General features: G+C 41.6%; 2 protein-coding genes and 1 long non-coding RNA gene across 4 annotated transcripts; all 3 read left to right on the top strand.

The window, feature by feature from the left end:
- Positions 1 to 40,161: 40,161 nt before the first annotated feature.
- Positions 40,162 to 41,088, top strand: LOC134329336 (uncharacterized). The gene is made up of 2 exons (XR_010014860.1): positions 40,162 to 40,403; positions 40,690 to 41,088. It is a non-coding gene; the product is annotated as an uncharacterized LOC134329336 (long non-coding RNA).
- Positions 41,089 to 77,972: 36,884 nt separating this feature from the next.
- LOC134329566 (uncharacterized) lies at positions 77,973 to 79,113 on the top strand (the record flags this gene model as incomplete). Its single annotated transcript, XM_063010851.1, has 2 exons — positions 77,973 to 78,000; positions 78,482 to 79,113. Coding segments are annotated over exons 1-2 (660 nt in total), but the record flags the coding sequence as incomplete, so codon positions are not given.
- Positions 79,114 to 83,934: 4,821 nt separating this feature from the next.
- On the top strand, positions 83,935 to 131,310 carry pudp (pseudouridine 5'-phosphatase). 2 transcript variants are annotated; one of them, XM_063009705.1, is made up of 5 exons: positions 83,935 to 84,022; positions 86,083 to 86,301; positions 89,601 to 89,830; positions 96,718 to 96,790; positions 97,464 to 97,615. In XM_063009705.1, exons 1-4 carry the CDS (start codon positions 83,968 to 83,970, stop codon positions 96,769 to 96,771), a joined length of 558 nt encoding a protein of 185 aa, XP_062865775.1. In that variant the 5' UTR covers positions 83,935 to 83,967; the 3' UTR covers positions 96,772 to 96,790; positions 97,464 to 97,615. The 2 variants fall into 2 exon arrangements, with proteins under 2 accessions (XP_062865775.1, XP_062865774.1); XM_063009704.1 differs by lacking the exons at positions 96,718 to 96,790; positions 97,464 to 97,615 and adding an exon at positions 129,263 to 131,310.
- The last annotated feature ends 12,869 nt before the right edge of the window (positions 131,311 to 144,179 follow it).

The following is a 144,179-nucleotide window of genomic DNA, read 5'->3' as shown; positions in this document are numbered from 1 at the left end:
AGATAAACAGCATGAATAACGAATTCTGATTCTGAGAGTATTAGATTGGTTATTATTGATTGGAGATTGTGTTTTGTGTCAATGTATGGCAAGCTAATCAGAATATACAGTCCCAAATCAGAAAAAGTTGGGACAGCAAGGGAAATGCAAATAATAATTTTAAAAAAACACAGAGTTTCTTACATTTACTTTGACTTTTATTTAATTGCAGACATGATGAACCGGAGATATTTCATGTTTGATCTTGTCAACTTCATTTCATTTATTAATAAACATCCATTCCTGCATTTCCAAAAAAAGTTGGGACAGTAAAGCATTTACCACTTTGTAATGTCGCCATTCCTTTTCACCACACTTAAAAGACGTTTTGGCACCGAGGAGACCAAGTGATTTAGTGTTTCATCTTTTATTTTGTCTCGTTCTTCCTGCAAACACGTCTTTCTTCTGCGGCCATGCCTTTGTAATGTGTGCAGCATGTGGATTTGCATTGTCTTGTTAAAAATGCATGGACGTCCCTGGAAAAGATGAAGTCTTGAAGGCAGCATATGTCTCTTAGATCTCAGTGTACCAAGGGCACTGACACAGCCTCATACCATGACAGACCCTGGCTTTTGGACTTGTTGCTGATAACAGTCTGGATGGTCCTTTTCATCTTTGGTTCGGAGCACATGGCATCCATTTTTTTTCCAAAAAATTGACCTGGAATGCTGATTCATCTGACCACAATACACATTTCCACTGTGTGATGGTCCATCCTAGGTGCCTCCGAGCCCAGAAAAGTTCATGCCGCTTCTGGACATGATTAACATAAGGCTTCTTTTTTGCACAGTAACGTTGTAAGTGGCATTTGTGCATGTAACTCTGTACTGTAGTGCTTGACAAAGGTTTGCCAAAGTAATCCCTCACCCATGTGGTTATATCAGCTAATGTTGAGTGGCGGTTCTTGATGCAGTGCCGTCTGAGGGATCAAAGATCACGAGTGTTCAGCTTAAGCTTGCGCTCTTGGCCTTTAAGCACTGAAATTCCTCCTGATTCCTTGAATTGTTCAATGATATTATGCACTGTAGAGGGAGAAATATGCAAATTCCTTCCAATCTTTTTTTGAGGTACATTGTTTTTAAACATTTCAATAATTTTCTCACGCATTTGCTGACAAACTGGAGATCCTCTGATCATCTTTGCTCATCAAAGACTCAGCCTTTCCTGGATGCTGCTTTTGTACCAAACCATGATTACAGTTACCTGTTGACATCACCTGTTTGGAATCACATCATTATTTAGTTGTTTCACCTCATTACTAGCTCTAAATTGCCCCGCCCCAACTTTTTTTGGAATGTGTTGCAGGCCTGAAATGCAGGAATGGCAGGACCTAAGTGCCACGGTGGCTTGGTGAGTAGCAAGAAGCTCCTGGGTTTGATTCCGAGGTGGAGTGGTCCAGGTCCTTTCTATGTGCAGTTTGCTACGTTTGTTCTTCCCGTGTCTGTGTGGGTTTCCTTTGGGAGCTCTGGTTTTCTTCCACAGTCCAAAGACATGCGGGGGGGTGAATTGAGATACAAAATTGTCCATAACTGTGTTTGACATTAAATACTTGAACTGATTAATCTTGTGTAACCAGTGACTACCTGTCATGTCATGAATGTAATCAAAGTGTGTAAAACATGACTTTAAAATCCTAATAAATAAATAAATAGAATAACAGGACCCCACCCCCAATATTCAATTCATGGCTACGACGGGTGCAGTATGTGGTAACTTGCAATAGACTGGACTGGCTCCCTGTCCAGGGTGTCTCTTGCATTTATAATTATTAATAATAATAATCAATTACTGATACTTAAAACTAATTCCAAATGAATATTTTTAAATAGAGATCAAAACTGATTTCTTCACTGGTTCTGTAGCTCATGCTGCATCAATTGTAAAATCATGTTAAATAATGTTCAGTCTTTAGTAGCTATCACTAACAGCTCTGATGAAGAAGGACAACAAGAGCTCATGAGCCCCACACATCAGGAACGAAGGGCAAAACATTCCATTAGTAGTACCCTCTTGAAGGATTTACAGCCCTGTTAATCCATTGTGTCTGCTAGCAGTATCCATGTTGCATTACATTTCATAATTATTTGTACTTCCAGAGCCTCACTGTTAAGCTTTAAACCTGTCATTGGGGGGTTACATATTTTATTCCTAGTGACTCCCCACCCCCCTGCAGAGTGGGTCTGTATAGAGATGACGATCTTTAGGGAACAAATTGATTATATTTAGTTTTACAAGCGTAAGATCTATGGCTGCCATTATGCATTGCAAAAAATGTCGTCACTGTGCTGTATCACTTTGTGATGGTTGGCTAAACAGATGGTTAGCTTTTTCCAATGCTCTCTGTCTCTTGTTGCTTGTTGCATACTAGCCCCTCATAATGCAATCCATGTTGTGATCTTGATCCAGTTTATTCTTGGTCTTTTACAAGTCCTGACATAACACTGCCTTCAATCACATGCCCAAAGTAACACAACTTGCAGGACTTAATGTGGTTCAGTAGCTCCTCTTTTGTTCTGGCCATCCTGTAAACTCACTCAGTGGTCATCATTTTCCTTCTTAAGTTTTTCATCTGTTATCTGATGCACTTCTGAGCTTAAATTCATCTTTCTTTCTTTCTTTCTATTTCTTCAGTGTCCAGGCTTCACATCCATATGTGGCTACTGGCCAGACCAAGACTTTCATCAGTTGTTGCCTGGTTATAGTGATAATTGACTTATAATATGGCATAATATGGTATTTCCATATCCTTGTCAATTTCGAGGCACCATTAATGCTAAGTGGTACCCAAATCTTAGTTGCCATATAGATGATTTTTTTCCCCTAAAGCCCCTACTTGTTTTAGCAAGACATTGGCTAGAAACATTGTGCTTGTGTGGCCTTGTAGTGAAATAGTGCAAGTACTAGACAGGCCTGCCTGCAGCCCAGATAAGTCTCTTATTTAAAACTTGTGGTACATTATAAAATGCAAGATACAGTTTAATAACGGAGACTTTAAACTGTTCAGCAGCGAAAGTGTCTTAAGGGAAGAGGGGGAAAATCTTTAATTTAATAATTTAAATTATTTAAAGAACAAAGTTCTACATCACTCATATCACTCCACTATTTAACAAAAATTAATTGCTAAGCCAATTTAGCTAGATAATTAATGAATGCCTGTTTTTAAACATTAAAGTGATAAATGTGTGTTTAAGGTGATTATTCCGTTCCTCAGGTGAGTTTAGCCATTGCACAAACAGCCTCTATCAGTCTCTGTTCACGCTTTAATCCAGTACTTTCTAACACTTCGTAATAGCCGTTAGCCGCTATTAGCATAGAGCTGCCTCAAGTGGTGTATAAATCCATATAAATAAAGTGTTTTGATCTCACAGTGATCCATGATTATAATATTATTTAAATTATTGAAAGAACATAGTTATCCATCACTCATATCACTCCACTATTTAACAAAAAATAATTGCTAAGCCAGTTTAGCTAGATAATTATAGTTATAGCAATTTATGAATGCCTGTGTTTAAACGTTAAAGTGTTATCCTCCAGGTGAGTCTGTTATCTGTTAGCTGCTAACGGCATAGATCTGCTAGCTGTTAGCTGCTATTAGTATAGATCTGCTTATTTTGTGTGAGCTGTTCTCTTGTTTTTTGAGTGACTGTTACCCCATGTTACTAAAACATGAAATTAGATCAAAACACTTGTTCAGACTGGGTTATATGCTGGTGCTTAGAAAAAAAACTTAGCAAATACATTAGCATTCAAATTAATTCTTGTGTTTAAATCTTTGAGTTATATACACTGATCAGCCATAACATTAAAACCACCTCCTTGTTTCTACACTCACTGTCCATTTTATCAGCTCCACTTACCATATAGAAGCACTTTGTAGTTCTACAATTACTGACTGTAGTCCATCTGTCTCTCTGCATGCTTTGTTAGCCCCTTTTCATGCTGTACTTCAATGGTCAGGTCTCTCCCAGGACCACCACAGAGCAGGTATTATTTAGGTGGTGGATCATTCTCAGCACTGTAGTGAGACTGACAATGGTGGTGGTGTGTTGGTGTGTGTTGTGCTGGTATGAGTGGATAACACACAGCAGCGCTACTGGAGTTTTTAAACACCTCACTGTCACTGCTAGACTGAGAATAGTCCACCAACCAAAAATATCCAGCCAATGGCGCCCTGTGGGCAGCGTCATGTGACCACTGATGAAGGTCTAGAAGATGACTTTACATCTACAAGGTGGACCAACTAAATAGGAGTGTCTAATAGAGTGGACAGTGAGTGGACACGGTATTTAAAAACTCCAGCAGCGCTGCTGTGTCTGATCCAAAGACACAGCACAAAGTGCTTCTATATGGTAAGTGGAGCTGATAAAATGGACAGTGAGTGTAGAAATAAGGAGGTGGTTTTAATTTAATGGCTGATTGGTGTATGTGTCTTTGAGGTGGTGGTTCACCCACTGTAATGGTTGCACAAACTGGCTCTGTCCATTTCTGTGACAGAAATTTGCTTTAATCCAGTACTTTGAATAAGCTCTTAGCTGCTATTAGTGTAGCCCTAATCTAATGTTGTATAGTCACATGTCTAATGCATCATAAATGCAGCCTATGAGGGAAAAGCAATTTCTTAGTTTTCGGATTACTAAACAAAACATATCACACAATGATCCATGACTTTAATATTATTTCAAATATTTAAAGAACAAAGTTATCCATCACATATATCACTCCACTTTTTTTTTATTTACTTTTTTTTTTTTCTTTTTTTTTTCTTTCTATTTTTCCCACTTTTTTCCCCAACCCCCATCTACTTGTGTCCAATTACCCTGATTGCTTCCTCTATACTGATTCGACCCCTTCACCGCTGACTGAGGACGCCTCTCAGTCAGTACAGACTGCATTTTTCACCTGCACGAGTCAAGTTCATACACTGACGGGCACTGTGTACGGAGGGCCACACCCCCATTAGCATTATTCCTCAGCCCTGTGCAGGCGCCATCAGTCAGCCAGCAGGGGCCGCCCGAGCGGCTCACTGTATCACTCCACTATTTAACAAAATTGAATTGCAACGCCAATTTTAGCTAGATAATTAGAGTAATTAATATTCTCTTTTATTAAAGACAAGCTGTTATCTCAAAGTTTATACGGGAACACTGCCACAATCTTAGAACATTTAAATAAAGCCAAGTTGTTGAATTATATTCATCTAAAAATGCTTATAATGTCATTTTAAAGGCTCGAGGGCTCAACAAAGGCTCAGTGACAACTTATTCAAGAAGTTTCAAAAGATTTAAGAAAGACTCTTCTGTATGGAAAAAGTAAAGGTTCAGCTTTGCCAGTATCATCGTTCAAACCTCTGCTACCTTAATCTGTCACTGACACTGCTTTTAACAATCATTCCAATGGAAAATTACAGCGAGGTGTAGTAACTGAAGCTAACAATCAAAAGTTCCTTTCATGCATATGTAACCAATCCGTGCAATCAAACTAGCATGTCTTAGACTTCTGATGAGGAAGAACTTTGAAATTACGTTTGTAAATTACGTTCAGCGCCATCAAGGATGACGTCTGACTGCAGATAATATGAAAATAAAAACAGTTGTGGAAAATAATGATAACAGATCAAAATATTTAAATAGCTTTTTAATTTAGCAAGTACAATTTCAGATATTTTTTTGAAAGATTGAATATCTGATACATTCAAGTCACGATTTTATTAAAATAACTCAGTTAAGAGCACAAAAAGAGGGCCAAATTGTGATGGCTAGACGACTGGGTCAGAGCATCTCCAAAACTGTAGCTCTTGTGGTGTGTTCCCGGTCTGCAGTGGTCAGTATTTATCAAAAGTGGTCCAAGGAAGGAACAGTGGTAAACCGGCGACAGGGTCATGGACGGCCAAGGCTCATTTGAGGCACATGGTCTGGCCTGTGTGGTCCGATCCAACAGACGAGCTACTGTAGCTCAAATTGCTCAGACCAGTCAGGGTGCCCATGCTGACCCCTGTCCACTGCAGAAAGCACCAACAATTGGCACGTAAGCATCGGAACTGGACCACGGAGCAATGGAAGAAGGTGGCCTGGTCTGATGAATCACATTTTCTTTTACATCATGTGGATGGCCAGGTGCGTGTGCGTCGCTTACCTGGGGAACTGTAGTCCATCTTTTTCTCTGCATGCTTTGTTAGCCCCCTTTCATGCTGTTCTTCAATGGTCAGGACTCTTCCAGGACCACTACAGAGTAGGTATTATTTGGGTGGTGGATCATTCTCAGCACTGCAGTGACACTGACATGGTGGTGGTGTGTTAGTGTGTGTTGTGCTGATATGAGTGGATAACACACAGCAGCACTGATGAAGTTTTTAAACACCTCACTGTCACTGCTGGACTGAGACACCAACCAAAAACATCCAGCCAACAGCACCCAGTGGGCAGCATCCTGTGACCACTGATGAAGGTCTAGAAGATGACCAACACAAACAGCAGCAATAGATGAGCGATCATCTCTGACTTTACATCTACAAGGTGGACCAGCTAGGTAGGAGTGTCTAATAGAGTGGATAGTGAGTGGACACAGTGTTTAAAAATTCCAGCAGCGCTGCTGTTTCTCATACCAGCACAACACACACTAACACACCACCACCATGTCATTGTCACTGCAGTGCTGAGAATGATCCACCACCTAAATAATATCTGCTCTATGGTGGTCCTGACCATTGAAGAATGCAAGCTAAAAAAGCATACAGAGAAACAGATGGACTACAGTCAGTAATTGTAGAACTACAAAGTGTTTCGATATGGTAAGTGGAGCTGATAAAATGGACAGTGAGTGTAGAAACAAGGAGGTGGTTTTAATGTTATGGCTGATCTGTGTATGTCAACTCATATGTCAACTCTGAGACTGTTTGTCTGGCCCCTTAAATTTCCCGAAAAACTATAAAGTCTGTTACAGTCAAGGTTTGAGGATTCATGAACCAGGTGTTAACATGCTAACAGTGTGTGAGCCTTGGTAGAACCTTCTTCCATCCATCTTTTAATTGATTTCCAATTTCCCTGCAGTTTAGGAGACCGAGAACCTTTCGACAAGAAAAAATGTTAGGTAGTTGTCAGCCATGTATCTCATTCAGGTAAAGCTACAACAGCTGTACATGTGAATTGCATTAGTTTAGCAGCGACCAGTTAACAGCGTACGCCAAGGGGTCTGTCAATTACTGCTTTGATAGATGAGATCGCAAAGCACTGCAAGGGAACCAGCAAAAGAAAGCAAATACTTGGTGTCCTAACTGCAGGCATGACGTACTGCCAAAAGCTCATGTGATAAATGATCCACCCTATTCATTAACTGCTTATTAAAATAAAAATATATACACATACACACACACACACACACACTTTTCCCTTTTTCTTCCACTTTAGCGCATCCAATTTCTGCCCGTCAATCATCCTCTCACTAATGCTGGTCCCTGCTCCTGATTGCGGAGGACGAGGCTGCTCCACGCCCCCTCCGACACGTGCACAGCAATCGAACACCTTATCACCTACACTTGACGAGTGCAGTGCAGTAGAGCGCTGTGTATGGAGAGCCACACCCTCTACCGCACTCCATTCCCTTCTCCGTGCAGGCGCCACCAACCAGCCAGCAGAGCTTGTAATCGCCCTAGTCTGAGAGAGAGTCCCCATCCGGCTTAATCTCACTCCTTATCTGAACAACAGGCCAATCGTTGTTCATGTGCCCACTCAGCCGGCAAGGCAGAGCCGAGATTCGATACGATGTATTCGAGATCTCAGCTCTGGTGAACAGCGTGTGTTTTACCGCTGCGCCACCTGAGCCAGTATTGCTAGTATTAATGTTGACTTCCATGATTTATTCTAGATGGCTCCTAAATGGTATAAATGGTGCAAAATTTAGAGCTCAATCCATGGAGTCCATGGATCTAAGAGGTCTACTGTGTTTATATTCTCTAAACAGTAGTAGCATCACAACTCTATTCTGTAACTAACCAGAAGCCAGTGTAGAGATTTTAGAACTGGAGTGATGTGCTCTGTTCTCTTCGTCTTGGGTAAAACTCTAGCAGCAGTGTTCTGAATGACCTGTAACTGTATTACAATAGTCCACCCTACTGGAAATACAAGCATGGATGAGCTTCTCTAGTTCTTGGTTGGGTTCAGCTAAAGGTGCTCCGCTGTCTGACTAGGAGGTCATGAAGGGGGTGTGATGCATTGTCCAGTACGGAAATAAGTTTCTTTAAAGACCTCCTTTCGACCACCGACTCGAAACCTTTCAGTGAGCAGCCCGAGACTGAGCCAGCCTTCTTGATCAGTTTATTAAGTTTGTTTTGCATCTCCTGCTCTGATGCTGCCTCCCTAACACACTGCTGCAAAGAAAACAGCCCCCGCAACAACCGACTGGTAGAAAATAGTCAGCATCTTGCTGCACACCTAAATGTGGCTAGTGAAGGTGAGATCTAAGTCTATTAGAATGCCAAGATTTCAGACTTGGTCTTTGACTATCAATGTTTGGGTGGGAAATTAGGGTCAGAATTTTTATTATTAGTGCCTTGCAGTCTTTAGCAAACCTGGAATGATACACCTACAGTACACTGTAAATACTCTTGACAGTGAATAAAATGGCTTTAAATGCACCAGAGTAATGTAGGTTAAGGAAAACGTTAATCATTTAATTTAGTTTCTTTCTTTTTTTGATTGCATTTTCCAAAGCTTTTTGCTTATTGTGATTATTTAAATAGCAAATCAGTATAAAAGGCTTATATCAGGTAAAACCGTGCTACTTGTAGGCAGAGAGGGGGACTCGGGTCGGCGACTTCACACACAGCGACTTCAGACTCGACTCCGACTTGTTTCAAATGACTCGGACTCGATTCATGACCTGCAAAAAAATGACTCGTGAACAACAAGAGTCACTAGCGGCAGTATGTGTTAACATTAGTTAATTGTGACAATTATATATATATATACAGTGTATCACAAAAGTGAGTACACCCCTCACATTTCTGCAAATATTTCATTATATCTTTTCATGGGACAACACTGACAAAATGACACTTTGACACAATGAAAAGTAGTCTGTGTGCAGCTTATATAACAGTGTAAATTTATTCTTCCCTCAAAATAACTCAATATACAGCCATTAATGTCTAAACCACCGGCAACAAAAGTGAGTACACCCCTAAGAGACTACACCCCTAAATGTCCAAATTGAGCACTGCTTGTCATTTTCCCTCCAAAATGTCATGTGACTTGTTAGTGTTACTAGGTCTCAGGTGTGCATAGGGAGCAGGTGTGTTCAATTTAGTAGTACAGCTCTCACACTCTCTCATACTGGTCACTGAAAGTTCCAACATGGCACCTCATGGCAAAGAACTCTCTGAGGATCTTAAAAGACGAATTGTTGCGCTACATGAAGATGGCCAAGGCTACAAGAAGATTGCCAACACCCTGAAACTGGGCTGCAGCACAGTGGCCAAGATCATCCAGCGTTTTAAAAGAGCAGGGTCCACTCAGAACAGACCTCGCGTTGGTCGTCCAAAGAAGCTGAGTGCACGTGCTCAGCGTCACATCCAACTGCTGTCTTTGAAAGATAGGCGCAGGAGTGCTGTCAGCATTGCTGCAGAGATTGAAAAGGTGGGGGGTCAGCCTGTCAGTGCTCAGACCATACGCCGCACACTACATCAAATTGGTCTGCATGGCTGTCACCCCAGAAGGAAGCCTCTTCTGAAGTCTCTACACAAGAAAGCCCGCAAACAGTTTGCTGAAGACATGTCAACAAAGGTCATGGATTACTGGAACCATGTCCTATGAGTCTGATGAGACCAAGATTAATTTGTTTGGTTCAGATGGTCTCAAGCATGTGTGGTGGCAATCAGGTGAGGAGTACAAAGATAAGTGTGTCATGCCTACAGTCAAGCATGGTGGTGGGAATGCCATGGTCTGGGGCTGCATGAGTGCAGCAGGTGTTGGGGAGTTACATTTCATTGAGGGACACATGAACTCCAATATGTACTGTGAAATACTGAAGCAGAGCATGATCCCCTCCCTCCGGAAACTGGGTCGCAGGGCAGTGTTCCAGCATGATAATGACCCCAAACACACCTCTAAGACGACCACTGCTTTATTGAAGAGGCTGAGGGTAAAGGTGATGGACTGGCCAAGCATGTCTCCAGACCTAAACCCAATAGAACATCTTTGGGGCATCCTCAAGCGGAAGGTGGAGGAGCGCAAAGTCTCGAATATCCGCCAGCTCCGTGATGTCGTCATGGAGGAGTGGAAAAGCATTCCAGTGGCAACCTGTGAAGCTCTGGTAAACTCCATGCCCAGGAGAGTTAAAGCAGTTCTGGGAAATAATGGTGGCCACACAAAATATTGACACTTCAGGAACTTTCACTAAGGGGTGTACTCACTTTTGTTGCCGGTGGTTTAGACATTAATGGCTGTATATTGAGTTATTTTGAGGGAAGAATAAATTTACACTGTTATATAAGCTGCACACAGACTACTTTTCATTGTGTCAAAGTGTCATTTTGTCAGTGTTGTCCCATGAAAAGATATACTTAAATATCTGCAGAAATGTGAGGGGTGTACTCACTTTTGTGATACACTGTATATATAGTTGTTATTATTATGAATATTCTGCTCTGTAGTGATAAAGCGTCGCTCCCTACTCCCTACACAGTTTGAAGTTCACTTCATTTGAACATTTTCGTTACCTTTGGATTGGAATCTCACTTAAAATTGTGGAATACCCTAACTGGGGTGAATGGAACGCTCCTACAGAAATGGTGCTAATGGTTGAAATATCGCTTTCTGAACCATTCAGACCCTCTAATTTTAATTTTTAGTAAGAAATGCTGTTATGCCGCTCAGGTGGTGCAGCGGTAAAAACACACGCTGTTCACCAGAGCTGAGATCTCGAATACATTGTATAGAATCTTGGCGCTGCCTTGCCGGCTAAGGCTTAGTGACTACATGAACAATGATTGGCCTGTTGTTCAGATAAGGGGCGGGACTAAAGCCGGATAGGGACACTCTCTCAGACTAGTGCGATCACGACCTCTGCTGGCTGGTTGGTTGCGCCTGCACGGAGATGGGGAAGGAGTGCGGTAGGGAGTGTGACCCTCCGTGCACAGCGCTGTACCGCACTGCGCTCGTCAAGTGTAGGTGATAAGATGCTCGATTGCTGTGCACGTTTCGGAGGGGGCGTGGAGCAGCCATGTCCTCCCCAATCAGGAGCAGGGACCAGCATTATTGAGAGGATGATTGACGGGTCGAAATTGGGTGCGCTAAAGTGGGAGAAAAAGGGGTAAAAAGAAATGAAAAAAAAAGAAATGCTGTTTTTTGCATTCATTCAGTTTGCGTCACACAGACGATGTGTCAATTAAACGCTTGATTGGCTTTCTAACGAGTTCGTGTTTTACTTCACAACCGGGAAAAGTTTAGAGGTTTTTAATTATAAGCACATTTACAAAATAACGGATTGTATTCCTAATGGGACACACGGTTATACATTTAATAGCATCTGGAAGAACATAAGCTAAGGTAAGCAGTGGTTATGATTTGTTTGCTGTGTTTTGGATTTTGGCCGCTGTGCCGTGATTTATCGTGCACTTTTGTTTGGCAATGAAAACAAAGTATCAGTTTAAGCTTTTAATTGGTACCTTCTTGTTGCAGAAATTACATTCATTTGCACAATGACTAGGAAAGTAAAGGCACTAAGTAAAACGGCACAATACAGTCGCTAATCTGTTGTTGTTTTTTATCTGAATTTATATATTATTTGTTTATTTCTATGCTACATTTCCAATATATGTTTTGTGTATATTATATTGACTCGTGACTTGACTCGGACCTTAGCCTAAAGACTCGTGACTCGACTCGGACTCGTATGTTGTGACTTGTGAACATCTCTGCTTGTAGGATTGGTGTGTGGATATATTAGAGTTGTAGATTCTGTGTGAGTATACATGTATTATGCAAATACGGGTGAACAATTTTGCATCAGAACAAATTAGCATGAATGATGCAGACATTTCCTTACACATAGCTAAATTGATGTTTTTACTGATCAAAATGCAGATTACACACTGAGACATGATTGCTTACTGATGTGTTGATCATTAAATGCACATTATCATTATTACCTTCCCTTAGTCGCTGTATTTTGCTTGTCTGTCACACACCATCAGAAGATAGAAGCATGACTGGACTGTAAATACACAAATCAACCATAACATTAAAACCACCTGCTTGTTTCTACACGCATTGTACATTTTATCAGCTCCACTTACCATATAGAAGCACTTTGTAGTTCTACAATTACTGACTGTAGTCCATCTGTTTCTCTGCATGCTTTGTTAGCCCCCTTTCATGCTGTTCTTCAATGGTCAGGACCCCCACAGGACCACTACAGAGTAGGTATTATTTGAGTGTTGGATCATTCTCAGTACTGCAGTGACAATGACACTGCTGCTGGAGTTTTTAAACACCTTACTGTCCCTGCTGGACTGAGAATAGTCCACCAACCAAAAATATCCAACCAACAGCACCCTGTGGGCAGCGTCCTGTGACCACTGATGAAGATCTCACAGATGACCAACTCAAACAGCAGCAATAGATGAGCGATCGTCTCTGACCTTACATCTACAAGGTGGACCAACTAGGTAGGAGTGTCTAATAGAGTGGACAGTGAGTGGACACAGTATTTAAAAACTCCAGCAGTGCTGATGTGTCTGATCCACTCATACCAGCACAACACACACTAACACACCACCACCATGTCAGTGTCACCACAGTACTGAGAATGATCCACCACCTAAATAGTACCTACTCTTTAGTGGTCCTGGGAGAGTCCTGACTATTGAAGAACAGCATCAAGGGGAGCTAACAAAGTATATAGAGAAACCGATGGACTACAGTCAGTAATTGTAGAACTACAATGGCTTATTCGTGTATGCCATGCATGACTTTCTGTGTTATTGGACAATTTCTAGCTTATGTGTAATTAAATATTGCTTAGCTGATTGGCTAGGGTAATTAGATTTGGGTATGAAGGCATGGCAATGCTTTCATTTAAAGCTAGCCTACCTGGTACATTTATCATGTCTGTCTGTGTTTTCAATGTGTAGGCCAGTATTAAGCTAAATATGTACACAACTATGCTCTATCGGGACACTTCTTGGGTTTTCATCTACTGTTCCTTCAACAGTTCATTTAACACCACCTCCGCATTCATACAGACATCCTGGTGTGCCTGTATTGGTGGAAACATCTCGTCTTTTCACTGCATCCAAAACAGCACAAGCTGTTCTCAAATTGTCAACTTAGGTAATGAGTAAGCCACTGCCATGAAAATTATGTCACGGATCGTAAAATGAGCCTTTTTTCCATGTAATATGCTATTTGCAGTGAAATTCAAAATTTAAGGGTTGTGCATAGCATTCAAGTGTCTCACGTTGGGTAATTTGCACTATGAGGTGGTCCTAGTCTAACTGAGCGTCTTTAGAGGTTGCTGAGTTTATGAAGTAAGAAATAAACTCTACATAAACAAACTAATAGGAGCTTAGTCTTTTACTGGCTTGTTCTTTTGAGGTGCAGCACAGACTACACAGATGATCATGTGTGTAGAGATGCACACTTTTCAGTTGATTATGGAATCCCCAAATAGAGAAAATGCACTGAATATGTAAACACATACATTAAACAGAGTCACACACTACACCACAGAAAAGTTTGTTACACTAGCAATCCTGCGGCAATTCAGTTAGCAATCGGTTAGTCAAAATGTCCAAGATGTTGAAGTGTAAAGCAGCTAAAAACACAACTCGGGTAACTGAGTAACTCTCGGGTAACCAACAATTCTGTGGACGCAGAGGGTGGTGTGTCAAAGAACGCTGGATGTTCTAGGCTTACATTCAACCATTAAGTAAGGCTGTGCTGTTTATTGTGGCTCGATTTATTTTATCATTCAATTTATGAGTGTAATTTAATGCCTGCCATGAAATGTGACACTTTTCTATCTTTAAGCAAAGTCAGTAATATTTACTACTCTACGCAGCGGCGTTCAGGAACCAACACGTGTGTCTTAAATTAGGAAAAGGTTTCACATCAGCAACCAGAAATGGGAGCTGTAATGACCGCATGTAAGACTAAATCACTCATCATATTCAGGCTTAATTGAGCAATTAATCCGTTCCTTTAAACTAGCGCCTTTGAGTTAATTAGCATGACCTTCAGACTGAGCCACCTTATGAGGGTGATGAGCAAAATGCTATTTATAGGCAAATTGCAAATCTAGACAGTGGAAAGGATCATATAGCAGCACCTTTTCCTATTTATAATCAGTTTTAATTTCGGTTTTGCACATGCTAATGGATCAACTGATTCTTGTTGGTCAAACTGATCAAAAGTACTAGAACTTTACCAAATTAAGACTCTAATAGGGTGGTTCAGACATGTTTAATATGGTCAGACAGATTCTAGCTGTGGATTTTAAATGGTTTTGTACTGGTTAGGTATAGCCTGGACAATTAAAGGTGATTCTAGCTGGCCTGTAAATGGTCAAATCAGTTCTAGCTGATCATTCTAATGTGATTTAATTCTTCAAAGGTTTTGAACACAAATATCGACTAGTTTTAGCTGATCTTTGTTGGTCTTGTGTAATCGAATGGGGTTTTTGACACTGGTCTGTGATTTAATTGTGTTTATGGGGTTTTTACCACTGGTCTGTGGTGATTTAATGGGGTTCATGGGGTTTTTGACACTGACACTGGTCTGTGGTGATTTAATTGGGTTTATGGGGTTTTTGACACTGGTCTGGTCTGATTTAATGGGATTTATGAGGGTTTTGATGCTGGTCTGTGATTTTAATTGGGTTTATGGGGTTTTTGACACTGGTCTGGTCTGATTTAATGGGTTCTATGAGGGTTTTGACACTAGTCTGGTCTGATTTAATGGGTTCTATGAGGGTTTTGACACTGGTCTGGTCTGATTTTATGGGTATTATGAGGGTTTTGACACTTGTCTGGTCTGATTTAATGGGTGTTATGAGGGTTTTGACACTGGTCTGGTCTGATTTAATGGGTTCTATGAGGGTTTTGACACTGGTCTGGTCTGATTTAATGGGTTTTATGTGGGTTTTGACACTGGTCTGGTCTGATTTAATGGGTTTTATGTGGGTTTTGACACTTGTCTGGTCTGATTTAATGGGGTTTATGGGGTTATTAATACTAGTCTGGTTTGATTTAATGGGATTATGAGGGTTTTGACACTGGTCTGGTCTGATTTAATGGGGTTAATGGGGTTTTTAACACTAGTCTGGTTTGATTTAATGGGTTTTATGAGGGTTTTGACATTTTCTGGTTGTTTCAATGGTCAAGCATTTACTAGCTGGTCAGACTCATCAGCTTTGATGAATTATTAGATGTTTTGGGTTCTTATAGACTAGTTTTAGCTGATTAGACTTATTCTGACTATGTTGATCTGATTTTATGATTATAGACAGATTTAAAGTGATGTTTGACACCTACAGACTGATCTTGTTGGTTCTACGTGGTCAGACTGCTCTGGTTTATTGGTTTTAGAGGGATTTTGGTTCCAGCTGGACAGATTTTTTAGACACTAGACTGGTTCCAGATTGTGCTGGTTCTGTCTGGTCAAACTGGTTTTAACCTGGTTATGACTGTAGTGAGGATTTGAGTACTTACAATATTTATGCTGTCAACTTTATATTTTTAACATTTTTAATATGGAGACTTGTTGTCCAGCAGCCTCTGCCACCCCCTCCCCCTCTTGTGTGGTAATCATATTCATCAGTGCTGTGTCCTCTCTCTGTTCTTATATTGGACTGGAAATGCCATTACAGCACTGTTAAATTGTTCAGCCAACCTTTGGTCTTTGTGACGGGCTAAACTGTAAAAGTCAAGGCTGTAATCACAATACACGTTTCCACGAGATGCCTCCGAGCCCAGAGAAGTTGACGCCGCTTCTGGACATGGTTAACATAAGGCTTCTTTTTTGCACAGTAAAGTTTTAAGTGGCATTTGTGCATGTAACTCTGTATTATAGTGCTTGACAAAGGTTTGCCAAAGTAATCCCTCACCCATGTGGTTATATCAGCTATTGTTGAGTGGCGGTTCTTGATGCAGTGCCGTCTGAGGGATCGAAGATCACGGGCGTTCAGCTTAAGCTTGTGTCCTTGGCTTTTACGCACTTGTAAAGAGAGGCAGTCATACAACAGGAAAAGCCATTGTGACTAAAACACCTGAACTTAATAAAAAGTAATATACACTGATTACCCATAACATTAAAACCACCTCCTTGTTTCTACACTCACTGTCCATTTTATCAGCTCCACTTACCATATAGAGGCACTTTGTAGTTCTACAATTACTGACTGTAGTCCATCTGTTTCTCTGCATGCTTTGTTAGCCCCCTTTCATGCTGTTCTTCAATGGTCAGGACCCCCACAGGACCACTACAGAGCAGGTATTATTTGGGTGGTGGCTCATTCTCAGCACTGCAGTGACACTGACATGGTGGTGGTATGTTAGTGTGTGTTGTGCTGGTTTGAGTGGATCAAACACAGCAGCGCTGCTGGAGTTTTTAACTACCTCACTGTCCCTGCAGGACTGAGAATAGTATACCAACCAAAAATAATCCAGCCAACAGCTCCCCGTGGACAGCATCCTGTGAACACTGATGAAGGTCTAGAAGATGACCAACTCAAACAGCAGCAATAGATGAGTGATCGTCCCTGACATCACATCTACAAGGTGAACCAACTAGGTAGGAGTGTCTAATAGAGTGGACAGTGAGTGGACACGGTCTTTAAAAACTCCAGCAGCGCTGCTGTGTCTGATCCACTCATACCAGCACAACACACACTAACACACCACCACCATGTCAGTGTCACTACAGTGCTGAGAATGATCCACCACCCAAATAATACCTGCTCTGTAGTGGTAGAGTGGGGGTCCTGGCCATTAAAGAAAAGGGTGAAAGTAAGCTAAAAGTATGTAGAGAAACAGATGGACTACAGTCAGTAAGTGTAGAACTACAAAGTGCTTCTATATGGTAAGTGGAGCTGATAAAATGGACAGTGAGTGTAGAAACAAGGAGATGGTTTTAATGTTATGGCTGATCAGTGTATAATAAAAGCTTTCGGCTGTGCATGTAAATGTATGTATCGTGTGCGTCGCTGATTCATGCAAAAGAGGTTTAAAAAAGTTACGTCAAGTTGCAGGTGAATGTCACATTTGCATTTGAAGGCTGTTCCAGGTCTCCGAACAAAGAAGTGTCAATCACACTGCCAGACTGTAAAAATCAGGTTAAAGCTGTGCCTGGGTATAAGAGTGCAGTAGTGCAACAATCTGAGGGTTTATAAAAAGGTCAGCTTAGGTTTCCCAAACGCTGCATAAAAGCCTGTAGATTTGGGAGACGTCTTATGAATATAAGTAATAAAGATTAACATAAATTGAGAAAATCATATTCTGTACCAAAGTGAGTAAACAGGGAATGCTTTAATATGGTAAGTGGGTGTTTATTTTTTATTATTATTTTTTTTTTCATATTTTGTTTTATGCATTTTCTCTTCTTTTTTATTCCTTTTAGTGCATCCAATTGCCCGATTGCCTCAAGCTTCCTTTCCACCAATGCCGATCCCCGCTCTCTGATTGAGGAGAACAAAGCTAACCCACACCCCCCTCCGACTCTGTGCAGGCGCCATCAATCAGCCAGCTGAGGTCGTAATTGCATTAGTTATGAGGGAGACCCTATCAGGCTTAATCCCATCCCTGTCTGAACGACAGGCCAATCGTTGTTCATGTGGTCACTCAGTCCAGCCGGCAGGCAGAGCTGAGACTCAATACGATGTATTCGCGATCCCAGCTCTGGTGTTCAGCGTGTGTTTTTACCGCTGCGCCACCTGAGCGGCCAAATGGGTGTTTATTTGTTTATTAATCACCTTACCTTGTGGTGGAATGGATTTGTTTGGTATTTCTGATGATATGACTTCAGAAGACTTTATTCAGGATTAGTTTTTAAGGCATGATGGTCAAGTTAAATGTACAGTCAAATGAACTGCCAGTTAAGTTTATTGCCAAAAGTATTTGGACACCTGACTTAGCTTGTTGGACATTCCATTCATACCCTAGCACTGTCCCCTCACAGCAAGAAGGTCATGGGTTCGATCCCCAGGTGGGGCGGTCTGGGTCCTTTCTGTGTGGAGTTTGCATGTTCTCCCCGTGTCTGCGTGGGTTTCCTCCGGGTGCTCCGGTTTCCTCCCACAGTCCAATACCATGCAAGTGAGGTGAATTGGAGACACAAAATTGTCCATGACTGTCTTTGATATAACCTTGTGAACTGATGAACCTTGCGTAATTAGTAACAACTGTTCCTGCCATGAATGTAACCACAGTGTAAAACATGACGTTAAAATCCTAATAATCAAACAAACAAACAATTAGATAAATTTATTATCCATGCACTGCATGCACCAGATGACCTTTTGAGCCATTCAAAATAGCTATCAAGCAGTGACCCACCTGTTGTTTTGCATGGATGTTTTTATCAATTTTGTCAAATAAAACACTCACATCTTTACTGATCCTTCATTAGAAATATTTAGTGGATTAATTCAACTTGATAGTTTTTGATATTTCATAATTTATTTTTGTTGAAAAATTGGGTTGAATGTGTGTATCAAATTAGATACAGCAGGTATTTAAGGCAAATATCAGTAAAATGTCATTTTATGCATTTTATCCATTATGAATTTCACAAAGCAGCATACACTAATTATTTATCTAAACTAATTAAATATTTTAATTACATCATTGGATGTAATGATGTAATAACAGCCAGTCTGCTAAGAAGGCTACTTCCTGTCTGATGTATATCTGTGGAAATGTGTGTCCATTCATTCAAAAAAGCATTTGTAAGGCTGGGCACCTATGCAGGTCAAAAAAGCCACAATTGATGTCCAAGTTCATTCCAAAGCTGTTCAGTAAATCTTAGGTCAGTGGAGTTTTTTTTTAAACTATGTCTTTATATACCTTGCTTTGCAGCAACAGTTTAAGGAAGGCCCTTCCCTTTTCCAGCAAAAATGTGCCCCTGTTATATAATTAATGAAACACATTCATTTAGAAGCAATGTCCCAATACTTTTGTCTATATGGTGCATTTCTAATACTGCTAATGCCTAGTTCACACTACACGACTTTAGCCCAGATTTTCACCGGCAAATCTAGCGCTGACCAGTCGCCGAGCGAAAATCAGGGCAAAAATTGTGTAGTGTGAACTAGGTATCAGATATCTCAATCTGAGTTGCCCGACTGGCAATGAGTGCTATGTCGAACAGCCAATGAGAACACAAGATACAGCGTGAGGAGAAACGCAGGGGAGGAGTGTAAAAGGTTGTACAGGGGCTTAATATAGTTTATATCATAATACACTGTCACAAACACAAGTTTTACAGTATTTCTGACCTTATCGTTCTCTACAAAACACCAACGTTGCATTGCAAAAATATTTATTAACCTCCAACTCACTATAGAACAATCCAAGCAAAATCCACTAAGATTAATTAATTTTTTTCTTTTTGTTTTTACGTGCACAAACTTTGATCGCTCGCTACTTATTCACGTGCATTTTTGGACGTGGTCTCAGTAAACCCCCCGTCCTTTCTCGCGTTTGTTTTCGTGACAAAACGATATTTGGGAGAGCACAGAAGCTCGCCTGCGATTCCAGTTGGTGATAGATCGTGTAGTGTGAAACCCCCTATCGCCGATCAGTCGTGTAGTGTGAAATACACACCGACTGAAAAGACTCCCGAGTGCAAGAGATTCAGTCGTGTAGTGTGAACTGTACAGCGACTCGGCACATCAGAAAGTCGTGTAGTGTGAACTTGGCATAAGACTACAAATATAGCACTGACGTGTGGTCCTTTGTATGTTTAAAGAACCTCTGTTAGTATCTGTACAGAGGAGCAACTGAAGGTTTTACACATGTCAAGGCTTCACACATGAGGAGGCTTTTGCTAGCCTGTGGCTCTCCCCAGTTGATGAGGGGGTCATGCAACTGGCAGAGGTTGCCATAGTGCAGCAGATTTGTGTAAATCAAATCCAAGCTTTTATACACATGGAAGAACATGCTATGCTTTTTGTATTTTTTTCCTCACTCATGCCCAACAGGTCTGGCCTTTTCATTCAGGGTCATGGCCAGCTTTGTCTGTAGATCCACCACACTGGTGGTACAGGCTAGAATCCAGGTCTCTGTGATGGTTCATAGTGCATTAAACCACTGTCCTGCCCTCTGTGTGGGTTTTTTAAATGCGTTTTCCACCTTTTTCTGCCAATCCACTGCTGGGGACTCTGATGGCATGAGGAGACTTTTGCTAGCCTGTGGCCCTCCCCAGTTGATTAGGGGGTCATGCAACTGGCAGAGGTTGCCATAGTGCAGCAGATTTGTGTAAATCAAAAATGCATTTTCCCCCATTTTCTCCCAATCTGGCTTTGCCAATCCACTGCTTGGGGACTCTGGTGGCATCCGAGGAGGGTGTATATTTGCCTGACACACATGTGTCTCCCAAACTTGTGCGTGAGGTCATAGAGCCAGACCCAATCTCTGAGCTACTCCACTTTCTGTACAGGCACCTGGGGCAACCGTGGTCCTTACAGCGTTGATCAGAATCAGAATCACTTCATTTCGCCAGGTATGTTACACATACGAGGAATTTGCTTTGGTGATACACTCAGTGATACACACAACAGTCCACATAGTAGTACAAACAATACACATAATAGTACAGACAATTACACATGTATGACATGTAACATAGAACATATTTAACAGACCCGACAGCACACGGACTGTTAACCAGTATTTACCAACATTTGCCCAAGAGAACAACTTTGGTTAAAAAGTGTTACAGCTCTGGGGAAAAAGCTGTTAGCGTGTCTTGATGTGTTTGTTTTTATTGTCCTGAGTCTTCTGCCAGATGGAAGAGTTTGAAAAAGGTGATGTCCAGGATGAGAGGGGTCTGCTGTAATTTTGCCGGCACGCTTCAGCACTCTGCTGTTGTAAATGTCCTGAAGCGTTGGCAGACTACATCCAATGATCCTCTCCGCTGTCCTGATTATACGCTGGAGTTTGGCTCGTTCATGTGATGTTGAGGAACCAAACCAGATGGTGATGGATGATGTAAGGATGGACTCTATTATTGCTGTGTAGAACTGGATCAGCAGACTCTGTGGCAGGTTGAATTTCTTCAGCTGTCTCAGGAAGAACATTCTCTGCTGAGCCCTCTTGGCGATGGAGAGTGTGTTCTTTTCCCACTTTAGGTCCCTGGATAAGGTGGTGCCCAGGAACTTAAGTGACTCCACCACTAAGGCCATAGAGCCATTAATTGTGAAGGGGTGTAAGGAGGGTGCGTTGCGCCTGAAATCCACCACCATCTCTACAGTCTTTTGTGTGTTGATCAGTAGGTGGTTGTCGCTGCACCAGGAGACCAGCTTATAACCCAACCCCTTAGTCTGGTCTTTGCCACCCAGCAGACTGGAGGCCAATTTTGTCTGCTACAGACTCTAGTCTATTGTGCATGCTAGAGGGCGACCAGCCGACCGGTAGCAGAGCCAGGATTTGAACCCGGGAGCTCAGAATCTCTGCGCTGATGTGCTAGTGTGTTATCCAGTAAATCTATCAACACATATTAGCATGCAGACAATGCTGTAGCATAAAGCCTTATTTTAATGCTTGCATGTCATACCCCAGTGTAACATAATGACTCATTTATGCTACAGATGGCATGTTTTGTAATAACTAAATATTTTGGCACATTCCCCATGCTAATCACAGTTCAATTTAGTACAATTATTGCATTCTCTCCTATGATTTTTAAGGTAATTAATTCAGCTTACTGATTAAAAAACTTTTTAATAGTCATAGTAAATGTAGCCTAATTAATTTGTTGGTTTTTTTATTTTTCTTCGTTTCTAAACTTACATTCTTTTCCCTGCGTGTAATGAAATTATCTACTCGGGCTATAACAATTAATCTAAGTGACAAAAGACAGGATGAGCCAGATGTGACTGGCGTATTTCTAATTACTGGAGTGTAACTAGGTGGAAATCACCTTGATAGACTTAAATCTCATTTGGTAAGGTCAAGGGAATGTTACTGTGAAATTAACCCACACGGCTTGCTTCGATTAACAAGGTCCTGGGTGGGGCAGTGGCAGACTACTGCAAAACCACTACATTTACGTTTTCAGCATTTAGCAGACGCCTTTATCCAAAGCGACTTACAGTTTAGTGTGACAGTATACATTCTGAGCAATTGAGGGTTAAAGGCCTTGCTCAAGGGCCCAACAGCAGCATCCTGACAGTGGTGGGACTTGAACTAGTCCAGTATCTTAACCGATTGGCTACAACTGCCCTACATACAGTCGTACCTTGTAACTCAAATGTCCCCTAAACTCAAAAACACCCTTCGACGAGAAATTTGTACCCTTAAACTCAACGTTTCCTTGAAACTCAACGCACGTGACTGCTGCTTTGTTCAGCGCTCGGCTTGAGCGGTGCGGTAAAACGTCATCAAAGTGCGAATACGAGACGAATCTGCATTTGTGTGGAATAACTGTCAAATCCACTCTAAAAGCTCCACATGTATCTGTGTTTATCTGGATTTTCCCCCTGTTTCACTTTTAAACTTGTGTTTCAGCTCGGGGTGCTGAGAAATTGTGAGAATCAGCTTTTCTAAAGTCTAAAATGTTTATTGTTTAAAAAAAGCTTAATGTGACTTAATATATAAAAAGAACGACATAGAAACACTAAACCTCTCTTAATTATTACTGCTCATAAGTTCTCTCCACTTATTAGGAAACATAAGAAAACAATAAAGAACTAAAGGTAAAGTGTAGGTTTTATTGTGTTTAACTGTTTTTTTTTTTTTTAATGTATTTCAGTGTTTTATATTATAATTGTGTTATTTTCAGTGTATAAGTTTCAAAAACAACCCCATTATTTTACATTAGTCTAAAATATATGCAGCTCTACGGGACTACGGAACGCATGAAAAGTTTTCCCATACATCCTTATGGGAAAAATGCCTTAAAACTCAACGCCTTTTAAACTCAACACCACTACCAGAACCAATTGACGTTCAGTTTCAAGGTTGGGTTAGCTTCGTTCTCCTCAATCGGAGCCGGGGTCGGCATTAGTGGAAGGGAAGCATGACTCAATCAGACAATTGGAGCGATCAACCAACCAACCACTATAGACTTAATCATTTAGTGTGATAGATTTTGCAACCTTAACTTATGACATGGGACATATAGAAGCTCAACCAGGTACTGAGGAGTCTGGCTGAGCAGAGTATTATATGTAATAAAAACCACCTTGTACTGAATACAAAAGGCAATAAGTAACCAATGAAGACTTTAAAACATGCTAGCACACCAGAGCTGACATTTCAAACTCGTAAGTTTGCATCTCATTTCTGCTACTGGCAGGCTTGGTGCCTATATGGACGACGATTAGCTTGTATAATTGGGGGAATGGCCAGAGGGGATTCTTCATATCTGGCGCAATTACGACCTCTGCTGATTGATCGAGGGCGCCTGCACAGTAAGACCGGGATAATGGGGATCGGTGCGTGACTTTCAGAATACGATACGAATCCCCTCATGGGTAAAAAGACCTGACTGGACTCTAGAAAGGACATGATTCTAAGCTGCCCCCTCAATACTCACACACTAAGCCATACCTTCAAACCTATTTGGACCAATCCTCCAAATCTGAGAACAGGGTGGCAGATGAAAAACGTCCAGGCTGGACACACACCTGAGCACACACTGACCTGTAATTTCTTGTAAGTTATTTATAATCATGGATGACTGCAGAAAAACAAAGATGATTTTGTGTGTCATACAGTGATGCCAGGTTGTTCGACCCCTCTTGCCATTTCGATCAAAAACTGCCCTTTCGTGACCACTTAATGTCCATTTTCCAGGTAAAGGCTTGCAATTTTGATAAATATGATGCATGTTCTTATGGCTAATGTTCTTTTTCCTTACAGTACACACAATTAAATTAGCACTTGACCCTTCACCTCATGCTGGTCTGACTTGAAGACATAATTATATTACATGATGCAGGTTTCCAGAAGACATTGAGTCACTGGTAATAATCAAATACATAATAAAAAGTAGAGAAGCAACTCATCGAACTATAAAAAAAAAACCCACAATAACATATTGCCCGCTATTTTTTTGCACTGTGCATTAATCTACACACCTTATACATACACTGATCAGCCATAACATTAAAACCACCTCCTTGTTTCTACACTCAGTCGTTTTATCAGCTCCACTTAACATATAGAAGCACTTTGTAGTTCTTGCCCCCTTTCATGCTGTTCTTCAATTTGTCAGGACCCCCACAGGACCACCACAGAGCAGGTATTATTTGGGTGGTGGATCATTCTCAGCACTGCAGTGACAGTGACATGGTGGTGGTGTGTTAGTGTACGTTGTGGTGGTATGAGTGGATGAGACACAGCAGCACTGCTGGAGTTTTTAAACACTTCACTGTCAGTGCTGGACTGAGAATAGTCCACCAACCAACAGCACCCTGTGGGCAGCGTCCTGTCACCACTGATGAAGGTCTAGAACGGGTGTCAAACTCATTTTCACCGAGGGCCACATCAGCATTATTGTGGCCCTCAAAGGGCCGATTGTAACGTATTCTGCTGTGATTGCAGTCTGTTGTTTTTCTTGGAGGCTAAATTCTGCATTTATATTGTCCTCTTTTACCACAGACACGGCCTCATAACACAAGAGATGCACCTTCCTGAAGCACAAACTTGTTTTCATTAAATGTCCTGCTTAATTTTCTTACTTATCTTCTTGTACATTTTGGGATTATGTGTAAATATTTCTTAACATCTACTGGCGGGATGTGCCACTTTGCAGGTCACAAAATGACGTGGCGGGCCGGATCCGGCCTGCGGGCCGTGAGTTTGACACCCCTGGTCTAGAAGATGAGCAACTCAAACAGCAGCAATAGATGAGTGATCGTCTCTGACTTCACATCTACAAGGTGGACCAACTAGGTTATATATATATACTGTATATATATATATATATATATATATATACAGTATATACTGTATATATATATATATACAGTATATATATATATATATATATATATATATACAGTGTATCACAAAAGTGAGTACACCCCTCACATTTCTGCAGATATTTAAGTATATCTTTTCATGGGACAACACTGACAAAATGACACTTTGACACAATGAAAAGTAGTCTGTGTGCAGCTTATATTACAGTGTAAATTTATTCTTCCCTCAAAATAACTCAATATACAGCCATTAATGTCTAAACCACCGGCAACAAAAGTGAGTACACCCCTTAGTGAAAGTTCCTGAAGTGTCAATATTTTGTGTGGCCACCATTATTTCCCAGAACTGCCTTAACTCTCCTGGGCATGGAGTTTACCAGAGCTTCACAGGTTGCCACTGGAATGCTTTTCCACTCCTCCATGACGACATCACGGAGCTGGCGGATATTCGAGACTTTGCGCTCCTCCACCTTCCGCTTGAGGATGCCCCAAAGATGTTCTATTGGGTTTAGGTCTGGAGACATGCTTGGCCAGTCCATCACCTTTAGCCTCAGCCTCTTCAATAAAGCAGTGGTCGTCTTAGAGGTGTGTTTGGGGTCATTATCATGCTGGAACACTGCCCTGCGACCCATTTTCCGGAGGGAGGGGATCATGCTCTGCTTCAGTATTTCACAGTACATATTGGAGTTCATGTGTCCCTCAATGAAATGTAACTCCCCAACACCTGCTGCACTCATGCAGCCCCAGACCATGGCATTCCCACCACCATGCTTGACTGTAGGCATGACACACTTATCTTAGTACTCCTCACCTGATTGCTGCCACACATGCTTGAGACCATCTGAACCAAACAAATTAATCTTGGTCTCATCAGACCATAGGACATGGTTCCAGTAATCCATGTCCTTTGTTGACATGTCTTCAGCAAACTGTTTGTGGGCTTTCTTGTGTAGAGACTTCAGAAGAGGCTTCCTTCTGGGGTGACAGCCATGCAGACCAATTTGATGTAGTGTGCGGCATATGGTCTGAGCACTGACAGGCTGACCCCCCACCTTTTCAATCTCTGCAGCAATGCTGACAGCACTCCTGCACCTATCTTTCAAAGACAGCAGTTGGATGTGACGCTGAGCACGTGCACTCAGCTTCTTTGGACGACCAACGCGAGGTCTGTTCTGAGTGGACCCTGCTCTTTTAAAACGCTGGATGATCTTGGCCACTGTGCTGCAGCTCAGTTTCAGGGTGTTGGCAATCTTCTTGTAGCCTTGGCCATCTTCATGTAGCGCAACAATTCGTCTTTTAAGATCCTCAGAGAGTTATATATATATACAGTGTATCACAAAAGTGAGTACACCCCTTTTGTGAGTACACCCAAAAGTGAGTACATATATATATATATATATATATATATATATATATATATATATATACAGTGTATCACAAAAGTGAGTACACCCCTCACATTTCTGCAGATATTTAAGTATATCTTTTCATGGGACAACACTGACAAAATGACACTTTGAGACAATGAAAAGTAGTCTGTGTGCAGCTTATATAACAGTGTAAATTTATTCTTCCCTCAAAATAACTCAATATACAGCCATTAATGTCTAAACCACCGGCAACAAAAGTGAGTACACCCCTAAGAGACTACACCCCTAAATGTCCAAATTGAGCACTGCTTGTCATTTTCCCTACAAAATGTCATGTGATTTGTTAGTGTTACTAGGTCTCAGGTGTGCATAGGGAGCAGGTGTGTTCAATTTAGTAGTACAGCTCTCACACTCTCTCATACTGGTCACTGAAAGTTCCAACATGGCACCTCATGGCAAAGAACTCTCTGAGGATCTTAAAAGACGAATTGTTGCGCTACATGAAGATGGCCAAGGCTACAAGAAGATTGCCAACACCCTGAAACTGAGCTGCAGCACAGTGGCCAAGATCATCCAGCGTTTTAAAAGAGCAGGGTCCACTCAGAACAGACCTCGCGTTGGTCGTCCAAAGAAGCTGAGTGCACGTGCTCAGCGTCACATCCAACTGCTGTCTTTGAAAGATAGGTGCAGGAGTGCTGTCAGCATTGCTGCAGAGATTGAAAAGGTGCGGGGTCAGCCTGTCAGTGCTCAGACCATACGCCGCACACTACATCAAATTGGTCTGCATGGCTGTCACCCTAGAAGGAAGCCTCTTCTGAAGTCTCTACACAAGAAAGCCCGCAAACAGTTTGCTGAAGACATGTCAACAAAGGACATGGATTACTGGAACCATGTACTATGGTCTGATGAGACCAATATTAATTTGTTTGGTTCAGATGGTCTCAAGCATGTGTGGCGGCAATCAGGTGAGGAGTACAAAGATAAGTGTGTCATGCCTACAGTCAAGCATGGTGGTGGGAATGCCATGGTCTGGGGATGCATGAGTGCAGCAGGTGTTGGGGAGTTACATTTCATTGAGGGACACATGAACTCCAATATGTACTGTGAAATACTGAGCAGAGCATGATCCCCTCCCTCCAGAAACTGGGTCGCAGGGCAGTGTTCCAGCATGATAATGACTCCAAACACACCTCTAAGACGACCACTGCTTTATTGAAGAGGCTGAGGGTAAAGGTGATGGACTGGCCAAGCATGTCTCCAGACCTAAACCCAATAGAACATCTTTGGGGCATCCTCAAGCGGAAGGTGGAGGAGCGCAAAGTCTCGAATATCCGCCAGCTCCGTGATGTCGTCATGGAGGAGTGAAAAAGCATTCCAGTGGCAACCTGTGAAGCTCTGGTAAACTCCATGCCCAGGAGAGTTAAGGCAGTTCTGGGAAATAATGGTGGCCACACAAAATATTGACACTTCAGGAACTTTCACTAAGGGGTGTACTCACTTTTGTTGCCGGTGGTTTAGACATTAATGGCTGTATATTGAGTTATTTTGAGGGAAGAATAAATTTACACTGTTATATAAGCTGCACACAGACTACTTTTCATTGTGTCAAAGTGTCATTTTGTTAGTGTTGTCAAATGAAAAGATATACTTAAATATCTGCAGAAATGTGAGGGGTGTACTCACTTTTGTGATACACTGTATATATATATATATATATAAGAACAGAAAGAACCTTAACCTGGCACAACTCACTAAGCAATTATATTTCTTCCCAAGTGCCAAATGGAAAACAAGTTCTAACATACGAATACAAATTGCTGTAAGCAAAGTAAGAAATAATGGTCTGATTCTTTTTGAGTTCTTTACCACTTTTACACATTGGGGGTTTAGTCTGTTTAAATTGGTGTCTGGTGTGTTTTTTTTCTCCCTCTGGGTGGTTTTGGCAGGTGAGAGTGCAGCAGTTACACTTGAGTACTGATATAAATAACCGTTCCAAAAAACCTCCTGTGAGTGAAAGCAATTTGCAGGAGCTTGGTTTAATCTAGTCTTAAATGCAGATTGTGAACCAAAAACACTTCACCCCTTCACACATACTGTAACTCACTACATTTTGACCTGAATTTCCTTTTTTTTGTCGTCTAAAGCATTTTAGATGTCCTACTAAACAGACAGTTACAACAATAGACTCTGTAATCAATAATTCTGTAAGCAAAATTCGTTAAGGCAGAATCCAGTCTGAAGTTTATAAACATAGTGCTGGGGTGGTGCAGCCATATAATACACTCTAAAACCCATTTCAAGTTTGCAACCCTGGCCCGAACTCTAATAGCCTAATCGAGAGCTCAATAGACACAAGGGGCTGTGCCTAAGGAAAGGAAGGCCAGATATGGTCTAACCCTGTTGCTATTGCGTTCCATTTTGGTGGTGGAATGTCCAAAGGATGGTAAGGGAAGAGGATGGCAGGGCAGTTGTACCCTAGCGGTTAAGGGGGTTAAGGTATCGAAATAGTAATCGAAATGTCACTTGTTCAAGTCCCACTACTGCCAGGTTGCCACTGTTGGGCCCCTGAGCAAGGCCCTTAACCTTTAATTGCTTAGACAATACACTGATCAGCCATGACATTAAAACCACCTTCTTGTTTCTACACTCACTGTCCATTTTATCAGCTCCACTTACCATATAGAAGCACTTCGTAGTTCTACAATTATTGACTGTAGTCCATTTATTTCCCTACATACCTTTTTACCCTGCTTTCACCCTGTCCTTTAATGGTCAGGAACCCCACAGGACCACCACAGAGTAGGTATTATTTGGGTGGTGGATCATTCTCAGCACTGCAGTGACACTGACATGGTGGTGGAGTGTTAGTGTGTGTTGTGCTGGTATGAGTGGTTTAGACACAGCAGCGCTGCTGGAGTTTTTAAATACCGTGTCCACTTGCTGTCCACTCTATTAGACACTCCTACCTAGTTGGTCCAACTTGTAGATGTAATGTCAGAGACGATCGCTCATCTATTGCTGCTGTTTGAGTTGGTCATCTTCTAGACCTTCATCAGTGGTCACAGGACGCTGCATATGGAGCGCTGTTGTCTGGATGTTTTCGGTTGGTGGACTTTTCTCAGTCTAGCAGTGACAGTGAGGTGTTTAAAAACTTCAGCAGCGCTGCTGTGTCTTATCCGCTCATACCAGCACAACACACACTAACACACCACCACCATGTCAGTGTCACTGCAGTGCTGAGAATTACCCACCACCTAAATAATACCTGCTCTGTGGGGGTCCTGAACATTGAAGAACAGCATGAAAGGGGACTAACAGAGCATACAGAGAAACAGATGGACTACAGTCAGTAATTGTAGAACTACAAAGTGCTTCTGTATGGTAAGTGGAGCTGATAAAATGGACAGTGAGTGTAGAAACAAGGAGGTGGTTTTAATGTCATGGCTGATCGATGTATATGAAACCGGTCCGTCGTGCAAAAAAGGTTGGGTCACTGTCTTACTAGTCTCCAAAAACTTTTAAATTGCCTAGTAGCTTTCAAAACCTTTCATTAAATTGGTAAAAACCATTAATGTTTTTAAAACCAAACTAATCTAATATATTTCCAAAGATAATTTACAATTATCCTATTAAGCACTGCAATCTCAAGGCTATTTTTCCTGCAATCTTTTATATTTTGCCTTTCATTCATCTTGCTGTAATTATTTTCTATTATACAGAGTTGCTTAGAACTTTATTTTTTCCTTATTCGTGACTCAGTTGCTCTCATTCGCTGAGTAAGGTTGATCTACATCACGATTACTGTTGTCTGTGTCCAGTGCCGCCCTGTGGTCCTTTTGTCTTTGCGATTATTAACGAATTCAAATAGAACCTCCAGATGAGACTCGGTGACTACAGTCAGTAATTGTAGAACTACAAAGTGCTTCTATATGGTAAGTGGATCTGATAAAATGGACAGTGAGTGTAGAAACAAGGAGATGGTTTTAATGTTATTATTATTTAGACATGCTGTAGTCTAGTCTCTCTATGCACAGCTGTCATAAGTGCAGTAAATGTTTTTAAAATGTCACCCAGACACTGAATCATTGTTGCAAACAGAGCTGGTCCAATCTTCCTGCTCACCGTTATTGGTCTAAAGTAGTGGTAGTTTGTATTACAACCCCAAATCAGAACATTTACTTTTATGTTTATTTGATTTTAGACAGTTTGAACCCAAGATATTTCATGTTTTATCTGCTCAACTTCATTTCATTTATTAATAAACCTCCATTCCTGCATTTCAGGACTGCAACACATTCCAAAAAGTTGGGACAGGAGCAATTTAGGGCTAGTAATGAGGTGAAAAAACTAAATAATGATGTGATTCCAGACAGGTGATGTCAACAGGGGATTGTAATCATGGTTTGGTACAAAAGCAGCATCCAGGAAAGGCTGAGTCTTTGATGAGTAAAGATGATCAGAGGATCTCCAGTTTGTCAACAAATGTGTGAGAAAATAATTGAAATGTTTAAAAACAATGTACCTCAAAGAAAGATTGGAAGGGATTTGCATATGTCTCCCTCTACAGTGCATAATATCATTAAACGATTCAAGGAATCGGGAGGAATTTCACTGCATAAAGGCAGAGGGTGCAAGTTTAAGCTGAACGCCAGTGATCTTTGATCCTTCAGACGGCACTGCATCAAGAACCGCCACTCAACAATAGCTGATATAACCACATGGGTGAGGGATTACTTTGGCAAACCTTTGTCAAGCACTACAATACAGAGTTACATGCACAAATGCCACTTAAAATTTTACTGTGCAAAAAAGAAGCCTTATGTTAACCATGTCCAGAAGCGGCGTCAACTTCTCGGGGCTCAGAGGCATCTAGGATGGACCATCAAACAGTGGAAACATGTATTGTGGTCAGATGAATCAGCATTCCAGGTCTTTTTTGGATAAAATGAATGCCGTGTGCTCCGGAGCAAAGACGAAAAGGATCCAGACTGTTATCAGCTACAAGTCCAAAATACAGGGTCTGTCATGGTATGGGAGTGTGTCAGTGCCCCTGGCAAAGGTTTTTCCGGGGACGTCCATATATTTTTCAACAAGACGATGCAAAATCACATGCTGCACACATTACAAAGGCATGGCTGCGGAGGAAGAGAGTACAGGTATTGGACTGGCCTGCCTGCAGTCCTGACCTGTCCCCAATAGAGAATGTGTGGAGATTTTTGAAACGAAAAACGCGACGACGACGACAACCCCGTACTGTTGTACATCTTAAGACGTGTTTGCAGAAAGAATGGGACAAAATAAAAGCTGAAACACTAAATCACTTGGTATCCTCGGTGCCAAAACGTCTTTTAAGTGTGGTGAGAAAGAATAGCAACATTACAAAGTGGTAAATACTTTACTGTCCCAACTTTTTTTGGAATGTGTTGCAGGCCTGAAATGCAGGAATGGATGTTTATTAATAAATGAAATGAAGTTGAAATTTAAATGTTGCATTTAAATTTCATGTGACTACATCATTTGCGACCACAGCAGCAGCACAACATGCCATCCGCCACTTTCTATACCAGTCTCTCTTAGAACTGTCCTCACCAAATCCATTCATAACCATGCCTGCACACTGTACCCTTATGTAAAACAAAATCCATTGTAGAAAGTCTGTTTGAAGCAAATAAGCTCCAAGGCTGTCTTTTGCTTGCATCCACTATTCAACAAAGACATGGCTGTATCATTACCATGGCAACCAAGCTGTCTATTGAAGCAAAAGTGACTAAACATGAACTGATGCATTTGATTTGCTGAGTCGTTGCAAGGCAAACAGTAAGAGTAAGAGTCGAATTTTGTTCAACATTCTAAATGTTTCCCTTTTTTATGGGTCATACGTATGAGCATAAGTTCTTACATTTGAAATGTATAGGCAAAGACAAAGGGTGTGTTCGAAAAGCTAGGGAGCTGCCTTGCTGTCTTACTGTCTACATAGGCAGCTGCCTTAGTAGAGAGGATTCTAATAAGTCAGTGACTTATAAGTTAGGTTATTCGAACGCGCTACTTAGACAGCGATTCCATCGGGTTTCGCATTTCGCGTTTAGCATATTTCCATTAAAACCAATAAACTGAGGTAGCACAGCACGCTAACGTCAATATAACATCTTCCATCATGTACCGATAACGGTTAAATTTCCTGACAAGCCCGAACTTGCAAATAAAAACACTCGGTACAAGTTTATACAAGTTAAAAATCTGTAATATTTTATTTACGTTTGAAAATAACTCCATTCGTTTCTCTGCATCGTCAGCCATGTTTATTTTTCTGTGAGAAAAGAGCACCCGACCCGCAATGAATTCTGGGATTGCCTTGATCACTAAGGCAGCATCGGATGCTTACTCGTTCTTGAGCCAAAATAACATTGAAATATTAAGATGCCTCAGTAGTGAGGATTTTAAGGCATCTAGGATTTCGAACAGCCTCATTCTCGGGAGCGCGCACACGATGACGTAAAATGCTGTATATGTAGAGAGCTCACTAGCTTTCCGAACACACCCATGGACGTGTAGCAATCAAACTCAATAAAGGCCCTGTTTTCTACCATGACAGAGAGGAAATACAGCTGATTAGTAAGAGACCCGATGACACAGTTCAAAATGTTCAGTAACCCATGTGACCCACATCATAGCATCTGTCTGAAAACCTAGTGCCCTCTCTACACACAGCATTTTGCGTCGTTCTATGCACTCCCGAGAAGGTGGTGTCTAAATTCTTAGATGCCCTAAAATGCTGCCTACTGAGGTTCCTTAATTTGAATGACGTGGGAGCATCCGATTCTTTCTTAGTGGTGAAGGCAATCCCAGCATTCAGTGCGGCACAACAATACAAATATGTCTTCATGCATGCTCAATAATCCAGGTACACAAATTCACAAAGTTGAATCAGTTCATCTGGAGATACATTACATCACTCATTCAAGTGACTTCTTCAATCTGAGCTGGTGGTGAATACCCCAACCTTATATGCAGACGATTTGCATAACGACTGATCACCGCCCATTGCATAACAATAAAACCGGTGATCAGATCCATATGCAAATTACAATGGTCATGTGTGCCTTTCACACATGATTGGGGTATAGCTCCTATAACTATAATAATCTGGGCATTCGAAAAGCTGGAAAAATGCCCAAACACTGCTCCAGTGGATCGAAGGGAGAAAAAGGACAAACGCTGTGTTTCAGTTGCTTTTAAACCCCAAAACACGCTACACCAGAAATTAGTTCACCCTAAGGACCGGGTACCTCGACACAGAGTAACGTAGTGTATGCTGTTAGGTGCCGGGAGGATTGCCAGGAACTGTACATCGGGGGAAACTAAACAGCCACTGGCGAAACGGATGGCCCAACATAGAAGATCGACCTCTTCTGGCCAGGACTCCGCCATTTACACTCGCATGCAAGCCAGCGGCCACTCATTTAATGATGAAGATGGTTTGAACGGGGAGTCAAAGAGGCCATCTATGTGAAGAGGGAACGACCATCCCTGAACCAAGGAGGAGGCCTGAGAGTACATCTCTCACCGTCTTACAATGCCGTAATAGGAGCTATACCCCAATCATGTGTGAAAGGCACACATGACCATTGTAATTAATGGTCATTGTAATTTGCATATGGACCTGATCATAGGTTTCATTGTTATGCAATGGGCGGTGATCAGTCGTCATGCAAATCGTCTGCATATAAGGTTGGGGTATTCACCACCAGCTCAGACTGAAAAAGTCACTTAGATGAGTGGCGAAAAGTATCTCTACAACATACTTCTGTCCAGATGAACTGATTCAACTTTGTGGAATACAAATATGGCAGACGGATGCAGAGCAACGAAGTTCTCTCGGTTCATACCCTTGCTTATAAAGAACATGTTTCATGTTACAAAGAGGAATTGCAAAAAGCAAAAAAATTATTACTATTCTAATGTTAGCCAAGGTGTCCATAGTAACTCTAGATTATTCTTCTCTACTGTGAATAAGTTGCTGCGTCCCGTTAATTGCTTTCCTTTGGCCCCATCACCTGATATCTCCTCTTAGTTTATGGACTTTTTTTAACCAAAAAATTAAGACAGTCTATACTTGGTCTCAGCTTAATTGACTCCTCATCCACCATCTGCATGTTTAATGTCACTGAATTCTCCACCTTTACGAATACGATACAAATCCTTTATTGTCATTGCACCTTGTACTTGTACATTTGCACAACGAAATTGGAATACAACCCCCCCCCCCCCCCCCCCCCTTGGTGCAAGAAAAAACAGCAAACAATAAAAGTACTATATACAAATATAAATATAAAAATATAAAACAGTACTTAAACAAAACAGAAGCAGAACCGAAGCTATTGCACATGTCCTATTCAAATTAAATTAGAAGTTGCACATGTCCAATTTAAAGTGAAATGAAGTGAAATTGCACAATACCCACTGAATGATGCATTTCGTGTCACATGTTTGTGTTTAACAGTGCTATGGCCCTGTTGTAAAAACTGTCTCTTGGTCTATTAGTCCTTGTTTTGATTTGCCTGTACCGTCTACCCGAGGGCAACAGTTCGAACATTCGGTAACCTGGGTGTGCACTGTCTTTTTTAATTTTGTGTGCCCTCCTGAGACAGCGGGTGCTGTAGAGCTCCTTTAGTGATGGGAGAGGGTGCCCGATGATTTTCTGGGCGGTGTTGATGACCCTCTGTATTGCCTTCTTGTGTGCTGTGGTGCAGCTTGAGAACCACACAGAGATGCGATAAGTCAGCCCACTCTTCACGGAGCAGCGATAGAAAGCAGTCAGCAGCTCTTTCCTCAGGTTGAGCCTCCTGAGGATCCTCAGAAAGTGGAGGTGCTGCTGGGCCCTCTTCACTACCGCCGAGGTGTTAGAACTCCATTGGAGGCCTTTACCACAGTGTCTGAAAATTTTTGAAAATAATCAAGTCATCTAGAGCCGCCACGTGCCAGCTAGATCCCATGCCAACGCACTGGGTGAAAGCCTGTCTAATGCCAGTCTGTTCTCTCATCACTCAGATAGTTAATGCATCACTGAGTCCTGGTTTGGTCCCAGATTGTTTAAAACTGGCTGCCATTACTCCAGTGCTCAAGAAGAGTGGTTTAAACCTGGAACCTGGCTAATTACAGGCCAATCTTTAATTCCTTTCCTAAAATAATAGAGCGGACTGTAGCCGTCCAGCTAACAGAACATATCTAATCTAATGATCTGTTCGAGGTGTTCAACAATACACAGTAGTACTGTACATAAAACACATACATCACATTTCATACACCATAATACACCATCACATACACCAAAATACATTATGTATATATAAGTAGAGAGGATTCTAATAAGACATTAAACGCAGTTTTAGCTTACTAAGCTAACACAGTCAGCCTCAGGCCATTTAAACCAAAGGGCTCAGGCAACACAACATGCTAGCATGCCAGCTAACATCTTTCTCTGTTTACTGAAAACGGCTTTTACAAATAAATGACACTCGTACACCTTTATGCAAATTAGAAAATCAATGATTGGATTCTCCCTCGTTATTCAGTCTGATCGCTTAAAATTAAGGCACCTCAGTAGGCAGCATGTTAAGTATCTAATAAATTGCACAACCTTATTCTCGGGAGAGCACGTAGGATGATGTAAAATATTGTCTATATAGAGAGCTCACTAGATTTTCAGACAGACCTAGTTAATAATAGTAAAACATGAAAATACTTTTTGAAGGTCACGTCAGCACACTGTGAGACAGAAGCTCTGGAGTGTAGGCCGTCCTTGAATAATTATTTGAAAATTGAATATGGCTCAGAATTTTCCAGCTTAGATTCTTGCTTAAAAAAAAGTAAATACTTCATATGCCATGTTGTTATGAATAAGATCATCAAAGCAGTCAAAGCTTGCTATATTCTTAGGTAAATTTCTTATATAATACTTATATTATCAGACATGACTGTCCCAAAATTGTAATGACACCCTGAAGAGGAATAAAATGTTAAAAGGTGACACACAAAACCCCCTCATAAAAGTGTTAAAGTACTGGGTCAGAGGTCTCTTGTTTTCCCAATCTGTTCATTTTTAATTATTCATTACAGTCTGCCTTGTGCACAGAGCGGGGTGTGATGAGTTTTCTAAGGAACTATGGAGCTGGTCAATTTTTGGTTTTGTATGTGAGCATCAGGGTTTTAAACTGAATGTGTGCAGCTACAGGAGGCCAGTAAAGTGAACACAGCAGTGGGGTGATGTGGTAGCTTTTGGGTTAGTTAAAAACCACCCAAACAGCTGCTTTATGGATGAAATGTAGGGGTTTAATAGTGGACATAGGATCACCTAGAAGCCAGGAGAGCGTTGCAGTAGTCCAGCCGAGAGATTACAAGTGACCGGACAAGCATCTGAGTGGCTTCCATGGAGAGAAATTGCTGAATCTTCTTGATGTTGTAGAGGAATAACCAACACGATCTTGTCATGTTGGCTACATGAGTAGAGAAGGTCAGCTACTCATTTAGGACAACACCAAGGTTTCGTATATTATCAGATACTAAGAGATGACGTAAAAAATAAGTAACAGCTGTGTCTTGCTGGGATTAGGTTTTAGTTGATGAGCCGACATCCATAGTGAGATATTTGCCAGACATTTGAGTGTCACCTGCATAGGAGTGGTCAGAGAAGCCATGTGAGGCGATGACCTTGCCTTTAGAACATACAGGGAATCACACTATGCTCCCAGTATTCCTTTACCACAGTGCTTCAGCCAGACCAGTGTTATCTGTTGGGAACCTGACCAGACTGGTGGTGCTATGGACACCCAAATTTCAGTGAGCTGCACTGCTGTAAAGCTTCTCTGCTTAAAAAAACTGGAAGTACCTTGAAGTTCCAGATGTAACAAGTTTAAGTGATTATTATGTAAATGTCATTATTTTGTACCCAGATAATTCTCTATTTTGACACATCCATCACTCAATTTCCTGTAAATGCCACTCGGTGAGAAGTCTTCTCCGAAATCTCTCTGCATGACATTTTCCTTGGAGGGTGATAAAAAGAATAACATGTAAAAGACTCTGACTTTCTTTGCTTTCAGTGTTTTACATTTGTTAAATTCAGTAAAAGCAAAAAATCCGGCATTATGCGGCCTGCGGATCGAAACATGCACCTCAGAGGAAAATTAGAAAAGTGTCCTATTTCTTTGCCACAGCGAGACGTCGCATGCTCGGCGTTCATTATTCGGAATTGCAGCTTTTCTGGCAGCAAGCCACAGCAGGTCGTCTCAGAGGGAGTCCTCCAAAAAAATCCCCACAGTTCCTTCTCGGAGTGCATTATAGTGCCATCCAATCCATCATGAGAAAACAAGACGGGCGATAAACATGCTGCGATCGTTTCATGAGAGGCGTCGAGATGTAACCCAGATTTGCACGTCGTCTTTAAATTAAAATAAAGCCGCAGATTTGTTTGCTCCGAATGTCACTGTTAGGATCATAAGATCCGTGGCAAGGGGGAAAGTCTTTATTTTCGATCGGTTGGTAATTAAGCCATGAATTAGCATCAGTCGTCCTTGAAAATCGGATATTCACGGAACGTTTGACTGTATTCCTCCCGTGCGTGAAGCGCGGCCCGTATGATTGGTGTGAAGTGACTCCAGCGTTAAAGATTTAAAATGGCCTAGACAAAGCCTGACTTAAACCCAATTAGAAATGCTGAGATAAGACCAGAAACGATCAATTCATGTCCAGAAACCTAGCCTGCAATTCAGAGCAGTTCGGCAAAGGAATCCTTTACCGGCTACGTCGAAGAAAGTGTCCTATCAAATTATTGAAAGTGTTTGCTTGTAGGCATGGCTGCGAAAGGTGCGCGAGTGATTATTAGGTTAGATTAGATTAGATTAAATTGGATACAAGTTTGTCATTGAGAAAGTACAAACCAATGGAATGCAGACAGCATCTAACAAGAAGTGCAAAGTAATGAGCATAATGGGCATAAATAGTGCAGATGATGAGGTAGATGCAAATATGGAACAAATAAGGTGCATGATAAACAGTGTAAATGCAAAGGGTAGCTGGGGTCAGATCGCATGCTCAACTATTGTACAGCACCCCTGGAGCAGAGAGGGTTAAGGGCCTTGCTCAAGGGCCCAACAGTGGCTGCATAGCAGAGCTGGGATTCAAACTCTCAACCTTTCAATTGATTGTCCAAAGCTCTACTCAGAAGGCTACCACTGTGAGACTGCAGCTTTAGTGTAAACCATACAGATAATAAAGTAGAATTGAGCAGTTATTTAAATAGCACTGTTGCCTCACAATTGGACAATTCTAGGTTTGATTCCCATGTGGAATGGTTCGGGTCCTTTCTGTGAGGAGTTTGCATGTTCTCCCAGTGTCTGTGTGGGTTTTCTCCAGGTGCTCTGCATGTCTTTGGACTGTGGGAGGAAACCAGTATCTGTGTGTACACTGATCAGCCATAACATTTAAAACCACCTCCTTGTTTCTACACTCACTGTCCATTTTATCAGCTCCACTTACCATATAGAAGCACTTTAGTTTTACAATTACTGATTGTAGTCCATCTGCTTCTCTGCATTCCTTTTTAACCTTCTGTTACCCTGTTCTTCAATGGTCAGGACCCCCACAGAGCCACCACAGAGCAGGTATTATATAGCTGGTGGATCATTCTCAGCACTACGCTGACAATAACATGGTGGTGGTGTGTTAATGTGTGTTGTGCTGGTATGAGTGGATAAGACACAGCAGCGCTGCTGGAGTTTTAAAATGCCGTGTCCACTCTATTAGACACTATTCGACACTCCTACCTAGTTGGTCCACCTTGTAGATGTAAAGTCGTGAAGGCGATCACTCATCTATTGCTGCTGTTTGAGTTGGTCATCTTCTAGACCTTCATCAGTGGTCACAGGACACTGCCCACGGGCACTGTTGGCTGGATATACATACGAAAGAAATAAAAACTTAAAAACGACTAAATGTTTCAGACATATGACAGTGTCTGGTCTTTTAGAAAACTGTCAAGGAAAAAATAATAATAAAATAACAGTATTATTAAGTGAAGATGTTCACAGAATTAAGTTTTCCCCCCCACACAGGCTCCAGATCTCACTGACCTATTATTTGACCCAACCCTGTCACTCAAAAAGAGCAAAATATAACACCAGAGACACAAAGTCTGTGGTAGACAGAAATCACCAAGTGAAATACATACAGATGATATAATAACAAGTCAAAAGTTTACATACACTTGGAAGTAATGGCAATTCTGGCATTTTTGCCAAAAAAAAGTGTTTTTTAATGGTGAGTTTTCTAAAAATATGATGAGCCAAACATTAACTATTAATTTGGTGCTACAGAAGGTTCAGTAATGTAATTTATTTTGTCCCATGGCCTCCTACTGGTAGTGATTATGATGGTAGTGATAGAAACGTCCAACAGAGTTTTTAGATTTGCCCACTCTGTGTGAAGTGTGTGGTCTGCTTGGATCCTCATCAGCTCATTTTTAGATTGGTTATTCTATTAATTTTTGGTTTGTCCTCCTACTCATACTGCAGGACACCCATCACCAATCTATCTGTTCCTCCGAGAGCTCTATAGGCTCTATGCACGACTGTCTTCCGGGTTCTCGTATACTGGCAGATCAACTTCCGGTATTCATTTGCCGGTCGTCAACAAGCAGATAACGTTAGGCATGGCTCTCTTTTACACTTGTTGTCTTCAAGATTAACCTCGTCTGACAGTGAACGATTTAGACCGACCGACGCATGGTTTGTACTGCTTCTTCTAACAAGCGGGAAAAAGGATTTTAAATGTACAACTCCAGCGACATTGACAAATATGAAGGTAAGTACGTTAGCAAACATTTCCTTAGAACCATGCAAGTAGGGTAGTTGTAAACTGGTTAGTGGTTGTTTTGCTAGACTAGACAAACACTACATCTAGCTTGACAGACCAGTATTAAGATTCATGTTTTAGTTAGCTTTGAAGCATACCATTACAATTTCATTTTTATGCATATTCTGCTTGCACAGTGCCAGGTTAGGCAAGCTTTAAGATAGTGTCAAATCCCATGTATTAATGATGTTCAAACAACAATAAATATATATATGTATGTGTGTTCAATTCCCAGGTGGAGTGGTCCGGGTTCTTTCTGTGTGAGGTTTGCATGTTCTCCCTGTATCTGCGTGGGTTTCCTCCGGCAGCTCCTGTTTCCTCCCACAGTCCATAGACGTGCAAGTGAGGTGAATTGGAGATACAAAATTGTTTGATATTAAAACTTGAACTGATGAATTTTGTGTAATGAGTAACTACCATTTCTGTCATGAATGTAACCAAAGTGTAAAACATGATGTTAAAATCCTAATACAACATAAAACAAACTAAACATATCTGACTGGATATATTAGCAATTTACCCTCAATCTTTTGATTAAGTGTAAAAAGTTTTGTTCACCAATATATGAATGAGTTATCTTTTATTCATTATCAAATGTTATATGTCAGACCATAATAAATTTCCTGTCAATTGATTAATTTGATGTTACAGTATTAACATGTCTTTCTCCAAAAACATATTTGTTGTAAATGCGAGGAGGAACTTTGATTTTTTTATTCTTATGTTTATTACAGCAGGTTATCAAGAATTAAAGTCATTACAGAATTTATCAGTGTCAAGCTGGCAGCAATGGGGTATCAAATATACAGTGCCTTGCAAAAGTATTCAGCCCCCTTGAACTTTTCAACTTTTTGCCACATTTCAGGCTTCAAACATAACGATATGAAATTGTAATTTTTTGTGAAGAATCAACAACAAGTGGGACACAATCGTGAAGTGGAACGAAATTTATTGGATATTTTAAACTTTTTTTAGAAATAAAAAACTAAAAAGTGGGGCGTGCAATATTATTCAGCCCCTTTACTTTCAGTGCAGCAAACTCACTCCAGAAGTTCAGTGAGGATCTCTGAATGATCCAATGTTGACCTAAATGACTGATGGTGATAAATAGAATCCACCTGTGTGTAATCAAGTCTCCGTATAAATGCACCTGCTCTGTGACAGTCTCCGAGTTCTGTTTAAAGCGCAGAGAGCATCATGAAGACCAAGGAACACACCAGGCAGGTCCGAGATACTGTTGTGGAGAAGTTTAAAGCCGGATTTGGATACAAAAAGATTTCCCAAGCTTTAAACATCTCAAGGAGCATTGTGCAAGCGATCATATTGAAATGGAAGGAGTATCAGACCACTGCAAATCTACCAAGACCCGGCCGTCCCCCTAAACTTTCAGCTCAAACAAGGAGAAGACTGATCAGGGATGCAGCCAAGAGGCCCATGATCACTCTGAATGAACTGCAGAGATCTACAGCTGAGGTGGGAGACTCTGTCCATAGGACACAATCAGTCGTACACTGCACAAATCTGGCCTTTATGGAAGAGTGGCAAGAAGAAAGCCATTTCTCAAAGATATCTATAAAAAGTCACCTGGGAGACACACCAAACATGTGGAAGAAGGTGCTCTGGTCAGATGAAACCAAAATCGAACTTTTTGGCCACAATGCAAAACGTTATGTTTGGCGTAAAAGCAACACAGCTCATCACCCTGAACACACCATCCCCACTGTCAAACATGGTGGTGGCAGCATCATGGTTTGGGCCTGCTTTTCTTCAGCAGGGACAGGGAAGATGGTTAAAATTGATGGGAAGATGGATGGAGCCAAATACAGGACCATTCTGGAAGAAAACCTGTTGCAGTCTGCAAAAGACCTGAGACTGGGACGGAGATTTATCTTCCAACAAGACAATGAACCAAAACATAAAGCAAAATCTACAATGGAATGGTTCACAAATAAACGTATCCAGGTGTTAGAATGGCCAAGTCAAAGTCCAGACCTGAATCCCATCGAGAATCTGTGGAAAGAGCTGAAAACTGCTGTTCACAAACGCTCTCCATCCAACCTCACTGAGCTCGAGCTGTTTTGCAAGGAAGAATGGGCAAAAATTTCTGTCTCTCGATGTGCAAAACTGATAGAGACATACCCCAAGCAACTTGCAGCTGTAATCGCAGCAAAAGGTGGCGCTACAAAGTATTAACGCAAGGGGGCTGAATAATATTGCACGCCCCACTTTTCAGTTTTTTATTTCTAAAAAAAGTTTAAAATATCCAATAAATTTCGTTCCACTTCACGATTGTGTCCCACTTGTTGTTGATTCTTCACAAAAAATTACAATTTCATATCGTTATGTTTGAAGCCTGAAATGTGGCAAAAGGTTGAAAAGTTCAAGGGGGCTGAATACTTTTGCAAGGCACTGTATATGCTGTTCAGTTCAAAACCTTGTATCATGTTACAAAAGAGAAAAAAAAAAACGTCCATTTGAAGTTAAATGTAAAAAGATTTTATTTCAAGTCTTTTTAACGCCATTCAAGTGGTCTATTCATTGTGAAATGAATGTTAAACAACTGCCAGATTCACAAAACGTAAGAAACAGCAAAAACTGTTTTACACACTCAATATAGAAGCACTTTGTAGTTCTACAATTACTGACTGTAGTCCATCTGTTTCTCTACATGCTTTGTTAGCCCCCTTTCATGCTGTTCTTCAATGACTCTCCCAGGACCCCCACAGAGCAGGTATTATTTAGGTGGTGGATGATTCTCAGCACTGCAGTGACACGGACATGGTGCTGGTGTGTTAGTGTGTGTTGTGCTGGTATGAGTGGATCAGACACAGCAGCGCTGCTGCAGTTTTTAAACACCTCACTGTCACTGCTGGACTGAGAATCGTCCACCAACCAATAACATCCAGCCAACAGTGCCTCATGGGCAGCGTCCTGTGACCACTGATGGTCTAGAAGATGACCAATTGAAACAGCAGCAATAGATGAGTGATCGTCTCTGACTTTATGCCTACAAGGTGGACCAACAAGGTAGGAGTGTTTAATAGAGTGGACAGTGAGTGGACACGGTGTTTAAAAACTCCAGCAGCACTGCTGTGTCTGATCCACTCATACCAGCACAACACACACTAACACACCACCAGCATGTCATTGTCACTGCAGTGCTGAGAATCATCCACCACCTAAATAATACCTGCTCTGTGGGGGTCCTGGTCATCAAGAACAGAAAGGAGGCTAACAGTATAGAAAGAAACAAATTAACTACAGTTTGTAATTGTAGAACTAATAAAATAATCAAAGAGTGTAGACATAAGAGGTATGTTTACATAATGAAGAGGCTTTTGTTGGCTTTTTATGCTTTTGTTTAAAAACAGAGTATAAACTATAATATATATATTTACAATATTTAAATGTGCACGTTCTTTAAAAAATTACAGTCAAAAACGAATGTTTAGCTCCATCCCTTGACAAGTGGTCCAATCTCACGATACAGTAAACAGCTGATTTATGCTCTGATAGCGATCACTGTGTCAAACAACTTATTCTTTTTAACCCGTCGGATGCAGCGTTCAACATGAACCCTGAGAATGTACCGATCCACCCCGATCTTGTTTTTGAAAACACAAAACCTTCTTACTAATTTTAGAACTCAAACTCGTATATTCGCCGCTATACGACACGTTGTGATTAGAAATTTGCCGGTGTTTATAACAAACCGGAAGCTAGACTGCCCGACTAACGCTAAACGGAAACGCGTCACAGAGCTTGCGTGCATAGAGCCTATTAGAATTTGTAAGGGCTATTAAACAGGCTACACTCCCCTCTGAATGTTTTTTTATGCATTGTCTGCCTTTTTCCCCTCAGTTTTAGTGTCTGAGGGGGTATTTTTGCCTGACTGGTCTCTCTCCAATGCCTGTGCAGTCCACTATTCCTTTGTATCCACCTATACGCTGGTGGATTTGAGCATGAGGCCAGTCTTGCGCATGGAGAGTAATGCTCTGAACTCTGCATTCCTTTATGCAGTAGTAGCTTCGGGCTACTAAATGGGTTCCTTACACATTGTTGAAGACCCCGCCCCCCTATTTTTTAAAAGTTATTCCCCCACACAGCACACTAGTATAGGTCGGGGTTCGGAATAGGGTTCGGGTTAGGGTTTAGGTTTAGAATCCAAGTGCTGGTGTGTTGGCAGCTTGGTGCCTCCAATGCAGCTTTATATATATACATAGTATATCAGCTACCGCTCAATCTGATTTAAAACAGGTTCTTGATATATAAACAGTATTCTCGACTTTATACCCCTTAAAGTCAAAATACTATCAACACCACACCTAAACGAGACTGCAATGGCGTTTCTAATGCTTCAATTCTCCTGCACCAAGAGCCAGCCATATCTATAGTGCAAGAGCTCATTCGACCGGGCATTGTGATGACCTTGGCATTCTCCAAACCCCACAAGCACGCACGGCTGTGTTTAAGGGGGCATTAGTCTTCTGTGTAAAAACGTGAAGCGCTTGCCTTCGTTTCATTTATTGATTTTATGCTTCAGCATTCACACAGCCCGTTTCTATTCTGGGCTCGTCCTTAAACACCAAATTCTACCTAACAGCTTCATCAAGTCTTACACACACACACACACACATACTTGTTTTGGAACAATGTAACCTTTTTTATGTTCTACGTTTTTGGCTTAAAATGTTTTCTTTATTAGGTTTACTATGCAAAACTACTACATTTGCAACCCTGAAGTGTCCTATTTATTTGGTTTATTAAAAATAAACAACTTCTAATTATTATTTAGAAAGTGACTGACTGACTAATTCATTGATTGTAAATTGCTTATGTAACACTGCAGTTTCCCTTTGGGGATCAATAAAGTAATCAATCAATCAATCAAACATTTCAAGCATGTGTATATACAGTGTATCACAAAAGTGAGTACACCGCTCACATTTCTGCAGATATTTAAGTATATCTTTTCATGGGACAACACTGACAAAATGACACTTTGACACAATGAAAAGTAGTCTGTGTGCAGCTTATATAACAGTGTAAATTTATTCTTCCCTCAAAATAACTCAATATACAGCCATTAATGTCTAAACCACCGGCAACAAAAGTGAGTACACCCCTAAGAGACTACACCCCTAAATGTCCAAATTGAGCACTGCTTGTCATTTTCCCTCCAAAATGTCATGTGATTTGTTAGTGTTACTAGGTCTCAGGTGTGCATAGGGAGCAGGTGTGTAGTACAGCTCTCACACTCTCTCATACTGGTCACTGAAAGTTCCAACATGGCACCTCATGGCAAAGAACTCTCTGAGGATCTTAAAAGACGAATTGTTGCGCTACATGAAGATGGCCAAGGCTACAAGAAGATTGCCAACACCCTGAAACTGAGCTGCAGCACAGTGGCCAAGATCATCCAGTGTTTTAAAAGAGCAGGGTCCACTCAGAACAGACCTCGCGTTGGTCGTCCAAAGAAGCTGAGTGCACGTGCTCAGCGTCACATCCAACTGCTGTCTTTGAAAGATAGGCGCAGGAGTGCTGTCAGCATTGCTGCAGAGATTGAAAAGGTGGGGGGTCAGCCTGTCAGTGCTCAGACCATACGCCGCACACTACATCAAATTGGTCTGCATGGCTGTCACCCCAGAAGGAAGCCTCTTCTGAAGTCTCTACACAAGAAAGCCCGCAAACAGTTTGCTGAAGACATGTCAACAAAGGACATGGATTACTGGAACCATGTCCTATGGTCTGATGAGACCAAGATTAATTTGTTTGGTTCAGATGGTCTCAAGCATGTGTGGCGGCAATCAGGTGAGGAGTACAAAGATAAGTGTGTCATGCCTACAGTCAAGCATGGTGGTGGGAATGCCATGGTCTGGGGCTGCATGAGTGCAGCAGGTGTTGGGGAGTTACATTTCATTGAGGGACACATGAACTCCAATATGTACTGTGAAATACTGAAGCAGAGCATGATCCCCTCCCTCCGGAAACTGGGTCGCAGGGCAGTGTTCCTGCATGATAATGACCCCAAACACACCTCTAAGACGACCACTGCTTTATTGAAGAGGCTGAGGGTAAAGGTGATGGACTGGCCAAGCATGTCTCCAGACCTAAACCCAAAAGAACATCTTTGGGGCATCCTCAAGCGGAAGGTAGAGGAGCGCAAAGTCTCGAATATCCGCCAGCTCCGTGATGTCGTCATGGAGGAGTGGAAAAGCATTCCAGTGGCAACCTGTGAAGCTCTGGTAAACTCCATGCCCAGGAGAGTTAAGGCAGTTCTGGGAAATAATGGTGGCCACACAAAATATTGACACTTTAGGAACTTTCACTAAGGGGTGTACTCACTTTTGTTGCCGGTGGTTTAGACATTAATGGCTGTATATTGAGTTATTTTGAGGGAAGAATAAATTTACACTGTTATATAAGCTGCACACAGACTACTTTTCATTGTGTCAAAGTGTCATTTTGTCAGTGTTGTCCCATGAAAAGATATACTTAAATATCTGCAGAAATGTGAGGGGTGTACTCACTTTTGTGATACACTGTATATACACAGATCAACCATAACATTAAAACCACCTCCTTGTTTCTGACTGTAGTCCATCTGTTTTAGCCAGCTTTGGCCCTGTTCTTCAATGGTCAGGACCCCCACAGGTCATGGTGGTTGTGTGTTGGTGTGTGTTGTGCTGGTATAAGTGGATCAGACACAGCAGCGCTGCTGGAGTTTTTAAATACCGTGTCCACTCACTGTCCACTCTTAGACACTCCTACCTAGTTGGTCCACCTTGTAGATATAAAGTCAGAGACGATCGCTCATCTATTGCTGCTGTTTGAGTTGGTCATCTTCTAGACCTTCATCAGTAGTCACAGGACGCTGCCCACAGGGTGCTGTTGGCTGGATATTTTTGGTTGGTGGACTATTCTCAGTCCAGCAGTGACAGTGAGGTGTTTAAAAACTCCAGCAGTGCTGCTGTGTCTTATCCACTCATACCAGCACAACACACACTAACACACCACCACATTGTATATGCAACAGTACTGTATATAGCCTTTAATACATGTATGGGATTTAGCTGTCGTTTTTATTTGAAACTCTTCACAATTGTGTCTGTAACGATGCCAGCGATTCAGGGTTAAAGGCCTTGTTCAGGGAGCCAACAACAGTAGCCTGGCAGCGGTGGGGCTTGAACCAGTGACCTCAGCAAAGAAAACCGTCCGCGAAGCTATTTTTCCCACATTAGAATTGTATTTTTTAACAGAAGTCACCCCCTCGCTCATTCCCTCTGTTTTAAAATCATAGTTGATATACGCTCTGGGACAACGTGATCTGAAAGGGAGCGCCAGGTCCATCCGCTGAATGGAAAATCGATGAAACAGATAGCGAACGGGCAGAGGATGGATGGGATTTAGCACCAGCATGTAAAGCAAGCCAGCACTGATGTTCAGGAGATGCTTTTAAAGCAGCGGAACAGACCAGGCTGCTTCAGTAATGAATACAAATCAGACTCTCGAATAAACAGTCTGGCTTTGTGACAGAGAGCATTACGCACGGAGAAACGTCCACCCATTGAAAAACAGGCGTGGACTAGAATGTCTAAATGTCCAATTATTAAACAAATACAATCTCTTTCTCTCTCTTGCTAGCTTTCTTCCATTGTTTAGTCCCTACCTCTGTCATCTGATCAACTGATTTGCAGATTATTTTATTTAATTACAGTCCTGTGTACAGAAGGTCATATTATTCAGCTGCCCATTAGTCGATCCACTAAATGGCCAAACGTTTCTGGACAGCAGATAATCACTTGCCAAACAATGGACTTTATTGACTTGATCTCTCAGCTACTTTGCTCTAGATTTTGGGACATAACTCATGTTATTTGCTTTTAATCTGCCACTAAATACATTAGTGACGCTGGGCACTAATGTTGGGCTTTAACGGTCCATGACACAAATTAAGTAGGGCCTTAGCAATAGGGTCATAACATTATGCCCACCTTCCTAATATTGTGTTGGTGCCCCTTTTGCTGCCAAAACAGCCCTGACCTGTTGAGGCAGTGTGCTGTGGTATCCCACAGATGCTCGATTGGATTAAGATGTGGGGAATTTGGAGGCCAAGTCAACACCTCAAACTCGCTGTGCTCCTCAAACCATTCCTGAACCATTTTTGCTTTGTGGCAGGACGCATTATCCTGCTGAAAGAGGCCACACCCATCAGTGAACACCGTTTCCATGAAAAGGTGTACATGGTCTGCAACAATGCTTAGGTAGGTGTTGTGTCAAAGTAACATCCACATGGATGGCAGGACCCAAGGTTTCCCAGCAGAACATTGCCCAAAGCATCACACTGCCTCCACTGGCTTGCCTTCTTCCCATAGTGCATCCTGGTGCCATGTGTTCCCCAGCTAAGCGACGCACACGCACCCGGCCATCCACGTGATGTAAAAGAAAACGTGATTCATCAGACCAGGCCACCTTCTTCCATTGCTCTCTGGCCTGGTTTCAATGCTTATGTGCCCATTGTTGGCGCTTTCGGAGGTGGACAGGGGTCAGCATGGGCACCCTGACTGGTCTGTTGCTATGCAGCCCCATACGCGACAAACTGTGATGCACTGTGTATTTTGACACCTTTCTAACAGAACCAGCATTACCTCCTTCAGCAATTTGAGCTACAGTAGCTCGTCTGTTGGATCGGACCACACAGGGCCAGCCTTCGCTCCCAAAATGCATCAATGAGCCTTGGCCGCCCATGACCCTGTCGCTGGTTTACACTGCTTTAAGCTGTACTTGTCTTAACCCATAAAGCTAAGTTCTCAACTGTTCTCAATCTGTGATCCTGTTTTGTATATTTGCATGGCTTTTGTGGTATACAGCTTTTTGGCTAAGATTTTGTTGCTCCTTGCTATTTTATTTGTTTATCTAAAGCACTTATAGCTGGTAATGCCATTATAGGAGGGTAGATCATTAACGAACTGCTTGTTTTTAAGACCCCAACTGATTACATTTACATTTGTAGCATTTAGCAGACGCTTTTATCCAAAAAAAGTAGTTTTTTTTTTAATGTATTTTTTAATGCATTTTCTCCACATTTTCCTCCTGATTTAGCACACTCAATTTTGTCTTCCGCTGTTGAGAGATACCAGATTGCATCCGAGGAGAGCACGTCGCTGTACACGCCTCTTCCGACACGTGCACAGCCCTCCTCTTTTCGCCCCTGCATTCTAAACAGGCATCTCTTCAGCCAATCAGGGTCCTTACACAGTGTATGAAGACCCACCCACCCACACCATAGTCCAGTCCCCACCCTGCAGATACGGTGGCCAATTAGTATCTGCTGCAGGCACTGCAAATTATGCCCGCTAGATGGCGCCCAGCCGACCGGTGGCAACACCGAGTTTCAAACCAAGGAGTTCAGAATCTCAGCATTGGTGTGCATGCAGAATATCCCGCTGCGCCACCTGGGTGCCCAACTTGGTTATGACTGATACAGTGCAAGCAATAGAGGGTCTTGTTTAGGGGACCAGCATGGGGGCAACTTGGTGGTGGTGGGGCTTGAACTGGCAGCGTTCTGAATACTGGTCCAGTATCTTAATCGCTGAGCTAAAACGTTGTTTATATGAAAAGAAAAATCAACCCAATTTGTACTACTTTTTACATATTTGGAAATATTGAGACTCCAGACATCGAGCATTTGGTACTGAGACTTACTAAACATTTGGTGCAGCTAATTGACGTCCCTGCCATCATCAGGTGGAAATGGAGTAGAAAATTCTAATCAAACCCCTCTTTTATTTACATGCTGATAAGCCCTGAAATAAAAGGTAACGATTATGTTAGAAATACGAGGGCTTGCAGGATGCTGCACCATTCATTTGATCACATCCTGAATATAAAGACAAAAGTGCCATCTGCCAGCCGAATTCCTCTTTGTGCTGTTCGAACAGATCAGCTTCTACACATGCAAATGAACAAACACTGGCACAGAATTAGGGCATTGCTAAATACAGTGTCTGGTTGCTTTGGGCATTTATTTGCACTTCATTGTTCATTCAAATGCTTATTTTTAGCTCTTTGTTGGCACCCATTGCACAAAATGTGAAAATGATATTTATACTTGTAGTGCAATAAACTTTATTTTATTAGCAACTAACTAAACTGTCCAAATGCTTGGGTGCAAAATTTAGATTTTTAGAAGTTCCTTTTAAGGCTTTTTAGGCTTTGTGTAACTTGTTCTTGCTGCATTCAGGTCATCCTGCAACTATTATTAAGTGACTAGTCTGAGAGTCTGTTATGAAATGAGAAAACATCCAGAAATGATTACTAGTTATTTCTTATTTTAAACATAGTATTTAGCCTTTGTAGTACAACCCCAAATCAGAAAAAGTTGGGACAGCATGGAAAATGCAAATAAAAAAAAAAACACAGAGTTTCTAACATTTATTTTGACTTTTATTTGATTGCAGACAGGATGAACCTGAGATATTTCATGTTTCGTCTGCTCCGTTTCATTTCATTTATTAATATACCTCCATTCCTGCATTTCAGGCCTGCAACACATTCCAAAAAAAGTTGGGACGGTGGCAATTTAGGGCCAGTAATAAAGTGAAAAAACTAAATAATTATGTGATACCAAACAGGTGATTGTAATCATGGTTTGGTTCAAAAGCAGCATCCAGGAAAGGCTGAAAGTTTGTCAACAAATGCATGAGAAAATGATGAAATATTTAAAAACAATGTACCTCAAAGAAAGATTGGAAGGGATTTGCATATTTCTCCCTCTACAGTGCATAATATCATTAAATGATTCAGGGTATCAGGAGGAATTTCAGTGTGTAAAGGCCAAGGGTGCAAGCTTAAGCTGAACACCCATGATCTTCGATCCCTCAGACGACACTGCATCAAGAACCGCCACTCAGCAATAGCCACATGGGTGAGGGATTACTTTAGAAAATCTTTGTCAAGCACTACAATACAGAGTTACATGCACAAATGCCTCTTAAACCTTTACTGTGCAAAAAAGAAGCCTTATGTTAATCATGTCCAGAAGCGGCGTCAATTTCTCTGGGCTTGGAGGCATCTAGGATGGACCATCGCACAGTGGAAATGTGTATTGTGGTCAGATGAATCAGCATTCAAGGTCTTGAAAAGGAATGGCAACATTTCAAAGTGGTAAATGCTTTACTGTCCCAACTTTTGTTTGGAATGTGTTGCAGTATGTTTATTAATAAATGAAATGAAGTTGAGCAGACAGAACATGAAATATCTCAGGTTCATCCTGTCTGCAATCAAATAAAAGTCAAAGTAAATGTAAGGAACACTGTGTTTTTATTTTATTTGCATTTTCCATGCTGTCCCAACTTTTTCTAATTTGTGACAATCTTTTTTCCCTATCAAGTATTTTTAAACATAGCATTTTCTAGGCTTTGAAATACATACTTTTTTAAGCACAAGGTCATTACATTATGTCTGAATTGAAAGTGGTTATATTCATTGGATCTCCATAAAAATAAGTGGTGGAGTACTTGTCATGGCCCTCCTGACTCCTGAATATCATGCTTTCCTATGTCATGTTAGGCTCTAAATACCATATATATCATTGAAAATTTTTGATTTGCACATCACAAGGAGAAATAATGTCACATGCTCAAATTTCCAACATGGCTCCATTTCTCAAAACCACTTGGACCTGCCAGATAATCCACAACATCAATGCAAACACGATCGATCAACTTCAACCAACAAAAGGACTAAAACACATCGAGCCGTAGTACAGCGTCTCAAAAGCCACCTAAAGTAATTGCAGTGTAGGACAGTACCGACACGCGAGTCAATTAACGTTATAGCTCGGCTGATGGCCGGCCTATCAGAACGATGATTGGTGGCTGCCATTAGTTGCACACAAATGCTGTTTGCTTTCTACTTTGATGCACATATGAAAGGATGAGAGATGACACTTGCTGGCAGTAGATTTGAACTGATAAAAAGTGACATCTAGGAGAGAAATCTTCATGAGCTTGAGTATGTGACTAAATAAGTCATAACTTATTAGTGTTATACACAGCCGTGTGATGGGCTTCAATAAATGTCAAATAAATAATGTAAAAATTTAATTAGATTAAATGTAAAAACACCTAAGGGGGTTTGTGGTGCATAATGTAATTGACAATAAGCTGAAAATGGAATCAGATTGTTTGTTGTTGATTAAAGATCCCAGCTGTGTCCAAACCGAATACTGTTTTGATGGGAAAAGTACGAAACAACGCAAAGTAATTCAATTATGAGATACTTTGCTAGATGTAATTGAACGAAAATGTCTGTAATATTTATAAAAAAAAAAAACGGCATTAGTGAAACAACCGGATACCAATAATATTCAACACCTATGTTATGTTGCTGGTTTAGGAAACTTACACACTTGTACTTTGCAGACTGTTGATTTTGCTAATTAGGAAGCTCAAGGAACTGAAGGTCAGGAAACTAACATGTATTTAGATAAGAGAAGTGGTACATTAAATGATAAAGGAACCTACTCAATGACAGGTCCTGTAACATGCAAGCCATTGGTTTAGGGGACTCGTACACTGTCGGACAGGCAAACTTGCTCACCTCTAGCCCGTTTTTCTTTTTAACCGACATGGAACTGGCACTTTTCCAGTTCGTGAACCTGATTTTGAACTGTTTGGAGCATTTCCACCCAAAAAAAGTGTATATATACACTATACATACTGTAGCTGTGTGCTCTGGACCAAAGACGAAAAGGACCATCCAGACTGTTATCAGCAACAAGTCCAAAAGCCAGGGTCTGTCACCGTATGTGGCTGTGCCAGTGCCCTTGGCAAAGATCATTTACACTTCTGTGATGGCAGCATCAATGCAGAAAAGTACATTGAGATCTTAGAGCAACATATGCTTGCCTTCAAGACGTCATCATTTCCAGGGACGTCCATGCATTTTTCAACAAAGACAATGCAAAACCACACGCTGCACACATTACAAAGACATGGCTGTGGAAGAAGAGAGTACGGGTACTGAACTGGCCTGTCTGCAGTCCTGACCTGTCCCCAATAGAGAATGTGTGGAGAATTTTGAAACGAAAATGCGTCAACGACGACCCAGTACTGTTTCACATCTTAAGACGTGTTTGCAGGAAGAATGGGACAAAATAAAACCAGAAAACACTAAATCACTTGGTGCCAAAACATCTTTTAAGTGTGGTGAAAAGGAATAGCAACATTACAAAGTGGTAAATGCTTTACTGTCCCAACTTTTTTTAGAATGTGTTGCAGGCCTGAAATGCAGGAATGGATGTTTGTTAATAAATGAAATCAAGCTAAGCAGACAAAACATAAAATATCTCAGGTTTATCCTGTCTGCAATGAAATAAGTCAAAGTAAATGTAAGGAACTTTTTTTATTATTATTATTTGCCATTTCCATGCTGTCCCAAGCCATTGACTACTGCTAGGAATCTGGACTTCTCTCTCTCTATTAAACCAAATCTGCATTTTCCACCTCTGCAACATTGCACAGCTGTGACCCTTACTCTCCGATAATGATGCCTAAACACTGGTTCATGCCTTCATTTTCTCTCGCATTGATTACCGCTATTCCCTAAACGCAGGTCTTCCTGCTAAACCTATTAAGTTAGAATACATTCAAAACTCTGCGGTGAGAGAGCTAAATCAGAACAACAAAATCGGCCTCACCTTCCTCATTTTTAATAAACTGCACTGGCTTCTGGTGACGCCACATATCAAATACAAATTTTGCTCTTTATATTTTAAGCCCTCCATGGACTGGCCCCGGCCTATCTTGGAGAACTCCTACATCCCCTCTCACTCCTATATCCCCTCTCGCTTCCTAAGGTCCTCTGGTGGCAGGTTCCTCTCTACACCTCTCACCAATCTGTCCTCAATGGGTGGCAGAGTTTTGAAACTCTCTGCCTCAGTCTCTCTGTGACTTTCCTAAAGACTTTTATTTTTGATCAGTATTTCTGTCCTTTCTCAACTGTAAATGACCTTTTCGATCGTAAAAGGAAACCCACACAGACATGGGGAGACTGTAAGGCAGTCTCAAATTTAAGCCATTATAACAATTTGGTAATGGGATGTTTGAAAATGTAATCACAGTCTGTTTTTTACATAGGGTGACCATATTTTGGTTTTCAAAAAAGAGGACACTTGGTCAGGGAGGGATGGGGGGTGGGGTAATTTCCTGTGAATGGTGGCACCATGGCAATGTGTATGGGGTAAATGTTTAAATAGTTAACAAATGCATCAATAACCATGCAGCTATATTATCGAACTTCAGTACATATACAGCTACTCTTTAACAAGCCAACAAATGTCTTTATGGTCAGATAATCTTATTCCCTTCCATTCAGAATTCAGCCCTAAACAATAATAAATAAATAAATAATAAAAAAAAACAATTGTCACATAATTACAAATCCCGTTTTTTTTTTTTACTTTCTTTGATGTATTACGTAATCGTATCAGCTGACTTATTTTTTCACTTAAATTTACTTTATTTTACTTGCTCCCATCAGTAGAAACCCCATAGTAAGGTGTGTCTTCTAGTGCTTGCTGAGCAATTTATACAGAATGCAGTGCCATCACGGCATGTTTATCAAGTTTCACCACACTTAAAAGACGTTTTGGCACAGAGGATACCAAGTGATTTAGTGTTTCAGCTTTTATTTGGTCCCATTCTTCCTGCAAACACGTCTTAAGATGTACAACAGTACGGGGTCGTCGTTGTCGCATTTTTCGTTTCAAAATTCTCCACACATTCTCTATTGGGGACAGTTCAGGACTGCAGGCAGGCCAGTCTAGTAGCCGTACCCTCTTCTTCTGCAGCCATGCCTTTGTAATGTGTGCAGCATGTGGTTTTGCATTGTCTTGTTGAAAAATGCCTGAACGTCCTGGAAAAGACGACGTCTTGAAGGCAGCACATGTTGCTCTAAGATCTCAATGTACCTTTCTGCATTAATGCTGCCATCACAGAAGTGTAAATGACCTTTTGCCAAGGGCACTGACACACCCCCATACCATGACAGACCCTGGCTTTTGGACTTGTTGCTGATAACAGTCTGGATGGTCCTTTTCGTCTATGGTCCGGAGCAGATGGCATCCATTGTTTTCCAAAAAAAAACCTGGAATGCTGATTCATCTGACCACAATACACATTTCCACTGTGTGATGCCTCCGAGCCCAGAGAAGTCAACGCCGCTTCTGGACATGGTTAACATACAGTAAGTCTTCTTTCAAAGTGCCATTTGTGCATGTAACTCTGTATTGTAGTGCTTGACAAAGGTTTGCCAAAGTAATCCCTCACCCATGTGGTTATATCAGCTATTGTTGAGTGGTGGTTCTTGATGCAGTGCCGTCTGAAGGATGGAAGATCACGGGCGTTCAGCTTAAGCTTGCACCCTTGGCCTTTATGCACTGAAATTCCTCCTGATTCCTTTAATCGCTTAATAATATTCTGCACTGTAGAGGGAGAAATATGCAAATCCCTTCCAATCTTTCTTTGAGGTTCATTGTTTTTAAACATTTCAATCATTTTCTCATGCATTTGTTGACAAACTGGAGATCCTCTGATCATCTTTGCTCATCAAACACAATCACCTGTTGACATCACCTGTTTGGAATCACATAATTATTTTTTTTTTCATCTCATTACTAGCCCTAAATTGCCCCTGTCTCAACTTTTTTTGGAATGTGTTGCAGGTCGGAAATGCAGGAATGGAGGTATATTAACAAATGAAATGAAGTTAAGCAGAAATATCTTGGGTTCAAACTGTCTGCAATCAAATAAAAATTTTTTTTTTTTTGCGTTTTCCATACTATCCCAACTTTTTCTGATTTGGGGTTGTAATTGTGGAGTGTTAAATTGGGATAAAATGTCATAAGGTATTTTAATCCTTTTCACTATTCAACCCTGTGATTCCTCAATGAGATAAACCGTACTGAAATGAAATAATTCACTGACTTCCTCCCTCTAGGTCCATTACTTGTAATAGATCACCACGGCTGCCCCGAGACCCTTAGCTTTCTCAGTACATTGTTATGGGTCATTTGGGGGCTTCACAGCAATGACCAGGATCTCATTCTCCCAAACCTAGACCATGGCCCCAACTAAAGATCTTCCCAGAGGCCACAGTATGAGTGCAAGACAAAGTTCCTAATTAGATGGAAGCACAGTAACTGAGACCAATTACCCATGACCTAGCTGTGCGATCAGGAATATCAAACCTTGTCTTTTCAGTGTTAGGCTAAAGGTCTGATGAGGGCAAAAGGTATTCCTTGATCACTCTGTGATGTGGAGTTTTTTGCATTTTAATTGCTCCAATTTGGAAAAAAACTGAACAGATTTAAAGCCCTGGGAAACCCAACCATTTAAAAACCAAGTTGTCTATAAACTTTTGATTTCATGTTGAATATGGCATGATAGCTGGACAGGATGCCATCGCAGGGCTTTGTTTCCACTTCCTCAGACATAATATATGTCTGTAGGTCGACACCAACTGACCTATGCACTGCCCGGCCAAACTTTGTATCAAATACAACCCCAAATCAGGAAAAGTTGAGACAGTATGGAACATGCAAATGAAAAACTGACTTTTATTAAATTACAGACATTATGAACCCAAATATTAATTTAGAATACATCCATTTCTGCGTTTCAGACCTGTAACACATCTAAAAACTTGGGACGGTAAAGCATTTACCACTTTGTAAAGTTGCTGTTCTTTCACACAACACTTACATACGTTTTAGCACTAATGATACCAAACAACAAACAGTTTGAGGTATTTTACTGTCCCAATTTTTTTTGTTAACACGTCTTAAGATGTTCAACAGCACAGGGTCGTCATTGTCACATTTTTTGTTTCAAAATTCTCCACACATTCTCTATTGAATACAGGTCAGGACTGCAGGCAGGCCAATCCAGCACCTGTACACTCTTGAATTATATTGGGTTCATACTTTTTGAACCAGTTCCATTCTGGCTTCTTAGAACCTTGGTGCTTCTTAGAGAATCATCATCAATGCGTCATCAATGGTGGGTGTTGGGCAACACTCCATAGGAAACAATGGCACAGCAGTGCAAAAGCGTTTTTGTCTCTTCTCATGTGAATGCACCCTAACCTCTACAACTTGACTTGGCCACAGATGGCATCACGGTTTGCACTGAAAACCATAGTATTGTTTGGTTCCAGCCAGAGATCGAGTCTGAAATCGAGTCTGCACACACGGCAACTTCAGACTCGACTCTGACTTGCTTCAAATGACTCGGACTTGACTCATGACTCGTGAACAACAAGAGTTGCTAGCATCAGCATGTGTTACTATTAGTTATGACAATTATACTATATATATATATATATATATATATATATATATACAGTATATATATATATACAGGGGTTGGACAAAATAACTGAAACACCTGTCATTTTAGTGTGGTAGGTTTCATGGCTAAATTGGACCAGTCTGGTGGCCAATCTTCATTAATTGCACATTGCACCAGTAAGCGCAGAGTGTGAAGGTTCAATTAGCAGGGTAAGAGCACAGTTTTGCTCAAAATATTGCAATGCACACAACATTATGGGTGACATACCAGAGTTCAAAAGAGGACAAATTGTTGGTGCACGTCTTGCTGGCGCATCTGTGACCAAGACAGCAAGTCTTTGTGATGTATCAAGAGCCACAGTATCCAGGGTAATGTCAGCATACCACCAAGAAGGACAAACCACATCCAACAGGATTAACTGTGGACGCAAGAGGAAGCTGTCTGAAAGGGATGTTCGGGTGCTAACCCGGATTGTATCCAAAAAACATAAAACCACGGCTGCCCAAATCACGGCAGAATTAAATGTGCACCTCAACTCTCCTGTTTCCACCAGAACTGTCCGTCGGGAGCTCCACAGGGTCAATATACACGGCCGGGCTGCTATAGCCAAACCTTTGGTCACTCGTGCCAATGCCAAACGTCGGTTTCAATGGTGCAAGGAGCGCAAATCTTGGGCTGTGGACAATGTGAAACATGTATTGTTCTCTGATGAGTCCACCTTTACTGTTTTCCCCACATCCGGGAGAGTTACGGTGTGGAGAAGCCCCAAAGAAGCGTACCACCCAGACTGTTGCATGCCCAGAGTGAAGCATGGGGGTGGATCAGTGATGGTTTGGGCTGCCATATCATGGCATTCCCTTGGCCCAATACTTGTGCTAGATGGGCGCGTCACTGCCAAGGACTACCGAACCATTCTGGAGGACCATGTGCATCCAATGGCGGTGCCGTGTATCAGGATGACAATGCACCAATACACACAGCAAGACTGGTGAAAGATTGGTTTGATGAACATGAAAGTGAAGTTGAACATCTCCCATGGCCTGCACAGTCACCAGATCTAAATATTATTGAGCCACTTTGGGGTGTTTTGGAGAAGCGAGTCAGGAAACGTTTTCCTCCACCAGCATCACGTAGTGACCTGGCCACTATCCTGCAAGAAGAATGGCTTAAAATCCCTCTGACCACTGTGCAGGACTTGTATATGTCATTTCCAAGACGAATTGATGCTGTATTGGCCGCAAAAGGAGGCCCTACACCATACTAATAAATTATTGTGGTCTAAAACCAGGTGTTTCAGTTATTTTGTCCAACCCCTGTATATACAGTGTATCACAAAAGTGAGTACACCCCTCACATTTCTGCAGATATTTAAGTATATCTTTTCATGGGACAACACTGACAAAATGACACTTTGACACAATGAAAAGTAGTCTGTGTGCAGCTTATATAACAGTGTAAATTTATTCTTCCCTCAAAATAACTCAATATACAGCCATTAATGTCTAAACCACCGGCAACAAAAGTGAGTACACCCCTTAGTGAAAGTTCCTGAAGTGTCAATATTTTGTGTGGCCACCATTATTTCCCAGAACTGCCTTAACTCTCCTGGGCATGGAGTTTACCAGAGCTTCACAGGTTGCCACTGGAATGCTTTTCCACTCCTCCATGACGACATCACGGAGCTGGCGGATATTCGAGACTTTACGCTCCTCCACCTTCCGCTTGAGGATGCCCCAAAGATGTTCTATTGGGTTTAGGTCTGGAGACATGCTTGGCCAGTCCATCACCTTTACCCTCAGCCTCTTCAATAAAGCAGTGGTCGTCTTAGAGGTGTGTTTGGGGTCATTATCATGCTGGAACACTGCCCTGCGACCCAGTTTCCGGAGGGAGGGGATCATGCTCTGCTTCAGTATTTCACAGTACATATTGGAGTTCATGTGTCCCTCAATGAAATGTAACTCCCCAACACCTGCTGCACTCATGCAGCCCCAGACCATGGCATTCCCACCACCATGCTTGACTGTAGGCATGACACACTTATCTTTGTACTCCTCACCTGATTGCCGCCACACATGCTTGAGACCATCTGAACAAAACAAATTAATCTTGGTCTCATCAGACCATAGGACATGGTTCCAGTAATCCATGTCCTTTGTTGACATGTCTTCAGCAAACTGTTTGCAGGCTTTCTTGTGTAGAGACTTCAGAAGAGGCTTCCTTCTGGGGTGACAGCCATGCAGACCAATTTGATGTAGTGTGCGGCGTATGGTCTGAGCACTGACAGGCTGACCCCCCACCTTTTCAATCTCTGCAGCAATGCTGACAGCACTCCTGCGCCTATCTTTCAAAGACAGCAGTTGGATGTGATGCTGAGCACGTGCACTCAGCTTCTTTGGACGACCAACGCGAGGTCTGTTCTGAGTGGACCCTGCTCTTTTAAAACGCTGGATGATCTTGGCCACTGTGCTGCAGCTCAGTTTCAGGGTGTTGGCAATCTTCTTGTAGCCTTGGCCATCTTCATGTAGCGCAACAATTCGTCTTTTAAGATCCTCAGAGAGTTCTTTGCCATGAGGTGCCATGTTGGAACTTTCAGTGACCAGTATGAGAGAGTGTGAGAGCTGTACTACTAAATTGAACACACCTGCTCCCTATGCACACCTGAGACCTAGTAACACTAACAAATCACATGACATTTTGGAGGGAAAATGACAAGCAGTGCTCAATTTGGACATTTAGGGGTGTAGTTTCTTAGGGGTGTACTCACTTTTGTTGCCGGTGGTTTAGACATTAATGGCTGTATATTAAGTTATTTTGAGGGAAGAATAAATTTACACTGTTATATAAGCTGCACACAGACTACTTTTCATTGTGTCAAAGTGTCATTTTGTCAGTGTTGTCCCATGAAAAGATATACTTAAATATCTGCAGAAATGTGAGGGGTGTACTCACTTTTGTGATACACTGTATATATATACAAGTATTGGGCCAAGGGAATGCCATGATATGGCAGCCCAAACCATCACTGATCCACCCCCATGCTTCACTCTGGGCATGCAACAGTCTGGGTGGTACGCTTCTTTGGGGCTTCTCCACACCGTAACTCTCCCGGATGTGGGGAAAACAGTAAAGGTGGACTCATCAGAGAACAATACATGTTTCACATTGTCCACAGCCCAAGATTTGCGCTCCTTGCACCATTGAAACCGACGTTTGGCATTGGCACGAGTGACCAAAGGTTTGGCTATAGCAGCCCGGCCGTGTATATTGACCCTGTGGAGCTCCCGACGGACAGTTCTGGTGGAAACAGGAGAGTTGAGGTGCACATTTAATTCTGCCGTGATTTGGGCAGCCGTGGTTTTATGTTTTTTGGATACAATCCGGGTTAGCACCCGAACATCCCTTTCAGACAGCTTCCTCTTGCGTCCACAGTTAATCCTGTTGGATGTGGTTTGTCCTTCTTGGTGGTATGCTGGCATTACCCTGGATACCGTGGCTCTTGATACATCACAAAGACTTGCTGTCTTGGTCACAGATGCGCCAGCAAGACGTGCACCAACAATTTGTCCTCTTTTGAACTCTGGTATGTCACCCATAATGTTGTGTGCATTGCAATATTTTGAGCAAAACTGTGCTCTTATCCTGCTAATTGAACCTTCACACTCTGCTCTTACTGGTGCAATGTGCAATTAATGAAGATTGGCCACCAGACTGGTCCAATTTAGCCATGAAACCTCCCACACTAAAATGACAGGTGTTTCAGTTATTTTGTCCAACCCCTGTATATACAGTGCTCAGCATAAATGAGTACACCCTAACAGATTTGTCAGAAAACCTTTAGTTTCTTTACAGAATCAACATTTTCTATGGGGTACTATACTATAGAATACTCCTACAAATGTGGGCCATTGATTGCAAACAAGATTTGTTCATTTGTACACACAAAAAAGTTATTTTCTTAACAAATTCATTTAAGACCATGTTGCAAAAATGAGTACACCCCAATGAAAGTCTTAGGAGTTTAGACTACAAAATTCTAATTAACATGAATTTAACCACATGTGAGTCTAATTATTCATTAAACAGGTGTCCAGCAGACAGTTGACAGTTAAAAGGGCATTACTTAACAAAGAAAACCCCATCCCATTTCATGCTGTCAGCAGTGGCACCACATGGAAGAGAAATGTCACAAGACCTGAGAAAGAAAATTGTTTCTTTACACAAGAAAGGTGAAGGCTACAAGAAGATCGGCAAAGCTTTACTGATCAGTCAGAATACTGTAGCAAAAGTGATACAAAAATTTAACAAAGATGGAACTGCAACCATCTTACAGAGACGTCCAGGCCATCCACGGATGTTAACACCCAAACAGGAGCGTCTTCTGATGAGAAGTGTTGAAGAAAATCGGCATGCAAGTTCACTGCAGTTAGCTAAAGAGGTAAAAAGCCAAACTGGGGTGACTTTTTCCCGTGACACAGTACAGCGTACACTGCAGAAGAATGGCATGCATGGGTATCATCCACGAAGGAAGCCTCTCCTGAAGCCCATGCACAAAAAAGCCCGCCTAGAATTTGCCAGGGCCCATGCTGAAAAAGATGAAGACTACTGGGACTCTATACTCTGGAGTGATGAGACCAAGATAAATGTTTTTGGAACTGATGGCTTCCAAACTGTATGGCGTCGCAAAGGTGAGGAGTACAAAGAAGAATGCATGGTGCCTACAGTGAAACATGGTGGTGGCAGTGTCCTTATGTGGGGCTGCATGAGTGCTGCTGGTGTTGGGGAGCTGCATTTCATCGATAGTATCATGAATTCACAGATGTGCTGCTCTATATTGAAGGACAAGATGCTACCATCACTTCATGCCCTTGGTTGTCATGCACTTTTCCAACATGACAATGATCCAAAACACACATCTAAGGCCACTGTTGCATTTCTGAAGAAGAACAGGGTGTAAGTGAATCAGTATGTCTCCTGATCTGAACCCAATCAAACACCTATGGGGAATTCTGAAGACACAGGTTGAGCATCACTCTCCATCCAGCATCCAGGCTCTAAAAGAGGTCGTTCTTGAAGAATTGAAAAAGATAGACGTTGCAATTTGTCGCCAACTTGTTCATTCCATGATTAGAAGACTTAATGCTGTCCATAAAAATCATAGTGGTCATATAAAATACTAGATGTAGTACTTTTTGATGTGGGGTGTATTCATTTTTGCATCAACTCATTTGAGTAAAACTGAATATTTTGTAATCTAAGTTATATTATTAACCTTACTTTTATGTTATGGGTTAAAGAAATGTTCTATGAAACTCAGTCTTGTCAAAATTTAGAAAATTGTTCCTGTGTTCAGTGAGATATTGATTAAAATCTTACTTTTCAAAGGGGGTGTACTCATTTATGCTGAGCACTGTATATATATATACAGGGGCTGGACAAAATAACTGAAACACCTGTCATTTTAGTGTGGGAGGTTTCATGGCTAAATTGGACCAGTCTGGTGGCCAATCTTCATTAATTGCACATTGCACCAGTAAGAGCAGAGTGTGAAGGTTCAATTAGCAGGGTAAGAGCACAGTTTTGCTCAAAATATTGCAATGCACACAACATTATGGGTGACATACCAGAGTTCAAAAGAGGACAAATTGTTGGTGCACGTCTTGCTGGCGCATCTGTGACCAAGACAGCAAGTCTTTGTGATGTATCAAGAGCCACGGTATCCAGGGTAATGTCAGCATACCACCAAGAAGGACAAACCACATCCAACAGGATTAACTGTGGACGCAAGAGGAAGCTGTCTGAAAGGGATGTTCGGGTGCTAACCCGGATTGTATCCAAAAAACATAAAACCACGGCTGCCCAAATCACGGCAGAATTAAATGTGCACCTCAACTCTCCTGTTTCCACCAGAACTGTCCGTCGGGAGCTCCACAGGGTCAATATACACGGCCGGGATGCTATAGCCAAACCTTTGGTCACTCGTGCCAATGCCAAACGTCGGTTTCAATGGTGCAAGGAGCGCAAATCTTGGGCTGTGGACAATGTGAAACATGTATTGTTCTCTGATGAGTCCACCTTTACTGTTTTCCCCACATCCGGGAGAGTTACGGTGTGGAGAAGCCCCAAAGAAGCGTACCACCCAGACTGTTGCATGCCCAGAGTGAAGCATGGGGGTGGATCAGTGATGGTTTGGGCTGCCATATCATGGCATTCCCTTGGCCCAATACTTGTGCTAGATGGGCGCGTCACTGCCAAGGACTACCGAACCATTCTGGAGGACCATGTGCATCCAATGGCGGTGCCGTGTATCAGGATGACAATGCACCAATACACACAGCAAGACTGGTGAAAGATTGGTTTGATGAACATGAAAGTGAAGTTGAACATCTCCCATGGCCTGCACAGTCACCAGATCTAAATATTATTGAGCCACTTTGGGGTGTTTTGGAGAAGCGAGTCAGGAAACGTTTTCCTCCACCAGCATCACGTAGTGACCTGACCACTATCCTGCAAGAAGAATGGCTTAAAATCCCTCTGACCACTGTGCAGGACTTGTATATGTCATTTCCAAGACGAATTGACGCTGTATTGGCCGCAAAAGGAGGCCCTACACCATACTAATAAATTATTGTGGTCTAAAACCAGGTGTTTCAGTTATTTTGTCCAACCCCTGTATGTGTGTGTGTGCTGGTCATAAAATTAGAATATCATGAAAAAGTTGATTTATTTCAGTAATTCCATTCAAATGTTTATTTCTTTTAATGTTGATGATTATAACTGACAACTAATGAAACCCCCAAATTCAGTATCTCAGAAAATTAGAATATTGTGACAAGGTACAATATTGAAGACACCCGGTGCCACACTCTAATCAGCTAATTAACTCAAAACACCTGCAAAGGCCTTTAAATGGTCTCTCAGTCTAGTTCTGTAGGCTACACAATCATGGGGAAGACTGCTGACTTGACAGTTGTCCAAAAGACGACCATTGACACCTTGCACAAGGAGGGTAAGACACAAAAGGTCATTGCTAAAGAGGCTGGCTGTTCACAGAGCTCTGTGTCCAAGCACATTAATAGAGAGGCGAAGGGAAGGAGAAGATGTGGTAGAAAAAAGTGTACAAGCAATATGGATAACCGCACCCTTGAGAGGATTGTGAAACAAAACCCATTCAAAAATGTGGGGGAGATTCACAAAGAGTGGACTGCAGCTGGAGTCAGTGCTTCAAGAACCACCACGCACAGACGTATGCAAGACATGGGTTTCAGCTGTCGCATTCCTTGTGTCAAGCCACTCTTGAACAAGAGACAGCATCAAATATATATATTTTTATTATTATAAATATTCTGCTCTCTAATAACGCTCCGGCCGTCTTAACCCGCAACACACGCAATGGGTAAATGTTACAGCCAGCTTCATGAAGCGCAGCTCCCTACTCTCTACACAGTTTAAAGTTCACTTCATTTGAGCATTTTCGTTACCTTTGGATTGGAACCTCACTTAAAATGGTTGAATACCCCACGTAGTGCACTTGTTGGTTGAATGGTTGAAAGACGAATCAGCTTTCTGAACCAATCAGACATTCTGATTTTAGTAAAAAATGCTGTTATTTGCATTTATTCAGTGTGCGTCACACAGACGATGTGTCAGTGAAACGCTTGATTGGCTTTCTAATGAGTTCGTGTTTTACTTCACAACCAGGAAAAGTTTGGAAGTTTTTAATTATAAGCACATTTACAAAATAACAGTTTATATTCCTAATGGGACACACGGTTATACATTTAATAGCATCTGGAAGGACATAAGCTAAGGTAAGCAGTGGTTATGATTTGTTTGCTGTGTTTTGGATTTTGGCCGCTGTGCCGTGATTTATCGCGTGCTTTTGTTTTGCAATGAAAACTAAACGTATCAGTTTAAGCTTTTAACTGGTACCTTCTTGTTACTGAAATTATTAATTTGCACAATGACTAGGAAAGTAAAGGCACTAAGTAAAACGACAGAATACAGTCGCTAATCTGTTGTTGTTCTTTATCTGAACTTATGTATTATTTGTTTATTTCCATGATATGTTTTGTTTTTATTATATTGACTCGTGACTTGACTCGGACTCTAGCCTAAAGACTCGTGACTTGACTCTGACTCGTATATTCGTATTTTCTCATTTGGGGTTGTAGTTTATTCATATTGCATCAGTTAGAAATACAAACTCAAGACTGTCGTACTGCTTTTCCATTTCTGAACCATCACACACATGACCACATGATAACGTAGATCCGGAGATTCGCACTTTCGGCTCATATTCCTGTAAGAGCTTTGCCACTCATAACAGCATTCAATTTCCACACTACTGTATAGAACTGTAGATCCAGAATGCAGCGTATCATGTGTGCACCCCGTACGCCCCGTCATTCCCCTGAGAGATGGTGGTATCATGTCAGCAGCGCCACTCAGGAACGTCAACACTGATCCTGTAATGTGCATTTGCCACTCAAGGTGCAACGTGATGCAACGTCTAGTGTTTCAGAACAGATTTGTTCTCCTCTTTACTGAAGAGATCTGCTTTATAAGTATGTGGACACCTGATAATAAGCTTTAGTATACATCCCTTTCCCAAATTATTGGCACACTTACACACAGACACACACCCTGCACTTACAGCAGTCTTGACTCTTCTGCGAAGATAATTGCAGCAATTAAGGTACTTAACAAGTAATGAGTGCCACTAGGTCGCCACTGTTGGGCCCCTGAGCAAGGTCCTAACCCTCAATTCCTCAAATTGTTCATTCATAATTGTTTGTCGCTCTGGATAAAAGCGTCTTCTGAATGCCACAAATGTAAACATGTGAAGCATTTGTGAAGTCAGGTACTGATGTTAGATGAGAAGACATGGCGCATTCACATGAAAAGCGGGAAAACCACTTTTGTGCCGACTGTGCCATTGTTTCCTAAGGAGTGTGGAGGTGTCGTTTAGCTTGCTGCACTTCCTTTTACCTGATTAAACTCTGACCCAGTTTGCCGCTGATCTTTTCAAAGCTCCTCCGATGAGACGAACTGTTTGCTATGATGTGGTAAAAGCGACTCAGGCAGCACAAACAACGCTTAACCTGAACAAAGCTTAACGTGACTTATTGTATTAAAACAACAACCAAGGAATTTCATTTGTAGAGAGAACCTATGACCAGTAATAATTGATAGACGTTTAGAGTTCCTATATTGTTCCTTTTAGTACAGTGGTCCTTTTTTTAACCTTCTTTGCACCATGGATCGGTTTCATATAAGGTATAATTTCACAAATTAGCTTTTTTCGCTGCAACGAGACGCTGCTTCCACCTAGGAGTGATTGGGTTGCTGATGTAGCAATCTATAATTATTTGTTCTTTCTGTGCGCCCGGTAATAAATGACCCACGGACCGGTACCGGTGGTTGGGGACCACGACAAGCATTTTAGACTCTTGGAAAAGCTGATTCTCACAATTTCTCAGCACCCCGAGCTATAACACAAGTTTAAAAGTGAAACAGTGAGGAAAATCCAGCTAAACACAGATGGTTGGAATGGTTATTCCACACAAATGCAGATTTATCTCATATTCACACTTTGAAGCGCTGAACAAAGCGGCGATTTGCACCGAGGCTCACGTGAGCGAAGCATTAAACACTTCTCATGTGAATACACCCTAAGGGTTGAGGTCAAGGCTCTGTCCAATGATGTTTCTTCACACCAAACTAATCAAACCATGTTTTTTACGGACCTTGCATTCCCCAAACTGTTGGCATACATTTTAAAAGCATATAATGTATTTGTTTTATAATTCTTATTTAATACCTGTCAGCAATGAGTCAGGCTGAACACATAAAGGAAATAATTAGGAAGAAAAGGAGAAGGAATGCCTTTGTCATGTATACATATTGCATATCCCAGCTTGTTTGGTAGCTGGGGTCAGATTGCAGGGTCAGCCATTGTATGACGCCCCTAGAGCAGGCCCCAACAGTGGCTGCATAGCAGAGCCTGGATTTGAACTAACAATCTCCTGATTGATAACTCTACCCACTAGGCTACCACTGTCCCCATAGCTCTTGTGTGCATTACAAGGTCATAAAAAAAGAGGCCAGATCTGGTGTACAGCAGATCCCTCTTACATGGGTGACCAGATACTTTTGGCTATAAAGTGTACATGCCTAGTTCAACATTTCACATGATGTCCAGGTCTTTCGTCACTTTTTCTCTTTATTTTTTCTTTTTATCTTTCTGTACCATTTAACACGAAAGCCAGGCTGAAATTAAAAATCAGACGAAGCATCGAGTGCACTGAATACAGTAATCACAATTATTATCATTAGAGCAGATACGAGAGCACTACTTGGAACACACAAAACTCCATCTGTTTAATTATTCTGAAGGAGTGTGTGTGTGTGTGTGTGTGTGTGTGTGTGTGTGTGTGTGTGTGTGTGTGTGTGTGTGTGTGTGTGTGTGTGTGTGTGTAATACAAAGAGAGAAAGAGAGATGGATACATTAAGAGGAACACATACAACCAACTGTTTTTGTTACCTAATATACACTATATGGCCACAATTTAAATTTATATATGTAGATAGTTTCTGTTCATCTAAAATCATTGCGGGCAGCCTAGTGGTTATAGTACTAGACTAGCAATCAGAAGGTTGTTGGTTCAAACCCCACCACTGTTGGGTTGCTGCTGTTGGGCCCTTGAGCTTGGCCCTTAAACCTCAGAATTGCTTAGACTGTATACTGTCACTGTACTGAAAGTGGCTTTGGATAAAGGCATCTGCTAAATGCCAAAAATGTCAATGTAAAGCTAAAAGGTCTTATTGGAGTTCCTCCTTGTCATGGTCATACTGGTGCCACAAATTGGGAATATGTAGTTCACTTTACTGACTTTATACACTTGTTATTAATGGGTGTGTCTGAAACACATGGTGTTAATAAATAGGAGAGGTGTCCATATATTTTTGGCCATACAGTGGTACATTGTGGTACACTTTCTACTAATGAAATTCTTTGCTCGTATAGTCACATTAAGTTTTGTGCACCTCACTCTCCAAAGGAAATAATGGCATTTACATTTACATTTTCAGCATTTAGCAGACGCTTTTATCCAAAGCGACTTACACAATGAGCAATTGAGGGTTAAGGGCCTTGCTCAGGGACCCTTGGTGGCTCTTGGTGGTGGCGGGGCTTGAACCGGCAACCTTCTGTTTACTAGTCCAGTACCTTAACCACTGAGCTATCACTGGCCCCACACTTGGCACACTTCTCATCTAAATTACTGAGCTAACTAAGGAATATGGTATTCCAAGATCAAGCATATCCAAAATTAAGAAGCATAAGGAAACATTAAACAAGTAAAAGTAAAGTGCAGGTTTTATTGTATTTTTTTTATTAATTTTTAACTGTTTTTCCAGTTGTATTTTAGTGGGTTTTTTATATTTGTGTTATTTTTAGTGTCAAAAACAACCCCATTATTTTACATTAGCCTAAAATGTATGCAGTTCTACGGGACCATGGAACACATTATCAGGTTTCCCATACATCCTTATTGTAAAAGAAATACCTTGAAACTCAACACATTTTAAACTCAACCCCACTACCAGAACCAACTGACGTCGAGTTTCAAGGTACCTCTGTACTTCCAATGCACTTTGACATAATGTAGGTGGGCTTTGTATGTATAAACATAAAAATATGTATTTTAAAGCATAAAGCACTTTAAACCACCTTTGAGATCGCTTTGGGGATAGCGATGCTATCGGCCAGTCGAACATCTGAATACAGACATAATTTGCCATGTTTGGTGGAAGGGGGAAACTGGGTGTCCGGGGTATGTTACTACATTTGCCATGTCTGGTGGTGTCCTGTCCGAAGTCTGTTACTGCTTTGAAGTGGTAAAACATGAAAGTAAAATTATTTTGTTTGCAAAGACATTGGTAGCAGTTTGTTAACAGCGTAGCTTTGAAATATCAATAGTAAGAAATAATTAAGTAATAATAATAGAGGCGGCACAAGTGGGTAGCACTGTTGCCTCACAGCAAGAAGGTCCTGGGTTCGATCCCCAGGTGGGGCGGTCCGGGTCCTTTCTGTGTGGAGTTTGCATGTTCTCCCTGGGTTTCCTCCGGGTGTTTCGGTTTCCTCCCACAGTCCAAAGACATACAAGTGAGGTGAATTGGAGATACTAAATTGTCCATGACTGTGTTTCACATTAAACTCGAACTGATGAATCTTGTGTAACAAGTAACTACCATTCCTGTCATGAATGTAACCAATCATCACTAATCAATTAAATTAACTTAAACAACTAAATAAACTTGTGTTTGGGGTTTTTGGCTAGGAAATGCTAAGACCTTATTTTTTATTTCTTTATTCTTCATTTTTAATTTATTTATTTGTTATGTTTTTATTTATTTATTTATTTTATTTATTTATTCATTTATTTATTTGGGCTTGCTACTATCTTTAAACAGGCTCTAAACAGCAGTTCCTAAACAGCTGTACATAAACTTTTGATCACAATATTTAAGTACATTTAAGCTTGTTCATTTTTCTGTAATGTAGAAGAAATACATACAGACCCATGGGCATCATGCCAGACACCATACAGATAGTAACCAAAGTCTCCAGGACCATGAAGCTGCATGACACCAACACCACCTGCTGTGCCAGCCTGCTGCATGTGGGTGAAAAATGCCTTAATAAAACCCTCTAGAGCTAGCTAGAAGTTTAATAAAAATGAGCTTCAGTCATCAGGATCAAGGTAATCCCCCCTCCTCAATCTCTGGAGACACTATAGTCCTCTATTTTGAAATCTTGCTAAGTAATTTAGGGTCTGTCCGGGCAGTGGATTTGGAGTAGCTTTGTGGAAAATAACGAAAAAAAAAAATCATTATATTTAAAATGCATGCCTTTTTAATTGGGACTCCACTTGTCTGAGTTGATTCTGACAGACAATGAGAGAGAGGAGTCTCTTTTGTCGTGACATCTTTAAAGAAGCTTAACTTTAGTGGGAAAACACAGAGGTTCTGAATTAAACAGACAGAGAAAGGCAATGTCCTGAATGTATAAACATATATAAAACAGTATAATGCTTTACATACACTGATCAGACATAACATTATGACCACCTTTCTAATATTGTGTTGGACCCCCTTTTTCTGCCAAAACAGCCCTGACCCTTTGAGGCATGGACTCCACTAGACCCCTGAAGGTGTGCTGTGGTATCTGGCACCAGGATGTTAGCAGCAGATCCTTTAACTCCTGTAAGTTGCGAGGTGGAGCCTCCATGGATTGAACTTGTTTGCCAGGCACCAGGATGCACTATGGGAAGAAGGCAAGCCGGTGGAGGCAGTGTGATGCTTTGGGCAATGTTCTGCTGGGAAACCTTGGGTCCTGCCATCCATGTGGACGTTACTTTGACATGTACAACCAACCTTAGCATTGTTGCAGACCATGTACACCCTTTCATGGAAACGGTATTCCCTGGTGGCTGTGGCCTCTTTCAGCAGGCTAATGGGCCCTGCCACAAAGCAAAAATGCTTCAGGAATGGTTTGAGGAGCACACACACATATATTATATACCTTATTTCCCAAAAAGTTGGGAAAAATGCAATAAAACCAAATATCTGTGATTTTTTTCATAAACTTAAACCTTTTTTTTAACTGAAGAAAAGACTGTAATGTTTAGGCTGACCAGCGTTATTGCATTTTGTAAATATAAACACACCTGGTGCCTGCAAACACTTAAAGTTGGGACAACGCTTATAGAATATTTTAAATTCTTTTATGAAACATTCCACTCTAAGCAGGTAATTTGGTAACAGGTGTGGGTACCATGATTAGCTAGAAAATATACAAAATAAGTATCCACCAAAGGCTCCGTGTTGGCAAGCAAATACGGGTTGAGCATCACCACTTGTGCCAAACTTTGTGAGAAAATTGCAAATCAGTGCAGACTTGTCTTCAAGCTCATCTTGATCCAATTCATACCCGCAAGAAGCACCCAGATGGTGGGAATCCACTTTTCTTCCACCTATATTTTCTTCTATCGGGATTTCTTGGACTTGCTGGGATGATGGCTCAGTGGGTAGCACTTTCACCTCACGACGAGAAGGTCATGGGTCCTTTTTGTTTGGGGTTTGCATGTCTGCATGGGTTTCTTATGGTTTCTTCCCACTAGTCCAAAGTCATGCAGTCAGGGCAATTTTAGTAGCTCCATATAACCAAAGTGAGAGTGTGTGTTGGCTCTGTGATGGACTGGAGACCTGTCCGGGGGGTTTTCTATCTTTCGTCCAGTGAATCAGACCCACTTTGACCCTGAATAGGATAAATCGGTAGTAGAACAGACAATGAATGAATGAATGTGTTCTTGGACTGTTGTCTATTAGTGTTCAGGTAAAAACAACCGACGATTGAACTGACTGAACATGAGGACTTAGTGGCTTTGGCTTCCTTAGTACTGAGTATATGAGTGATGCTTTGAGTGTGACCTGTGATGGACTGGCGACCTGCGGGGGTGTTTTCTACCTTTTGCCCAGTGAATCAGACCCACCTTGACCCTAAATAGGATATAGTAGTGGTAAAACAGACAGTGAGTGAATGAATGAATGTGTTTTTGGACTGTTGTCTGTTGGTGTTTAAGTAGGAAAATGTTCAGTCAGTTCAATCATCAACTTTAATGACTGAATATGAAGACTTAATGGCCTTGGCTTCCATAGTACTGAGTATATGAGTGATGCTTTGAGTGCGTTGACTTGTGATGGACTGGCAACCTGTCTGTGGTGTTTTCTACTTTTTGCCCAGTGAATCAGACCATAATAAAGCGGTTTGTGAAAATGCTTAAGCAAATAAATGAGGGATGTCTTGTTAGTGTCTATGTGTCTGTCTGAAAACCTAGTGAGCTGCCTTGCTGCCACTGCCTACCCTATATGCAGCTGCCTAAGTAGAGAGGATTTTAAGTGATATAGAAGAAGGTGGAGTGGTCTGGGTCCTTTCTGTGTGGGGTTTGCATGCTCTTTTCATGTCTGCACGGGTTTCCTATGGTTTCTTCCCACCAGTCCAAAGACATGCATTTAGAGTAATTTTAGTAGCTCCAAATAACTAAATTGAGAGTGTGTGTGTGTGCTCTGTGATGGACTGGAAACCTGTTCGGGGTGTTGTCTACTTTTTGCCCAGTGAATCAGACCTACCTTGACCCTAAATAGGACACAGCAGTGGTAAAACAGACATTGAGTGAATGAATGAATGTGTTGTCTGTTAGTGTTCAGTTAAGAACAACCAACGATCTAACTGACTGAACATCAGGACTTAGCGGTCTAGGCTTCCTTAGTACTGAGTGTATGAGTGATGCTTTCAGTGTGACCTGTGATGGACTGGTGACCTGTGTGTGTGGGGGGGGTGTTTTCTACCTTTTGCCCAGTGAATCAGACCCACCTTGACCCTAAATAGGATATAGTAGTGGTAAAACAGACAGTGAGTGAATGATTGAATGTGTTTTTGGACTGTTGTCAGTGTACAGTTAAAGAAATGTCGGCTGATTATGAAAACTTAGTGGCCTTGGCTTCCTTAGTACTGAGTATGTAAGTGATGCTGTGAGTGTGTGTTGACCTGTGATGGACTGGCGACCTGTTCGGGGTGTTTTCTACCCTTTGCCCAGTGAATCAGACCCACTTTGACCCTAAATAGGACACAGCAGTGGTAAAACAGACAGTGAGTGAATGAATGAATGTATTTTTAAAAGGTTGTTTATTAGTGTTCAGGTAAGAACAACCGACGATTGAACTGACAGTACAAGGCGAGCCTAGGCCACTAAGTCCTCATGTTCAGAGTATGTGAGTGATGCTATGAGTGTGTGTTGACCTGTGATGGATTGGCGACCTGTCCAGGGTGTTTCCTACCTTTCGCACATTAGATCAGACCCTCCTTGACACTGAATAGGATATAGTAGTGGTAAAACAGACAGTGAGTGAATGAATAAATGTGTTTTTGGACTGTTGTCTGTTAGTGTTTGAGTAGGAAAATGTTCCGTCAACTTTGGTGACTGAATATGAAGACTTAATTGCCTTGGCTTCCTTAGTACTGAGTATGTAAGTGATGCTGTGAGTGTGTTGACCTGTGATGGACTGGCGACCTGTCCAGGGTGTGTTCCTGCCCTGCATTCATCAGCCCTAACAATGATGAAACAGTTTGTGAAAATAAATGAAGGGTGTCTATGGGTCTGTCTGAAAACCTAGTGAGCTGCCCTGCTGCCACTGCCTACATAGGCAGCTGCCTAAGCAGAGAGAATTTTAGGTGATATAGAAGAAGGCAGATTATTTAGACGCACTACTTAGATTTAAACCAATGGGCTGAGGTGGCACAACCCGCTAGCAGGTTAATTGTCCCCGATGAGCCCAAATTTGCAAATAAATAACACTTGTACACCTTATATTACAAATCGGTAAGAATTAATTTACATTTGAACAAAGCTCTGTTTGTTGCTCCGCATTCGTCCACCATATTTGTACTTTTTTGTAAGGAAAGTTGTGGCACACTGAATGCTGGGATGGCCTTCACCGCTTAGGAAGCATTGGATGCTCCCTCGTCATTCAGTCAGAATATTGCTGAGAATTAAGGCATGTATTGTATCTAAGAATTTAGACAGGGGGTGGCACGGTGGCTTAGTGGGTAGCACTGTCGCCTCACAGCAAGAAGGTCCTGGGTCCGGGTCCTTCCTGTGCGGAGTTTGCACGTTCTCCCCGTGTCTGCGTGGGTTTCCTCCAGGAGCTTCGGTTTCCTCCCACAGTCCAAAAACATGCAGTCAGGTTAATTGGAGACACTGAATTGCCCTATAAGTGTGTGTGTGTGTGTGTGTGTGTGTGTGTGCGTCTGCCCTGCGATGGACTGCCATCCCGTAAAGGTGCTACTGTGTGCCTTGCGCCCATTAAAAAGCTGGGATAGGCTCCAGCACCCCCCCAATAGGTGAATAAGAAAATGTATGTATGTATGAATGAATGAATTTAGACAGGCCTCTTCTTGGGAGCATGCATAGGATCATAGGTTTTCAGACGTACCCTATGTGTAGTGTTTTTTTAGAAAATGTCTCACAGTACTTGTTTACAGTATGTTGCTCTCTCTTTATTACACACACACACACAAAGCTCAGACCATCTTCTCCCCTTGAGGTCCATTGTATTGACCCATGCTGTCGAATTTGCATTTCTCTTCACTGGTGCTCATTGGAGACCGTGATTGCCAATATCTCTCTCCGTCTTCAAATAATTACCAAAGGATGATATCAATCAGCTCCACAAATTAGCAAACTCATTTGCATCACCTAAATAGTTCAGATGTTAATTGCCTTCCGTTTGCAAAAGAGAGATGGTGCTCGTGAAAAGGCACTTGTTGTTTGCTCAAAGATAACAAATACATTATGAATATTTCATGCTGGGATACATTAACATCCTTTTTTCCTCCCCAAAATAACAATCGCCTGTCATCGGTGATTGATGTGAAGTAGTAGCGAGCGGAATCGCGATGAGGAGGCTCGGTCTGTGTTCCCGGACTCTTTTTTAACATGCTCTTGCCAGCCTGCCCTTGCTTCTTCCCCCCTTCAGGGAAATTTTGAAACGATCTTAAGGGCTGTTCGGATAATTCATTACCACAAGTACGGTTGGTAAAATTGATTTTTCTCCTTAGAGACCAGATAGATCGGGTCAGGATGACTGCTGGAGAGCAGGACTTCCCCAGAATGCACTGCTGTAATTCTAAAAACTTAGAAAACTAATCAGTGACCACCCTGCTTCCCATCTAGTGTTCTGTGGAAAAGGTTGTAAGATTCTAAGAGAGACCAGTTCTATCAGATACACAAGTTTTATCATATTATTAAGGTTATTGGTCAGAATGACCTTGTACTGCTTTGCAGAGATGTGTTTATTCTTTTGAACCTTTACCCCTTAATCAACTTTCCAAAAATACAAAGGAAAGACTTTTTTAAATAAAATGTTTTTTTACATGTACTGTGTTTTTTTCTGAAAGTACAAACCTTATTTCTGCAAAAGTTGAGACATTTTGTAAAATGCAATATAACTCTGGATCTGCGATTTGTTCATTCTTTGGAACCTTTATCCAACTCTGAAAAGTAAAAAATTATAAATAAATAAATAAAAATATGCTTTGGATGCTCAACCTAACTGTATTTTGTAGATATGCAACACTGAAACTAATAAATAAATGAATGAATAAATAAATAAATAAATAAATATGCAACACTGGAACTAATACTAATAATAGTAAGAATAATAATAATAAATAAATAAATAAATACATATGCAACACTGGAACTAATAATAATAATAATAATAATAATAATAATAATAATAATAATAAATACATATGCAACACTGGAACTAATAATAATAATAGTAATAATAATAAATAAATAAATACATACAGTATGCAACACTGGAACTAATAATAATAATAATAAATATGCAACACTGGAACTAATAATAATAATAATAATGATAATAATAATAATAAATTATGAAAATAAATGCATAAATAATAAAAAATAATAATAAAAAAGGCAGTGGTAGCTACTTGACTAGTAATCAGAAGGTTGCTGGTTTAAGCCCCACCACCACCAAGTTGCCACTGTTGGGCCCCTGGGCAAGGCTCTTAACCCTCAATTGCTCATATTGTATACAGTTGTCATTGTAAGTCACTTTGGATAAAAGTATCTGCTAAATGTCGAAAATGTAAATGTGCTGGAATTACTAAAACAAGGCAGGGCAACAAACACCAATCTTAAAATCATGGGTATCGAAGCCGCTCAGGTGGCGCAGCGGTAAAAAGAAACGTGCTGCAACCAGGGCTGGATTCTGAGAAGCGTCGTATCGAATCCAGCCTTGCTTTACCGGTTCGAAGCTGAGTGGCTATATGAGCAACGATTGGCCGGTTGCTCATGTGGGGGGTGGGACAAAGAACCGGATGTGGGTCTCTCTCTGTCAGAATGCGATTGCGTTCTCTGCCGGCTGATTGGAGGCGCTTACACAGAGATGGGAGGGGGTGCCCTTAGGGTGTGTCTCTCCGCATGCAACGCTAGGTGGCGCCAAACTCGTCAATGTGTGGGTGGCAAAGATGCATCTGGCTGCTGCTCGTGTTTCGGAGGGGATATGGGTTAGCTTCAATCACCTCCGTCAGGGCAGGGTTCGGCATAGACAGAGAGGAAGCACGATGCTAATTGAACAATTGGATGCGCTAAAAGGGGAGAAAAAGGGGTAAAAAAAAAAAAAAAAAAAAAAAAATCATGGGTATCGTAATATCTTAAGTTGCTCCCCAACACACACCCCTTCCCAAACACACACCCCTTCCCTAGACTGAAAGTGAATTTTACATTTTGGAATACAGTGTGGTACCTTTAAACTAAACGTCAATTGGTTCTGAGCATGGCATTAAGTTCCAAGGCATTTTTACCCCCATAAGGATGTATGGGAAAACTGTTACATAACTGCATATTTTTTAGGCTAATGTAAAATAATGGGGTTGTTTATGACACTTATACACTGAAAATTACACAAATATAATATAAAAACACTGAAATGCAATTGAAAACAGTTAGAAATCAGTTTTAAAATACAATAAAACCTGCACTTGATCTTGGAATATCGCATTCCTTTGCAAGTTCAGTAAGGGTGCAGTCACATGAGAAGCGGCAAAACCACTTTTGTGCTGGCTGTGCCATTATTTTCTACGGAGTGTGGTGGTGCACAAAGCTAAACGTGACTTACTGTACTAAAACAAGCGAGGAATTTCATTAGTGGAGCACTCATTAAGCTTTTTTTTTTTTTTAACAATAAGCGTTTCGGAAAAGCTGATTCTCACAATTTCTCAGCACCCCGAGCTGTAACACAAGTTTAAAAGTGAAACGGGAGAAAAATCTAGCTAAACACAGATACATGTGGAGCTTTCAGAGTGAATTTGATGATTATTCCACACAAATGCAGATTCGTCTCATATTCGCACTTTGATTACGTTTTACCGCACCACTCAAGTTGAGCGCTGAGCAAAACGGCTGTTCATTGTTAATTTGAAATTAAATAAATAAATTTAAAAAAAAGCCAAACAAGTGGAGTTTAAAGGTACAAATTTTTCTACGAAGTGCATCGAGTTTCAAAGAATATGAGTTTAAGGGACGTCGAGTTACAAGGTACCACTGTATATCTGTGTGACCACTTAGTTAAAGAATATTAGAAAAAGAGTTAAAAAAGCACTGATGTTGGAAAAGATGGTCTGGTTCTGAACCGGTGTTCCTCCAGCAATGCATCAAACCAGACTTCTCCTGTTGGATAGATTTTTGAATAGCTAAAGCAAGTAATCATAAAAGGGTGGGGGTCTACATACTTTGGTGTGTACAGTGTATTTAATATGACATGCACACTGATCAGGGTCTGCCTGGAATCTAAGCGAATTAGATGTTAATTCTCTTACAGACAGATGTACCAGTTTGAATAGGACAGTCATTAATTAATCCCAGCGGATAGCGACTGCACTCACATGTGATTTCACTTTGCTACTTAAACTATGCAGAAAATAAATAAATAAAAAAGCAGTAAGCCTAGCACCACCTCTTTTAAGCAAACTTCTTTTCATTGTTCATCTTTGTTTAAACTAAGCATTTTATTTGTAAGATGTGAACGTATACGGCACAATCAAGGTCAGCGGTGTTGATCTGACCCGCACAGAGCACTTTAAATATCTTGGCTCGTCGATCTCGGCTGATGGTAGCCTGAAGCATGAAGCCAACGCGCGGGTCAATGCTGCTTGGCTGAAGTGGCGCTCCATTACCGGGGTGCTCTGTGACCACTGCACGAAGGATCGCCTAAAGTCAAAGATCTACCGCGCAGTCATCCGCCCAGTCGCTCTCTACGGCTCAGAGTGCTGGCCCACCACTAAGGAGATCGAGTGCCGCCTTGCCGTCATGGAGACAAAGATGCTGCGCTGGATTAGCGGCAACACGCGCTTCGACCACATCCGAAACGACGACATTCGCCGGCGTTACGGCGTCGTTCACATCACAGAGAAGATGCGTGAAGCACGCCTCCGATGGTACGGCCACGTACTTCGTTCAGATGCCGTTTCACTTGCACACATCGGCTTCAGCCTTGAAGTGCCCGGAAAGCGCCCAAAAGGCCGCCCAAAGCAGCGCTGGACAGACACGCTGCACATTGACCTCGCCGCTGCACGACTCCACCCAGACCAAGCTCATGACCGAGAAAAATGGCGACTGCGATCCAGACGAGCCGACCCCGCAACCGAACGGGACAAAGGCTGAGGAAGAAGAAGAAGATATATATAATTGTCCCACGTAACTAAACATTTTTTCGCTTTATAATTTACAATTATAAGTGTTATTTACACTGCATATTAAATACAGATGAAGTCTGACATGATGCTGTGGCTGCAGATAAAACAGCTGCAGCATCAAGGCACCACAAATAGCATTTGTGAACTCGATGTCAAGATAGTGCGAATCAACAGTCAACGTTTTTGATGCATGTGTCAAAATATCTGAATTTCTGTACAGCTGCAAATGCAGTGTGATCCTGCCATGGTCACATTACTAAAAAAAGATTATTTGCTCCAGTTGCTTTGCTAAAGAGACGAATCAACAAACCCTCTTTCCTAAAGGTGCTTTTTAAAGAAGTACTAATTATTATAAGATATAGATAGAGCTCCTGAATTGTGTAACAGTTAATGTTGAACCCATCATTTGGAAGTTGCTAGTTTGAGTCCTAATGCTGCCACAAGCAAATCTGTGGCTTGGAACTGATAGACTCTGCTTCCTGGATGTCTGACTTTCAGATCTCCCCTATCAATCCAATCATGAGGTGGATAAGCATAGTGCCCCCACCCAATGAAAGGTATCATTTTTGAGCCCACTGCTATACTATAATTATATTATAATGTAATTTTATAATAATGATGAGCGTCATGATGACATTGCGAGTAGCACTGTCGCCTTACAGCAAGAAGGTCCTGGGTTCGATTCCCAGGTACAGTGGTCTGGGTTCTTTCTTTATGTAGTTTGCATGTTCCCCTCATGTCTGAGTTGGTTTCCTTCCACAGTCCAAACACATGCAGTCAGGTTAATTGGAGCTACTAAAATTGCCCTTAGGGGGGTGTGTGTGTGTCCTTGTGTCCAGGGTGTTTTTGTGTGCCTTGCGCCCATTGAGAGCTGGGATAGGCTACAGAATGTCTCCCCTATTACCCCAATTAGGATAAGCAGTTTAGAAAATGAGTGAGTAATAATAATACGATAATAATACAATCTTCAAAAGGTTTCCGCACTTTTATGTTTTGTTTGGAAACGGTGAGGGTGGGAGGAGTAGTAATTGGTCGTGTCTGAGAGACTGGAAGAGAGCTTATAGTCCGGATTTAGCGCCATCTGATTTCCACCTGTTTGGACCGCTCAGAGAAGCTTTAAGGGGAAGAAGATTTTCATGTGATGATGATGTGGAAGCAGCAGTGCATCAGTGGCTACACGCTCAACCAAACACATTTTTTTGCTGATGGCATTAAAAAGCTGGTACGACTGGGAAAAATTGCTGGGAAAATTGCAATGGAAGGTGACTGTGTAGAAAGTGTATGTAATTAGTTTTTTTTAATTCTTAATAAATAGAGTTTAAAAAAGTGCAGAAACTTTTTGAAGATCTTTCACAACAAATGTTTGTCAGTGTTTAAAACTCAGTAGAACCATGTCGATGATTAACAGGCAAGGATCAATGCGGATCAGCACTGTGTACGGGGAGACACACCCTGACAGCACTCTTCTCTCATCTCTGTGCAGGCGCCAGCAATCAGCCAGCAGAGGTCGTAATTGCACCAGTTATGGGAGAGAGACCCCATCCGGCTTAGTCCCGCCCATATCTGAACAACAGGCCAATCGTTGTTCATGTGGCCGCTCAGCCTTAACGGGCAGGCAGAGCTGAGATTCGATACGATGTATTTGAGATCCCAGCTCTGGTTCCGGAATGTGTTTTTACCGCTGCGCCACCAGAGCGGCCAAGTATAATTTTTTTTGATTTAAAAAAAGTTTATTTTAAGTGAAACCATGGCATACACTAAAAGAACGGTTCAGATCATAATGCTTGAACCCCTACAGTTAAGGCCTACAGTTTGGTTGCTCTTTAACGCTTTTATGTGGTCTGCAGTTTGCTGGCATAGTTTGGGTTCACTTGTAAGGAAAGGGTCACTGCCAATCAGTATCAAGTTATTTTGACTTATCAGTATCTCTATTCTGGCATGGTGGCTCGGTGGGTAGCACTGTCGCCTCACAGCAAGAAGGTCCTGGGTTCGATCCCCAGGCGGGGCGGCCCGGGTCCTCTCTGTGTGGAGTTTGCATGTTCTCCCAGTGTCTGCATGGGTTTCCTCAGAGAGCTCCAGTTCCTCCTTCAGTCCAAAAACATGCAGTGGAGACATTGCCCTATAGGAGAATGGGTCTGTGTATACGTGTATGTATGTGTGTCTGCATTGCGATGGACTGGCACCCCATCCTGGGTGTTACTGTGTGCCTTGCGCCCATTGAAAAGCTGGGATAGGCTCCAGCAACGACCCCCCCCCCACCCCCCACACACACAACCCTAATTGGATAAGTGGTTAAGAAAGTGAGTGAGTATCTCTATTCTGATTGCTGATTTTTTTCCCCAGAATTCAATTACTTTATTTACATGACACGAGGGGTCACTTGCAGTCCTGTAAAATATCCAGCCTACTTTTGACATTTCAGTGCCCTTATAGTCTACACATCCTGCGTTCCTCCCCACTATCGGCTCATCTTCCACAGACAGTTGACAACAAGAGCTGTGTTGTGTGCCATTCTATCACAGCCTCACCCAATTAGATTTGAAATCCAGTGCCTCATTAGCTGCTCCATGTAGGGCGATCCCGCCCATTCCCTAGACACCACCAATTAACAAGACACACTCTGTTTACATTGAGCTCCCAATTACCCACAAAAAGCATAGCAGAGAAGAGAATGGGGTCTGATGGGTTTGTTAACGAATCGGCGAGAATCTTTATGGACCATGATGCATCCTCTGGAATGTTGCAGAGATACATGATGCCTGACCTGGATTTTGGTAGAATGGGAATTACTAGGTAGTTGTTGAGTACTATGTTACAAAAGCAATCAGCTTTATGGTTCTGGTGGATACACAGCCGGTATTGAATTAGATACTTGCCAATGTAAATGCTTAATGCTGAGAAATAATGAACAGTAGTTATTAGATGGTGCTGACTCCCATTTGTTTACATGTGCTAGTTCTTTACGGAATTAAGAATACATTGTATTAGAGGACCCACCACTGCACTATATTATAAATAATTACTGCCTCCATAGGTCAATTAAAAACAAACTTTAGGACTTTAATTTTTTAATTTCCCTTTAGGGGCGGCACGGGGGCTCGGTGGGTAGAACTGTCGCCTCACAGCAAGAAGGTCCTGGGTTTGATCCCCAGGCGGGGCGGTCCGGGTCCTTTCTGTGTGGAGTTTGCATGTTCTCCCCGTGTCTGCGTGAGTTTCCTCCAGGAGCTCCAGTTTCCTCCCACAGTCCCAAAACATGCAGTCAGGTTAATTGGAGACACTGAATTGCCCTATAGATGAATGGGTGAGTGTGTGTGTGTCTGCCCTGCGATGGACTGGCGCCCCGTCCAGAGTGTTACTGTGTGCCTTGCGCCCATTGAAAAGCTGGGATAGGCTCCAGCACCCACCCCCCAGCCCCCCCGCGACCCTGATTGGATAAGTGGTTTTATACAGTGAGTGAGTGAGTGAATTTCCCTTTAGGGGTTAATAAAGAGAAGAAATTTATAAATTACCCACAACATTTTTTTAATTTCTAATGTTCAAAGTATCCATTTGTATCATTATACATGGGTTCTATAAAAGATGGGATGACTCCAAGGACCCTAGTATATACTGGGCCCAAGGAACTCCAGGAATCAACAGTTATATATAAGCAAAAAAATCGCACAGTGGGAAGCAAAATATTGCATTTCTCAAAACTGGATTGGATTCCCTGACTCCATATATTTGTATTAATTCATTCATTGTTTGTTTTCCCACAATTTATCCTGGTCAGGGTCACGTCAGTGGGTCTTATTGGGCGAATGGCAGAAAGCACCCCAGACACCCAGGTTGGGGAACTGAACCCAGGTGTTTTTTTTTTTGCCATCGTGCCTCCCACAATTTGTATATTAATGCATTTAAAATGACAGAAGTCTTTAAATAAAACAACAATTATTATAAATGCAGAAAAATAAAACACCACTGTTACTGTTCCAATTTCCTCGGCTGCTCCCGTCAGGGGTCGCCGGCAGATCGTGATCCGCATTATTGATTTGGCACGGTTTTTACGCCGGATGGCCTTCCTGACACGACCCTCCCTATTTATCCGGGCTTGGGACCGGCACTACAATGCACTGGTTTATGTATCCTAGCGGCTAGATACCTATAGGACAATTCAGTGTCTCCAATTAGCCTGGCTGCATGTTTTTGGACAGTGGGAGGAAACCCACGCAGACACATGCAAACTCCGCACAGAAAGGACCCTGACCGCCCCATCTGGAGATCAAACCCAGGACCTTCTTGCTGTGAGGCGACAGTGCTACCCATTTAGTCACCGTGCCACCCTGTTACACATTTTACAGTATGGACAGGTAAACCAAAACAAAGCAATTTAAACTAATACAATTAAAATATATATTTTTAAGATTAATATTTTGAAAGTAATAGAATAAAAAGTCATTCTTAAATTTACTAAATCAAACTAAACTAAATTTAATACTGATTAAGTTTAAATCTAGTCATTTCGACCTATTCGTGTGTCTCGTATGCAAACCCAAACTACACTTCCCATGAACCACTGCGCCTGACCAACAGCAAATTGGTCCGTGTTTAAATAATATTCTTGTGCGGTTGAATCTCTTTTACTGTAAATTAAATACAACTGTTATTATTATTATTAATAATAATATGTAATTAAATTGTTCGCGTGTTCATTCATAGCAAAAGTTTGAAATTCGGTGTTATTTTGAAAAAATTTTCTCCACCGTATTTCCGGTTTAGTTTGCGTTACTGTGCATAAGTGCTGTAGAATTTTTAATCTTTGAGAGAATATATGATGTATAAATCAGTCACTCATGTGCTGTTCGACATGGACGGATTGTTATTAGGTGAGTAAGGAGCATTTTGGTTTTTTTTTGTAAGTGTTCGGTACGAATTATTGTATCGGTCGTGCGTGGTTTCTGTGACAGCTTCATTCAACCCCAGGTGTTGGCATGACACTAGTATGTCAGTTCCTTTTTTTTTATCAACAATAAAACATTTCTGTATAATTATTACGTTAAATGTTGGTAATTGTGCCCTTACTCAGCTTATACTTTTATAACCATTTCATTAACAGCTGTGTAGATTAATATTTTCGCTTAGAATTAGTAACCTGAGCTGTATCCCAAAAACTAGCATTTACCCTATATATGCTTGCTACTCAGCACTGTTTTTAATGTCGCATGTAGTGCACTATGTGTCCTTAATGCAGCGATTTAGGAACAAGCCAATTAACTTTTATTCAATGAACTGCATTATTGGTTTTGTTAAGTTTTGCTTACACAAACACACACACACACACACACACACCTCTTAAAATGTCTGGCAAGACATGATTCCATTTTTAAAACATGGCACTTCAATTTATTCTAATGATCTTGGCATGGTAGATTGAATTTTCCAAAATTACATGGTCCTACTGATAGACTTTTTCAGGGGGATTTAATGTAGGACATGCACACATCTCTAACTTTGGGAACTAGTCTTGTTATTCTGATGCTGTATGGACTTGTCCACTTGAAACTTGTTTGACCTTCTTACATATACACAGTTGTGGTGCAACAGCTTACCGTTCCTGATGTAACTGTTGTTTCTGCTGCTGTCTTTATCCTGCAACTTTTTTGAGGGACTCTTGGCATCTCTCTTATTTTCCTAAAATTAGATAGATGTATAGATACACCGATCAGGCATAACATTATGAGCACTGACAGGTGAAGTGAATAACACTGATTACCTCTTCATCACAGCACCTGTTAGTGGGTGGGATATATTAAGCAGAAAGTGAACATTTTATGCTCAAAGTTGATGTGTTAGAAGCAGGAAAAATGGACAAGTGTAAGGATTTGAGCGAGTTTGACATGGGCCAAATTGTGATGGCTAGACGACTGGGTCAGAGCATCTCCAAAACTGCAGCTCTTGTGGGGTGTTCCCGGTCTGCAGTGGTCAGTATCTATCAAAAGTGGTCCAATAAAGGAACAGTGGTAAACCGGCGACATGGTCATGGGCGGCCAAGGCTTATTGATGCACGCCCCACGTGCAAAGGCCCATGTGGTCCGATCCAACAGACGAGTTACTGTAGCTTAAATCGCTGAAGAAGTTCATGCTGGTTCTGATAGAAAGGTGTCAGAATACACAGTACATCATGCGTAGCCGCAGACCAGTCAGGGTGGCCATGCTGACCCCTGTCCACCGCCGAAAGTGCCAATAATGGGCACATGAGCACCGGAACTGGACCACAGAGCAATGGATGAAGGTAGCCTGGTTTGATGCACCTGGATGCACTATGGGAAGAAGTCAAGCCAGTGGAGGCAGTGTGATGCTTTGGGCAATGTTCTGCTGGGAAACCTTGGGTCCTGCCATCCATGTGGATGTTACTTTGACACGTACCACCTACCTAAGCATTGTTGCAGACCATGTACACCCTTTCATGGAAACGGTATTCCCTGATGGCTGTGGCCTCTTTCAGCAGGATAATGAGCCCTGCCACAAAGCAAAAATGGTTCAGGAATGATTTGAGGAGCACAACAACGAGTTTGAGGTGTTGACTTGGCCTCTAAATTCCCCAGATCTCAATCATATCGAGCATCTGTGGGATGTGCTGGACAAACAAGTCAGATCCATTGAGGCCCCACCTCACAACTTACAGGAGTTAAAGGATCTGCGGTTAAAATCTTGGTGCCAGATACCACAGCACACCTTCAGGGGTCTAGTGGAGTACATGTCTTGATGGGTCAGGGCTGTTTTGGCAGCAAAAGGGGGACCAACACAATATTAGGAAAGTGGTCATAATGTTATGTGTATGTATATATACTGTATATATATACAGTATATATATATATATATATATATATATGACCGTTGTTCAGGGTTTAAGAACACTGTGCTAACCTTTTTATTTTTTGTGCAGATACAGAAAGGCTGTACACAGTGTCTTTCCAAGAGATCTGTGACCGCTTTGGTAAAATATACACATGGGATGTGAAGTCCTCGGTTATGGGAAAGAAGGCTCTCGATGCCGCCAAGATCATCCGGGACTCCCTGGATCTGCCCATGAGTGCTGAGGAGCTACTGGAGGAGAGCAGAGTGATACAGGAACGCCTGTTCCCCTCAGCATCATTGATGCCAGGTAATGCATACTGTAATACATATATAAGCAAGTGTGATTACCTCAAATATATTTTGTTTTGGGCTAAAGAGTCTCCACGAGGGGCAGTACCAGCTGAGTTACTAGGTAAGAAGATTGAAGAATAGCAGCATATTCGCTATACTGCACGTGACAAAGAGCCCCGAAGCAAAGAGGTCAACAAAGCCAGTATTTAAAGGGCTCTCCTGGCTGCAGCAAATTAATGCTGATGAGGCGCAGAGACCTGATTAAAGAGAACACCATTGTCAGTCATCCGCACCTTCATGCTCCTTGCTGGCCATTATGGCATGGCAGGTGGTCATTATTCTGTAATCCATACAATTGATCTTGTCTGATGTAGAACAGAGCGTCCAGGTGCCAGAAAAGTTCGAACACCATGCTGCACGTGACAAAGATCCCGGAGCAAAAAGGTCAACAAAGCCAGTTTTTAAAGGGCTCTCCTAGCTGCTGCAAATTAATGCTGATGAGGCGCAGAGACTGCCTGATTAAAGAAAACGCCACTGTCAGTCATTTGTGCCTCCATGCACCTTGCTGGTCATTATGGCATGGCAGGTGGTCATTATTCTGTAATCCATACAATTGATCTTGTCTGACATAGATCACAGAGTGTCCTGGTGTCAAAAAATTTGAATGCCATACTGCACCTGACAAAGAGCCTGGAGCAAAAAGGTCAATAAAGCCAGTATGTAAAGGGCTCTCCTGGCTGCAGCAAATTAATGCTGATGAGGCGCAGAAACTGCCTGATTATCAGCACATCCATGCACCTTGCTGGTCATTTTGGCATGGCAGGTGGTCATTATTCTGTAATCCATACAATTGATCTTGTCAAATGTAGAACAGGCTGTATTGAGTGTCATCTCTTTACAGATGCCAACTGCAGGGAACTAATAGCATTGGTTCCTCTGTATAGTCTCTACTCTCCTGAAGATTTTGGAGTTTCTCTGGGCATTGCTGCCCTCTGATCTCACAGATACCCATGATTGAAGGAATGGCATCCTCACCTCCGCTTTTAACTAATGTAACACGAGCCAAAGATATCAGGTCTAATTTTGCTCTCCTGGGATCTTGGCAATGGTCAATTGGCTTTTTCAGCCGGCAACAGTGTGATTGATAGTTAGTCTGCAGCAGCTGGACAGGACTAGATTGGAAAGAAAAAGCAAAAAATTCAAATATATATATACAACCTCAAATCAGAAAAAGTTGGGACAGCATGGAAAATGCAAATAATAGAAAAACACACAGCTTCTTACATTTACTTTGACTTCATTTCATTTATTAACAAACATCCATTCCTGCATTTCAGGCCTGAAACACATTCCAAAAAAAGTTGGGACAGTAAAGCATTTACCATTTTGTAATGTTGCCATTCCTTTTCACCACACTTAAAAGACGTTTTGGCACCGAGGAGACCAAGTGATTTAGTGTTTCAGCTTTTATTTTGTCCCATTCTTCCTGCAAACACGTCTTAAGATGTGCAACAGTACGGGGTCGTCGTTGACGCATTTTCGTTTCAAAACTCTCCACACATTCTCTATTGGGGACAGGTCAGGACTGCAGGCAGGCCAGTCCAGTACCCGTACCCTCTTCTTCCACGGTCATGCCTTTGTAATGAGTGCAGCATGTGGTTTTGCATTGTCTTGTTGAAAAATGCATCTGGAAAAGACGACGTCTTGAAGGCAGCACATGTTGCTCTAAGATCTCAATGTACTTTTCTGCATTAATGCTGCCATCACAGAAGTGTAAATGACCTTTGCCAAGGGCACTGACACACCCCCATACCATGACAGACCCTGGCTTTTGGACTTGTTCCTGATAACATTCTGGATGGTGCTTTTCGTCTTTGGTCCAGAGCACACGGGGTCCATTTTTTCCAAAAAAGACCTGGAATGCTGATTCATCTGATCACAATACACGTTTCCACTGTGTGATGGTCCATCCTAGATGCCACCGAGCCCAGAGAAGTCGACGCCGCTTCTGGACATGGTTGACTTAAGGCTTTGTTTTTTTTTTTTGCACAGTAAAGGTTTAAGTGGCATTTGTGCATGTAACTCTGTATTGTAGTGCTTGACAAAGGTTTGCCAAAGTAATCCCTCACCCATGTGGTTATATCAGCTATTGTTGAGTGGCGGTTCTTGAAGCAGTGACGTCTGAGGGATCAAAGATCACGGGCGTTCAGCTTAAGCTTGGCCTTTATGCACTGAGGGTTTAATGATATTATGCACTGTAGAGGGAGAAATATGGAATTCCTTTCCAATCTTTCTTGTTGACAAACTGGAGATCCTCTGATCATCTTTGCTCATCAAAGACTCAGCCTTTTCTGGATGCTGTTTTTGTACCAAACCATGATTACAATCACCTGTTTGGAATCACATCATCATTTAGTTTCATCACCTCATTACTAGCCCTAAATTGCCCCGTCCCAACTTTTTTTTGGAATGTGTTGCAGGCTTGCTATGCAGGAATGGAGGTACAGTATATTAACAAATGAAATGAAGTTGAGCAGACAAAACATGAAATATCTGGGTTCAGACTGTCTGCAATCAAATAAAAGTCAAAGTGTATAGTGAGAGAAATGACAATATGTATTATAGGTCATAACTATTGCTTAGCTCTTAGATTTAAGTTTGGGTCAGATTCTGGCTCACTTGCAAGTTCTCTTGAATGAAAGCATTTGCAAAATGAATCATTTAATGCAAATGTAAGTACCTTTTTTCCCCCTTCAAAAATGGAAATACCACTTTGCAACTGGCCCTGCTTAATGCCAAAAAACCTGCATTTGATAAATGAAAGTTAAATCAGCTCGGTCAGAGCGGCTGCTGAAATAATTGGGTAAAGGTTGCGGTAGTCGTTGGGTCTACTTCCTGTGCTTTTCTAATTAGCTTCTAACTAACTTTTGATCATGCTGTGCACCTTACGTGAAGCGCTACAAGCCCGAGGTACAAGTGTGACCTTTTATTCTGATTTGGGCAGCCACCTAAAGTAGTTAACGTTACCTTTTGTCCATCAGACCTGAATTTCCAAGCAAACACAATGAGCGTTAAAATCACCTAATGTGGATTCCATGAACATTCAAGCAGATTAAAGCAGAACGACCGCTCTTAAAAAGCCATCTTCAATCACCAGAGTCTCGTCTAATAAAACACAGGTCGAGAAGCGCCGCCGATTGCTGACGGTCTCGACTAGGAAGCGTAGATTTAATTGTACGCCATCTGCCGGGTCCCTCGGGTCAGTCGTAATGGTCTCTGTTCGGATGAAATGCTCTTTTTATTTTTCATCCGCAGGTGTGGAGAAGCTGGTCACTCATCTGCATAAGAACAAAATCCCCATCGCCGTGGCCACCAGCTCGGCCGGCGTGACCTTTCGGATGAAGACGAGCCAACATAAAGATTTCTTCAGCCTCTTCGACCACGTCGTCCTTGGCGATGACCCGCAGGTGAAGAACGGAAAGCCTCAGCCCGACTCCTTCCTCGTGTGCGCCAGCAGGTTTAACCCCGTGCCTAACCCAGAACAGGTATCCGAGTCTTTTAAGGGACTTTTCCCATCCATCCTTTCCTTTTTCAGACACGGTCAGTTGAGTGACCATTCATGTTGAGCTGGAGCTTTAAGTATGACTGAAATGAAATACCAAAAGTACACCGATCAGCCATAACATTAAAACCACCTCCTTGTTTCTACGCTCACTGTCCATTTTATCAGCTCCACTTACCATATAGAAGCACTTTGTAGTTCTACAATTACTGACTGTAGTCCATCTGTTTCTCTACATACATTTTTAACCTGCTTTCACCCTGTTCTTCAATGGTCAGGACCCCTACAGGACCACTACAGAGCAGGTATTGTTTAGGTGGTGGATGATTCTCAGCACTGCAGTGACACTGACATGGTGGTGGTGTGTTAGTGTGTGTTGTGCTGGTACGAGTGGATCAGACACAGCAGCGCTGCTGGGGTTTTTAAATACCATGTCCACTCACTGTCCACTCCTACCTAGTTGGTCCACCTTGTCGATGTAAAATCAGAGACGATCGCTCATCTATTGCTGCTGTTTGAGTTGGTCATCTTGTAGACCTTCATCAGTGGTCACAGGACGCTGCCCACGGGGCGCTGTTGGCTGGATATTTTTGGTTGGTGGATTATTCTCAGTCCAGCAGTGACAGTGAGGTGTTTAAAAACTCCAGCAGCGCTGCTGTGTCTTACCCACTCGTACCAGCACAACACACACTAACACACCACCACAATGTCAGTGTCACTGCAGTGCTGAGAATGATCCACCACCCAAATAATACCTGCTCTGTAGTGGTCCTGGGAGAGTCCTGACCATTGAATAACAGCATGAAAGGGCACTAATGAAGTACGTAGAGAAACAGATGGACTACAGTCAGTAATTGCAGAACTACAAAGTGCTTCTATATGGTAAGTGGAGCTGATAAAATAGACAGTGTGTGTAGAAACAAGGATGTGGTTTTAATGTTATGGCTGATCAGTGTATGTGGACATGTCATGATGGAATAAGAGGATTTCACCAAAGATTACATTCATACTGTTTTATAAAACTGATTTTTTATACACCTCTTAGCAATTGGTGTTGTTTAATCACTAAATTGGGATTAAAAAATGACAGTGACGGTTTACAAAAAATCTGCTATTTATGTCTGTAATTACCTCCTTATTATACATTTACTTACAAGATCTTTAAGAACTGTCCACATTATAGTTTTCTCTTAGCCCTTTTTTTCTAACCTTGAATTGGTCATGTCTGTAATGCCTGATGTTTCGTCTTTTCATATTTTACCTCAGGTCCACACACAGCAGTTAATTCCAGGGTCTGTACACTATAGGAGCTATTTTGAAGTGCCCATTTCTCCCCAGTGAGACTGACGGCCGTGGTTAAATCGAATGCCAAAGATTAATTTGACACGTGAGCCGCTGAGGAGGAGTTTGAAGAAAAATATGTTGCTTTGTTCTGCTCACAGCCCTCTATATTCTATTTAATTGCCTTGTATGAAACGTGCTAAGAAGGTCTGACAGGAAAGTCATCCGCGAACGGCGATTAACAAGACGCATGTTTCACTTTACAATGCCGTAAAAGCCTGTTAAAGATTAAACATAGCTAAGGGGAGAGGAGTGATAGAAAGCAATAACAGCAATGCCCGAGTCTGCCAGCACGTCTTCATGATAATTATACAGTTGTACGTCATCGGAACCTACATTCATAGTGATCTTTGACCAGTTCTTACTGCCACGTTCTCACCTGAAATAGGACCTATAATTGGGGCCCTAATAAATGTAAAAGAAAATGTGCCTAATTTCAACTCCGGACAAGAAAAGTGCCACATTTCACAGCAGTCATTAAATTAAATGATAAAATAAACGCTACAATAAACAGCACAGCCTACCTTAATAATTGAATGTAAACCTAACCTAACCAGCCATGATGCGAGGCTTTGTGTTGTCTCAAAGATGAAAATACTCGTCCGTGTTTTGACACGCCTCCTCTGCGTCCACAGAATAGGTTTGTAGTGTTTCAAACTCAGTTGCTCGAGTCATGTTTTTTAGCTGCTTTACACTTTGACATTTTGACTAAATGATTGCTAACTGAATTGGTGTAGGATTGCTAGAACCGCCTCATAGTGCAAATTAATATGGCTACCACTAACAACTATTTTTCTATCGATTAATCTATAGACTATTTTATCGATTAGTCGATTAATCTAAATGATTCATTTTCCTCCAAAAAATTTTATTTAGAATCTCATTTAAGCTTCTTTTATTTAACAACAAACTGTACGACATAATAATATGGCACAAAACTAAATGTAAACAGGGTTTATCTCAATATTATCAAATTCTCAAGTGCTCCATGTTAAACAAAGTGCAACACGTGTTTATAGCATTCCGTACACAAAGCAAAGTGCTTCAACTTATAGCAGAAATAAAATAGTTAGAGGTGGGCACGTCTCATTAAGTCCAACATACAGTAACGACAGAATGAGCCCAGATTCTAACCTACACATTCACTCAAAACTTACTTCACATTCTAAGCGATGTAAACAAAGTTGTAAGTGTTAAGGCGCATTCACATGAGAAGCTTTTTGCGCTCTGAGCGCCGCGTGTCAACCGCACAAATCGCGGCTCAATGCAGCAAAGTGCGCGGCGGTCTAACTGAACGCGCTAAGGAATACGGTATTCCAAGTTCTCCACGATTAAGAAGCTTAATGAAACAATATAGAAGTAAAAGTTTTGCTGCGTCCTAACTGAACTCACTAAGGAATACGGTATTCCAAGTTCTCCACGATTAAGAAGCTTAATGAAACAATATAGAAGTAAAAGTTTTGCTGCGTTTTAACTAGAGATGCATGAGTACCGATACTGGTATCGGGTATTTGCCCGATACCGTGCTCATTAACTTGTACTCGTACTCGCAAACAAGGCTCCGATACTAAACATTCGACACAGTGTGCCTAGTGCACGTTGCTGCGTTCTGCCTAGTTCACACTACATGATCTTTGCCCTGATTTTCGCTCGGCGACTGGTCGGCGCTAGATTTGCCGGCTCGGGAGCAACTCAGCGTTCACTTGGCGATCAAAACTCGGCTCTCGATCGCTAAGTGTGAACTATGCAACAACTCGATCCGACCGGCTCGCCGAGCGCTTGGCGACCGGATCGAGTTTTCTAGCATGTCAGATATCTGATCTGAGATGTGCGACTGGGAATGAGCGACATGTCGAACAGCCAATGAGAACGCAGGACACGGTGTGAGGGGAAACGCAGGAGAGGAGTGTAAACAGGTGGGACAGGGGGATAATATAGTTTATATCAGAATACACCAGCACACACACAGTATTTCTGACCTGATCGTTCTCTACAAAACATAACAGCAAAGCACCAACATTGCAAAAATATTTATTAACCTCTAACTCATTAACTCCGTTAACTCACTAAGGAATACAGTTCTAAGATCTGCGTGATTAAGAAGCTTAATGAAACAATATAGAAGTAAAAGTTTTGCCGCCTCTCATGCGTCCTAACTAAACTCACTAAGGAATACAGTATTCCAAGATCTCCACGATTAAGAAGCTTAATGAAACAATATAGAAGTAAAAGTTTTGCTGCGTTTTAGCTGAACTCACTAAGGAATACGGTATTCCAAGATCGCCACGATTAAGAAGCTTAATGAAACAATATAGAAGTAAAAGTTTTGCTGCGTTTTAGCTGAACTCACTAAGGAATACGGTATTCCAAGATCGCCACGATTAAGAAGCTTAATGAAACAATATAGAAGTAAAAGTTTTGCTGCGTTTTAGCTGAACTCACTAAGGAATACGGTATTCCAAGATCGCCACGATTAAGAAGCTTAATGAAACAATATAGAAGTAAAAGTTTTGCTGAGTTTTAGCTGAACTCACTAAGGAATACGGTATTCCAAGATCGCCACGATTAAGAAGCTTAATGAAACAATATAGAAGTAAAAGTTTTGCCGCCTCTCATGCGTCCTAACTGAACTCACTAAGGAATCCGGTATTCCAAGATCTCCACGATTAAGAAGCTTAATGAAACAATATAGAAGTAAAAGTTTTGCTGCGTTTTAGCTGAACTCACTAAGGAATACGGTATTCCAAGATCTCCACGATTAAGAAGCTTAATGAAACAATATAGAAGTAAAAGTTTTGCCGCCTCTCATGCATCCTAACTGAACTCACTAAGGAATACGGTATTCCAAGATCGCCACGATTAAGAAGCTTAATTTTGCCGCCTCTCATGCGCCCTAACTGAACTCACTAAGGAATCCGGTATTCCAAGATCTGTGTGATTAAGAAGCTTAATGAAACAATATAGACGTGCAACATCGTGCTAGTGCTGCTGTGGTACCATCAAAGCTTTGCACAGTGTACAAACCACCTTTTTGTTTTGTGCCAGTTGTAAGTGTTCCCAAACTTTTGATGATTTGGTACCGATTCCTTGGACACGGAGGGGAGGGGGGTGTCATAACACGGACTTTTGTCTTTCAACTATTAAGGTGGACTTATATATAGTGCTGGGTATTGTAGCTGCCATTGATTTTATCATTCAGTTTATGAGTGTAATTTAATGATTGCTTTGGTTGCATATATCCAACAGTAACAGTGTGGTTGTTCACGATTGACAAACATGCTCACAGTGAGTGTTCCAATTGATTTAGAATTTGCTTAATGGAGTTCAATGTTCTTTGCAGGCCAGTTAGGTTGTTTTCTACAACAAACCATTGATCTTGCTATGTGCAGCCACGAAGCTTGAAGATGATTCTCTTCGTGATAACAGCCAACACTTGGCATTGCACATGGTGTTCTTAGGCTTGTGTGTGACTGCTTGGCACTGGACACCCAGTCTGTGTATCCTCTGACAAACACATGCTTACATTTACAGCCTGCAACAGATGCTTTTATTCAACGTGATTTATGTGATTGTATACACTCAAGACATGGAGGGTTAATGGCTTTGGTCAATGGCTCAGCATTGACGACTAGGTGGTGGTGGGGCTTGAAACAGCTTTTTTCTGATTAATAGTATATTACCCTAAACCAGAGATGGGGACTCGAGTCGTAAGTTGCACACACAGCAACTTCAGACTCTACTCGGAATCATTTCAAATGACTCGTAAACAACGAGTCCCTTTTATGAATGAATTATGAGTGAACGTCGACCCGACATCATTCTGATCGTGTCATTTTCTGCTCTCTAATAACGCTCCAGTCGTCTTAACCCGCAACACACGCAATGGGTAAATGTTACAACCAGTATCCAGTGTAGTGATGAAGCGTCGCTCCCTACTCCCTACACAGTTTAAAGTTCACTTCATTTGAATGTTTTCGTTACCTTTGGATTGGATTCTCACTTAAAAACAGGAACAACTTGGGTGAAAAGAACACTTCTACATAATTGGCTCTAATGATTGAAAAGACGCTTTCTGAACCATTCAGACCTTCTGATTTGAATATTTACTAAGAAATGCTGTTATTTGCATTTATTCAGTTTCCGCCACACAGATGATGTGTCAATAAAACGCTTGATTGGCTTTCTAACGAGTTCGTGTTTTACTTCACAACCCGGGAAAGGTTTTTAATTATAAGCACCATTGGAACCATTGGAATTTTTTGTCTGTATAAATTGCATAGTTGTATTTATTTTATTTTATATTTTACGTGCGCTTACTTTTCTTTTTAACTTTGTATATATCCATTTTTCACACGTGTGGTGCAGTGGTAAAATACACTATCTGGGGTTTGAATCTTAGCTGTGCTGTCGGCCCGTCGGAAGTCTACACAGACATGATTGGGGAGGGGTGGATGAACTGCCTAGCCATTGCAGCCTAGCTTTCAATACTGTTCCCAAGGCAGGATAAAAAATAAGGAGAGTTGTGGCAGGAACGGCATCTGGTGTAAAAACTGTGCCTGCTCAGGTGTGCAGACACATCCATTTCCTACTCGGAACTGGATTTTGAAGGTGCATCACTAATAATTACTGATTACATTTTACACCGATCAGCCATAATATTAAAACCACCTCCTTGTTTCTACACTCACTGTCTATTTTATCAGCTCCACTTACCATATAGGAGCACCATGTAGTTCTACTATTACTGACTGTAGTCCATATGTTTCTCTGCATGCTTTGTTAGCCCCCTTTCATGCTGTTCTTCAATGGTCAGGACTCTCCCACAGGACCATGACAGAGCAGGTATTATTTGGGTGGTGGATCATTCTCAGCACTGCAGTGTCTCTGACATGGTGCTGCCAACAGATCCCCGTGGGCAGCCTCCTGTGACCACTGATGAAGGTCTAGAAGATGACCAACTCAAACAGCAGCAATAGATGAGCGATCGTCTCTGACTTTACATCTACAAGGTGGACCAACTAGGTAGGAGTGTCTAATAGAGTGGACAGTGAGTGGACACAGTATTTAAAAACTCCAGCAGCGCTGCTGTGTCTGATCCACTCATACCAGCACAACACACACTAACTCGCCACCACCATGTCAGTGTCACTGCAGTGCTGAGAATGATCCACCACCTAAATAATACCTGCTCTGTGGTGGTCCTGTGGGGGTCCTTACCATTGAAGAACAGAGTGAAAGCAGGTTAAAAAGTATGTAAAGAAATAGATAGACTACAGTCAGTCTATATGGTAAGTGAAGCTGATAAAATGGACAGTGAGTGTAGAAACAAGGAGGTGGTTTTAATGTTATGGCTGATCAGATATAGACATAGTTTGCCTGATAATGTAATATCAGGTTTCTGGTTTGACTTCAGTTACTTTTTCAGGTCAAGCATTTAGGCCTATACTGTTCTCTTGGTGTACTCCACACAAGCCCCTCATCCAGTGTAATAAAGGTTGACTCATCTGACTTTTGTCCACATCTCTTTAGACCAGTGCCTGTAGTGTTTGGACCCTCTTAGATCATTGGTTCTTGCCATATTAGACCAAAAATTGAGAACACGGTAAGATGTTTCGATATAAAATGCTCAGTTCTGTTATGTACAGTCTGAAACCATGTGTGCTTATTTTTTCCCCCCTTAAACAGCTTATGATCTACTGGCTGCAGAGGTGCTACTGATTTAGGCCAAACTTAGGGTGTGACGTTTTTGGTAAATCGTCCTTGCTCGCTAAGTGACTGAAGCTTCCCGAAGGTTTAGGAAGGAAGGTGGGCAGCCAGGTGTTAAATAGTGTGGTTAGGAGGCGTGTTGCTCCTGATGAGATATGAATGCAGTGTCGAGTGAGAGAGAGAGAGCGACTCGACAGGGTGTTCGGAGGAATAACGGATGACGCCTCGCCGTTTGCTGCCACCCCGACGTGACGCGGGTGCTCAAACAGCCAGAGACGCTTCGGTCAAAAAAAGAACGAAACAAGAAAGAGCCCAAACGACTGCGCGAGAACGACGGAGAAAAGAGACGAGCGGATGGATAAAAGCATTTCATTTTTAAAAGTCGACAAGTTAGAAACTAAGTGGCTCAACAGGGGGTTCTCGCACACAGGATGTTCCCAGAGGGATGCAGTCGTAATCAGAACGCTCTGATCCCAAATCTCTTTCTGTCTTGCTGTTCGTAAAACCTTTTTTCATTCAGCTAGACGACACTATTGTCTTCTTTTTTTTTCTTTTTTCTTTTCTTTTAGCCCTGCTAATGCTAGGTGAGATGCATGGAAATTCAGCCAAGCTGCAGCACCTCAGGTTTGGAGAAATTCGCAGGAGATAACACAGGCTCCCTAAGACCTATTTAGGTGTCTGGTACCAGGACATATACAACCGAAATAAATAAAAATGCAGTGTTCCTTACATTTACTTTGACTTTTATTATATTGTAGACAGGATGAACCTGAGATAGTTCATGTTTTATCTGCTCAACTTTATTTCACTTATTAAGAAACATCCATTCCTGCATTTCAGGCCTGCAACACATTCCAAAAAAGTTCGGACGGGGGCAATTTAGGGTTTGTAACAGGTGATGTCAACAGGTGATTGTAATCATGGTTTGGTACAAAAGCAGCATCCAGGAAAGGCTGAGTCTTTGATGAGCAAAGATGATCAGAGGATCTCCAGTTTGTCAACAAATGTGTGAGAAAATGATTGAAATGTTTAAAAATAATGAACCTCAAAGAAAGATTGGAAGGGATTTGCATCTTTCTCCCTCTACAGTGCATAATATCATTAAACCATTCAAAGAATCAGGAGGAATTTCAGTGCGTAAAGGCCAAGGGCGCAAGCATAAGCTGAACACTCGTGATCTTCCATCCTTCAGACGGCACTGCATCAAGAACCGCCACTCAACAATAGCTGATGTAACCACATGGGTGAGGGATTACTTTGGCAAACCTTTGTCAAGCACTACAATACAGAGTTACATGCACAAATACCACTTAAAACGTTACTGTGCAAAAAAGAAGCCTTATGTTAATCATGTCCAGAAGCGGCGTCGACTTCTCTGGGCTCTGAGGCATCTAGGATGGACCATCACACAGTGGAAACGTGTATTGTGGTCAGATGAATCAGCATTCCAGGTCTTTTTTTTTTTTTGCAAAAAATGGACGGTCTGCTCTGGACCAAAGTTGAAAAGGACCATCCAGACTGTTATCAGCAACAAGTCCAAAAGCCAGGGTCTGTCATGGTATGAGGCTGTGTCAGTGCCCTTGGCAAAGGTCAAAACGTCTTTTAAGTGTGGTGAAAAGGAATGGCAACATTACAGAGTGGTAAATGCTTTACTGTCCCAACTTTCTTTTTGAAATGTGTTGCAGACCTGAAATGCAGGAATGGATGTTTATTAATAAATGAAATGTTGAGCAGATAAAACATGAAATATCTCAGGTTCATCCTGTCTACAATGAAATAAATGTGGGTTTTTTTTTCGTTATTATTTGCTTTTTCCATACTGTCCCAACTTTTTCTGATTTGGGCTTGTAGTTCTCTTGACAAATGTCCCTGTTTTACTATTATTCAACCCCCAGTTTCAGTACCCGGATGAACATCTTTCACCTTATTAACCTCTAAGTGATTTAGACAAATTCTAACAAGCTATCGGACGCCTCTCTTTATTGCGAAAGCCTCCAGCTCTTTGAGGTTTGATGGATTTCTGGCTGTGACCACTTTCTTTAAATCCCACCATAGATTTTCTGGAGACTTAGGGTTTCATTCCAGAATATTTCAGAACTGATTTTTGAAGGCTAATCTGCGTTCGCTCAGGGCTCAAAAATCTGCTCTCGATCTGCTCTCAGCAACTTGATCCGAGCAGACTTAAGAACTATATCTAGCATGTTAAATATCCAGACCTGACTCAAAATCCTGTAGTGTGAACAGTGAGTGCGGTGTCGAGGTCCAGCCAATGAGAACCCAAGATACGGGGTGAGGAGAAACACGGGCAGGGGCATAATATATTTTCTATTTGAGTGAACTGATATGACCCCCCTGATAATACCTAGTGCTTTCTGTATTGGTGAGCCCAGCCCAGGATTCGTACCCCCCCGTAACTCAGGCGCTGCTGTAGTTTTCACTAGGGATGTCCCGATCAAGGCATTTTTTAACTGATCGGAATCGGCTTTGCTAAACCCCGATCGTAATCCCGATCTTTTGTTTTACGTCAGCATGTCCGCTGTGTGGAAATACTTTAAATTGGAAAGTAAAACAAGTCCAGCAGCGACGTGTAATGTCTGCAATGCGAGCGTTTCACGAGGCGGTAGGAGCAGAGCTGCGTTCATTACTGTACAATTTTACTGTTTATATGGTGTGTGAGTCGAGGATCACTCCGGTTTACAAAACAACGTAGTGATGCACTCGTTTAATAAAGAAATAAATACACAGTATATTCACATATTGTCGGGAGCAGAACACTTTATTAACTTCTTCTCTTACGGTACCGAATAGCGGACAGCTAGAGTCAAGCACGCTATTTCATGCACTATGGAGGCCCCAAAGGGTCAAAACACACTCACTTCGCATAGAAACGTCCATCAAACCATTGTCACAATACAAGCACTTTAAAAACTGGCTTTCCTTCATAACAAAAGAGTCTTTCCATTTTATTTTGGTATTCAGGTTTTACTGTAATGCTTTTAAGTAACTTTTTTTCTTATATTCAAGTTAAGCTGCTACACAGATTTCTGTTCATTTTTAGTGTATCACTGCATTAAACAGATTTTTTTTCTTCGAATGTAAAGTTTAAAGTAAAACTGTAATGATCTCACTCATTTTGATTGATTTTGTAAAAATACAAAACATTAAGCCAATAGTTTGGATGCAGCATTTTTCCCTACAGCACTGCAGAGCTATTTAGTTGTTAAACATATACACTGGATTAATTTGAATAACTGTAATGTACTTGAAGTGTGCACTGTGTGAACAGTATTATCCAGTTCTTATCTAGACAATATCTAGAAAATACAAGTATCGGTTTGAGACTCGGTATCGGAACGGGATCAAAATTAATAATCGGGATCGTTATCGGGAACAAAAAAACGTGATCGGGACATCCCTAGTTTTTACCATTATGCATTAGCTCACTGTCACGTTATTTGCTAATGCATCTAAACGTAAGGTACATTTTTTTTACTCGTCCCATTGCTATTCAACCCACACACACTTTGAATGAGCTTTCTGTTGGTAACACTATAACACACTTACATCGTTGTACTAGTTAGCACATCCTCAGGGTGCTGTTTAAAATAGATAAAAATGAAATAGGGATTTTCCATTTGCAGGCCTTTTTGTCTTTTCCACAGTTAACAAGCTCCTCGTTTGCTGTAATTTGTGCTCGCTGCGCGTTTAGATTTTTTACACACCAGTTTGATTTCGTCAGACACAGATATTAACATTTCTGGAGTAGTATTTTAAGCTATGGGTTTGATATTCGACATGTTGTGCGCTGCTTTTTTGATTGCATAAATCTATTTAATTATTTAGTCATGCATTCTTCAACAGCTTTTATTTAATCAGAATTTCAATTCATTTATTTTCCACAACAAATACCTCCCTCCCTCTCTGTCTTTCTATATACATGTACATGTTATATACATAACAGCAACAGCATCACTAATAATAATAATAATAATAATAATAATAATATTACATTGTAGAAAACAGTATAAACAATAATTAAAAAAAACTTAAAATTAAATATAAAAAAATTAATGAATTATAAATGTATTTAAATTGGTTTATTTTAATAAATTATGAATAAAATAAAAAAATTAAAACAATTAAAATAATATAAGGGGCGACACGGTGGCTCGGTGGGTAGCACTGTCACCTCACAGCAAGAAGGTCCTGGGTTTGATCCCTAGGCCGGGCGGTCCGTGTCCTTTCTGTTTGGAGTTTGCATGTTCTCCCTGTGTCTTTGTTGGTTTCCTCCGGTAGCTCCGGTTTCTTCCCACAGTCCAAAAATATGCAGTCAGGTTAACTGAAGACACGATAGGTGAATGGGTGTGTGTATGTATGTGTGTGTCTGCCCGTCTGCCCGGCGATGGACTGGTGCCCTGTCGGGGGTGTTACTGTGTGCCTTGTGCCCATTAAAAAGTTAAAATAGGCTCCAGCATCCCCCCCCCGCGACCCTAATTGGATAAGCAGTTAGGAAAGTGAGTGTGTGAGTAAATAATATAAAAATTAATAATATTTATGTTATCTGTAGTAAAATTGTGTGTGTGTACCCAAAAGCCAAAGCTCAGGTTTAAGAATCAGAATAAAAGAAAAATATTAATCATAACAACAGCAATATTAATAATAATAATTATTAATTGTAGAAAACAGTATAAACAAAATTTTTAAACTTAAAAACTAAATATTAAAAACATAAATTATAAATGTATTTACATTTAATTAAATTTAATTACATTAAATTTTATCAGCTCCACTTACCATATAGAAGCACTTTGCAGTTCTACAATTACTGACAATTACTCCATCTATTTCTCTACATGCTTTTTTAGCCTACTTTCACCTTGTTTTTCAATGGTCAGGACCCCCACAGGACCACCACAGAGCAGGTATTATTTAAGTGGTGGATCATTCTCAGCACTGCAGTGACACTGACATGGTGGTGGTGTGTTAGCTGTTAGCTGGATGTTTTTGGTTGGTGGACTATTCTCAGTCCAGCAGTGACAGTGAGGTGTTTAAAAACTCCAGCAGCACTGCTGTGTCTAATCCACTCATACCAGCACAACACACACTAACACACCACCACCATGTCAGTGTCACTGCAGTGCTGACAATGATCCACCACTTAAATAATACCTGCTCTGTAGTGGTCTTGGGAAAGTCCTGACTATTGAAGAACAGCATGAAATTGAGCTAACAAAGCATGCAGAGAAACAGATGGACTACTGTCAGTAATTGTAGAACTACAAAGTGCTTCTATATGGTAAGTGGAGCTGATAAAATGGACAATGAGTGTAGAAACAAGGAGGTGGTTTTAATGTTATGTGCATTAAAGCTGGCTTGGCACCTCCTTTTTTTTAAATGTATATGAGATCTTGTTCTTTAAAGGTCACTATAGGTCAAGATTTTATATCTGATTGTTGCAGCAGCCTGCTTCTCAAACACTCAACATTTCAGTTTTGAGAAAACGCTTTCTGTCACGCATTTAACCTTACAATCTGCACTAGTTACATCTAAATTGTTTGCATTAATAGCATTACTATTAGAGGCAGCGAACAGCATGGACAGGGATGTCTGGCCTCCTTTTGATTTATGGTCAGACGTGAGAAAGGGCGACTGAGGATGAATACCAAGTAGGCTTTCTTTCCTGAGGTGCGGATACACTACCTCACAGGTGAGTAATGAACGGACACTCGCTCATTCATCTCCATTCTGACCACAGGCAAGGGAACGGACCCCTCTTTCAGAAAGAGCAAGGCATTTTTCACTCCTCAAGATCTGAGCTAAATGGCCTGAAGGGAACTGATCTTTACCAAAGGAGGGTTCTGTTTGAATTAATAATAAAAGAAAGCATGTGTACACACGGACGTGAAGGTGGGTGGGGTTACAATTCTACTGTCGGTCATAAAGGTGGCCACTTTTATTTCATTGTCATCTATCATGTTAATAGTACAGTGACGTGGGACAGTTTAATTAGAAGTCAGACATTTGATGTGGAGTGTGGTTACCCAAACCTTTCAAGCTGAAGCGGTATTGCTGATTTATTACTTACTCCATAGTGCTTTCCTCCAAATATATATATACACCAACCAGGCATAACATTGTGACCATTGGCAGGTGAAGTGAATAACACTGATTATCTCTTCATCACGGCACCTGTTAGTGGGTGGGGATATATTAGGCAACAAGTGAACATTTTATCCTCAATGTTGATGGGCAAGTGTAAGGATTTGAGCGAGTTTGATGGCTAGACGACTGGGTCAGAGCATCTCCAAAACTGCAGCTCTTGGGGGGTGTTCACGGTCTGCAGTGGTCAGTATCTATCAAAAGTGGTCCAAGCTAGGAACAGTGGTAAACCGGCGACAGGGTCATGGGCAGCCAAGACTCTTTGATGCACGTGGGGAGCGAAGGCTGGCCCGTGTGATCTGATCCAACAGACGAGCTACTGTAGCTCAGATTGCTGAAGAAGTTAATGCTGGTTCTGATAGAAAGGTGTCAGAATACACAGTCCATCAAATGTTGTTGTGTATGGGGCTGCATAGCCGCAGACCAGTCAGGGTGCCCATGCTGACCCCTGTTCGCCCCCAAAAGCGCCAACAATGGGCACGTGAGCATCGGAACTGGACCACAGAGCAATGGAAGAACGTGGCCTGGTCTGATGAATCACGTTTTCTTTTATATCACGTCGCTTAGCTGGGGAAGACATGGCACCAGGATTGCACTATGGGAAGAAGGCAAGTCGACGGAGGCAGTATGATGTTTTTTGGATTGGATTAACATCCACATGGATGGCATGTGGATGTTAATCCAATTGAGCATCTGTGGGATGTGCTGGACAAACAAGTCTGATCCATGATGGCACACCTTCAGGGGTCTAGTGGAGTCCATGCCTCGACGGGTCAGGGCTGTTTTGGCAGCAAAAGGGGGACCAACTTACAAGCTCAAGAAGAAAACTGAAAATGTCCCCTTACGCTGCAAGTGCATTTGTCTGGATAATCAGATCTAACCCAAGAACATGCGAAAAGTGCATGCTTCATGATCTCCAAAAGCCTGAGTAACATTTGTTCCATGTATTGGCCTTTGAATGAGAGTTCAGGGTTTCATCGGGTTACATGGCTGGTTTCCTGTACCACACTTGGTAAACCACATGAATAGCCAGGGTTCCCCCAAGGGAAATTGTGGGAAATTTACCCAACATCCCAAATCTACCACAATGCAGCTTCGATCCACTAAAAATAACTTACAAATGTTTTTTGTGAACAGTACAAAAAGTAATTACTAAAAGTAATGACAGGATTATACACCGATCAGCCATAACATTAAAACCACCTTCTTGTTTCTACACTCACTGTCCATTTTATCAGCTCCACTTACCATATAGAAGCACCTTGTAGTTCTACAATTACTGACTGTAGTCCATCTGTTTCTCTACATACCTAGTCTGCTTTCACCCTGTTCTTGAATGGTCAGGACTCTCCCAGGACCACTACAGAGCAGGTATTATTTGGGTGGTGGATCATTCTCAGCACTGCAGTGACACTGCCATGGTGGTGGTGTGTTAGTGTGTGTTGTGCTGGCATGAGTGGATCAGACACAGCAGCGCTGCTGGAGTCTCTAAATACCGTGTCCACTCACTGTCCACTCTATTGGACACCCCTACCTAGTTGGTCCACCTTGTAGATGTAAAGTCAGAGATGATCGTTCATCTATTGCTGCTGTTTGAGTTGGTCATCTTCTAGACCTTCATCAGTGGTCACAGGACGCTGCCCAGCATCCATCAGCATTAATGTGTCTGATCCAGTCATACCAAGGATTCAAGGATTCAAGGAGGGTTTATTGTCATTCACATCACATGTGGTACATGAGGTGGAACGAAATTATGACCCTAGGTCCCAGTTACACCCAATAAAATAATCTAATATATACAATACAAAAGAATAATCATGAATCTGAAAAATATTTACAAATATAAAAAGTAGAAGTAAATGTAGCAATGTAAAAATGTAGAAATATAAAATGTAGAAATGTAAAAATGTAGAAATGTAAAACCAGCACAACACACACCAACACACCACCACCACCATGTCAGTGTCACTGCAGTGCTGAGAATGATCCACCACCCAAATAATACCTGCTCTGTGGTGGTCCTTGGAGAGTCCTGACCATTGAAGAACAGCATGAAAGGGGGTAACAAAGCATGCAGAGAAACAGATGGACTACAATCAGTAATTGTAGAACTACAAAGTGCTTCTATATGGTAAGTGGAGCTGATAAAATGGACAGTGAGTGTAGAAACAAGGTCAGCCATAACATTAAAACCACCTCCTTGTGAAATTAAACACATTTTACCATGAATTATTAAGGTCAGGAGTTCGGTTCTGTATTACAAAAGCGCATGAATTCTTTAAGCTTTGCTTATTTTTAAAACAGTATTTTCTTCAAAGTGTGAAAGTGTGAGTTTGTTTATAGGAATACATGTGTTTTCATTTATTCTTCAAGCAGCTCAATCCCAATACAGGGATTTTCCTCATTGTGCCTTGACTGCCCAAATCTCCTCTGAGCACTTTATCAAACCTGCAGCTTGAGTGGAAGCTCTTTAGAGAGTTTGCAACTTCTTGAAAAATGTGTAGGCTGTCGAGCCGATGTGTGTTAGTGTCTGTGTGTGTGTGTGTGTACTGAAAAGCTTTGCCATATTGATCGTTTTTCTCACCTCGTCTAGGGGAAAGGGCAACCAGCCGTTGGGAAATGAGATATGAAATTAAGGATTAAGTGACAAACACAGTGTACTGTTTTTTTTTTATGGCTAAAGCAAACAGCAGGACTTTTTAAAGCATGCAACACTTTTTATTATGTCATGTGGAACAGAGCAAAGGCTGAATGTTTTAATCTTTTTTTAAATTATTATTTACATTTCATTTTCAGCATTTAGCAGACGCCTTTATCCAAAGCGACTTACGTACATTACAGTACAGTTACAGTATACATTTTGAGCAATTGAGGGTTAAGGACCTTGCTCAAGGGCCCAACACTGGTCCAGTACCTTAACCACTAGGCTACAGCTTGCCCTAAGCAAATTCCTTCGAGTCGGATTCGAACCAGCAACCTAAAAATTTCAACACTATCCACTACAGTCCTCCGCTCTACCAACTAGTCTAAAAGGGCATTTTCTCCCGACATTTTTGGCACATCCAATCGTCCCATTGCATCACGCTTCCTCTCCACTGATGCCGATCCCCGCTCTGATTGAGGAGAACGAAGCTAACCCACGCCCCCTCCGGCACGTGGGCAGCAGCCGTATGCATTCTTTCACCTGCACTAGGCGAGTGCTATTGCGGATCAGCCCTGTGTACGAAGAGACAATCAGCCAGCAGAGGTTGTAGCTGCATAAGTTACAAGGAGATCCGGCTTACTACTACCCCACCCCTACATGAACAACAGGCCAATCGTTGTTCATGTGGTCGCTCAGCCCAGCCAGATGGCAGAGCTGAGATTCGATATGATGTGCTCCGGTGTGCTAGCGTGTGTTTTACTGCGGCACCACCTGAGCAGCCTGAATGTTTTTATATCCTGATTAATAATGAAAAATAGACGTGCTGAGCTAGTTTATATGATCAGTTTGCAGAATATAAGACTATAGGAAAGGAAAATGTCCTTTAAATGAAGACATTCTTGGACTCTTTCAATATCCAATTAGAGTTTAATAAAGATTGAATTCGATTAGATGAAGTCCTAATTAGATGTGTGTTTTAATGGCAATAAAGGGTTCAATGCCAAATCTGAAAAGTTTTTACCCTGTTTAATATCGACACTGACAGAATCGGTACATTTTTAAATAGCACAGCCCTGACACAAACCAGAACGTTCTTATCTCTCTCAGTGTTTTTCCTAAAATTGCAAGTGCTGGAGGATTAGATTGTGTCTGATCCTAGCTGAAGAATTGTTCGTTTTCCTTGTTGCAGTAATTTTATCTAAAGGGACTTATAGGGTCTGTCTGAAAACCTAGTGAGCTGCCTACCTATGCAGCTGCCTAACTGAAGAGGATTCTATCAAGGCATCAAACTCATATTTAGCCGCTCAGGTGGCGCAGCGGTAAAACACACGCTGTTCACCAGAGCTGAGATCTCGAATACATCGTATCGAATCTCGGCTCTGCCTTGCCGGCCGAGACTGAGTGGCTACATGAACAACGATTGGCCTGTTGTTCAGATAAGGGGCGGGACTAAAGCCTGATGGGGACTCTCTCTCAGACTAGTGCGATTACGACCTTTGCTGGCTGGTTGGTGGCGCCTGCACGGAGATGGGGAAGGAGTGCGGTAGAGGGTGTGGCTCTCCGTACACTGCACTGCGCTCGTCAAGTGTAGGTGATAAGATGTTCGATTGCTGTGCATGTTTCGGAGGGGGCGTGGAGCAGCCTCGTCCTCCCCAATCAGGAGCAGGGACCAGCATTAGTGAGAGGATGATTGACGGGTAGAAATTGGATGCGCTAAAGTGGGAGAAAAAGGGGTAAAAAAAAAAAGCCTCATTTATCTTATTAGATTATTTAGTTTAACAAATTATTTTGACGCACTACTTAGACAGCGACTACGACGATTACATCACTGCAGTTTTCGCTTATTAATGCCAAGTTCACACTACACGACTTTCCAAGTTGTTCAGATCGCTGTACAGTTCACACTACACAACTGGATCTCTTGCAATCGGGAGTCTTTTAAGTCGTTGTGGATTCCACACTACACGACTGATCGGCGATAGGGGGTTTCACACTACACGATCTATCACCGGGAGGAATCGCAGGTGAGAAGTGATGAGGGGTTTAATGATACCACGTCCAAAAATGCACGCCAACATGAAGTGAGCGATTAAAGAAATGAATCAGAGTGGATTTGGCAACGCGACCAGCAGAGATTGTCTGTTCTGTAGTGAGTTGGAGGTTTGTTTGTTTGTTTATTAGGATTTTACGTCATGTTTTACACTTTTGGTTACATTCATGACAGGAACGGTAGTTACTCATTACACAAGGTTAATCAGTTAACAAGGTTATATCAAACACAGTCATGGACAATTGAGTATCTCCAATTCACCTAACTGCATGTCTTTGGACTGTGGGAGGAAACCGGAGCACCCGGAGTAAACCCACGCAGACACGGGGAGAACATGCAAACTCCACACAGAATGGAGTTGGAGGTTAATAAATATAAATGCATTGTTGGTATTATGGTTTGGTGTGGACGATAAGATCACAAAAACTGTAAAGCTTGTGTGTGTGCTGATGTATTCTGATAGAACCTATATCATGCCCCTGTTCAACGTTTTTACACTCCTCCCCCGGGTTTCCCCTCACCCCGTATCTGGCGTCCTCATTGGCTGTAGCTCGCTGCCACTTGCAACCTCCTGCAACACTTTTCACACTACACGATTTTGAGTCGCCGACTGGTTCAGATATTTAACATGCTAGATAAATTAGGCTTAAGGCCTAAGCGAACTTAGAATTGCTCAGAATTGCTCCCAAGCTGCCACATCTAGCGGCGACCAGTCGGCGAGCGAAAATCAGGGCAAAAGTCACGTATTGTGAACTAGTCATTAGCGAATTCAACGCTTACCACCATGATCTGACCAGCACATTCTACAGTATTTAATACTCTACCTTCCAAATATAAAGTGTCCACTTGTTCCAATCTTCTACCTTCCACTATAATCTTCAATACTTCTTCAGTGTTCGTTATCACTACCTTTACTCAACCAAAATATACTGGTCAGGCTGGCACCACTCTGACTGACGCATTTTACAACCCAAATGATTGGGTTTGCATCCGGACATTGAGACCAGAACGATTTGACCTCACTTTCGGCTAACTGCCTGGTATTTTTCTCTTATTCTGTATAAATGGCTGGTCTTCCACTGGCCAGTGTCCACTTTATTTTCACAGGTTTATTTAAGCTGACTCGTACAGTCTAATAATGTGAATTTTTCTTACAGCACAGGTGATGATAATCCATTTTTACCATCTCCCTTTGGGGCAGCCTACAGGCTTATTGTCTTGGGAACAGCTATAACAAGCCTCTCAACACAGTCACACAGGCAAGGAGAAATATAATACAGTCAATGTAGGCCAGGCTTCCATTTTTTTACTTGTATCAAGTCCATCTATTATGTTCAGTACATGCAAGAGCTTGTTGAAAATTTCCTCTCAGAATTATGAGTATTGATTCAATAACAGCCTCTAGATTTCCTTGTGAGCTCTTTACATAGACAGCATTTTCCGTCCTTCTACGTGCTCCCGGGAAGAAGGCTGTCTAAATTCTTAGATGCTCTAAAATGCTACCTACTGAGATGCCTTATTTTGAGCAGTATTCTGACTGAATAACGAGTGAGCTTTGTGTGCTTTCTTAGCTGCACAAGCAATCCCAGCATAAGGCATTTCCAGATAAAGCCTAGCATTGTGAGTTAATCCTACTCTTGTACATCTTTGCTTGGGCTTGGAAATGCCCGCTTTAGCAGTCACTGGTCTGAGTCTTTAAGCTTGTGTGGCTCCTACAAGTGTCCAGAATGGATTGTGACTCCTTCAGTGCCAGTGATAGCTCAGTGGTTAAGGTACTGGACTAGTAAACAAAAGGTTGCCGGTTCAAGCCCCGCCACCACCAAGTTGCCACTGTTGGGTCCCTGAGCAAGGCCCTTAACTCTCAATTGCTCATTGTGTAAGTCGCTTTGGATAAAAGCGTCTGCTAAATGATGAAAATGTAAATGTAAAATATCCAAAATGAATTGCAGCTCCTACAATGATCCAGAATGGATTGTGACTCCTACACATATCCAGAATGAATTGCAGCTCCTACAAGTATCCAGAATGAATTGCAGCTTCCAAAACTGTCCAGAATAGATTGTGGCTTTTAGAAGTATCCAAAATGGATTGTGAATCCTAGAAGTATCCAGGATGGATTGTGACTCCTAGAAGTTTTCAGAATGGATTGCGACTCCTAGAAGGTATCCAGAATGGATTGTAGCTCTTAGAAGTATCCAGAGTGGATTGTGACTCCTAGAAGTTTTCAGAATGGATTGCGACTCCTAGAAGTGTCCAGAATGGATTGTGGCTCCTAGAAGGATCCAGAATGGATTGTGGCTTCTAGAAGTGTCCAGAATGGATTGTGGCTCCTAGAAGTGTACAGAATGTATTGTGATACCTAGAAGTGTCCAGAATGGATTGTGACTCGTAGAAGTATCTAGAATGGATTGTGGCTCCTAGAAGTTTTCAAAATGGATCGCGACTCCTAGAAGTATCCAGAATGGATTGTGACTCCTAGAAGTATCCAGAATGGATTGCGACTCCTAGTAGTATCCAGAATGGATTGTGACTCGTATAAGTATCCAGAATGGATTGTAGCTCTTAGAAGTTTTCAGATTGGATCGTGACTCCTAGAAGTATCCAGGATCGATTGTGACTCGTAGAAGTGTCCATAATGGATTGTGGCTCATAGAAGTGTCCAGAATGGATTGTGACTTGTAGAAGTATTCAGAATGGATTGTGACTTGTAGAGGTGTCCAGAAAGGATTGTGGCTTGTAGAAGTATTCAGAATGGATTGTGACTCGTAGAAGTATCGAGAATGGATTGTAGCTCCTAGAAGTATCCAGAGTGGATTGTAGCTCCTAGAAGTATCCAGAATGGATTATGACTCCTAGAAGTATCCAGAATGGATTATGACTCCTAGAAGTATCCAGAATGGATTGTGACTCCTAGAAGTATCCAGAGTGGATTTTAGCTCCTAGAAGTATCCAGAGTGGATTGTAGCTCCTAGAAGTATCCAGAATGGATTGTGACTCCTAGAAGTATCCAGAATGGATACAAGTAACTTGACAGACCATGATAGTACTACATGGACAATCAGTAAACTCTTCAATACCATCTAGTAGATCAATATTTTCTCCCACATTAGCATAGCCATTTAGTCTTCCACTGCTGAGGACCATAGTTGCGTCCGAGGTTGGTATATTTGCCCAACACACACTCCCTCCGACTCCTGGGCAGTCCACCAACCCCTTCTTATTTGCTCATACTGATCACCGCATCCCTCCACTTCTGTACAGGGGCCTCAGGCAACTAACTAATGTCCTAACACAGTGTGGAAGACCCCACCCTCTCTTGTAGTCTGGTCCTTTACTACCCAGCAGACTAGTGGCCAATTTTGTCTGCTGCAGGCACTGCCAATTGTGGCCACTAGGGGGCCGATCGGTAGAAGAGCTAAGATTCAAAATCTGAGAGTTCAAAACTTGGTTTATGGGAATTGCATGGTTGTACGCTTGATCAGTGGATGTAGCTGAATTAACCAAACCAAGTAAAAGAAAGGTGTCCTAATACTTCTGACTGTGTACTCTATTTAAATTGGAATTTATATACATATAATTGTAGGATCTAATGACTGAAACATGAGTGAGCTTAATCCGCCCCAAAAAAGTTGCCACTGGCTCTTTACTGACCTGATATTATTTCGGTTGTGGGCCATTCTCAGCACAGCTTCACCCAGCAAGTAATTAACATTTATAAGAAGATACGAAGAATCCTGGGATTTTCCTTAGTGGACTTATCTAAATTACAGTGCCTTCATAAGCTGGGTGTGAGAACGGATCCTTCCCCCGGCCACATTACGAAGCGCTACGTATTACCGTTTGTGCCATGTTTTCCATGCTCGCCTTTCTTGCCTGGCTCTGACAGGAATACATCATTTTAATAAGGTTTCGCCTCTGTCACTGTTCGGGGTGTTTTCATTCTCCTGCAGCGTGGGTGAGTTTGAATAAGGTTTGTAATGCGAGAAGGATGTGTAATGGTGTTGCATCTGCCATATGCCATGTGGTTGTAAGTCACCGGGACGTGTGCTGGTCATGTGACTTGTGCCTTTTTTTTTCTTCAGCGCACTAGAGTGCAGATGGACTCCAACGTGTCACGTCTGTATCTATGGAATGGATTGCTAGCAGTTTGTGTTATGCATTAAGGACGAGTTTGGGGTAGGGTGGGGGGGGGGGGGGGTTGGATGTGGACACATCGAGTGCTAGATGTCAACATCAATGACCTTCAAAGCACTTTCTTTAATCGCCGATCTTTACCTTGTCTTGAGTTTTAGCAGCACTGTGCATGAATACACGATGATCTTAGGTGAGCTGCTTTCCAGATGTTTGTGTTTTTGCTGGTTACCTTCACTGGACAGTCCACCAAACACATTAATTACTTATAATTTTGTATTAATTGCCTTTTAAAAGGTTTAGAATGTAGGCAGGCCGGTCTAGCACAAGCACTCTCTGTCCTCAAAACCATGCTGTTGTAGCATATGCAGAATGAGACCTTACATTACTATAGACTGTGTGTTTGTAGGGTGTGTGTGTTGACTAGTGGATGTGGACACATCAAGTTCTAAATGTTGACATCAATGACTGTCAAAACACTTGCTATAATCGCTGTCCTTTACCTTGTCTTGAGTTTTAGCAACACTGTGCATGAATACATGATGATCTTAGGTGTGCTGCTTTCCAGATGTTTGTGTTTTTGCTGGTTACTCTCACTGGACACACTAAATACTTCATTTCACATTGATTGCGCTTCAAAAGGTTAATTTGGGGAACTGGGACGTGGGAACTGGGAGAACTCATTTTTGGATAGCCATTTTTTCTTTTTTTATATTTTTTCCCCCTCTTTTCCCCCAATTTTTATCCCCCAGTCTAGTCATGTCCAGTTAACCTAAATGCGTCCTCTATACTGATTCGACCCCTCACCGCCTCTCAACTGACATGCGCCCCCTCCAGTACGCACAGTCAGTACAGACTGCATTTTTCACCCACACGAGTCGGGTTCATATACTTGACAGGCACTGTGTGCACTGTGATGAGGGCCACACCCCCATCAGCATTATTCCTCAGCCCTGTGCAGGTGCCATCAGTCAGCCAGCAGGGGCCACAGTTGCACCAGTTACGAGGACCTATGATCCGACTTTTTAACTCTGAACAACAGCCACTTGTTCTCACTGGTGTCTAATTCTCCAATTCATTTTTACACCATACAATTTCAACAAGAGACCTATTTAGAATGCAGGCAGGCTGGTCTAGCACAAACACCCTCTGTCTTTAGAACTTCACTGTTGTAGCATGACATTACCATAGACTTCCCGGGAAAAAGATGACATTAAAGTAAGCATGTGTCGCTCTAAAATCCTCATATAGGTCTCGGCATCAGTGGTACATTCACGCATATTCAGTAGTAGACCTATTTAGAATGCAGGCAGGTCGCTCTAGTACACACACTCTCTGTCTTGAAAACCACACTGTTGTAGCATTTGCAGAATGAGGCCTGACATTAACATAGACTGCCTGGATAAAGATCACCTGACAGCATGTGTCTCTCTAAAATCACAATGTACGTCCCCCCATATAATATATAGATATACAGATGTTGACTTTTGCACCTTGCACTGTCAACTGTCTAAATAGTCTTTTTCATCTTTAGCATGGAGAACTTGATAAAACATGGACTCATATCCACTGTCTCTCAGTCCATCTGAGATGAGTGTGGGCCCTGTAAACTTAATAGAGTTTCAGGCTGCATTTCTTGATGCAGTGGTGGGCTGTGTTAAGTGACAATGGTGTTCTGAAATGATTCCAATTATTGCTTGGTGATGCCTAAGGAGAAGGTCTGTATAAAATATTTATTTGACCTTATATGCTCATAAAAAAATCTCAGCTGTGGTTACTAACTAAAAGATTTTATAATGAGGTCTCACCGTCTCACTGATGCTTAGCTTTTGCAGACAGTCAGACCTTTTCAGGTCACTGTAAGTTCAGGTGTCACATCTAGAATGCTGCGATTGCCTTCATTCAGTTTCCTTAATGACTTCTTTAATGAATCCGGCGATCTCAGCAGCCTCTTTGCCCTTTAGATCAGATTTCCACCGAGTAGCTGCAGTTTGATGCAAAGTGGCAAGTCTTCTGATATTCTATATTTAGTAACTGTTACTGAATGTTCGTTCTTGTGTTTGTATGGAGAGAACTATTTTACTGGTGGAAATGGTGGAACAGTACATGACATACAGCCTGGTGAAATGGCCTGTCAGAACAGACCAATGTGGATGAGGTCCTCTGACCAGACCAGGATTGAAAATGCAGGATCCTTATTTAATTTTTTTTTCAGTTCAGCTGAACATGTATTTTGTATTTTATGCAATGTACAATTGTGACTGAATACAATGCAAGCAAAATTAGGGTGTAGGGCCTTGCTCAAGGGCCAAACAGGGGCAGCTTAGGAATGATGTTGATTAAATCACTGATCCTCTGACCATTTGTGCAGTGATTTGCAAATCCTCTTTGACTTTATATATAAATATCCATTTATTACAAATACCATTCCAAAAGCGCGTTCCAAAAGATTAGGGACAGAGGTACAGTATCTTTCATTTTTGTTCTGTTTGTAAAATGAGAACACGGTTTTGCAGTTGCTTGATATAATACTTCAGCTGATCAACAGTCAAGAGTCAACACAGTTGTGGATTGCACTTTGTAATGCACCACATGTTTTAAATGGTGGATGATTGTAGACCTGTTGAAGTACTGAATGACTAATATAGCCACAACCGAAACCTGCAAACATACTGTAATTAATATTGTTTATTATTATTATTATTATTATTATTAGTAGTAGTAGTAGTAGTAATGGTGGTTGTAGCAATAGTGATTGTAATAGTGATGGTAGTAGTAATGGTGTAATAGTAGTAGTTATAGTGATTGTAGTAGTAATAGTGGTGAAAGGGGTAGTGATGGTGGTAATAATAGTAGTAATAGTGGTGGCTGTGGTAGTAATCGTGGCAGTAGTAATAGTTATAGTAGTTGTGGTAGTGGTAATAGTAGTAATAGTGATGGTAGTGGTAGTAATAATAGTTATAGGAGTGGTAACAGTAGTAATAGTAATGGTGATAGTAGTAACAGTATTAGTAGTAGTGGTTGTAGTAATAGTTACAGTAGTGGTAACAGTAGTAATAGTGATGGTGACAGTAGTAATAGTGGTTGTAGTAATAGTTACAGTAGTGGTAACAGTAGTAATAGTGATGGTGACAGTAGTAATAGTATTAGTAGTAGTGGTTGTAGTAATAGTTACAGTGGTGGTAACAGTAGTAATAGTGGTTGTAGTAATAGTTACAGTAGTGGTAACAGTAGTAATAGTGATGGTGACAGTAGTAATAGTGGTTGTAGTAATAGTTACAGTAGTGGTAACAGTAGTAATAGTGTTGGTGACAGTAGTAATAGTATTAGTAATAGTGGTTGTAGTAATAGTTACAGTAGTGGTAACAGTAGTAATAGTATTAGTAGTAGTGGTTGTAGTAATAGTTACAGTGGTGGTAACAGTAGTAATAGTGGTTGTAGTAATAGTTACAGTAGTGGTAACAGTAGTAATAGTGATGGTGACAGTAGTAATAGTGGTTGTAGTAATAGTTACAGTAGTGGTAACAGTAGTAATAGTGTTGGTGACAGTAGTAATAGTATTAGTAATAGTGGTTGTAGTAATAGTTACAGTGGTGGTAACAGTAGTAATAGTGGTTGTAGTAATAGTTACAGTGGTGGTAACAGTAGTAATAGTGATGTGACAGTAGTAATAGTGGTTGTAGTAATAGTTACAGTAGTGGTAACAGTAGCAATAGTGATGGTGACAGTAGTAATAGTATTAGTAATAGTGGTTGTAGTAATAGTTACAGTAGTGGTAACAGTAGTAATAGTGATGGTGATAGTAGTAATAGTATTAGTAATAGTGGTTGTAGTAATAGTTACAGTAGTGGTAACAGTAGTAATAGTGATGGTGATAGTATTAATAGTATTAGTAATAGTGGTTGTAGTAATAGTTACAGTAGTGGTAACAGTAGTAATAGTGATGGTGATAGTATTAATAGTATTAGTAATAGTGGTTGTAGTAATAGTGATGGTGATAGTAGTATTAGTAGTAGTGGTTGTAGTAATAGTTACAGTAGTGGTAACAGTAGTAATAGTGTTGGTGACAGTAGTAATAGTGATTGTAGTAATAGTTACAGTAGTGGTAACAGTAGTAATAGTGATGGTGACAGTAGTAATAGTGGTTGTAGTAATAGTTACAGTAGTGGTAACAGTAGTAATAGTGATGGTGACAGTAGTAATAGTGATGGTGATAATAGTTACAGTAGTTGTAACAGTAGTAATAGTGATGGTGACAGTAGTAATAGTGGTTGTAGTAATAGTTATAGCAGTGGTAACGGTAGTAATAGTGATGGTGACAGTAGTAATAGTATTAGTAGTAGTGGTTGTAGTAATAGTTACAGTGGTGGTAACAGTAGTAATAGTGATGTGACAGTAGTAATAGTGGTTGTAGTAATAGTTACAGTAGTGGTAACAGTAGTAATAGTGATGGTGACAGTAGTAATAGTATTACTAATAGTGGTTGTAGTAATAGTTACAGTAGTGGTAACAGTAGTAATAGTGATGGTGATAGTAGTAATAGTATTAGTAATAGTGGTTGTAGTAATAGTTACAGTAGTGGTAACAGTAGTAATAGTGATGGTGATAGTATTAATAGTATTAGTAATAGTGGTTGTAGTAATAGTGATAGTAGTAATAGTATTAGTAATAGTGGTTGTAGTAATAGTTACAGTAGTGGTAACAGTAGTAATAGTGATGGTGATAGTAGTAATAGTATTAGAAATAGTGGTTGTAGTAATAGTTACAGTAGTGGTAACAGTAGTAATAGTGATGGTAGTAGTAATAGTGGTAGTAGTTGAAGTAGTTAACAATAGTAATAGTGGTGATAACAGTAGTAGTAATAGTGGTGGTAGTAGTGGTAACAGTAGTAATAGTAATAGTGAGGGTAGTAGTGGTAACAGCAGTAGTAGTATTAATATTAGTAGCAGTGACAGTTGTAGTAGTAGTAGTGGTATATCTGTTTAAAAAAAGTTTTCAAGTAGTATTCGTATTATGTTTTTTCACTGCTTTATCCTGGTCAGGTAGGCGGTGGGTCTGGCTTCCCTGCAATCACTAAACACAATGCAGTAACACACCCGGACAAGAAGCCAGTCCATCGCTGAAAAAGCCGTATTGTTTATTTAATTTTTGTCTCGCTGTCTTAATTATCTGTGTATGAGTGACAGTCTCAGCACTTCTCAGCTGCCAGTGTGATTGACATGCATTGGGCAGCTGCTTCATACACAAGCCGTGACTAATTACCACCTCCCTCTGCCAGTCTGTGCCATCCATAATCGGAGCAGAGCAACACTCCTCAACTTCAAACACAGGCGATGATGAAGCCAGTATTAGCCCCTGCTGCACAACACTGTGCTTTTGTCTTTTACTTCTCTTGCTGCTGTTATTTCCTCCTGCATAATGTGAGAGGTACTGATTACGGGTCATTTGTAGGGCTCTTGAGTTTAATTAGGGGTTTTAATTGAGGCCCCTGATACAATAGAAGTGGCTTTGCTTCCTACTGCCAAGTGCGTTGAGTTTCTGCTGCCTTTTTTACAGGCAACGTTTCTTAGTGACATAAAAGAAGTCAGCAAGGTCAGTTAAGAGGAAAAGTCAAGAGGGTTGTCCTTTTATTCTTTGTTTACAGACGTACTTAATCCTTGAGCAAAGTTTCGAATCAGCTCTGCAAACTATTTTGTGGTGAAGTGCACCTAATAATGCCTGGTTTGTTACTGTGGTGTTAATGTTGTTTGTTTTTTAGTATTGGTTTCAGTTCTTTTTTGAAATTTTATTCTGGATAAATCTTGAGTCTGTTTGGTGTCTGATCTTCAGAAAGTAATGCACAAATTAGTAATGGTAGTGGTGGTAGTAGTAGTAGTAATAGTGGTGGTTGTAGTAGTAGTTATAGTAGTAATAGTTGTGGTAGTGGCAGTAATAGTGGTGGTAGTACTAGTGGTGATAGTACTAATTGTGGTGGTAGTACTTATAGTAGTAAAAGTGGTGGTAGTAGTTATAGTAGTAATAGTGGTAGTAACAGTAATAATGGTGGTAGTAGTAATAGTGGTGGTATTACTAATAGTGGTGGGTAGTAGTTATAATAGTAATAGTGATGTTAGTAGTAGTTATAGTAGTGATAGTGGTAGTAGTAGTAATAGATGTGGTAGTGGCAGTAATAGTGGTGGTAGTACTAGTAGTGGTAGTAATATAAGTGGTAGTATTAATAGTGGTGGTAGTGGCAGTAACAGTGGTAATAGTGCTGGTAGTAATATAGGTGGTAGTATTAATAGTGGTGGTAGTGGCAGTAACAGTGGTAATAGTGCTGGTAGTAATATAGGTGGTAGTATTAATAGTGGTGGTAGTGGCAGTAACAGTGGTAATAGTGGTGGTAGTAATATAGGTGGTAGTATTAATAGTGGTGGTAGTGGCAGTAACAGTGGTAATAGTGGTGGTAGTAATATTTTTGGTAGTATTAATAGTGGTGGTAGTAGCAGTAACAGTGGTAATAGTGGTGGTAGTAATATAGGTGGTAGTATTAATAGTGGTGGTAGTGGCAGTAACAGTAATAATAGTGGTGGTAGTAATATATTTGGTAGTATTAATAGTGGTGGTAGTGGCAGTAACAGTGGTAATAGTGGTGGTAGTAATATAGGTGGTAGTATTAATAGTGGTGGTAGTGGCAGTAACAGTGGTAATAGTGCTGGTAGTAATATAGGTGGTAGTATTAATAGTGGTGGTAGTGGCAGTAACAGTGGTAATAGTGGTGGTAGTAATATAGGTGGTAGTATTAATAGTGGTGGTAGTGGCAGTAACAGTGGTAATAGTGGTGGTAGTAATATATTTGGTAGTATTAATAGTGGTGGTAGTAGCAGTAACAGTGGTAATAGTGGTGGTAGTACTAGTAGTGGTAGTAATATAGGTGGTAGTATTAATAGTGGTGGTAGTGGCAGTAACAGTGGTAATAGTGGTGGTAGTACTAGTAGTGGTAGTAATATAGGTGGTAGTATTAATAGTGGTGGTAGTGGCAGTAACAGTGGTAATAGTGGTGGTAGTACTAGTAGTGGTAGTAATATAGGTGGTAGTATTAATAGTGGTGGTAGTGGCAGTAACAGTGGTAATAGGGGTGGTAGTACTAGTAGTGGTAGTAATATAGGTGGTAGTACTAATAGTAGTGATAGTAGTTATAATAGTACTAGTGGTGTTAGTAGTGGTAATAGTAGTAGTAATAGTGGTGGTTGTAGTAGTAACAGTGGTAATAGTAGTTATAGTAATAATAGTGGTTGTTGTGGTGATAGTAGTTATGGTAACAATATTACCGTTGTGAAAGCCTTTTTGGAAAAGTGGGGCCACTTACAATTATGACTGAATTCAATTTAAGCATTTGGTGGTTAAGAGACTTGCCCAACAGTGGCAGCTTGGCGGTGGAACCCTAGCCCGAATTTATATTAACGCCTATGGTTTTAAAACAGGATGTCTAGAAAGCTGAACCAGGTCAGGGTGTCCATATATTTTTGGCCATATAAGGTATACAAACTGTAATACACCTGTTTGTTCTTTTAGTGTTCAGTATACACATGCTGTTGTCTTAATAAACACAGCTTAGCTGGTTGCTGGAGAAATAGTTTTTGGAGCCAGTTTGAGTTCCACCTTTAGTGTGATGGTGTGTGTGGGAGCTGCTGAAGATTACACAGCAGGGCTGCTTGTCGGAAGCCTCAGAAGTACGAAACAACTAGCTGCTGATATTGAACTGCCACTACGGGGTCTGTTGGTCGTGATGATTTGAAGAGGAAGCTACATGACGTTCACAGCACGATGTCTCAGACAATGATATACATAAAAAACATGAGGCTGAAGGGCAGGAGATGGCAGAGGATGGGAAAAAAAGAGCAGAATGGCAGTTGGGATTTAGATCCACCTGCAAAAATCTCTAGAGATATATAGTTAGCATTGTAAGAACCCCTTTTTTGTTTATATATATATATATATATACAGTATATATATATATATATATACAGTGTATCACAAAAGTGAGTACACCCCTCACATTTCTGCAGATATTTAAGTATATCTTTTCATGGGACAACACTGACAAAATGACACTTTGACACAATGAAAAGTAGTCTGTGTGCAGCTTATATAACAGTGTAAATTTATTCTTCCCTCAAAATAACTAAATATACAGCCATTAATGTCTAAACCACCGGCAACAAAAGTGAGTACACCCCTTAGTGAAAGTTCCTGAAGTGTCAATATTTTGTGTGGCCACCATTATTTCCCAGAACTGCCTTAACTCTCCTGGGCATGGAGTTTACCAGAGCTTCACAGGTTGCCACTGGAATGCTTTTCCACTCCTCCATGACGACATCACGGAGCTGGCGGATATTCGAGACTTTGCGCTCCTCCACCTTCCGCTTGAGGATGCCCCAAAGATGTTCTATTGGGTTTAGGTCTGGAGACATGCTTGGCCAGTCCATCATCTTTACCCTTAGCCTCTTAAATAAAGCAGTGGTCGTCCTAGAGGTGTGTTTGGGGTCATTATCATGCTGGAACACTGCCCTGCGACCCAGTTTCTGGAGGGAGGGGATCATGCTCTGCTTCAGTATTTCACAGTACATATTGGAGTTCATGTGTCCCTCAATGAAATGTAACTCCCCAACACCTGCTGCACTCATGCAGCCCCAGACCATGGCATTCCCACCACCATGCTTGACTGTAGGCATGACACACTTATCTTTGTACTCCTCACCTGATTGCCGCCACACATGCTTGAGACCGTCTGAACCAAACAAATTAATCTTGGTCTCATCAGACCATAGGACATGGTTCCAGTAATCCATGTCCTTTGTTGACATGTCTTCAGCAAACTGTTTGCGGGCTTTCTTGTGTAGAGACTTCAGAAGAGGCTTCCTTCTGGGGTGACAGCCATGCAGACCAATTTGATGTAGTGTGCGGCGTATGGTCTGAGCACTGACAGGCTGACCCCCCACCTTTTCAATCTCTGCAGCAATGCTGACAGCACTCCTGCACCTATCTTTCAAAGACAGCAGTTGGATGTGACGCTGAGCACGTGCACTCAGCTTCTTTGGACTACCAACGCGAGGTCTGTTCTGAGTGGACCCTGCTCTTTTAAAACGCTGGATGATCTTGGCCACTGTGCTGCAGCTCAGTTTCAGGGTGTTGGCAATCTTCTTGTAGCCTTGGCCATCTTCATGTAGCGCAACAATTCGTCTTTTAAGATCCTCAGAGAGTTCTTTGCCATGAGGTGCCATGTTGGAACTTTCAGTGACCAGTATGAGAGAGTGTGAGAGCTGTACTACTAAATTGAACACACCTGCTCCCTATGCACACCTGAGACCTAGTAACACTAACGAGTCACATGACATTTTGGAGGGAAAATGACAAGCAGTGCTCAATTTGGACATTTAGGGGTGTAGTCTCTTAGGGGTGTACTCACTTTTGTTGCCGGTGGTTTAGACATTAATGGCTGTATATTGAGTTATTTTGAGGGAAGAATAAATTTACACTGTTATATAAGCTGCACACAGACTACTTTTCATTGTGTCAAAGTGTCATTTTGTCAGTGTTGTCCCATGAAAAGATATACTTAAATATCTGCAGAAATGTGAGGGGTGTACTCACTTTTGTGATACACTGTATATATATATATATATATATATATATATATATATAAGCAATAGAACACGAGAGGGAGAGCCGAAGGCGAGTGCCGTAGATCATCACAGCCGTGATGTTATTCGCGATAACACACGACCTCGAGTGTTCTATTGCTTTTATGAAACAGTTTTTACAAAATAAAGAAAGAAAATAAATCAAAGAAACCCTGAATTTCATATTAAATATGCTTTAATATTGACAATACCTTCCGCCAAAAAGTAGTTCCACAACGAATATAAAGTTTCACACTACAAAGCAGACATCCCAAGTTGCAAAAACTCTCACACACACCAAAGGATATGGGTGATAACAGAACTCTTAGGAGCTGCTAACTGGGCTATTAAGCTAACTGTTTGTGACACAAACACATTAAAATTCCCTACATAGTGCACTAGATTGTGTACCAGATCGCGGATTTATGTTCACTACATAGTGCACTAGATTGTGTATCAGATCGTGGATTTATGTTCCCTACATAGTGCACTAGATTGTGTATCAGATTGCGGATTTATGTTCCCTACATAGTGCACTAGATTGTGTATCAGATCGTGGATTTATGTTCCCTACATAGTGCACTAGATTGTGTATCAGATCGTGGATTTATGTTCCCTACATAGTGCACTAGATTGTGTATCAGATCGCGGATTTATGTTCCCTACATAGTGCACTAGATTGTATATCAGATAACGGATTTAAAACGCGATCGGGAATAAGGTCTGTGTCGCCTGCGTGCGCGTTTGTGTGCATGAAGCTTGTCATTACTGGCAACGTGTCAGCGGAGTAATACAGTTGTGGTGTGAAAAGGCCGTGCTGTTATCACCAATATCAGCACGGTTAGAACGCTTCTCAACCAATCAGATTGTAAGGTCGGAACTAACTGTTGTGTGTATATATATATACCTGTATATATATATATATATATATATATATATATATATATATATATATATATATTAGGGCTGTCACACGATTAAAAATTGTAATCGCGATTAAAGAACAAAATTAATCTCGATTAATCTCGATTAAAATTTTTAATCGTGTGACAGCCCTAAATATATACGTATTCATCTCAATTAATCGCAAACTAATAATTAAGCAAAATTTGAACAGTTATGCACATTGTTATTGCAAGAACGTGTTTACCAATAAAACATTCATAAAATATGATAAAATTATTAAATCTAAATTCATTGTAGAAAGCACATTATCTGACAAAAGTGAGGATCTTTTCCTGTTCATAACCCTGACACTGAAAACAGGTGCACCAACCATAATGTTTTGATCTAATATAAGGCATCAATAAAGCATCAAAACACAGATATGATTATTTCATATATCTATTAAGAAATCTCTTTAATACTGTGTTTGTGCAGAAAGAATACTGGGAAACACTGTTCTAAATTACCATTTAAACACCTATAAATACCTGAAACAGTCAAGTTAGCAGACATTATCTATAAGTAATTGACTGTAGCTATATAAAAAAAGTGTTAATTAACACAGTCCATGTAAACGCTTAGTCCATATAAATATCAGATACGAATGTGTTTTTTTAGAAAACTACAAACATCACAAATATAAATCATGTTTATAACCATGTGATAGAATAACCTGAATAAACTGTAGAGATGAAACATCACACAGAGTTTCACTTTTTACCGGAGGGGGAGGGGGCAGAGCTACACGGTTTTGATGGACAGGTCTAGCAGCCAATGGAAATACTCGTTACAGAGATCGCGTGGTTTCATTCATCTTTTCATTAACACGTAAAAAAAAAAGTGAAAACCGCTAAAAGTAGTTTATCATCGGACAGTTCATGCGCTTTACATCCTAATTCATCTGAAATACAGTTAATTACCACCGAGACACATGTATGTGGCACAAACAGCCAAATAAAAATAGTTTGATTAAAAATTTTAATCTTGATTAACGACAGCCCTAATATATACAGTATATACAGTATATAATATATATGTATACAGTGTATCACAAAAGTGAGTACACCCCTCACATTTCTGCAAATATTTCATTATATCTTTTCATGGGACAACACTATAGAAATAAAACTTGGATATAACTTAGAGTAGTCAGTGTACAACTTGTATAGCAGTGTAGATTTACTGTCTTCTGAAAATAACTCAACACACAGCCATTAATGTCTAAATAGCTGGCAACATAAGTGAGTACACCCCACAGTGAACATGTCCAAATTGTGCCCAAAGTGTCAATATTTTGTGTGACCACCATTATTATCCAGCACTGCCTTAACCCTCCTGGGCATGGAATTCACCAGAGCTGCACAGGTTGCTACTGGAATCCTCTTCCACTCCTCCATGATGACATCACAGAGCTGGTGGATGTTAGACACCTTGAACTCCTCCACCTTCCACTTGAGGATGCGCCACAGGTGCTCAATTGGGTTTAGTCCATCACCTTTACCTTCAGCTTCCTCAGCAAGGCAGTTGTCATCTTGGAGGTTGTGTTTGGGGTCGTTATCCTGTTGGAAAACTGCCATGAGGCCCAGTTTTCGAAGGGAGGGGATCATGCTCTGTTTCAGAATGTCACAGTACATGTTGGAATTCATGTTTCCCTCAATGAACTGCAGCTCCCCAGTGCCAGCAACACTCATGCAGCCCAAGACCATGATGCTACCACCACCATGCTTGACTGTAGGCAAGATACAGTTGTCTTGGTACTTCTCACCAGGGCGCCGCCACACATGCTGGACACCATCTGAGCCAAACAAGTTTATCTTGGTCTCGTCAGACCACAGGGCATTCCAGTAATCCATGTTCTTGGACTGCTTGTCTTCAGCAAACTGTTTGCGGGCTTTCTTGTGCGTCAGCTTCCTTCTGGGATGACGACCATGCAGACCGAGTTGATGCAGTGTGCGGCGTATGGTCTGAGCACAGACAGGCTGACCTCCCACGTCTTCAACCTCTGCAGCAATGCTGGCAGCACTCATGTGTCTATTTTTTAAAGCCAACCTCTGGATATGACGCCGAACACGTGGACTCAACTTCTTTGGTCGACCCTGGCGAAGCCTGTTCCGAGTGGAACCTGTCCTGGAAAACCGCTGTATGACCTTGGCCACCATGCTGTAGCTCAGTTTCAGGGTGTTAGCAATCTTCTTATAGCCCAGGCCATCTTTGTGGAGAGCAACAATTCTATTTCTCACATCCTCAGAGAGTTCTTTGCCATGAGGTGCCATGTTGAATATCCAGTGGCCAGTATGAGAGAATTGTACCCAAAACACCAAATTTAACAGCCCTGCTCCCCATTTACACCTGGGACCTTGACACATGACACCAGGGAGGGACAACGACACATTTGGGCACAATTTGGACATGTTCACTGTGGGGTGTACTCACTTATGTTGCCAGCTATTTAGACATTAATGGCTGTGTGTTGAGTTATTTTCAGAAGACAGTAAATCTACACTGCTATACAAGCTGTACACTGACTACTCTAAGTTATATCCAAGTTTCATGTCTATAGAGTTGTCCCATGAAAAGATATAATGAAATATTTGCAGAAATGTGAGGGGTGTACTCACTTTTGTGATACACAGTGTATCACAAAAGTGAGTACACCCCTCACATTTCTGCAAATATTTCATTATATCTTTTCATGGGACAACTCTATAGACATGAAACTTGGATATAACTTAGAGTAGTCAGTGTACAGCTTGTATAGCAGTGTAGATTTACTGTCTTCTGAAAATAACTCAACACACAGCCATTAATGTCTAAATGGCTGGCAACATAAGTGAGTACACCCCACAGTGAACATGTCCAAATTGTGCCCAAAGTGTCAATATTTTGTGTGACCACCATTATTATCCAGCACTGCCTTAACCCTCCTGGGCATGGAATTCACCAGAGCTGCACAGGTTGCTACTGGAATCCTCTTCCACTCCTCCATGATGACATCACGGAGCTGGTGGATGTTAGACACCTTGAACTCCTCCACCTTCCACTTGAGGATGCGCCACAGGTGCTCAATTGGGTTTAGTCCATCACCTTTACCTTCAGCTTCCTCAGCAAGGCAGTTGTCATCTTGGAGGTTGTGTTCGGGGTCGTTATCGTGTTGGAAAACTGCCATGAGGCCCAGTTTTCGAAGGGAGGGGATCATGCTCTGTTTCAGAATGTCGCAGTACATGTTGGAATTCATGTTTCCCTCAATGAACTGCAGCTCCCCAGTGCCAGCAACACTCATGCAGCCCAAGACCATGATGCTACCACCGCCATGCTTGACTGTAGGCAAGATACAGTTGTCTTGGTACTTCTCACCAGGGCGCCGCCACACATGCTGGACACCATCTGAGCCAAACAAGTTTATCTTGGTTTCGTCAGACCACAGGGCATTCCAGTATCCATGTTCTTGGACTGCTTGTCTTCAGCAAACTGTTTGCTGGCTTTCTTGTGCGTCAGCTTCCTTCTGGGATGACGACCATGCAGACCGAGTTGATGCAGTGTGCGGCGTATGGTCTGAGCACTGACAGGCTGACCTCCCACGTCTTCAACCTCTGCAGCAATGCTGGCAGCACTCATGTGTCTATTTTTTAAAGCCAACCTCTGGATATGACGCCGAACACGTGGACTCAACTTCTTTGGTCGACCCTGGCGAAGCCTGTTCCGAGTGGAACCTGTCCTGGAAAACCGCTGTATGACCTTGGCCACCATGCTGTAGCTCAGTTTCAGGGTGTTAGCAATCTTCTTATAGCCCAGGCCATCTTTGTGGAGAGCAACAATTCTATTTCTCACATCCTCAGAGAGTTCTTTGCCATGAGGTGCCATGTTGAATATCCAGTGGCCAGTATGAGAGAATTGTACCCAAAACACCAAATTTAACAGCCCTGCTTCCCATTTACACCTGGGACCTTGACACATGACACCAGGGAGGGACAACGACACATTTGGGCACAATTTGGACAGGTTCACTGTGGGGTGTACTCACTTATGTTGCCAGCTATTTAGACATTAATGGCTGTGTGTTGAGTTATTTTCAGAAGACAGTAAATCTACACTGCTATACAAGCTGTACACTGACTACTCTAAGTTATATCCAAGTTTCATGTCTATAGTGTTGTCCCATGAAAAGATATAATGAAATATTTGCAGAAATGTGAGGGGTGTACTCACTTTTGTGATACACTGTATATATATACAGTGTATCACAAAAGTGAGTACACCCCTCACATTTCTGCAGATATTTAAGTATATCTTTTCATGGGACAACACTGACAAAATGACACTTTGACACAATGAAAAGTAGTCTGTGTGCAGCTTATATAACAGTGTAAATTTATTCTTCCCTCAAAATAACTCAATATACAACCATTAATGTCTAAACCACCGGCAACAAAAGTGAGTACACCCCTAAGAGACTACACCCCTAAATGTCCAAATTGAGCACTGCTTGTCATTTTCCCTCCAAAATGTCATGTGACTCATTAGTGTTACTAGGTCTCAGGTGTGCATAGGGAGCAGGTGTGTTCAATTTAGTAGTACAGCTCTCACACTCTCTCATACTGGTCACTGAAAGTTCCAACATGGCACCTCATGGCAAAGAACTCTCTGAGGATCTTAAAAGACGAATTGTTGCGCTACATGAAGATGGCCAAGGCTACAAGAAGATTGCCAACACCCTGAAACTGAGCTGCAGCACAGTGGCCAAGATCATCCAGCGTTTTAAAAGAGCAGGGTCCACTCAGAACAGACCTCGCGTTGGTCGTCCAAAGAAGCTGAGTGCACGTGCTCAGCGTCACATCCAACTGCTGTCTTTGAAAGATAGGCGCAGGAGTGCTGTCAGCATTGCTGCAGAGATTGAAAAGGTGGGGGGTCAGCCTGTCAGTGCTCAGACCATACGCCGCACGCTACATCAAATTGGTCTGCATGGCTGTCACCCCAGAAGGAAGCCTCTTCTGAAGTCTCTACACAAGAAAGCCCGCAAACAGTTTGCTGAAGACATGTCAACAAAGGACATGGATTACTGGAACCATGTCCTATGGTCTGATGAGACCAAGATTAATTTGTTTGGTTCAGATGGTCTCAAGCATGTGTGGCGGCAATCAGGTGAGGAGTACAAAGATAAGTGTGTCATGCCTACAGTCAAGCATGGTGGTGGGAATGCCATGGTCTGGGGCTGCATGAGTGCAGCAGGTGTTGGGGAGTTACATTTCATTGAGGGACACATGAACTCCAATATGTACTGTGAAATACTGAAGCAGAGCATGATCCTCTCCCTCCGGAAACTGGGTCGCAGGGCAGTGTTCCAGCATGATAATGACCCCAAACACACCTCTAAGACGACCACTGCTTTATTGAAGAGGCTGAGGGTAAAGGTGATGGACTGGCCAAGCATGTCTCCAGACCTAAACCTAATAGAACATCTTTGGGGCATCCTCAAGCGGAAGGTGGAGGAGCGCAAAGTCTCGAATATCCGCCAGCTCCGTGATGTCGTCATGGAGGAGTGGAAAAGCATTCCAGTGGCAACCTGTGAAGCTCTGGTAAACTCCATGCCCAGGAGAGTTAAGGCAGTTCTGGGAAATAATGGTGGCCACACAAAATATTGACACTTCAGGAACTTTCACTAAGGGGTGTACTCACTTTTGGTGCCGGTGGTTTAGACATTAATGGCTGTATATTGAGTTATTTTGAGGGAAGAATAAATTTACACTGTTATATAAGCTGCACACAGACTACTTTTCATTGTGTCAAAGTGTCATTTTGTCAGTGTTGTCCCATGAAAAGATATACTTAAATATCTGCAGAAATGTGAGGGGTGTACTCACTTTTGTGATACACTGTATATACAGCAGCGCTGCTGGAGTTTTTAAATACCGTGTCCACTCACTGTCCACTCTATTAGACACTCCTACCTACTTGGTCTACCTTGTAGATGTAAAGTCAGAGACGATCGCTCATCTATTGCTGCTGTTTGAGTTGGTCATCTTCTAGACCTTAATCAGTGGTCACAGGACGCTGCCCACGGGGCGCTGTTGGCTGGATGTTTTTGGTTGGTGGACTATTCTCAGTCCAGTGAGGTGAGGTGTTTAAAAACTCCATCAGCTATGCTGTGTCTGATCCACTCATACCAGCACAACACACACTAACACACCACCACCATGTCAGTGTCACTGGGGGTCCTGACCACTGAAAAACAGAATGAAAGGGGACTAACAAAGCATGCAGAGAAACAGATGGACTACAGTCAGTAATTGTAGAAGTACAAAGTGCTTTTATGTGGTAAGTGGAGCTGATAAAATGAGGTGGTTTTAATGTTATGGCCGATCGGTGTATATACATATAGGACTGGTCCAAATGGCCAAAAACTTGACAGGTGAAAAGAAGCAGCCTCAGATTACACACTTGTCAGTGGTGGTGTATGGTGATCTGCCTCTCCTTGATCAGATTGGGGGTTGTGCAAGCGGAATACAGTTCCAAAAAAGTTGGGACAGCAAACATATGTTTTTTACAGCGAATTTATTGTTTTCAAAAGCCAGTTTCTGTCTGGTATGACCATGTATTACTGCCAATGGTAACTTGCCCATGTGTGGCACACCATTAATGTTGAGCATTACTTCTGCATTTCGGAGCAAAAATGAATTGTTTTACTGATTCACTTTTGAACTCATTTAATTAAGCTGATCATATGGATTAATAGTTAGTAGTTAACCGTAAATTTTTTTTCTCTCTCTTCTGTTTCTGCAGTGTTTGGTGTTTGAGGACGCACCCAATGGAGTGAAGGCAGGCTTGGCAGCCGGCATGCAGGTGGTCATGATCCCAGACCAGAACCTGGACCGTAGCCTCACACAGGAAGCCACGTTAGTGCTCGACAGCATGGTGGACTTCAGACCGGAACTCTTCGGCCTTCCAGCATATGATTAGAGTCTCGATTTGCTCTTTGACCCACACAGTATGCTGGTCATGGTGAAAAGCTGCATTCACGGGTACAGAAGAGACGATTTAACACTTAAATTCTAAAGGCAAAACTGGTATTTAGTGCAAATTTCAATTTCCACAATTACTACTTGATCAGATGATTAGCCATATATTTGTAAATCAAAATAGTTTGGTGTAAATAAATAAAAATAAAACCTCTGCATTTACATGGATTACATATAAGGTACGTCAGGTTATCTGTAAAATAAATGTAATGTGTGACCATCACTTTTTCCTGGTCAGGGTTGCAGTGGGTCTGATTCATTGGGCGAGAGGCAGGAAACACTCCAGACAAGGTCGCCAGTCCATCACAAGGCAAACACACACACACTTTTTATGGTAATTTCTAGTTGCTCCAGTTGAGGTTACTGCATGTCTTTGGACTTGAGGGAGAAAACCCAGATGGACAAAGAGAGAACATGCAAACTCAACACATAAAGGACCCTGGATGTCCAGCCATGGTATCGATTATTGTTTATTGAGATTTTAACGTCATGTTACTCTTTACACAAGGTTCATCAGTCATGGACAATTTGTGTCTCCAGTTAACCTCACTTGCACGTCTTTGGACTGTGGGAGGAAACCGGAGCACCCGGAGTAAACCCACGCAGACACGAGGAGAACATGCAAACTCCACACAGAAAGGACCCGGACCGCCCCACCCCACCTGGGGATCAAACCCAGGACCTTCTTGCTGTGAGGCGACAGTGCTACCCACTTAGCCAACGGTGCCGCCCGCCAAGGTATCGAACCCAGGCTCTTCTTGTTGTGAGGTGACAGTGCTACCAACCAAACCACTGTGCTGCCCCATTAAACAAAATGACATAATCATAAGCAATAAAAAGTAAAACTGATGTTCATCATACAGTATAAAAATAAATCATAAACTTTAATATCTTTTACTTTTTTTGCTGAATGAAGACAGTAAAAGTTGATTTGCATCAAAAAATCCAGCGGCTCCAGGGCAACCGGGTCCACCACGACCCTGATCAGGATAATACATAGGGATAATACATGAAAATTACATGATATAGGTTTGTTTATGCTTATAATGAATAGCATTTTAATCAGTACTAAGTCCAAAGACTGTGTGTGTGTGTGTGTGTGTGTGTGTTGGAAGTGGATATACTGTATTTACTGTCTCTCCAGAAAAGAAAACCGGCTTTTTCAATATTATGTTCATCATACAGTATAAAAATAAATCATAAACTTTAATATCTTTTACTTTTTTTGCTGAATGAAGACAGTAAAAGTTGATTTGCATCAAAAGATGTGGAGAAGAAAGTAAGATCATTCGTCTGAGAGCTGAACCTGAGGTGTAACTTAAATATGCAGCCTGACTATAATCAAAACAATAAAGCAACAACTGTTCATGTCAATCATCCTAGCACTGCGTCTGGTGGGAAAAACCTTTAATTTGTCTTAAATAAATAACATTAGGGCGCTCATGTTTGCCTCTCAGCTGTGCTCCTGACCTGGCCGGCTGTCCAGCAGACACGATTGACTGTATCTGATGAAAGGAGGTTGATGGAGTTCCTCATTGTTGCTCAAATGCGGCCTCTGCTGGATTGTTTAGGCAGTTGCACGAGGGATGGAACCCTGCAGAAAAGCACAACTAAGCGTCTCTAATGATGGTGTGAGTGGCCGATGAGTTACAATTTAAATGCTGGAGTCAAATAGATTGGGATAAAACAGGGGAAATGTAAAAGTAGTGTAAAAAAATTAATTGTTTCATAAAATTTGGTTTCATTTATGGTTGTTTTGTGTAGTTTTTTGGTTATATTTTAAAATTGTTTACTGTGACAAATATGCAATAAAAGAGGTAATTACTTTCTTATACCTTGGTATTTATACAGCTAGTTACGGTAGTGGTACACCGATCAGCCACAACATTAAAACCACCTCCTTGTTTCTACACTCACTGTCCATTTTATCAGCTCCACTTACCATATAGAAGCACTTTGTAGTTCTACAATTACTGACTGTAGTCTATCTGTTTCTCTGCATGCTTTTTTAGCCTCCTTTACCCTGTTCTTCAATGGTCAGGACTCTCCCAAGACCACTAAAGAGCAGGTATTATTTAGGTGGTGGATCGTTCTCAGCACTGCAGTGACACTAGAAGATGACCAACTCAAACAGCAGCAATAGATGAGCGATCGTCTCTGACTTTACATCTACAAGGTGGACCGACTATGTAGGAGTGACTAATAGAGTGGACAGTGAGTGGACACGGTATTTAAAAACTCCAGCAGTGCTGCTGTGTCTGATCCACTCATACCAGCACAACACACACTAACACACCACCACCATGTCAGTGTCACTGCAGTGCTGAGAATGATCCACATCCTAAATAATACCTACTCTGTGGTGGTCCTGTGGGGGTCCTGACCATTGAAGAACAGCATGAAAGTGGGCTAACAAAGCATGCAGAGAAACAAATGGACTACAGTCAGTAATTGTAGAACTACAAAGTGCTTCTATATGGTAAGTGGAGCCGATAAAATGGACAGTGAGTGTAGAAACAAGGAGGTGGTTTTAATGTTATGGCTGATCAGTGTATATATACAGTATATATCTAAGTTAAGTATTTTATTAAGTACACCTATCAGGTATGTGTATTTATTGATTATTTTATTAGCTACACCTATCATACAGATAAACTTTGTGTTTATATAATGACTGTATATGATAACTGTTGCTCTGCAAAATAAGTTTTGTTCTGTACACACCATCTATTAATCTAAAGGGACCAGATGATGTTTAGGTGGTGGCCACACTCATGGGAGAGAGAGAGAGAGAGAGAGAGAGAGAGACACCATCTCTACCTTACTCCCACGACGAGACATTCCCTGTGAGATGATCAAGGACATTAATGATGCTGTCAGCAGAGAATGTGCCAAGATCACGGGCATTACAATTGCCCATCACCCAGCGCTAACTCCAGAACACCTACATGACCATGTACATGTGGACAAAAACAACATCTGGATGTTAGCATATGATCTGGGAGCAGCCGTACAAAGCCCAGGGTTAACGACGCCTTATCCTCATGACATAAATCATAGGCCTAAGAGTACAGTGCAACCCAAGAGAGGCAGACCAAACAGAGCCACTCCCAGTAATGCAGGACACAGTAGAGCCACATCCAGCAACACAGCGCCCACCAAACCCCAGCGTCCCACTGCAGCATCGACCAGATCCCAGCATCTCACTGCAGCACCAACCAGATTCCAGCATCTCACTGCAGCACCAACCAGATTCCAGCATCTCACTGCAGCACCAACCAGATCCCAGCATCTCACTGCAGGATCCAGCAGATCCCAGCATCTCACTGCAGAATCCAGCAGATCCCGGCGCATCACTGCAGCAGAGGCTCTACCACCAACCTGCCAACAACCCTCCTATGCACAGGTTGTATCTGGTATTAAACAACCAGACCATCCAGCCCTTGAGGAAGTGAGGCAGCTGCTCCAGCTCGTCTGCAGACTTGTTGGATAATTACACAAAACAATATATCCTTTTTATATTTATATACTTAATATACTTAATTAACTTAATTATTACTGTTGCTTTCTGTTGTATATGGCTAATAATCAATATTTAATAGTTTACTTAGAATGAAATCTCTTACAATCTCTTCCTGGAACATTCAAGGACTATATTCCTCAACATTTGGTTTTAAAACCACAAATTTAGATTTTTTAACATGCATTTCTGGCCAAGACATTATCATACTAATTGAAACATGGTGTAAAGATAACACCAACACTCACTGTCCCCCAAATTACAGGGAAATTCTGCTGCCCTCTATAAAACACAGCAATATAAAACATGGTAGAGACTCCGGGGGGGTTATAATATGGTATAAGGACAATTTATCACCATATTTGTCAGAAACCAAAAGACATTCAACACATATTTGGCTAAAATTAAATAAAAACATAATTGAATGTGAAAATGACTTGTACATATGTGCAGTTTACACCCCCCCTCTAGAGTCTCCGTACTATCAGGATTGTTTCTTTGAGAACCTTCAGCAGGAAATCAGACATTTTCAGGCCCAGGGGAATGTCATGCTTGTTGGAGATTTAAATGCCAGAACAGGCAATGAGAACGATATCATCGATTCTACTGGCAACAAATATATATTTAATCAAACCTCCATCAACTTCAGCACTATCTGCTCCCAAAGAAACAGTCCTGACCACGCCCTGAACAGGAATGGTAAAGAGCTAGTGCACCTCTGTCTATCCTCAGGTCTGTATATTCTTAACGGTAGGATCCGAGGGGACTCTTTAGGGAGGTTTACATACTGTTCAGCTCTTGGAGCTAGTGTAGTCGACTATGCGATCACTGACATGGACCCCTCCACTATTAGTGCATTCACTGTCAGACCACAACTCCCACTTTCTGATCACTGTCAAATCAATGTTTATCTTAAACGACTCAGTCAGCATCAAACCATGATATATGAGCCCTGCAAAACATCCCAGTTAAACCGAACATTCAGATGGAATCATGACAGCGAAGCTAAATTTAAATCTGCTGTTGGTTCCTCAAAAATCATTAATCATATTAACAATTATTTATTAGAATCATTTGAATTAAACCAATCAGGTGTTGAAAGAGCCGTTTCACAAATTAATGGAATATATTATAAATCCGCTAAAATTGCAGGTCTCAATTTTATAAACACCAAACCAAACCAAAAAGCACAAAAGGAAGAATGGTTTGATGAAGACTGTAAAATAATCAGGCAGAAATTAAGACATCTATCAAACCAAAAACACAGAGAACCAAACAATCATCAAATTCGAACAAATTATGCTACAAATCTTAGGGAATATAAAAAGATTTTACGACATAAAAAACACATCTATTATACTCAGTATCTACAAAAAATTGAAAATTCTATTGACCAAAATCAATTCTGGGAACTGTGGAACAACCTGAGCAACAAAAACCCACATCATCTGGCCATAGAAAATCCAAATACCTGGAAAAATCACTTTGAACAATTATATGAGCAATTACCACCAGATGATTTTAATTCAGAACAGCAACAAATCATAGAAAATCTAAATATATTAGAATCTACCATAAAAGACTATCAGAACCCAATTGATTACCAAATTTCACCGGAAGAATTGAATACCCAAATTAAAAAACTCAAATCCAGAAAAGCCTGCGGACCTGACAGCATCAGGACGGAGATGCTGAAGTGCAGCAGTCCTCAGCTACAGCAGGCTCTGCTCAGGTTGTTCAATATCGTTCTCCAATCCAGCTGCTTTCCTGAGATCTGGAACAGGGGGCTTATTTCCCCAATCTACAAGAGTGGAGACAAATTCGACCCCAACAACTACCGAGGCATCTGTGTGAGCAGTAACCTGGGGAAGGTGTTCTGCTGTATCATTAACGCCCGGATACAGGCCTTCCTTACCGAGCACAGTGTCCTGAGTAATGGACAGATCGGCTTTTTACCAAATCATCGCACTACTGACCATATTTACACCCTACACACCCTAATCCACCAACATCTACACAAACAAAATCATGCTAAAGTTTTTGCATGTTTTATAGATTTTAGAAAAGCATTTGATTCAATCTGGCAAGAAGGATTATATTATAAAATTATCCAAAATGGTGTAGGGGGTAAAGTCTATGACATCATTAAATCAATGTATGTCAATAATAAATGTGGAGTAAAAATTGGCAATAAAATGACTGAGGTCTTCACTCAGGGGCGTGGTGTCAGGCAGGGTTGCAGCTTGTCTCCTACTCTATTTAATATCTATATCAATGATTTAGCGGTGTTATTGGAGCAATCTGCAAATCCCGGCCTGACACTAAATAAAACGGAAGTTAAATTTCTTCTCTATGCGGATGACCTGGTGCTGCTGTCGCCCACAGAAAAGGGGCTTCAGCAGCATCTGGATCTGCTGGAGAAGTTCTGTCAGACCTGGGCCCTGACAGTAAATCCTGATAAATCTAAAATCATGATCTTCCAAAAGAAAGCCAGATCTCAGGAAAGCAGATATACTTTCAATCTAGGAGACACCGCCCTAGACCACACCCTTTCTTATGATTACCTGGGGCTCAAAATCAGCGCCTCAGGAGGCTTCGGTCTGGCAGTGGATGCACTGAAACAGAAGGCCTGCAGAGCCCTCTATTCAATTAAAAACAAATTCATTAAGATTGACATCCCAATTAGAATCTGGTTAAAGATCTTTGATAGTATAATCCTGCCCATTGCGCTATACGGTAGTGAAGTATGGGGTCCACTCAGTCATCATGACTACACTAGATGGGACAAGCATCCCGCTGAAGTCCTGCATGCAGAATTCTGCAGAATGATTTTACATGTACAAAGAAAAACCCCAACCAATGCATGCAGGGCTGAATTAGGCCGATACCCATTAATTATTAATATTAAAAAAAGAGCCCTTAAATTCTGGATGCACCTAAAATCCAGTCCCACAACAAGCCTGCAGTTTCAGGCACTCCTATCCCAAGAGCTCTACCCTGAAAAGAGTCCCCTGTGTCAGCTGGTCCAGAGACTGCCCAACACTCTGACCCCTAACAACCCTAACTCTCTGACCAGCACTGCTTCCCAAACACCAATCAGGATCACCCAAATTATCGAACACCTCAAAAACACTTATCTGGAACATTGGAGAACCCAAACTCAATCCCAAAACAGACTGAACTGCTATCTGACCCTAAAACATGAATACAACCTGGCCACGTATCTCTTCACTGTCCGAGATACGAAGCAGAGACACATTCTCACCAAATACAGACTGAGTGACCACAGCCTGGCCATTGAGAGAGGCAGGTTAAAAAAGTCCTGGATCCCCAGAGAGGAGAGACTGTGTGGTCACTGCAGGACAGGTGAGGTTGAGACAGAGGTGCACTTCCTTCTAAACTGCCCAAAATACACAACAATTAGACACAAATATTTTGATCAGTTTGGAAGAGAGGTGAGCGGCTTCAGAACGCTGACAGACAGCGAGAAACTGGCCATTATATTAGGAGAGGGACCATCAGCCTCCACTGCAGCCAGATATGTACAGGAGTGTCACACACTCCGGGACAGTGAGTGAAACACCAGATCATCCCCCCACCCACCCCCCGCACACACACCACACACACACCACACACACACCACACACAACACACACACACACACACATCACACACCCACCACACACACACAGTAATATTTTCTCTTTTTTTTGTGTGAATAATTGTCTAATTACATAATGAATATTTTATTACCATTTTTTTTCTATGTATAAACTTGTTCTTTTTTTCAAATATTTATATATACTAATGTAAGCTTTGACAACACAAATATGTAAATTTGTCATGTCAATAAAGCAAATTGAATTGAATTGAATTGAATTGAATTGAATTGAGAGAGAGAGAGAGAGAGAGAGAGAGAGAGGATATATGTACTGTCTCTCCAGAAAAGAAAGCCTGCTTTTTCAGTATTATGCCTCGGATCAAAGTGTTGTAAATCGGCCTCACTAATCATGATTTGTTGGTAGTCTGATTGAACAGGGCCTTAATCTGATTGGTGCAGCTCGGTGAGCCAATCACAAGCCCGGAAATCTCAGCGTACCCATTATGCGGCGAGCAGAACACAAACTGATTTTGATTACACCGCTCAATTAGGCCTAGTCGAGCCATTAGGCTGCATCGACGTTTTCCTCCAGCGCATCCCTTGTTTTCACCAAATTAGTCTCGGTAATGGTTTACCTCTATGTTTACCGAAATGATGATGTCCGAAGGCTGAGTAAATTCTTCAATTACTGACGCTAACGCATTCGAGGTTTTAATTGACCCTAATTTCATTTTTCATAAAGCTTTGTGTTTTTAGATTTAGTTTTTGATAGGTTTTCCTATAAGTGGCAGCACAGAGGACCTAATGCGATTTGTATTTAAATAGTTTTACACACACACACACCAACAGAGACACAACTAGACGGCTTTATTAAAAACGCAAATACATTATAAAGCTGAACCGTACAGAGTAATCCAATTAAAATCATCGGAGAGGCCGGGAGTCCCGGTTCTTACCTGCGTTTGCCTCCACGCTTCTGGTGTTAGCAAATTGCTCCTCCTTTCTCAGCACTGAGCCCTGGAGTATGAAACAAATATATCTTAATATATATTGTTTTATTTACTGTTTTATTTATGCATTTCCTCACGTTTTCTCCCTATTTTAGCATTGCCTATTAGTCTTTTGCTGCTGGGGACCCTGATCGCATCCGAGGAGGGTATGTTTGCCTGATACACCCTCCCTCCGACACATGCTCAGTCCATCGACCCCTTCTTAATCATGCGTGAGGCCAGTTTTGTGCATGGAGAGTCTTGTGTTAATCTCCACATTCCTCCACTTCTGTAGAGGCGCTTCGGGCTTACACAGCATCGAAGACCCTAACCACTTATTACTCCGGTCTTTTCTACCCAGCAGACTAGTGACCACATTTATCTGCTTGCAGACACTGCCAATTGTGCCTGCCAGGGGGCGCCCATTATTATTTACAAACAGGGGGGACTTGAAAAATGGTCATAAACACACCCCACAGCTGAAATAACTGACCTGTGGTCAAAAAAGAAGCTTTTGCCATGAAATAGGTTCAAATGAATTGAAAAAAGCTTAACATAACATTTAAAACTTTTCTTTTGGACCACAAGTTGGTCATTTTAGCAGTAGATGTAGTACTTAGAGTATTTATGACCAGTAATAAGTAAAAGAAGCTTGGAGTTTGTAGGTCATTGTTTTAAGTATATTAAGACACGTTAAGCATTTTAGACTCTCCAGCTTCTCCGTGTTTGTACTGTCTGAGTCGCTTTTACCACGTCATATCAAACAGTTTGTCTCATTAGAGGTGCATTAAAAAGCTCAGCGGCAAACTGTGTCAAAAAGTTTCCCCAATTTCCCCCCCTAATCTAGTCGTATCCAATTACCCTGATTGCTTCACTTCTACCAATACAACCCCCCACTGCTGACTGAGGAGCTTCGCAACTGACACACGCCCCCTCCGACACGTGAGCAGTACCGACTGCATCTTTTAACCTGCAAGAGGAGAGTTCATATGCGGATCAGCTTTGTGTACGGAGAGACACACCCTGATCAGCATTATTACTCAACTCTGCGCATGCGCCATCAATCAGCCAGCAGAGGTCATAATTGCACCGGTCCCACCCTATGAACAACAGCCAATCGTTGATCATGTAGCCACCCAGCCCAGCCGGATGGCAGAGCTGAGATTCGATACGATATATTCGAAATCCCAGCTCTGGTGTACTAGCATTTTTTTTTTTTTTTTACTGCTGCGCCAGCTGAGCGGTGGGCCAAAGTTTAATCAGATTGAGCTTGAAGTGTCATGGCCAGCTCTAAAAGTGCGTGGCTAGCTAAGCGACACCACATTCAATAGCATTCCTAAAGCCGTTTTGTCACTTCTCATCTGAATACATCCTTAGAATTACTGTATGTGTGCTTGCTTGGGCATTTAAACCAAGGTCACGAGGCTCCTAACAAACAATTATTTAAACTAAAGAACAAGAGGCAGCTTAAAACTCAAAACTCTAAAGTTGAACTTTCCTTTTCTTTAAGTCTCTGTGTGAGATATAAAAGAGAATGAGAAGTTATTAAGCATAACAGTGTAGGTTCTTTAAATTAAATTAGATTGTCCACAGTAGATAGCACTGATTATTTATTATTAGTCATGAAATTTCCTCGCTACTAAATATTCCACAGTCAACTGTCAGTGGTATTATAACAAAGTGGAAGTGATTGGGAATGACAGCAACGTAAAATAACACAGCTGGGTCAGCGGATGCTGAGGCGCATAGTGCGCAGAGGTCGCCAACTTTCTGCAGAGTCAATCGCTCCAGACCTCCAAACTTCATGTGCCCTTCAGATTAGCTCGAGAACAGTGTGTAGAGAGCTTCATGGAATGGGTTTCCATGGCTGAGCAGCTGCATCCAAGCCTTACATCACCAAGCGCAATGCAAAGCCTCGGATGCAGTGGTGTAAAGCACGCCGCCACTGGATTCTAGAGCAGAGGAAACATGTTCTCTGGAGTGACTAATCACGCTTCTCCATCTGGCAATTCGATGGACGAGTCTTGGTTTGGCGGTTACCAGGAGAACGGTACTCGTCTGACTGCATTGTGCCAAGTGTAAGGTTTGGTGGAGGGGGGATTATGGTGTGGGGTTGTTTTTCAGGAGTTGGGCTCGGCCCCTCAGTTCCAGTGAAAGGAACTCTTAATGCTTCAGCATACCAAGAGATTTTGGACAATTTTAAGCTCACAACTTTGTGGGAACAGTTTGGGGATGGCCCCTGTTCCAACATGACTGCGCACCAGTGCACAAAGCAAGGTCCATAAAGACGTGGATGAGCGAGTTTGGTGTGGAAGATTTTGACTGAGAAGAGTCCTGACCTCAACCCGATAGAACACCTTTGGGATGAATTAGAGCGGAGACTGCGAGCCAGGCCTTCTCGTCCAACATCAGTGTCTGACCTCACAAATGCGCTTCTGGAAGAATGGTCAAAAATTCCCAAGAACACACTCCTAAACCTTGTGGAAAGCCCTTCCAGAAGAGTTGAAGCTGTTATAGCTGCAAAGGGTGTGCCGACATCATATTAAACCCTATGGATTAAGAATGGGACGTCACTCAAGTTCATATGCGTGTGAAGGCAGACGAGCGAATACTTTTGGCAATATAGTGTACCATGCGGTTCATCTCTATAAACAAATTAGCCGTTATGTAATGTTAACAAATCAGCTTGTCCGAGAGAGCCTACGTGGGTACAATGAAGCATCCGGATGTATGTGTTACTTCGATTAATAAACACCTCACGCTAAAGGAACAACAAGACTCGCTATAACAAAGCAGCGATTTTGTACTCCAATTTGTGTAAGTGTGGCTGTAAGAGGAAAGTGAGAAAAGGATCTAGCGTGCGGCGTGACAAATTAAACCGAAGCGTGGGAGGCCACCTGAAACACATTTTTCGATCCATATCTGCGAGTAATGTGTGAATTGAATTTACATTTAGTCTTTTGGTAGACAAGCTCATCCAGCGCGACGTAGAGGTGCGAACGGCAGAACGTACAATAAATCGCGGAGTACAAGTACGTGGCACCTAGCATACAGCTGATTTACTTGAATGGAAAAGAACACGGGGTGCCACGAGGTGTGAGCCAGCAGAAAACAAGAGGTAAGGCTATGACACTCTCTTCTGCATAAAGTTGCAAATATTTACCCACACATAAATCAGTGTCCTGTTGACACCTCTAATATCAGGCAAGCTAGCTGTTAGTAGATATTACTACATGAGTGGGAGTTTTTATATATATACACTGATCAGCCATAACATTAAAACCACCTTCTTGTTTATACACTTACCATATAGGTTTGTAGTTCTACAATTACTGACTGTAGTCCATTTGTTTCTCTGCATGCTTTGTTAGCCCCCTTTCACTCTGTTCTTCAATGGTCAGGACCCCCACAGGACCACCACAGAGCAGGTATTATTTAGGTGGTGGATCATTCTCAGCACTGCAGTGACACTGACATGGTGGTGGTGTGTTAGTGTGTGTTGTGCTGGTATGAGTGGATCAGACACAGCAGCACTGCTGGAGTTTTACTCTATTAGACACTCCTGCCTAGTTGGTCCACCTTGTAGATGTAAAGTCAGAGATGATCGCTCATCTATTGCTGCTGTTTGAGTTGGTCATCTTCTAGATCTCCATCAGTGGTCACAGGACGCTGCCCATGGGGCGCTGTTGAATGGATGTTTTTGGTTGGTGAACTATTCTCAGTCCAGCAGTCACAGTGAGGTGTTTAAAAACTCCAGCAGCGCTGCTGTGTCTGATCCACTCACACCAGCACAACACACCCTAACACACCACCACCATGTCAGTGATACTGCAGTGCTGAGAATGATCCACCACCTAAATAATACCTGCTCTATAGTGGTCCTGTGGGGGACAGCATGAAAGGGGGCTAACAAAGCACTACAGTCAGTAATTGTAGAACTACAAAGTGCTTCTATATGGTAAGTGGAGCTGTGTAGAAACAAGGAGGTGGTTTTAATTATGGCTGATCAGTTTATATACTGGTTATTATCAGAAAATAGTAGTATGTTATCCCAAACCCTTTCAGACATTTATTAATATTAATTTATTGATAAATGAAGGTTAAAATTACTGATGTCCAATATTACTGTAGTCTAAAACTTCTACAGTCACTACGGTCGCTGTGTTTATATCCTAGAAGAAAGATAATGGGTGTTTGGTGTGGTGGATATGTATGATAGCTGAGTGCTCAATTAGAGGATGAATTCCTTTATATAAGTGGGTGGGAGGTAAAATCAAGAGCTCTAAAGAACAAAGACACCAAAGACGTATGAGAAAGTGTGAGCGCCAATCTAAGCCCACCCCTGCTGATTGCAGCGATATTAGTCGTTATACGCCCACACAAGCCTACAGAGCGGCTCTAGATCATGCTCTCTTTGTGAAACGTAATTGTGATGAGGCGCTACGTTATTGCGCCGTTCATGCTGTATCATATTAAAGATCCTGCGGTCTCAATTACTTCTTTATAATTACTGCAGAATGCAATGTGGATTCATATATTATTTACGATTGCATACGTCTGTGAGGTTTTGAAAAGAAAAATTGAAAGAAATCTTCAATATACCACTTGTATTTCTGGAGTTTAGGTTTGTTAGCCACATTCTTGCGAGCAAGTCTATCAAATCAGTGGTTGATATGAAAAAATAATTGCTATGCTTCAAACTTTGTAGCAACAAGTTTGTTTTTTGAGTGTTTTCTTATACATGTTGCCACCTTCTTTCCCAATTTACCATAGCCAATCCACTGCTTGGGACCCCAACAGCGTCCAAAGAGGGTATACGTTTGCCCGACACACACTCCCAGTCCACCAATCCCTTCTTATTCTCCCATACTTCAGTGGATTTGTGCGTGAAGTTGGCTTTGCGTACAGAGAGCCACGTCCCGATCTCTGCGCTCCTTCATTTTCTGTACAGGTGCCCTAGGCAACCAAGGTCCTTACACAGCATTGATAATCCCACCGCTTAGTCTGATCTTTCCCTCCCAGCAGACTGGAAGCCAATTGTGCCTGCTGCAGATAATAGCCAGTTGTGCCTGCTAGAGGGCGCCCATCCGACCGGCAGCAGAGTCAAGATTTGCTCAGAATCTCGGCACAGGTGTGCTAGCCGAGTGTCCCGCTGTGCCACCTGGATGCCCTGGAGAGGGTTCTTTTAGTTCTTTTCGTGGATCTCAATAAACTTACAAATTTCAACAATATCAGCAGTTGTGGGGCTTAAACAAGCAACCTTTTTTGTTATTAGTCCAGTACCCTAACCACTAAGCTACCACTGCCCCTCTACCAGTATGCCCTGTGAACAAATCAATGTCCCAAAGGTGTGGTTTGATAGAATTGGTGTGGAGAAGCACACAGCCCTTACCTCAGCCCTACCAAACACTTATGGGAAGATCCAAATCATATCAAATCAGCCTCTTTTAAAAGACAATAGCAGTTCCAGATGCAATAGTGTGGGTAAATCACAAATATTGATATATTCTATAGTATTTTTTGACAGAATATAGAAAATATCCATATTTGTTATATTGAGTATGCCTCGGGTATGCAGGGTACCAGCCGTGTACGTTTAAAGCAGCACAACATGTGCACATACAATCTAGTTCATGGTGTCTCTTACTGCCACAGCCTTTTCCTTTGCTGTCACATGACTCAACATTTTCAGCATGTTGCCTCTATCTAAGAAATAAATAACTGATGTCAGTCAGCAGTGAAGGGAAACGAAACCAGTAGCAAAAATCTAATTAAAAAATGACCATGCAAGGGTGGGGTGAGTGGAAATGGTTTGGTTTCCGCAATAATGATGGATGATGTGCAACATAGTTAAGTTTTGTGCGAATTTTTGCGGGAAAACGTTCAACTAAAGGTAACAGAATGATTAATTTATTTTATCAGCTTGCTGAGTAAACGAAATACCACAAAGAAGAACAGAAGGGTAAAAGCTCTTCCTTTGTTCGTCCGTCTAGATAGATAGATATATTGATGGACGGCCGGACGGACAGACAGAAAGATAGATAGACGGATGGATGGATGGATGGATGGGTGGATGGACGGATAGATGGACGGATAGATGGACGGATAGACAGATGGATAGAAGGATAGACAGATGGATCCAATTACCCTGGTTGCGTTACGCTTCACTGCTGACTGAGGAGCTTCGCAACTGACACGCGTCCCCTCCGACACGTGTGCAGTACCGACTGCATCTTTTCACCTGCACGAGGTTCACATGCAGACCAACCTTGTTTACTGAAAGCCACACCATGATCAGCATTATTCCCCAAGTCTACGCAGGCGCCCTCAATCAGCAAGCTGAGGTCGTAATAGCACCAGTTATAAGGAACCCTGGTCCGGCTCATCCTATCCATGAACAACAGCCAAACGTTGTTCATGTGGCCGCCCAGCCCAGCCGGATGGCAGAGCTGAGATTCGATACGAGGTATTCGGGATCCCAGCTCTGGTGTACTAGTGTGTTTTACTGCTGCACCACCTGAGCGGCACAATTGTTTATATGTTGGAAGCAATCAACCTTACCTAAATTACA

The sequence above is a fragment of the Trichomycterus rosablanca genome, chromosome 15, assembly GCF_030014385.1.
Source record: "Trichomycterus rosablanca isolate fTriRos1 chromosome 15, fTriRos1.hap1, whole genome shotgun sequence".
NCBI classification, from domain to species: Eukaryota; Metazoa; Chordata; class Actinopteri; order Siluriformes; family Trichomycteridae; genus Trichomycterus; species Trichomycterus rosablanca.
This window is presented reverse-complemented; position numbering and strand designations above follow the sequence as displayed.

Coding starts and splice junctions, on each gene's coding strand:
- pudp (XM_063009704.1), top strand. CDS start 83,968: ATGATGTATAAATCAGTCACTCATGTGCTGTTCGACATGGACGGATTG. Junction 86,302..89,600: donor CTCAGCATCATTGATGCCAG/GTAATGCATACT, acceptor TTTCATCCGCAG/GTGTGGAGAAGCTGGTCACT. Junction 89,831..129,262: donor CCGTGCCTAACCCAGAACAG/GTATCCGAGTCT, acceptor CTGTTTCTGCAG/TGTTTGGTGTTTGAGGACGC.